The sequence below is a fragment of the Marmota marmota genome, unplaced genomic scaffold (genome assembly GCF_001458135.2).
Source record: "Marmota marmota marmota unplaced genomic scaffold, marMar, whole genome shotgun sequence".
Lineage (NCBI taxonomy): Eukaryota > Metazoa > Chordata > Mammalia > Rodentia > Sciuridae > Marmota > Marmota marmota.
This window is the reverse complement of record NW_025999842.1, coordinates 67,911,400-68,017,359: the sequence shown is the minus strand read 5'-3', so window position 1 is coordinate 68,017,359 and position 105,960 is coordinate 67,911,400. Positions and strand designations below refer to the sequence as shown.

At 37.9% G+C, this 105,960-nt stretch overlaps 1 protein-coding gene across 1 annotated transcript; it reads right to left on the bottom strand.

The window, feature by feature from the left end:
- Positions 1-26,617: 26,617 nt before the first annotated feature.
- On the bottom strand, positions 26,618-83,375 carry Oprm1 (opioid receptor mu 1). Its single transcript, XM_015502416.2, has 4 exons — positions 82,709-83,375; positions 45,967-46,319; positions 44,681-45,201; positions 26,618-26,813 (listed from the first exon to the last, which is right to left on the bottom strand). The coding sequence occupies exons 1-4, from the start codon at positions 82,996-82,998 to the stop codon at positions 26,775-26,777; spliced, it is 1,203 nt and encodes a 400-aa protein (XP_015357902.1). The 5' UTR covers positions 82,999-83,375; the 3' UTR covers positions 26,618-26,774.
- Positions 83,376-105,960: the final 22,585 nt, after the last annotated feature.

Here is a 105,960-nt window from a genome sequence, read left to right as displayed (position 1 = left end):
CCCCCACTCCACCCCCGCCACTTCCTGTTACCCAGTAGTCTAAGTGGGATGAATGTGGATTATTGATACAATGAAGTGCCTGGCCCCAAATCCCAATTGGTGGGGCCAGAATTTAAGTTTGAGCATCAGGACTCTGAGTCCCTCCCTATATGCCTATTCCCTTGCAAAACTTCTGCTGGAGCAGACCTATTAGGAATCAGTCTCATGTGGGTCATCCACCCTAATGGTGCTGGGCTCCACACGGATCAGGCTGGTCAGGGTAGCTTTATGTGGGTCCATCTACCTGAAGCCTGAGGGGCTCCAGACCCTGAGCACCATCTCTTTCTAATGTCCTGCCTTCACCTGCTGTGGGTGCTCTATGAACTGGGGCTTGACCTTATCACTCTGTGCTTATTAATTTGCTTCTGAAAAATTTCACTATTTTACCAAGTTTAGTGCTGTGAGATCTTAGATGAAAGAAGTATATTTAAACAAATAGAGTGTATTTTGTTTTTCTTTTCAGGTGTGTCTATCAGATGTCAGAGACCCAACTCAGTGATTAGGGGTTAGTCCTCTGACTTTTCTCTCTCAAATTCTTCTGTCATTATGATAATTTCCTCAGGGAGACTTCAAATCACAAACAAGGTCACAGCCATGAAACAGATTAAAATAAAAAAGTACTTTTGAGTTTTTTGAGGGAAGGTGCTATAGAAATTCAACCCATATTTAAATTCATGGATATATACCTCTTTGCAAGAAAGAAAGACAATTTTTTTGATGTAGCCACATAGATGATTTAGTGAATAATTTTAGGTACAAACACTGAAGATCCAAATGTTACTTTATGTGAAAAAATACTGTGTCCAACTGAAGTATTAGGATGTATCTCTTCTTCAGTCTAATAGAACATGGCAGGTGATACAGGTATTCAAATGTATTTACTCTCCTACCCTCCTCTCACAAGAGAAATTGCATGCATAAAGCTTGATCACAAGCAATTAAAAGTAAAATGTTCTTCACTAGATTTTTGCAACACATGAAATTGGTGGTGTTGGGGGAGAGGCATAATTCCAACCCCCAGAAAGCCACATCCCAGGGAATGGGAACTGAGCAGACGTGCAAAAACCTATTGTTTGTGAGACAGGAAGAAATCTCCTTGCCTCTTCTTTATTCTTTCCCACACAATCACAGCACCACATAAAAAACATTACAAGTGGATTTAACATGGAAAAAGTAGTTTTGCATTTCTCTTACTGTGAGGAAGCAGAATTGCTCTGTATTGATAATCTCTACCATTAGTTCAAAGGGAAGCATGCCCCATGGAGACATTCGATAATAAAATCCAGGATTTAAAATCACCACATATTTTCATGTCTTTGCATGATGGGGATGTAACTTTTAACACTGCATGGTGTTTGGAGCAAGATGCTCATGTGGAAATGTATCTGAAATTTCATTTGTGCTTTTATTCTTTGTCATCTATCCCTTTCGACTAAACTGGAAAAAGAGGCATGGCTCATTTCCTCTGCTGTTTTTAAGGTTGACTTGTAAGATGCAAATAAAAACAAAACAAAAGAAAATATATCTAGTAAAATTACATGGAAAAAAATATACTACTGGTGTTTATTTTCTGCCTTGCTCTGTTGCTTCCTCAGATTGGGAGGAGGAACTGGGAAGTGCGTAATGGCTCTGCTGTGATGTTCCACAAAGGCTAGAGTGCCCTCTGGTGGCAGTCTCCAAGATAATAGAGTCCAGGAAACTTTTTCTTTAAAAGATCTATTCTATTGCTGTTGGTCCACACAATTTGACTTGCATATTATAGTACCTTTTATCACTACTGGACATCCACATTTCATTTCTGGTAATTTTAAAGATTGGCAGATTTCAAAAATTACTTTCAATGGCACAAAAGCTCCTTAAACCACATAAGATATATTTTTGGGTAAAGTGAACAAAGAAGATATTGAAATCTCTAAATAGTTTGCCTTTGTTTGTATCCACCGATCAGAGGAGGCTAACCTGCATTTGGATGTGATTCATATCTCCCTACAGCTGTCTATACAATGGGTGCATTTTTTTTTCATGTTTTTACCTTCTCTCTTGGTTCTTGCTGCGCTTGCTGAACCCTCCTTTTTCTTCATCCTGCCCTCACCAGAGATTCTCGGCTCCCATATTCAAGCAGTAAAAATTATTTTATACCAAAGGGATCAAAAAAAGACCTAGGTAGAGTGGGTTCCTGATTTCTAGAACAGCCTTGTATTAGTTTCCTGTTGCTGCTGTAACAAGTGGTCACTGATTTAGCAGCTTAAACAAGTTTTTACCTTGGTGCTCTGGAGGTCAGAAGGCTGAGGTGGAGTTCCCTGGGTTAAAGTCAGAGTTTTGGCAGGATGGCATCTTCTGTGAAGGCTCCAGGGGAATACCCATTACTTTCTCCAGCTTCTAGAGGGTACTCACACTGCTTTCCTCCCGTCTCTTTGCCCCAATCTTCCTAACCCTCTGTGCCTTTCTTCTGTAGTTACATCTTTCTCAGACTGACTCTTTCAAGGAACGTGTGGTCACAATCAGCTCAACTGGCTATTTTCAGGCCAGGTGATTTGCAGCCTCAATTCCTCTTGGAATATATACACAGGTTCCAGTGAGCAGGACCTGGACATTATGTCACTTACTGCAAATCTCCCTTTCAGGTATCTTGCTCCATCCCCATGAACTATCACTAACTCCTAGAAACTCCAGAATTTCAAAGTTTTAACAACAAGCTTGAAAGTCCTGTATGTCATATATACTGTGACTTGAATTTGAGTGTATCAAGGGAAGATGATTTTTTTTTAAAGAGAGAGAGAGAGAGAGAGAGAGGAGAGAGAGAGAGAGAGAGAGAGAGAGAGAGAGAGAGAGAGCCTTCCCCAGACCAAGGGAAGATGATTTTTATCTGAAAAGGAAGACCTCCTGGCTAATGAAATCACACACACAGGTGCAATGGGGCCAGTGTTTAGTTATCAGATCAGGTGTTCATGGTACCTACATGTAGACAGCTGGTGCCGTCTCTGGGTGTTTGAGGGGTGCAGGGTGATGCACCAAATCCCAGTGAATGTTGGCTGCTCACAGCTCATCACTGCCCTCTTGTCCAGAGCTTGGCTTGTGACTGCATAGCAGGTTCCTCTCTGGAGAGGGTTTCCTGCTCCCCTTTCTCATCCCTCCCCTCAGCAGTTACTGACCAGTAACTCATTCTCACAGGGTGCAGGATAGGACCAGCTCCATGGTGCAGTGTCTACTCCAGGGCCTCCCTGGAGATTAGATTGAAGCTAGGTTCTATCCAGAACACTTCATTAATGAGCTTTCTTCTCCTGCCCTATCCTCCTTCCCAACACCCCTTCTGTGAACCCTCTTCAATACATCGCTTTAACACAATCCCTGTATTGGGCTGTCTTTTTAGGTAGCGTGACCTAAGGCACTTATCCACCTGTCTGCATGGCTCTTCCATGTAGGGGGCACTTTCTGTTCTATGTTGCATAGGGTCCCCGGAAGCACAACAGACTGAAGGTGCTATTGTATTTCTCCAGGCTCAACAATTTGTCGACCCAGAGAATGAAATCAGAATGCAAGTGCTCTTTTTCCCCATTCCTTCATGTTAATGTATCATCTATGAGTGAAAATCAGAATCATTTGTTTACCATTACACAGCACATCACAAACACTGATTTTGTGCCTTCTTTACAAAAACCTTTCTTACATAACTCAAAAACTGGTTGGACTTGAAGTATTTACCTGCCATTACAAATTGTTGGCCAGAGGAGGTGTATGAAATTTCCTCTCCCGTTTTCTTCAACCAGATATCCCAGTTAGGCAAATAATCTCTCTAAGAAGGCACTGCTTGGCAATGCCTGTCACTGGGTGATTTTATGAAGGAATGTGTGTGATACTTTTGTATTCAATGCCATGTTTATAAACTGTATGAATCAAGGTTCTTTTTCTTTCTTTATTTTTGCCTATGAATGTCCAACTGTTCCTGCACCTTTGTTTGAAAATGATTTTTCTTCATCAAATTTGCTTTCAAACCTTTGTCCAGAACAAGCTCGGTGTATTTATGCAGGCCTATTTCTGGTTCTCTGTTCTGTCATTTGATCTCTATTCTGTGTCAGTACCACTCAGCCCCTGATTACTGTAGCTATGTAAATAAAGATTAGACCAGGGATAATTTCTTCCTCCTAATTTCTTCTTTTTCAAAATCTCTTAGCTAGATTTTTTTCTTCTTCTTTTAGAATAATCTTGTCTATATCTATAAAAAATATTGCTGGGATTTTAATAGGAATTACATAAAAACCTGCATATCAATCCATGGGAAAATTGACATCTTGAGTATGTTGATTGAGTCTTCTAGCCTAATAGACAAGGTCTGACTTCCAATCTATTTTTGATGTCTTTAATTTCTGTCATGAGTGTTTCATAATTTTTAGCAAATGAATCCTGAATACTTTTGGTAGATCAACAGCTAAGAATTTCATTTTTTTTGAGTGATTATAAGTGAAATTGTATTTTTCATTTCAGTGTCTACATGTTCATTGCAAGTATGTAAAATACAACTGGTTTTGAGTGTGTGTATCTTAAATGCTGTGATTTTTATTAATTCTAGAAGATGGATTTTTGAAAACTTTATTTTTTTGAAAAGATTTCTTAGAATTTTATTGACAATCATATCATCTGCAAATGGGAAGTTTTAATTTTTTTCCTCTGGGCTATATGGCTTATATTTTTATTTCCTTCTTTTATTGTACTGGCTAGAATTCCAGCATAATGTTGAGTAACAGTAGTGAGACTGGAGGCCCTGACTTTGCTCCCATTCACTGGGGATACACATTCACCCTTTCACCATTAAGTGTAATAACAGCAATAGTTTTTTAGTAGATGTTACTTACCAAGTTAAGGAATTGACTTTTCCCACTTAGTCTTTTCCTCTGAGAATTTCTATGATGAATGAGTGTTGAATTCTGTCCAATGAATGGTCTGCATTAGTTGATATTATCATGATTTTCTTCTTGAACTCTTAATATGTTAGAATGCTTGATTTAGTTTTGAATATCAAACTATCCTTGCATTCCTGGAATAAACTCCACTTGGCTGCGGTTTATAATTCTTTTCTAGTATCACTGAACTTTATTCTAATATTTGTTAGGAATATTCACGTCTATATTCTTGAGAGATATTGGTCTATAATTTTTTAGTATATCTTTATTTTGTTTTGTTATTTGCATATAATTTCAGAAAGTAAATTAGGGCGAGCACTCTACTCTTACATTTTCTGGGAGAGATTGTTTAGAATTGATATTAATTTTTCTTTAAATATGTAATATAGTTATCCAGGAAAACATTCTTAGCTTAAAGATACCTTTTTTGGAGAATTTTTAAATAACATTTTATTTTCTTATAGGATATTCATTTCCTGTTTCATATTGGGAAACTTGTGGTAGTCTATGGCTTTTGAGGGATTAGTCCATTTCACATAAATGGCCCAACTTACCTTTGTTGAGTTTTCTATAATATTCCTTATTATCCCCTTAATATCTGTAGATCTGTAACTCTTTATTCCTGTATGGGAAATGTGTGTTTTCTCTCCTGCTAAAGGTTTGCCAGTTTCTTTCCAGACCATTATCCTTTTATTGTATTGGTTTTCTTTCTTGCTTTTCTGTTTTCAGCTTTTAGTTGTATATTGTGGGAGAAATAGGGAAAAGTACATCTACTCCACCTTCTCTGGAAGTGGTGAATTTATTCTGTATTCCGCTCTTCCTGCTTTCAAGTTTAGAATCTGGCACAGGGCATAACTAGTTAAAAAGGGAAATTTCAATTCATCATGTTAAGTGTCAGGATGGGAGAAAGCATGGGGTGCTTTGGGAATATGGAGGGAGAACATAGCAGGCACATTATCGTGAAAAATGCTTTCTGGAGAAAGTGGCATCTTTATTAAAGAAAGAAAAGAATAGAAATTGGCTAAAAGGCAGTTTCCCAGTGGCAGGGGAAGGGAGCACATCTCTAGTGGAACGAATGGCCAGAATGTGGAGTGTAGAAAAATGACAGATTGTTTTGCTGATGGAGTGAGTGGATTGTGTTTGGGTAGGATTTTAAGGAAGGAGGCTGTGACCTTAACCAAGGACAGGATGGATTCATCTAGAAGGAAAACCGGGAGCCACCGAGAGGTTTGAAGTGAGGTATTGGCATGATCAGAGTTGTGTGCTAAGAGTGTCTGGCTGCTGAATGAAGACTGGTGAATACAAGGCTAGAGGAGAGGGAGGCAGCCAGAGCCCTTTGCAACTCCCTAATAGATGGTGACTGTATGGTAGGGGCAATGGGGTGCATAGAACAGGGACTTCAGAGACCTCATGGATGCTACAGAGCCTGGGAACTGTTAGGGTATGAGACGGGGTGAGGTCAAGATCCCCACCTCTATTCCATCCTATACCACAAGAGTGGAGTTGCCTTTTGTGCAAAAGTAAATAGAGAATAAAAAAAAATTAAGAAAGTATTTTATTTACAGCAACTTACTGTTTATTAAAGAGGCAGCGTGTATGATTATTAAGATCACAGGCTGTGGAGTCAGCCTGCTTAAGCTCACATCTTTGCTCACCACTTTAATGCTCTGTGATTTTTGACAAGTCACTTATCTTCTCTGGTATTTAGGTGTATTATTTCAAATGGTCCATAGGACATCAAAGTGAAAATACCGAGTCAGTCAGACAGATATGGGATTAAGTGTTAGTTGTGAAAGTTGAAACTATAAAATCTGTTCAGTCCAACTCCTTCAGTTTAGGTGCAGAGAAGTGAATTCAGAAAAGTAGAAGGAATGTTTAAAAAAGCACAAGCAGCTTGCATCCTGTATAAAAGTGATCAAAATAATGCGAACTATCTTCTATTGTACGTGTATTGTACCTATTCGGTAGTGTGCATGAATGTATGTATATGTGAGTGACAATGCTTTTTGATATGTTGGAAATAAGACTGGATCAGTCTGGCTGGGGGTCCTCTACTCAGGACAGAGAAAGTTCGAGGAGTTCTTTCAAATCAATACCTGATTGGTATAGAAACCTAGATAAAGTGTGCAAAGGATCTGGTCCAGGCTTGGGGTTGAGATGAGACTGTGGCTATTCCTTGGGGTTGGGTGAACCTCAGCTGATGCAGGCCCAGGGAGTGAGAGAAGTGTCAGAGCATGGGCGCTCTGAGGGTGGAAGTCTCTAGAGAGGGCCACAGGTTGGAGGGGACAGACTGTAGAGCCCATGTATCCCAGAGATTCCAGGTATGGAGAGTTGGGCCTTTTATATTCTTTCTGCTTTCAAGTGTCCAGAGACACTGGTAAGGACAGCTCCATCGTGCTTCTGGTGCCCACGGGGCTTCATGGGCCCCTGGTTTAAAGCTTGCTCATGAGAGTCAGAAGGCAAAGCAGCAGTAGGCTTGTGGACTGGGGAGGTCATGCAGTGCTTTGGACAAACAAAGGTAACAGAGCTGCCTGGAAGTCCACCATCCCCACCCCCACCAAGGCCTCGGGGGGGGGGGTGGTTCAGGACTGAACAAATGGAGAAAACTGAACATGAGGTACCTGAGGGATGTAGACCTGAGACTTAGGTGGAGACAACCCAACGGGATATTTGTACTTACCATCTTGTGAAGAGCAGGACAAGCTGGTGCCTTATACTATGAAGGGAGAAGGATTTATAAACCTCTTCTCTCCTTTATGGGAGGCAGCTTTTATCCTTTTTACAAAGGAGAAAACTAAACTAAGGTTCAGGTCCGTTAAATGTTTTGCACCAAATCACGCATCTGGTAGAGCTGGAGGGATTCCCAGTTGGAGAGTGCTGAACCTGACCGACCACTGGACTACAGGGAGGGTCAACTACAGATTGGCTTTGGCTGCATTACTCTAAGCCTGCGACTGAACAGCTGGGCCCATGCCTGGCTCTCTTGTTCACGCTTGACTCTACAAATGTCTAGTGCTGGCTTAAAACTGGCATGTGATGAGAAATAACTCAGTTGATTTGACCATTTGAATCATCCCGAAAGCAAAGGGGCACAGTAGAGCACCCCACCTCCTGTTTCCCCAAACCTCGCCAAACAGAGGGAACAAGGAGGGCAAGTCTCGGCCCACGCGTTCAGGTACATTTTACCTTGAAGCACTCTGGCTGTCTTTTATGCACACTGGGAACGTGGACAAGTTGGTATTTTCTGTAGAAAGCTACTTTCTTGTAAGTGAACCAAGACAGTTGTTCCTTGGGATGTTGGTCAGATAAGGAAACTAAGCAAATGAATGGTAATGACATCACTGCTTCTGCAGCCTAACATATAAAGTCCCTTTCTGAGCGGGGACTGGCGTGGAACTGAGGGCGCTGTGGAAAGGATATATGTCACTTGTCCAGCTGTCACCTCTGGACACCCTGTTGTCACCCTGTTGCCCCTGAACTCTTCTTGGAGCTGCCACTGATCTCTCCCAAGCTTTCCTTCACCAATAAACCACGCCTCTCATGCTGTCTCTAGGTAGTTTCTCTGGCTTGTCTGCAACCTCGCCCACCAGCCTGGCACAACAGGGCTGTGGACTAGATACCAGATGAGAAAAACATCCAGAGAGTTTGGGTGTGCTGAGGGAAGGAGGTTTGCAGAAAGGGTGCTATCTGGAGGGAGTCAAAGGGTGACGAGTGTTGCTGTGGTACCTTCTGAGGGTTGATTGGCACATCAATATTCTAGTTGCTTCTAGTGCTTTCTGGAGCTGCATTGGAGCCCTGGGAGGTGCACCTGCGAGCAGCTCCTCCAATATAAACGGTTGAACTTTGTATTATTTTTAAGGTTGATGATGAAACAAATCATAGGTCTGGGAAGCGATGGAGCCTGAAAGTTGAGGAGCTCTGAAAGTCTTACTTCCTCTGGGGAGGATAAAAGCTGCGGTTCTTTTGTGCGATAATGACAGACTGTCAGTGTCTGCCTGTTTGCCTGACTCCCAGTCACTGAATAAATGCTGGTAATTGCTAATTGCTTTCAGAAGAAAAACTGACTCATAGCCTGAGAGTGACTTGCATATCAATGTTTCAGAGCCTCTCTGCTGGTTTTATCTCAGGGCAGGGAACAGGGCACTGGAGTCTGCACCCTTGCATCGCTTGCTTCCCCAACAGTTTTGAGTTCCACTGATTGTCCAGTGATTTTTGCCAGGAGATAACATCACTGGCAGGTTTCAAAGGTGGGCAGTGGGAGTAATACTCCTGGTTTCTGGTCACCTGGGCTGCAGATCAGATCAGATCTCCAGTTGCATACACAGCAGAGAAGATGAAAGGCATTCAATCATTTCTAGCGAGTTAGTTGCAAGTTACCACACTTGCCAGGGGCTTGTGTCTTTCACAATGATTGCTTCTCTGAAGATACATCAGCCAAGTACAGATTGATGGCTCTGAGTTTACCAGCTGCAGCCACAGCCAAGCTCTTTCTTTCTTCGTGGTAACTAAACCTCAGAGGGTATCACCAGGGACCTTGCGTTAGGGGCCCCATCTGTCTGACATGCCAGGGACATCGGTGAGGATCGGAGTATACACAAGGCACCACTCAAAAGGCCATTGCTATTGCTTGTTCTGTCCTTGGGACACTGCAGCCATTTAGATCTGTGTATCTTCTGGATTGTAATATGCTCCAGGTTGAAAGAAATTTTAAAGGCAAGAGATTGCACGGTGGAGAAGCTCCAAAGAGTTTGAGATATTCCCTAAAGGGGAACCATTTTTTAAGTCCCCAAGGAAAAATAAAGCCATGCTCCTGACCTCTTCCTTTCTTTTCTACTCCATTCTTATACCATTTTCAAGAGTGAAGAATCATCAATATCTGGAGACCCACATTGAATATCTCCCTCCCTCCAAACACATAGACCAAGCTACTCATTCTTTTCAAATGCTCAACCCAGAAAACACAGACATGGGAGTCACATGATGGACTTTTAAGAAGTCCCCATGACCAGGTAGCACCCTTAGGTTCCCAAATGATATGATTCATCTGGAGCCAGCCCAGGCATGGTTTTTATTTTTATTTTAAAGCTATCAGATGATTCTAATGAGGGCCTGGACTAAGAGTCACCTCTATATGAAGACATTCTAAAATATTAGTATCATTAAACACCCACTTTTTTTTAATGGAAAGCTTTCTGATTATTGTCTAATTTAATCTGTTAACTAATAGTGATTTGGGCTTGGTAGAAACAAGCTCAGAGAGGTTAAAACATCTAGTAGGTAGAAATGGAGATGATCTTTTTATCTCTCTGTTTCTAGTGCTCAGCAGGATGTCCAATGCTAGTTGGATATGAATGGATTCTGAATGTTCGTGAGAGCAGGGGCCTCACAAGAGAGAGGATCTTAGCCTAGAGGTGCCTGTGATCCTTTGTGAGTCCCTCTTTCTTCTGACTTTTATTGTCTCCTTCACTGACCTCAACTTCATACTGTGAATTTTTCTTTCTTGGCTTTTCTTTTTCTAATTCTCATGGCAAATAAAATATACATGATTGATTTGTGACCTTTATCTACATTTCAGTGGAAGGTCTCTATATGCTTGGGGAATGAATTTTGAAAGAATTCCTCTAATGTGGAGGTGGAGAGCATAGTCTTGATGTAGCACATTAGCTGGGTTACTGTGGATACTGTTCTCCTTCAGTACTGATTTCTTCATCTGTAAAATGGGATTATAGCAGTGCTGTTTGATAAGGTTGTGAAGATTAAAGGAGGTAATAATTTTAAAGAACTTAGTGTGCACAGTTTGCACTTGATGAATGTTCACAATATCATTATTACGTCTTTGTTATTAAAAGGGTGAGTGTTCTCTGTTAGTCAGCTTTGTGTGACTGTGACCAAAATATCTGACAAGCACAATTTATAAGGAGAAAGGCTTATTCTGGTTGACTATTTCTGAGGTTTTGTCCAGTTTAGGAGGCTCCAAGCCAGAAATATGATAGCCAAAGGGAATAACAGAGCAAAACTTGTGGCCAGGAAGCAGAGAGAAAAGAGATAGGAAGGGCCGGGGTAAAATTATTTCCCACGGCCCTGCCCCAGTGACCTACCCCCTCCAGCCATGCCTGATGCCTACAGTTACCACCCGGTAGTCTATTCAAACTATTAATCCATCAAATGGATTAATCCATTGATGAAGTTACAGCCCTCATGATCCAATCTTTTCATCTCTGAACCTAGCTGCATTGTCTAAAACATGAGCACTTTAGGGGACAGTTTAGATCTAAATCATAACACTCTTGAAGGCACTTTTTATTTTCAAATAGTCATAGGGTCTTATTTTGACAGGCAGGTGGATCCCTCTACCTCCTACTCTGCTTACCTTGCTGTTGAGCCCTTCCTCTGCACGTGAGGCATTGGATCCCTTCCAGCCCCAGCTGATCCATGTCACATGGTGGGTCATGCAAAGCAGCTTCCGGTTTCCATTGTTCTTCATCTGTTTGAATTTAAGGAGCTATTTGTTTTTGTTGTGCTTGAACTTCAGAATGTGTCTTGGGCATGGTCCATGGGGATGCAGAGTCGGCAGAAGGGGAGTGCTCAGGCCCAAGGCTCGGTGGCTGAGGGACTAGGTGGGATGTGAGGGCCCCTCGCCTTTCTAGAGAGGAAGGAGGGAATGAGAGATTTAGAGAAGTTCTGCCTGCAGAACCACTTGGCTCTCTCTGACATCTCTTTCTAGATTGTTCAGCTAAAATATGATCACTTTGTTTTTCTAGGAGAGTTGAGGACAGTTTAATGCCATAAATTCCCAGAGGGATTTCTCTTATTTCTCCCTCTCTCTTATCTTGGGCAGAATGTTCGTCATTTTAAAAATTGGCCTTAGAATGGATTAATGGTGCATTTAGGAATGGGAGGGACAATGGGAGGAAGCATCAGCCCAGCAAAAGGGCACTTGGGAAGGCTGTGACCTAGGTAGGACTTTTCATGGCAGCCAGAACCCAACAAATTCATTCAGCTCTTTCCATGGAACCAACCAGACTTTTTCCTCTGGGATATAATAATTCAGGCTTTCCAGAGGGGCACAGATGAATTACATTTTTATAAGCCTTAAACCCTCAAAAGATAATGGTTTCTACACTCTCAACATGTACTCAAAATAGTGAGAACATTAAAACAAGGAAAATACAGCAAGTTTTTGTGTTTTCCAGTGATGCTTCTTCAGAGAATATTAAATATCAAATTCTGTCAGTTTTCTTTATCTCAAACTTTTGGTGTACTTGCTTTGATTTTACTCAGAACACCCCCATCTAGTTTTAAAGAGAAACTAGCAGCTTTAGCCCTGATGCAAACATTAGGCTGTGCTGGCAGAATATGGAACACTGCCCAAAGCTACTACTGCCTCCATTCCTTGGGAGCCTCAGCATCTGCCAAGGCTGAGAGAGAAGTCTGCAGACTGGGATATTAGGCTCAGGTAGCTCAGAGAAGTTGGGCATTGTGGCTGGCTCAAGCCTCCCATATGTTGAACATGGAGCCTGATGCTAGGGAGAACATAGAATTTAAAAGACAGCTAATGCTACCCAGGTCAGAGATTAATTGTATCAGTATTCTTTAGGATGGGAGCACAGTGTACACCAGGAAGATACCTCTTCTCATGCACTTTAGTTCGAAACTGTTTTCTTTTTTGCAAAAGATATCTCCAGTTTTATTCTATACAGTGAATAATAAGTGAAAATAAATCTTGTCAGGACGTGCTCTATAGGTTTGATTAAAATTCCAGGACTTGTTTGGCTACTAGTCTGCAGCTGGGAGTCCCAAGATCTCCTAAGAGATGGGTAGAAAATAATGAAGGTCCATGAGAACATCTCTTCCTAACATGAACTCTAATTTCAATAGTTCCTATCAATCACCTATTTTTGGTAACTGGATATTAACTACTGTTCTCATGTTGACTTCTCAAATAGTGTTTTTTTTTTGACTCATCCTAGAAGTGCATATTAATTTTTAAATGAGCTGCTCAGCAAATCAATTTTTTTAGGGGAAAAAAAAGTCTGTACTTTTGCCAGGTGGCCCAATTGTTCCTGCTATCTGGGTCAGAAGTCCCAGGAGGAAGAGTCTGAATCATGGTTGAACATTTTTGATGAGCTGCTGCTTTGAGTTTTGTTGTCCACAGTGCGGCTTCAGGATGTATCATGACTCCAGAACTTTCAGTGCTGGGTCTGCTTCTTGCCTCAGCCTGGGGACTTGAGGGGCTGCATGCATGTGTGTGCCCGTGTGTGTGTGTGTGTGTGTGTGTGTGTGTTGTGTAGGAGTTGTTCAGTGTGGCTCTGTACCAGAGCTCTTGTACCTGCCATCATCATCTGGCACAACCCAGAGAATTGCATGTCTCCCTGCAGACGTAGGCTCAGAGAGGTTGGTGTTCTTGTGCCTCTCAAACCAAGACTTGGATAGAATGTTGGTGTTCCAGAAGGGAGCGTTACATTGTCTTTTGTCACTTGGGAAGGTCTCTCCCCTTATTTCTGGGGGTAAACTCTTAGCTCTGTGGTTCTGGAAGGAGTGACTGACTCTTACACCTGGGTATGAACATAACTTTGCATTGTGGGTCATTATCTGAGAATGTCAGTGGTTGGAGTCTAGCATGGGGGCTGCCATAGTGGTCATTCAGAACACAAATCTAACCAGCCGACTTCCCTGCCTCAGTGTTGACCACTGCTCCCTGCTGTCTATGAAGTAAAGTAGGACATGCTAAGTTCTTTAAAATTTGGCTGTGGCCAGGCTTAAATGTTTTTCCATTATTCATCTCTCAAAACCTCTGCCCCAGTCAACCAAATTGCAGGGCATTCCCAGCGGGCAGCAGTTTATCTTTATCCAAACCCCTTTGGCCATTTCTGTAGAAATTTACAAACGAATAAGATGAAATATAAAGGGACAAGAACAGTAGCTTAATCTTCATATCATAAACCTCATCAAAGCCTTCTTCCTATCGTACCAGAAGCAATTTTCAGATGGTTCATAGATGAAAGGTAGAAGCTTCCAGATGAAAAGAATGTCTTTTTCATTTTCTAGGAGGCAAAGATGTCTTAAATAGGAAATAAAACCAATTGTCAGTGAAAAATTAGATTATGCTAAAATCTAGCACTTTCATTCATCTGATTATACCTTTAAAACAGTAAAAATTTTAAAAAACAGAGCGAGAAAAAAGATACTTGCAAAAACATATTCCAATGAAGGATTGTATCTAGAAAATCTAAAGAATTGCAAGTCAAGAGAACATAACTAACAACCTAATAAATAGTAGATAAAAAGTGTACACAGTCACTTTATAAACCCAAGTGTCTTAATGCCAATAAAGGTAAGATGGTCAGCATAATTGCTATCAAAAATGTAAATTAACCCTTAATAAAAGATCACCAAATACCACCAAGATGGTTAAGATTGTTAAAAAAGTGACTATGTCAAATGTTGACCAGGATGGACAGCACTGGGAACATCTCACATATTGCTGGAGGGAAGGTAAATGAGTTAAAAGCCTTCAAAAAAACCACTGGACATGATTTACCCAACCACTCTCTCCTGAAGATGTGTATGACCATCTAAGCCTATAAAATAACCTTTGCGTCTATCAATGGCAGAGTGGGTAGGTAAATCATGGCATCTCCACACAAAATATGAAAGCCCTTAAATGTCATGGGAAGGAATTGGAAATCCCAAGTTTTCAATTTTGTCCCAGGAAGTCTGTGAGTATTTTAACAAAATTAGCATGGATACATGAAAATAGATCTGCAATCATAATCTATAGTTTCTACATCCTTTAGATACATTTTCATATATATGTATATTTACACATATTAAATGTATATATTTTCTAATTCTATAATTATTCACCTATTAATTTTTTCAAAAGAATAGAACTCTAAAGGCATGGCATTCATTTCAAAAGTTACCATGAATGGCTTATTTGCTGCTCAGTTTAAGTTTTTATAAGTGTCCCACATCTGGGATGAAGGAGCCTAACCAGTTAGTGGACACTGTTTAAAAGTTGTGATTAGCAGAGCAAGAAAAACAGAAGAGGGTTTTAAGAAGTCACATCAGATAATGTTCTGCAAAAATGTGCTCCCATTTGGATATGTTTTTTTTTCTTTTCAAGAGGTTCATGTTGATAACTCTTCATAATAGATTACTTGGAATCATTAAATGTTATTTTAAAATAGTCCCTCCACCCCAGAATGTTTTCATGTTGAGATTCTTTTATTATTTTAAAATAGTTTTTCCCCCACACAATGTTTTCATGTTGAAATTCTTTACACATTGAAAAAAATCACACCTAACCACTTATTGTATACTTTAAATGTCACCTATTGAACTCCTTGTTTCTCGCAAAAAATTTCATTGCTTAATATATCAACAGTACATTTATTTTTGAAAAGTGGACAGAAGTGAATTTCTCTGCCTGTATTTTCTCTGCCTGTATTTATAGCAGAGAATTTTTTCCCCTTTATGATTTCATTGGATATTCTAGCTTAAGAAGTGATTGATGGTTGTTAAGGTTTAGGGATGTTTTGGTTCTAAAATTAGAAATAATTCATGGAGACGGAAAGTCCATTTCTTTTATTCCCTTCGTAATATTTAGTATCAAAGACATCTGCCAGCATAATTCTAAGTTCTTTTTCTACATTACAGAGTTTACCTTGAGAAACTTCTTTCTAAACAGGCGAGTTATCATATGAGAATAAGAAAGACAAGGGAAATTAGACTTGCATCACTATTAGGTTTTCTTTATTAGTCATATATATATGTATATATCATACATTACATGCAAGAATATCACAATACAACCCAAAACGCTTATGGGTTCTGGCACATCAAGAGTAATGCAATGCAAACATTTATATTATTTTTACATACAACTGTCTTAAACAGTCAAATAGGAATGATGTAAAAAGAATTTAGTGATGTGCTTACTGTTTGATATTCTAGTCAACATTTTGATCTGCATATGAGACCATCATGATGAATCAGGTAATTCATTTGAAAGCTACATCTGAACATCTTGTCCTACCTGGAAATGTGCATAATGATAAAATGATAGCTTAGTCTTTACTGAAAGTGAAGGTACTTATGTTTTCAATAATAAAAAGACAGTATGATGAGGTTAGTACCTTAATTAAAACAGAATAAACAGAATATTGAAGGAAAATTTCCAGGCATCACAATGAAAAGGATGTTGTATGTTTTTAAATATTATTCTTTGTTTATCAATACAATGAGCAATATATGTATTTGTCTCTCATTTTCCTGGTAGGGGCATATAGATGAAACAGATTCCCAGGGAAGTATTTTTGAAAGGTAGATGTGGGAAAAGGTCTGAAAGACAAGCACAAGAAACACATTCTGCTCATTGTTAAACCTATGGATTTCATACTATGTTTTGAAAAATGTCGTTATGTTTTCATTTATTTGGATACAAAACCTGTCAAATATGAGCTCTCCTAGAACTTTCTTATGCGACTGGTTGGCATTTCCATTTGCTCTTTAGGTATTTGGACAGATGTAAATTAAAATGTTATCCTGCCGTGGAGCAGGACTCCAGCTCTCATTTTACCCTGTTGTTTTCAAAAAAAGAGATCAAATTCTGCTCTTCTGTCAGACCAGGAATGCATGGGAGAGATGCATGGGTAGAAGACTGATTGGTCATAACTGATTGGTCATAACTTGAAGCTACAGAGTAAAGAAGGAACAATTCTGTTGCCCTGCCTATTGCTGGGGAGGAAGGTAGTTTGTGGGCATGAATCTGTTTAGAATATGTGAATTTAATCATGACAGATTCTAACCAAGCAGATTCTTAACAACAGTTTTATTTTATTTTATTTTTTGCCACTGAAATATTATTGGTATATCTTAAAATTAAATGTTATTAGTTGACTCAATTTCAAAAGTAATTAAAAACTGACAGCATACTTTCTCTTTTCTAGCAGAAATTATCATTGGATAGCAAAAATGTGTCATGAATATTAAAAAAAAAATTGATGACAAGTGACATAGCACCTAATGTTTAAATTCACACTTTAAAATAAAACTTGTTTATTTGCTACATTTGATAGATTTTGAAGTTTCTTTTTATAAAGCTCTGTTTGCAAAATGGTTTCTTTCTTCATATAACAGCAAAATAAAAACAAGATCACTTGTCATTTTGATTAGAATTATTATTTACTTAGGTGAGAAGTTCAGGATATGTTCTGCAAAAAGAGGAATGACTTAGTGGAAACTCATTTCTTCTTTAATTCCCATTAAACTAATGAGAATTTATATGCCAGTATAAAGTGTATGATAATTATTAATACATTTCCATTAATATGAAAACATAAATTCCCATTCATATCCATATACATACCTATACTTCTTTTATCTTTAATAAATTCCCATAAAACAAGGGCATATGTGGATATGTGTGTATTTTTTGGCATATAATGGGGATATATACACTAATATTTATAACTTAATTCCTATTAAATTGATGAGAACTTATATCACAACATTCAAAGTGCTATAGTCAACACAGACATTTTATGATAGGATTATTAGATTATGAATAGTAATATTAAATTCTATGGATTAATATTTTATGATGGTTCATATTTTCAGTGAAGTTGATGGTTTGAGTAGAGATAATAGAATGATTTGAACTTCAAACTAAGATTGAAATAAAAAAGGTATGGTTGAAAGCATGTTGAAATTTCCATTTTATTTCCAGAATAAAATGTAAATTATGAGTTTACAAGTAACTTATTGATTCTAGACTTCCAGTTAAGGAGGTAAACCCTTGCTAATTTTTGTTCATTGATTACTTTTTATTTTGATCAAATTTACCACATGGTTTCTAAGGTTTTAGTTCACCATGTTGAGCATATATGTGAATGTGCATGTATTTGGCATATTGTGTGTACATGTATGTGTGTGCATGAGTGCACTCGTTCATGCACATGTATGTGTTTGCACATGCCTCTGGGCATGTGTCTGTATCTGTGTGCATGCATGTGCATGTATGTGTGTACTGCATGTGCAAGTATGAGTGGATGTGCATGTATATGTGCATGCATGTGTGTGTGTATCCGTGTCTGTGTGCTCAAACATGTGTGAGTGTTTTGGAGAATGGTGGTAGGTATTTTAAGGTATGTTTAAGATGCGTAGCACCTGATTGATAATGGAAAATTCAACCAAACCAGCCATTTGAAAAGACAACAGTGGTCCTTGGATTCTTGAGAGGCTGCAAAGCTGTTTCCACTGGTCAGAGGGGACATGGCATGGGTTTATCCGGCTTTCGACTAAATAAATATGTTTAAGAAGATATATAGAGCTATTTTTCCAATGAATGTAGATGTCTTTGAGAAATCAAATTCACATTTAAAAGTGTTATCAACATTTTAATTTCCATTATGGATTTTTCTCAAACCATGGGCATTAAAATTCCAATGATATATGTATGTGAATCTCAATATTATGAGATCTATGCTTCAAAATATAAAAAGTACAGAGAGGTCAAAACATTGAAGAATTGAAGAATCAGAATGATTTATGTTATAGGTCCAACCCAACATTAAATTTTCCTATTTTTTATGAGCATAACTGTGCCTTATGCAAAAGCAGAGCCAGAAGCAACACTTCTCGTTTTTAAAGCGATGCCAGAAGTACATAACCTTTAGCTGGCATTGCCAATTCCTGGATTTGCCTTCGCTAACTCTCAGTTCTGCTTGAAGTACCAGGCGGCCTTCCTCTCATGGTGCCTGTAATTGCTCAGTTTCAAGCTGTCTCTAAGTGAGAAATTAGCTAGGCAGACAACAGCCAGTGTGAGGCTTCAACTCTCTTCAGAATCAATAAGAAAACAAGTAGCCAAACTGATCTCTCAATTTTCTGCTGGAAGCTTCAGTCTCATTATGAGAAAAAGGATACTTTAAAATAGAGATATCCATGTTTTTATATGCTCATCCATGCACATGTGCCAAGCTGTCGGCATCCTGTCCCTGCAACCTCAACAGACCACTTCACTTCTTAGATTTCACTGGGATTTATTGTAGTGAATGTTGCTGACAATGATAGACATCAGCCATTGAAGGAATTGTATTAGGTAACTTAATTTATAGATTTGGTTATGATAAGATTTGGTTGGAAGGGATGAGTTCATTCTAAAAGTGAAAAAGGAATCACATGATCAGGATTAACCCCACCCCCATGTTTTTCCTGCGAATAAATGGATGGGATCTATTTAAAACAAACAAAAACCAAAAGCAATGGAAAGTTTTCAGGTAAACTCAAATTTTTCTCAAGTATTTTTTTCCCCAGCCTTTGCAGAAGTTATGCAATTGATTCATAGATAGAAAGGGGATTCTGAGAACACTTGCCCAACTACTCTTTCCAATAGTGAGTTTATAAATCCTGAAAATAACCTGTTATTTGAATCTAATTTTATAGATGCAGTAGCTTGCATGGAAAATACCAGCTGGGTAGGAGGCCTGTTGGCTTTCTCTATTCCCTGGTGGAAATAAGGGCCCTAAATTTCCATAAAGCAAATGAGTTTTGAGTTAATACAGTAGTGATCAGTAGCAGCTCCCCACTGAGTTTGAGCAGGGGTGAGCCTGGGGGCAGATGGGAACAAATTGTACCATAGCCAAAGGAGTAACAGGAAGCCTTGTTATTCTCCTGTTTTCCGAGTGGACCCCTGCAGAGGCAGGAGCAGGCAATTGGAGTCAGGTTTCCCACCTGCAGAGAGGCAGGAGAACAAGAATCAGCTGATGGGCTTCTAGTGCTGGTAGGATATTGGACATTGAATTCTGACTGGCTCTCTATCAAAATGATGGACAGAGGGAGACCTCAGGAGGAGAAATGGGGACTGTGGGTGGCCTGCTATGGTGTCAAGTCATGGCATAGGCACCTCTCAACTGGTGGCAATGACCTCCCACAGAGGTCACTGCAAAAGAAAATCCATTCAGGAGAGAGAGGAAAGGCTGTTGGGTCTTATTCTAAGGAGAATATTGTCATGTGATGAGAGGCATTTTAGGGAGAAGGGAAAAACTCTGAATACAAGGACAAATAACAAACAACATCCACCTCAAATCTCCAAATCAAAAAGGAAACAAAGAACCACAAAAACCTCTCAAAAACTGGGCAAATGAGGAAGCCTTTGGAAACCCCTAATGGCTCCTTTTACCCAAATGCACATTAGAGATGGGGCCGTCTCTCTTTTGAAGGTCTCTGGTAGTCAGAATCCTTAGACAATAATGCTCAGTAATTTTAAAGTAAGATGTCTTGGAACATGGCAAAAGAAAAACCCTGTGTACCGTCTGGGGGTGGAAGAAAAGCACAGAGTTTAATACTGCTCTCAAGTCTGTGTTGTGTAATGGTGTTTTCTCATTAAGGGAAAGTGAGGACACTAATGTCACTCAGAGTCCAGAAGGGTCCCCTGGCTCACCTCTTCTTGGAGAACTTCAGAGGGCTCACAGAGGACCCAGCACCTGCAATTAGGCTTCCTAATGCAGAACTGCCAAGAACAGGGCCAGCAACTCCACCCAGACTTGCAGATAGAAAAGGCATCTGCTAATTCATAGGCATGGTTGTTTTGATATCACAGAAGTGAAGGGTGGTGACATGGCCACGGTAACCAGAAATGAACTAAGAAAAGCATCTCTAAACCAGAAGCCTGTCTCCAGAGGCCACCAGGGCAAGGAGAGCCCGGCAAATATCATGCAGTGGTGGGGCACATCTGCTACCCTCCAAGGGGAGAAAAACAGTGGCTGTTCTCTTTCTCAGAGTCCTCTGCTTTGTCTTCTTGGGTAGGAAAATCACAGCCACCAGGTCACATACATGTAATCTCCTCTCCCTTCTCTCTGGTATTCATTGACCAAATTAATTAAATTAATGAATCTCACTCTTGCTGATGGGCATATGTGTCTATGTTCAGCTTCACCGGGGATCTTAGCCATCACCTCCGCCCTTCCTCTTCTACTTATTTCTTCCTCAGTTCATACCACTTCTTCTCTCATCTCCAGTTAGTATTTCGTAACTCTGTGTATTCATGGGAAATTTCCTAACATTATCGGGTAATGCAAATTGAACACTTATGCATTTAAAGCAAAAGGTAAGAGCCTGCTTTAAAGATCTCGGTCTTTTCAAAACCCAAATTTCAAGACAAGAAGGAAGTGGTAGACAATATTTTAAACAACCTTTTCCTGAGACACCTCTTGTTGCTAAACATTTTTATTATGGTGCACGCCAAGAGGTGAATTTCCCCTGTCTCCAATGTGCTTTAGCTAGGCTCCCTCTCTGAAATCTTAAAACTAATGCATTTTTCTTTACAGGCAATGCATATATTGCTAAGAAGGTAATACTATTAGTTGGAACTTGAACAGTTGATCTCTTTTTCAACGAGACAGGCTAGATTTAACACACATGATGACGGGCTGAGAAGTAAAGTACGTTTGATTTGTAAAACAGTTCTGGGTGACCATAAGTGATTAAGACATACAGAGACAGGCAACTTCAGTTACCACAAAAATGGTGGTTATCCTCCTTTGCAGGATATGATTAATATCACCATTTTTTCAAAACCAAAAAGGAAGACACATCACCTGAGAATAGAGTTACTTTAAATTAGGTAGAGGGGAATGAAAGGAGGGGAGGGGGTAAATAGGTAGGAAGGATAGTAGAATAAATCATACATTATTAGTCTATGTACATATATAATTATATGACAGATAGGATTCCACATCATGTACAACCAGAAGAATGAGAAATTATATTCTGTCTGTGTATGATGTATAAAAGTGCCTTCTATTCTCATGTATAACTAATTAGAACAAATAAAAAAATAAAATAAAGTTTTGAAAAAGTCAGTTGAAATTTTTTTCTAATTAGATTCAATTGGCTCCTGGACAGATGTTCCACAGTCAGGCCCTTTGATGGGCTTTTGCCTTTGACCTTGATGATAGTATTCTTAAACACAACCTGGTTGAATTGAAACATCTGGAACTATTCTGATCAATCTTGGTAATTTTTACAATACCAGAGGACTGGGTTATCTTCTGTGGTGTTCTAATAAGAACAGAACCTTTCCTGAAAACCCGGTCAGTAAAACCATCTAGTGAAGCTGCTGGTGCTCCAATGTGGCCCTGAAAGATCTTACAGAATCTGTGCAATTTTGACTAGATGGCTACCTACTCTACAAAACAGCTGAGTACTTTTAAAGATGATTTCTTTGGATAAAGGGTGATCATGCCAACTATTTTCTTTGAGTGCAGTAAGGTGTGAAGCTAACTAATTCCAAGGGGAGGAAAATAAAAATGGCAAGTGCTCCCTTCCTTTCTTACCCTGCGTTGGTTCTACTTGGTCCCCATTCCCATTTCCCAAATACCCAATCCTGCCTGCCTCAGACCCCATGGTGTTTCTAGGAGCATCTCACTTGGTTGCAGCAGGGTTTTAATTGTCTCAGCGTAATGAAATGCTCTCAGTTGTGAATGGATCAGAGACATGCTGAATTTCTAGAGTTTGGGAGATAAAGGGGAACTGGCTTCCCTGGGTGCCGAGTCCAGGACTTGCAGATATGAGCATTTTAAGCATTTTTCCAGGTGGTCTGACTCTGAAATGCAAACCTGAATCTCTCAAAATGCAGAAGAAGCAGGAACTGTCCCAACTTCCTCTGTAGCTTTGTAAAGTATAAGTGCAATTCCATGTGCAGACTTCAGTGAACTTCTTGGTTACGCCAAGCTAAGAGGAAATGCAAAGTGAGTTGAAAAACATGTGATTAAATTTGTATCCAGTGTGTGATGAAAAGAATGCTGGAAGATTAATCTACCTTGGAATGTGTGCCCAGGGTGTAGAAGCATCCATTCATATATTTGAGTTAAGAGGTGCTTTCAAAGATTGATATATTTAATTTTAATGTTTTCAGAGTGCCAAAAATTCCTTTAAAATGCATACACAGCATTTATTCAATGTTATTTGAAAAGTACTTTGTTACAAGATACGCATCTTCAATACCCCCTTAATCCACTTCTCATTGTCCTAAATCTCAGTGTCAATGGTGCCTAGGTCCTTTTGTTTGTGATGCACCTGCACATGGCACTGTATTGGATGAATGAAATTAACTTGACCATCTGCTTCCTCGTCTAGGAAGTGCCATGACAAGAACTTGAATGCTGCCACACACTGTAGCACATGGAGCTGTTGGCATCTGGGTTGGCTTATTTCTTATTTCTTTGCTTATTTATTGATGTTCATAATTCCTTATATTTTAAACATTTTGATGACAATGGAGAACAATGACTGTGGGTTGAAATTTTTTTCCTGATTAAATTCAATTGGCTCCTGGACTGATGTCCCACAATTGGACCTTAATGATAGTCTTCTTAAATGCAACCTGCCTGCCCCGTTCTCTCACTATGATTCTGAACCATCTCAAACAGGGAGAAAAGGAGGCACTTCTCAGGGTTTTGTGCCAAAAGTGATCAGGGATGGTTCCCAGGGATGATTTCCTTGAGGTTTCATCTGCCTATTGTTTTCTTCGACATTGATAGTTTTCATTTATAATTTTCACGACACACAGGGAGCATTTACTGGTAGGCCAAGCTTTTTATACACGTTTGTTATGGTTTGGATGTGCAGTGTTCCCCAAAAGCTCACGTGGGTGACAATGCAAGAAGGTTTGGAGGAGAAATGATTGGGTTATGAGAGCCTTAACCCTGTCAGTGAATTAATCCTCTGATAGGGATTAACTGAGTGGTAACTAAGGTGGTAAGGTGTGGCTGGAGGAGGTGGTTCACTGGGGGCCTGCCTATGGGGTATAGATTCTGTATCTGGTGTATATCTGCTTCCTGATCATCATGTGAGCTGCTTCTCTCTGTCATACTCTTTGGCCATGATGTTCTGCTTCACCTCAAGCCCTGAGGAATGGAGCCGGTCTTCTATGGATTAAGACCTCTAAAACTGTGAGCTCTCAAACAAACTCTTCCTCCTCTACAATTATTCTGGTTGGGTCTTTTAGTCATAGCAGCAAAAATGTTGACAACGTTATCTTCCTTGATCCTGATCACAACCCAAGGAGGTTGCTGTTATTATCCGTACTTTTAAGAGAAGACAGAAGCTAGGAGAACTGAAATATACTGTTCAAAACCACAAACCAAAACACTTTCACAAGGTGTCTTCAGATGCAGATCTTGTAGGACCTTAAAACCCAAGCTTTTAGTATCTTCACAAAAAAATTCCATGTCAACCAATTAAGATTAATCCAGAACATTACAGCAAAATGTTTAAAATAAAAGTGTGACCAGTTCCCTTCTGAGCTGCTCCCCAGGCTTCCTCCATGGATCCCTGGAGTCACTCTTACCCCAGCTGGGTCTCCCCCCTCTCTTCTTTCCTTTCTAGTGACTGGTAGGGAGAGAAGGACATGGGGGCAAAACAGCAGTGAGTTGAAGGCAGAGAGGGGAGCAAAGGCCACCACTGCTTTGGACACAGCCAACTAGCCCTCCTACCCCAAGTAATCAAAGTAGCAAGACTTCTGCTTCCTATCTGCAGTCTGTGTCCCTGGGAAACCACCCTAGGAAGCAATCCCATCCCTAAGGGGTGAAATAAGAAGGAAGAACAGATAGAACTCTGTGTTTTCTTTATCTTCATATTTACAAGGAGCTGTAGCCCACCTAAGTTGGGGTTGTTACCTCTCTGCTTGTCATGAATTTTACAACAAAAATGGTTTTCCAGGCAAAACGTCAACAATGTGTTATTTAGAGTGTCCTGTTTGCAAGATGAAGCGCTTCATTGTGCGTTCTATGCAGCATCTAAGAGATGGCATGGAAGAGCCTTTTGCATACATATGCGCTTGTAGGAAAAGTTGGACCAAGTCCTCTATCAAGACTGGACTGCCTCAACCATGTGCTGGACAATTCATACTGAGAGAGGCTCATCAGGCAGAAGGAGGATGGCTGAGAAACAGCCTTCTGCGCAGAAATCATCTCTTGAGAGAAATTCTATTATCATGGCATGTTCAAAGCAAGAATCCTCCTCCCCAGTACTTATGTACAAATACTTCATTCTCCCTTAGTGTGCTTCATTTGCAATTTTCTGCTTTAAAACTCTAAATCTTTTTCAGGCTCTGATTTTAATTACTTTTTATCAGAAAATGTGAAAAAAATTAAACATTATGTGTTTCTATCTACTTGAGGAATGGAGCTCACTAGAGACCAACACAAGGCATCGTCAGGAGGAAGCATTAAAACATTTATCTTGGCTTTTCTTTTTCTCCTGTAGTGGATTCTGGGCTTGGGCCCACATGATTACAGCTGGCAGGATCTGAGATGGAAAATTCAGTCCTTCTGATCCCTGACAGCTGTCTCCTGTGTGCATTGCCTGTGGATGTCTGGAGTGAATTTGTGTCTTGTTAGATTGATGAAAGGATACACATTTTACAGTCGAGTCTCTTAGCAGCTCATGGGCTCCAGAACACTTGCAAGGGAAGCAGGGGCCGTGTTTTGTAGATAACTGCAGTGGCAGTGCCCTGGATGTATTTAGACAGACGTGCATCGTGGCTGCTCAGCAGGGCCGTCCAGCTCGCTGTCTACACAGATCAAATGAAACGGGCACTCACTAAATCTCCACTGGTATCACCACAAAGAAAGCCAGTCTAGGAGAGGAATTGTCTTAGAGAAACCACTCAGAAGACTGATGTTTTACAAAGAAAACTTGACTGTTAGCAGAGCTCAGAAAAGACCCAAATATTGGTGATGACATTATTACATAATTGCAGTGTTCAGGGAAACGGTTTGGGGCCATCGTGAATATTTCACATCCAAGTAATTAAACAAGGTTGGAAAGCAGATTGCCTGTTTGCCTCTGTGGTTGTTTGAGTCTTTCATGTTTTGTGATTAGGTTTATCGAGTCCATATTTTTTTAAAAAAAAAAACATTTAAACTATTCTGGCACTCAACAGAAACATCTGTCATTTTATCACATTGATTCAAAAGGCGTCTGTATTTCGAGCTGAGTTTTAAAAAAGGAAAATACTGTGTACGGCGTGGAGAGAGGAGTGAGAAGGGAAGAGTGTGTTCCAGCGTTCTGCTTTCTTGGGCATGAAGTGATGAGTTGGTGGGCTGACTGTTACCCTCCGTGAGCACTTAAATGAGAGCCAGTGAGCGAACACCGACAGCCCAAGGAACTGTCACCTCCTGTGACTCTCAGGAGGTGCTTGCCCTGTGGGAGATCAACCCTTCTGCAGCTGGTCTGAGCTTTTCTGTTCATCTCTTGCCTTTCCATTACTGTCTCTTAGACCACAGGAAACCAAGACATGGAAGTGGAAATGGTGTCTTAACCAGACGGCAATTTTAAGGTGAACATTGGGGTCACAAATAGATTACCTCACAAAAGATTAGAGAGACTGGGACTTTCCACCAGACGTGCGTGGTCAGAGGTAGCGTTTACTTTATGTGTTACTGTGGTGGATTTGACAATTGGTGGTTTTTCTTTGATCAGGTCATAAATATTTGCTGGCAACAGAATAGTAAGTACAGAAGGGTCACCATCAACGATGACCCCAATTCACATACCGCGGCAGACTGTGGTCCCCTTGGGCAACTTCCTTGTGATTATGTACACAAGCCGGGATCATGGGTGTGATGTACCCTTTTCCTTTCGAGGGCTTGATAGAGTTTGCATGTCCCTATAAGGTGCAGAGTGGGGAAGCCAGAGAGGACAGACTGGATGACTCGGAAGCAGGCGCTTGCCTAGGAATCTCAGGCTCCTGTGCATCTCACAGTGACTCGTTTCCACATAGATAGAGGCTTCTAAGCTCAGGGAGGGTCTGAATGGTGTGAGACTCCATTAGGGCAGAGGAGGGGTTTCTGCTTCCAGATTTTCTAGCTGAAAGGAGAGAAAAAGCAAAGACCGTGAGCACTTTAGATTTGTTGTAGCACATGTTAATTGAGCATCTTCTGTATGTAAGAACTGCATTGAGGGCCTTTATGTATACTTTCACCTGGAACCCTCGGATTTTTCCTAAATGTCAAGACATCAATTAATCCTTTCAGTCATTAGGAATACCTCTTGGGTCAGTATGAATATGCTTTAGCATTTGTGTGTGCAACTGAAGAAGAACTTATGCTGGCTATCACAGGGCTATTAGGGATGGTTTCCTTGAGAGAATACCTATTAAGCCAAACACATTTTCTCCCTCTATTCTTTACTTTCTTCCTCTTTTCTTATCTTCAAATCATTTATGACCTGGCCAAAATTTCTAAAGGAAAATCAAACCCTTTCTTTGCAATGCTTTTAGGATTTTTATTTTTATTTTTATTTCTAAATAAAATGTTCTCAAAATTAATGGATTTTTCCTTTGAATAACTGATTCAAAGTGCATCTGCTCCCCATCTTTACAGTAAAGCCAGCGTATATGTGGAGAATGACATCTGTTCAAGCACAAGAACATGTGGTTTGATCTTTAAAAAACAGGAGAGAAACACTGTGGAAATGAAATGTCTTGCAATTAGCAAATAATTGTTGACACCACTATTACTGTAATTTTGGTGAGAAGAAAAGGAGATGTTTGCACAGTAAGCAAAAAGGATGCAAGATTATTATTTTTTAAGCTTTATTTTCATAGATTTCAAGTTTTAGTAAATGTGCAAAAGAATTCTGTGGTGCAAAGAACACTTTTCTATCTGATGTCCTGATTCATCTACTATGAACGTTCACTTAACTGTTGGCTTTCTCTTTCACTGTCCCCCCGCCCCCCACAACAATTGATACCAAGGTGACTCTTTACCTCTAAATATTCCAGTGTATATTCCTGAGAATAAGGAAGATTGGATCACTATCACATCAGGAGAGGAAGGCCACCAAGAGCCGGCACTGTCTCTGTACACACTTAATGACTATGTCCCAAAACCTGTGACACTGGCCATCTTCGCAGCTAGGACACATCCAGGGAGCACAGAACTGACCCCCATGAGAGTGCTTGGTCCTGGAGAAGGCTTCTTAGGCTTCTTTATTGCTCCCCCAGGTGCTGTGACTTTGGCTTTGGGTCTCTCAACTGTGACAGAGCCACACTGCCCTGGGGTTGCAGGCGTCAGGGGAACTGGCACCACTATGCTGATGCTTCCCTTGCTCACTCTGCTGCCATGAACAGTCATTTGTCTTCCTGCTACAGTCTCCAGAGTTGCAACAAGGCCCCCTGCTCATTGCTTGGACATGTCCTTTAGAGTCTTGTTACTTTTTGCCATCTCTTGAGAGCCTGGGATTTTTCCCAAAGTGGCATAAAGTTCAGGATGCCAAGGTAGGTAACCCCTCTTTGGAAGAAAAAAGGCAGAGACATTGGAAACTCCCCAGGGCTGCTAGCAATTGTTCTTGCCCAAATGGTACAGAAGCAGGCTGGAGATGACCCACCTCTGTCCTACATGTGAATGAGCACAAGTTGGAGGCTCCATGGATGGGACTGGAGGTGAGGGATGACATTTAATCAGCTGCCCTGGTGGCACATGCTCTCCTGTGGGACGATACTCACGGAGCATTCTGGGCCCCATCAGAGAGGAAAGCATAATTGTGCCAAGTTTTTTTTGCAACCAAGAATATCTGGAGGCCATTATGTCCCACAGAGCACATCCATTATGAGCGGGGAAGGAGGAAAGTGCAGGGGTGCTGTCCTCAACACCGAAGAGCTGTCAGAAACTGGGCTGTGGTGGTGGTGTGCGGAAGGAGCGAGAAGGTGGTGCTTCTTGGGTCAACAGTAGCACCCAGGCTGTGCCATGGGGGACCCTGTGCCTTAAACCACTGTATAGATTCGTCTGTGAGACAGATTCATGCCTCAGGTGGTGTCTGCTCTTGTAAATGTCTGTTTTAATGACTACATATGGCCAACCCAGGAGGCTTTCTTGAAGTCAGTGAGTTGCACAAAACACCACAGAGAGAGCAATTCAAAGCCTGAGGATGCCACTACGAGAGATTCTGTCTGTCCTGGCCACCAAGAACCAGGCCACAAAGACCCCTCACCAAGAGCATGACTGCTGAGGATTCAAGACTGCCCTCCTCTCCGCAAGCGGAAGACCCCCCTGCCTTTGTGGCTGGAGATCCTGGACTGGGAGCTCCGCTGACTCAGGACCACTGACGGCCAGGAGAGGGGCAGGCTGGAACCCAGGCAACATCTCTGCTGCCCAAACAAAGCTCAGGATGCAAAAGCCTAGTCCCCAAAGGCCCCAATCACAGGACAGTGTGGATATGCTTATATCCACAGGTAGGGCTTCCCAGGGAAGAGACTGACAGTTGATCTCCAAGGGAAAAAAAAAAAAAAAGCATCCGATTTCAGGCTATGGCGAGTCCTGCAAATGTGGTGTGTTCACAGATGAAATCACCTGCTTCTGTAGAACCGGATTCCTCTGAGATTAATCTCCTTCTAATGGAGGCACTAGGAAGACACTGGGCACTTCACTCTGCTCCCCCCAGAGGCTCACTGCCTGACTCTGCAGAGATAGGGGCCTGATGTCATGGGAGGGCACAATGGAGGTAGGGGTGGGGTGAAAGTGAACTTTTTATGTCTCTTTTGTTTGTTTGGGTAGTAGAGATTGAACCCAGAGTCACTTAACCACTGAGCTACATCCCCAGCCCTTTCCGTTTGGTATTTTGAGATGAGGTCTTGCTAAGTTGCTTAGGCCTCACTAAATTGCTGAGGCTGGCTTTGAACTCATGCTCCTCCTGCCTTAGCCTCCCCAGTTACTGGGATTACAGGCGTGCACCACCATGCCTGGCTTATATCTCTTTTCAATATTCCTGGTCAGACACTAGGTTCTGTTGAGGGGCCAGGGCCATGCATTTAACCGTCCAGATTAGAAATGGAATAAAACAGGGAAGGAAGTAACTGTGATCATTGTGCAGGACTGATTGGACCCCTGTGACACACTGCTTTTGCTGTTTCCATGGCTGACTGTATAATTGATACCGGTAATTTATGTGCTTGGTCTGTGAATGCTTACGATGTCCAGGGGATTTTTTTCACGTTTTTCAAGAGCCACTTGTAGACAGATGATAGTGGGACATGTGCACGACAGGTCACAGCTTGGCTTTCGGCTCCCTTCCATGTTTTAAAAAGAAACAATTTAGAATTCTAAATTCTAAGAGGAAAGGCAACCATAGCCTCGATTAAGGACTTCAGTGCAATAAGACCTAATGAAAAAAATGCAGCGTCTCTTACAATGGCCCTGTGTGGCCAATAACAAAAGCTGATGGGACCTGGAGGCTTATGATGCATGATTGTCAACTGGATTCACATTATAGTTCTGGCTGTTGCAGACGGTGGCCTGCAGTACTGGGTGTTCGGACACCGTGATTGCAATGAACCTATTGCTCAATATGACACCCGCCTGGACACAGGTCAGGTCATTTTGCTCATTCTTTTTTACTTGAAGATAAAGACCCTTCTCCTGGTTGAGCCTCCAAAAATACGATGCCATGCTGCTGAAGAACTACTTGAATTCTCCGGCTATTTGCTACTAAGGGATGTTTCAAAACACAGGCCAAGTCTCTTTTTTCTGCAGGTGAGTTGGTCCTACTGAGTGAAAATATTATATTGAGAGGCCACAATAAACAGTAGATGCTAGATCACATGAAGTCCCAGAAAGTCTCATTAAATCTGACAAAAACACAGGAGTCAGCCATCAGAGTCAAAAGTCTTAAAAACAATGTGGTCTGATCCCAGAGACAGTTCTTTGCCCTGTGGTTCACCACTGTCAGACTGGAAGCCTGGCACTCAGTTGGCCTACTGAGGTATCAGAGACAATCTGTGATTTATCTAGTATCCATTTTGTTGAGTTGTATGTATAAGTTGATGGAAAATTAGTCAAATTTGACTGGGGACCTACATAGCAGATGACATGGAATCAGGGGACAGTAGACCAACCCTGTGGCCCTTCTGGGAAGGAAGTCAGCTTCCATCTGGATGTATCCCTAGAATTCCAGACTGGATTCCTCTTCAGTACCACTGCCCAATTCATTGAGGGAAGGAATACATTAGACTCCCAAAGTGTGGGAGAACAGAAGAATTAACATTTCTTTTTGCTCTTGAATTCCTGTCCCTCAGTCTGGCAAGACTATCACATGGTCCACCAGAGATAAGCAGCGGTCTGACAGTCCAACTGTGCCACCATTGGATTTATCACCTCCATCCATCTCCTGTGGGAGAAGCTCATGTCGGCCACTTGGTCCTCAATTATTCTACCATACCTGATGTTATCAAAAGCAATTCCTGAAGATGAATCTCTCTTGTACATGAAGAAACACTCAGAGGTAACTTTGTGCTAATTAAGCTCATACAAATTTATGTGCTTCCCCTGACACCTGAGCACCTGGGGATTATGCCATGTATGGCTGTCCAGGCTACAGGTACTTGGTGACTCTGCCAATCTGATTTAGCAGAACTAATGTAATGGCTATCTGAATCACCTTAATCAATAAATCCTGGGAAGGAGTAACTTGTCTCCTTTATGCTTCTATGTGGGAGAGAAAGTGCCACAAGATATCCCTTCAAGGGGGCTGATTTTTGGCTCATCTTTGACTCCTTGCAATTATTGGCACTATTCCTTGGGTCATATTCCCTCCTTTGGGCCCCAGGTAAAGAGGGATGTTCTACTTGAAGGACACAGTTTTCTGTTTCCATACAGCAGTGTGAGTTACCTGTTACCTGGTCTCAGAGAACACATTATAGAGACAGATCAAAAATCTCTGTTTACGTCTAATCATGATAACCAATGAGATGGAACCAACCTAGAAATCAACAAGTCTGTCTGAACTCCCTGATTGTAGATGGATCGTTGATTGGCCTTAGATTACATCCTGAGCAGCAGGGAGGGTATGTATCTGTCTCAACTGGATGAATACCAACAGTGTGGTGGCTCTATCCATGAGTACCCTAAGGAAGGAAGCTACATGATTGTCTGAAATAAGACTTATTAGTCTTTTCTGGGACTTACTCACTTGATCCTAGAATACTGGAGTTCATGATTAAGTTTGATATTTCAGATTGACCTCATCCTGTGGATGGGATTCTGTTGATAGTAACCTTAATCCACTATTGGTTGAAAAAAAAAAAAAAGGAAGAGATTTGGTCCTAGTGTTCATATGTTTAAAATAAACTGCTTATTGGGTAGCCAAATCATATGAATATTTAAATTCAACTACTCATATGCTGGGCTGACAGGTGAACTACTGGGAGACATAGTCCCCTGAGCATGGGATGCTGATCCTCTGACCCAGAATTGTTTCTACAGCTGGTCACATAGTCAGTTTAGAACCTTCACTCCCTGCCTGGCCACATGAAGACGATCATGACCCATTGTGACCCTCACTTATGAGGGAGGAGGGTTTGCTTACTGCCCACTGCAAAGGCACTGACCCTCAGGTCTGGGCTCCGCAGAGGCCGTGCGATGCACTGTGTGCAGCAGCGATCTGTCTGATGCGTCGCACAGTGAGACGTGCCGGCAAGGAAGCTGGCATCACCATACTAATGTGCCTGCTGTTTGTTGTGCTGAAATAAACTCTTCTCTCTGGTCCACTGAGTCAGATTGTCTATTTTTTGGTCACCCATGGAGTAGTGACAAGCCAATCTGCTTGCTTGCTAAAATAATACTCCCTTTGGAGTCATGGAACTCTCTTCCATTTTCTAAGGCTGGGTTTCTTTCCCCAAAATAATCACAGTGCAGTCACACATTTCGGTGGATTTGACATTTGACATTAGATACCATACTTAGTGCATTGGATACATAGATATAATATGATTTCCTACCAACAGTTTTCCATTTTTTTTCAGCAGTTTTTTTAACTATAATTTTTTTTTTTTGCCCAGAAAGTCAACAAGCAAATCATTTTGGGCTATCTTTTGGTCTATTAAAAAAATAAAATGCTTGAAAAGCTTTTATGCTTCAAACTGAAGCTGATCTAAGGTACTTTTAGTTTCTGTCCACACAAAGATTGATGTGTTCCTTCAGTTTCAAAGCTAGAGAAAATTTTTAAGAGATTATATTTTTTAACTTCATCAATCTATGGAAAAGACAAAAACCTGGAGAGAAGAAGTGATGTGCCCAAGGGCATTGGGTGAAAAAAGCCAGCTTAACATTATTATTTTGCAGTGACTTTCCTGAACTTCCGTTTTTTTTTTCTTCCTTGATTGTGATGCCATCCAAATTTGCAATTGAAGCCAATCACAGAATTGGGTACTGTTGAAGCTGATCAGAATTTCAGCCAGTAATAGGCTTCAAAAATCTTATTCATTACAGAAACCAAAAACCAAAAACAACAACAACAACAAAAATAACCCAAATAACCAGAAAAACCCAGCAGAGCTTCACAAGAACCCCTTAGAATTGCTGACTCAGGGTAAAGATCTCTGCGTAGCTATGTAAGAGGGATCTCAGCCCTTCTTTCAAGCTCCATCATCTGAAGCAGACATATTGGGATTCTGAGCAGAAGAGTCGGACTTCAGTTAAGGAGAACTCAGGAGATGTGGAATAATTGATATCCATCCAGACTGGATTTGCCATATGCTTTCTCTTGCTTTTAATATGGACTTGTTGTGTTCAGTATAATAAATATTTTCTCTTGTAAAATAAAGATTTGGTGATTATTTTTGTGGTCCACTACAGAAACTGGCCTCCATAGTCTGAACGGAGCAATCAATCAATCCCAAATTATGGTCCTAATTCTTGGGCACTCAAAAGAAGCTAAGAAAATCCTATTTAGGAAGAGCTCTTTTAAGCTGCCCCTGGCATGGGATGCCAGACTCCCACAGGGGGTCATCATTATGGTTGGCACCAGAACACAGGTTCCCTGGCTTCAAATCTTGTGTTATTTCACAAGAAAATATTATAATATTCAACCTTTGGTATGCTTCTGACAGTTTACTATAGAAGCCTTTTCAAATAAATGTTTCCTCCAAAGACATTTTATTCAAAACAAAAGAATATGTCAGTTCTAATGCTTACCCTTAGCAATGTGTAACTTAATTCAATAAAAACATATCCCAAAGCTATATAGACTCTTTCCCTTATAATTATAGCCAGAAAGTGGCAAGCTTCAAAACAAAGCAAGAGTGAAAACCCAAACAAAATACAGCCTTCTTTATTTTCAGAGAAATGACTTTTTAGTATTTTGTTTGTATAATGAAGTAGGCAGACCACTTATTTTACATGAGTGGGAATAAGAGCTCAACAGTTGATTTTAGGATTCTTGTCAATGTCATTAGACACTGAACTTTGAATAGATTATTCATAGCTAACTGGGAGTGATGGTCTACAGTAGATTTTTCTAAATGGCTTAGAGAAATAATTCTGTGAGATGGTGTAAGGTGTTCTGTGGAAATCTGGACCTTAATTTGAGAAACTTGGCTTAAAAATGAAATACACACACACACACACATACAGAGAGAGAGAGAGAGAAACAATTTAAAACCCTTAGAACGCTAATACACAGTAACAATCCCCATAACTAAAATAAAAGCAACCTTCTCTGCGTTTTTCTTCAGGATCATTCTCCATGGACTACCTTACATTTCACTATAGTCATGATCTGCAAGAACCCAGCGGAACTAGTAAACCTGAAAACCTTAAAAACCTTAATTTGGAGAATCATTCCCTCTGATTTCTTAATTGCCAAATCTTAATACCTGACCTCTCTCTCAATGCCCCTTTGATACAGGCAAAATGCTGATGTCTGAATGTTAGAAACTTCTAGTAACAAGGAACTATCTGTATTTCAAAGTAAGAAAAGGAAGTCCTTTCTGAACACAACGAATCATATACATTAGATAAGTTTATCTTTCTGTGTGTCAATCACACCACAATAAAGTGGTTTTAAAAAAAGAAAAGTTATTTTGGGTTGTATTGAAATATCTTTCCCTGTAATTTCTACCCTTTGGCTTTAATTAGTGGGGTTATGTTGGAAAGGGCAACATAACTGTTTACGTTCCTGTAAGTGTGTGATGACTCTCTGGTCCTCTGGGAGTCTCTGTTTCCTAGGTAGCCAGTGCAGTTCTAGTAATTCCCTTGGCCACCTGGTTTACTCATCTCTGAGCACAGTTTAATTTGATTACCTCATTCCTGAAGTGCAAGATTGGTCTGAGTGAGGCTAATATCTGATATATTCTAGACACTGAAGTTCTGTTAAAATAATCAATAATTCCAAAGGTTTGCAAGGCCTATAGCATTCTGTTGTCCATGAAGTAAAATAACCATGTTTTTTTTAAAATCTGTTATCACTCATATTCTATGCTTCTATAGGTGAATTTTTGGATTAAAATATTTCTCTAATAATACATTTTTAGTTTTGCCTTATTTTCTAGTATGGTTGGCTCCCTTTTCCTATTATCTGGGTTATTTAGCACTCCTCCATTGATAGAGACTTAGGGCAAGAGTCAGTTAAGTTTATAAACCTGCCTCATTGTACCACTACATGCAGATCATGACTAAAGACAGCACAATCTCATGGAAATTAACGAGAGCAAATCTCGTGTTGCAGACACTATTGATATTGATGCTACCTGGTCTCCCTGGTCAGGGATTCTATATGAAAATAAAATTTGTTTTGCCATAACTAATCTGATCTTGCCTCTTAGAGGCTGCTGGCTTCCTTTCTGGGTGCTCTTGGAATAGTTTAATCATTGGATCTGGGTTTGAGGGCAATGCGCACAAAGCTAGCTGTTTTGTGGTCTTCAGTTGCTACAATGTTCCCATTAATATTGGGGCTCTATTTCTTTGGGGAGCTTTCCAGGGCTCCTCTCATTCTTTGCTTCAGAGATTCTGATTTGTGTTTCATTAACTATGTTTCATCCACAAATTCTCTAATGTTTTAATATTGCAGGAGATTTGACCTCATTCAGGGCCTCCCAGGGTTCTCTAGCAATATCTTCACCTTTATTGGCCTTTAATTCTTTCTTAATAATGTTTCAAGCTGAAGATCATCTTCTCTGAGAGAAAAACCTAAAGTAACACATGGGTGGAGGAACTGTGCCTTCCTTCAGCTTGTCTTCCATGAATCCTGAGCCTTTCCCCACGCAACTGGGGAGCATGCCCAGGAAGGCTTTCTTTGGAGAGATCAGTGTGATGTCTCAGAGGAGGGTTCAACTAAAATCAGGCCACCTGAAGTCTAGTTCCAGCTCTCCCAGGCACGGATTTGATGGCATCACGACTAATTTGGACCTTGATGCTTTTCCATCTGTTCAACGGTTGATCAGGTTGTATCCGTGGTTCTCCCTGGGTCCCCTCATGTCCAGGGGACAGTAGACATTTTGGCTGACACAACTAAGGATGGGTGGATACTACTGGCATTTAGTGGGTAGAGGCCAGGGATGCTGCTGGACTTCCTGCAATGTATATCTGCCAAAAATGTCACTATGCTGAGGTTGAGAAGGCTTGGCTTACACCACCAATTGGCTTATTATTTCATTTCTTTGAAATATTCTTTACAAGAGATACAATTCAGTTATGGGAAAAAGGGAAGGGAAGAGGTGAGAATAGTAACACCTTGCCAAGTGGCTTGGCATAGTAGCAGCCAGTTACCTGGCCTTTGCCTGATCATCAGATGCCAAGCTCACATCAAGCCTAAGCTCTGGCCACTGTAGTCATCACCATTCTTACAGGTGGGGAAATTAAAACACAGAACATTTCAGAAAACTGCCCAGGGATACTCAGAAGATCAGTGGCAAAGTTTGGGTAAACTGAGCCATCTAAATTATTTTCGAGATTCTATACGATTCATGTATGTTATTCCTTATCTAATGGTAAAGTTTCCTTTTCCTGATTAAATTTTTAAATTAAATTTACATGCACCAGAGTATATGTAAAATCTAATTATCTGGTTTTTTTTTCTTTAGTTGCAAAAGTTTTCTTAAACTCAATTTGGTGTCTTTGGAAAAACTTCATTATCATTTTTTTATGTTTAGAGAAAAAGGCACATATTGAAAGTGTGTTTCTGGGCTACAGTTTCCCCATTTGTGAGAAGAGGTCTGGACAAGATGGGCTATACCATTTTTTTTTTCAGTGCCAGTGTCTAAGCAATGTGACTATTTTTGCATCTGCTTGACAAATCCAGTTGCATTTTTGTCATTTAGATGTTGCTATTTACTTATCCTATAGCCATTTAAAAATATATTTGTCTCACTGGATTTCTGAGGCAATCAGAAAAATGTCTAGTTGGTGAAGAACATGCAAGCCCTACAGCTACCCTCATTTGCAACAGTGTGAAATCCTGTGAAACACCGACTCTTCCATTTCCAAAGAGTAGCTCAAAGAAAGTTTTTTTTTTTTAATGTTGATCCTTTGAATCTGAATAAGTCTATATTTAGTTATATTGAGGGATTTTTGATCATAAAGCTGTCTTAGCTGATGTGACAGAGAAACAGGAAGAACAGCAAGAGTAAGATATTCTTGCTTAGTTGTAAATTATAAGATGGGTTCAATAGGTGATTTTATTGTCAAATATATGGTAGTCACGTCCCACTCTATATCCACTATTTAATGCATTTTCTTGTTGTCAAAAGTTTAAAAACTATTTCAAGTTTTCTTGGCTGAAGTATTCTTATTTCATAACGTCATCTTCCATAGACTTTGCTTTTCTCACACATGTCTTAGAGGTACCCATTTCATCACAATAAGAAATCATCTATTTCTTCTCTTTAAAGGACTTGGGCATATCAATGGGGACTCTGGATTATACAAGTAATCTCATAAACATGTCTTCTTATTAAATTTTAAGACTTGATAATGTTAAAAAGTAGAAACAATCCAGCTTGGATTTATTAGATTATTTTATATTTCTAGTATTCCTGAGACTTTTGGTTTCTGTCTGGAAAGCATAGCAGGGAGAAGTAGCTGGTTTCAGACACAAAATACTGGCAGGTTAGCTCTTTCCCTTTCTCCCTCTCTCTTTCTTTTTCTTTCATTCTTCCTTCCTCCCATCTTTTACTCATATAAATGACCCAGATTGTTCCTCTACATATTTATTCTTGGACTGAAAGGAACATTATTTCAAAATGTGATGAAACTTTCAGCTTCTATTTATTTGAGATTTAATGATTTTATGAAGCCAATTTATCTGGCTTATTATTTATTTGCCTGTGTTCCTAGTACGTTCAGGAGCTGTAGAAAGAAAAAAAATGGTCCATTTTCTTGGTTTATAAACAGTAAAGCAATAAGCACCACATTAACTTCATACTTATCTACCATCCAGGTAAGGTTAATGCTCATGGATACTCACTCCCTGAGCCCACATCACGGGCAATGGGGGGACCAGACTCATGTGGGAGACAACGCGAGAACTTATGACTTCCACATATCATGAAAATAATTCATGTTTTGAAAAAGTACTGTTTAAATTATTTAGTACTTGAAATGAATCTTGTTTCTAGCCTCTCTCACCCCACATACACACATTATATAAATACATATACATGCATACACACACGTACACACATGTATGTATTGGAAAACAATATAGCTTTGATATTTCTTTCATTGTGAAAAGTTTCCATTCACTCCAACCCCATGAACTCTACTATAAAGGAAATATGTGAGTTTGCTAGGAGAGAAGGCTGACCAAATGCGTGGCTCCAGGTTCTTGATTTTCAGGTAAACAATTTGAAAGGGAAATGATCAGGAAGACATATTTCATTCAGCAAATCTGTAGTTCTCATGGTGTTTTTCCACATAACAATTTTTTCACTTTTTAAAGTCAAATTGTGTCAAATCACAATTATTTATTTCAGCCTACCGAAAGATTGGTTGTCAGAATGACAATCAAGAGTCAGGTGGGTTTGTGATAGTCACACTCTTTCAAATGGTCATTGAGTTCAATGTGAGGAAAAAATGCAAATATTAAAAAGTACTAGGAAACTGCATTTCAAGTTTTTGTAGGTTTAGAAGTAAAAAAAAAATGTGGTGTCATAGAAAGTTAAAAAGGAAAACTATCTACCTTTCATAGCTTCCCAAACTATGTGAGACAGCAAATAAAGATTGAGGTGTTTCAAAATATTAAATCTCAATAAATGAGAATGTTTTCATCATAGATGGCTATAAAATAAAAATTCACCACCTATGTTTAGTCAAATAAGAAGATATATTATTTTTAATTGATATATTATTTTTAATTACTTTTTCAAAGAAAAATAGGCTGCTGTATTTTATGTTACTTAACATTAATTGGAACAATGAGCACAAGAAAATTCTGTACCAATTTTATTAGTTAACTCAATCTTTAAAATTGAATCTCCCTAAAAGATCAGTGATCACCCAGAGTGAAAACCAGACCAGGGGACAGTAGAGCATATTGAGTAAGAGCCTGGTTTATAAAACCCAATTTAATCCTCAGCCACTACTTTTTAACTATGGCCTTGGGCAAGTGACTTCCTTAAACACTGCTTTCCCTGACTGTAGGGACTTTAACCCATCCCTCATGTGATTGAGTAAGTATAGCTTCAGCTACAAACTGATCAGTAGATGCTATTAGTAATACTCTTAGAGCCAAATATTTTTTGAGAACAGGCATATTCTATTTTAACAATATTTTACTCACTCAGATTATAGCTAATTAGTAGAAAACACTAAGTTCTTATGTTATTTATGAGATATTATTTATTTCAAACTTAAACATACTGTAATTCCAATTGCTTAAAGGCAGATGTGTATGTGCACACTCATAACATGTGCACACACACACACACAAAGCGCAGATGATTGGAACCAATTTCCTTTTAAACCAATGAATTGACAGAATAGCCATTTGGGGTTCATTCACAAAATAGGCATTAATGTGGTCCAGTGCTGTAATTTTGAAAGCTATTCTCATTTGGGGCTTTTGTCACAGAAAAAAATGTCATTAAAATCATTTCCTTCCCAAATTAACTCTCCACAGATGTCTTGTAAAAAACCAATATCCAGCTTTTGTGAGTGATGTGGTTGATTTTAAAAGTCAGACTTCTGCTTTTAGTTTAGCTGGGAATAATATAGTTTTATATTTAATTCAAACACAAAGCTTCTGTTAATTTCCTGATCTGCTACTTGCATTGAAATGTCCAAAAAAGTGCATTAAAGATGGTAATGAAAGGGTTTAGGAATGGACTTGCCATAATCATGAAGAGGAATGAGCAGGGCACAGAGTGTTAAGTTGATTGCTGTTATATACTTTGTCCTATAAGGCTCAGTGACAGATACATTAGAAAGTTAAGACTTTTTCAGGGATGATTACATTGTTTTGCAAAACTCATAGTGTATTTGGTGAAGAATTTATCCCAATCAACTTGACGGGAAATGATTTTCCAGGTCAGAAAATAGTAAATTTAGTAGTGTTTGAAGATAAAGTAACAGTTAAATCAGAATTTTCGATTTTGTGTTTTATTCAAAATGCAGATTCTTGGCTTCTGTCTTCACACAATGAGCTGCAATTTCTTAAAGGTAATCTTAAGAATTTACGTTTCCTGAAGTCCATAGTAAGGTTTGAGAATCTCTGGTTGCAATCATACAATGCTAATTAAAAATGGCAGAACGCAGGCAAGTGGAGGAAGGCTGTGGGATGATGTTTGTCTGGACTTTGCCTCTTAGAGGTTGTTTGATCTATACAATTGTTTAACCTCCATGAGCAAGTTTACACATGTTTACACATCCTGATTTTTATAGTAAGCAGTTGTGATGGTGCTCATTAAAGTACTTTTTAATTTGTACACTGTCATAAGTATGTATGAGAACATTATACTAAGGTTATAGTTTCACTAACTGCTTGAGTAATAATTCAACAGGTGCAATAGAGTGGTTCTTTTCCTATGTAATGTTAAATATTTTTAAAGATCACCTCAATGCTGAGATAGGAAATGCATTGTAAGTATGATTGGGCTGGAAACCAGTCGGGGAAGGCTGGTGAACAGTGAGCAGGGTTTCAGGTCTGGGTTGTGCCTGGATGGATCAGAGTGGTGGGGGAAGTGTTTTGAAGCACACTGGAGTTCAGTAGTCAACAGCAGGCTGGTGTGCTGTGTGGGCAGAGAATTCAGTTGCACTGAGAACAGATGGAAAATGAGTGTCTATACCTGAATGTACCTAATAAAGATCAAGAAGCCATAAAGACAACAAGTTGAACATGAATCAGGCAGGCTTCAGCGGGAGCAGAAGCTGAGCCCCGGAATGAACAAACACCGCACGCGACCATGTCTTTCTGTCCCCTGAACACTCAACCTGGAAAAGACCTCTTTAGGGCACCAAATCAGCTCTTGGTCTCATCAAAACCACTTATTAAAAATAAATTTAGAAGAGAAGCATACATATACCCAAGTTTTAGAAAAGTAGAACTTTTGATCAGAATACCAATGGCTGGGCAGGAGAAAACAAAGAAGCCTACCTTGAATATTTTCCTATTCGAACAGAGTGAGCCTGAAACCTTGCCAGAATCTGAAGCCATTGTCGCATTCTCAGTAGTCTGAACCAGAAAGAGGTCATTCCCATGTGCTCAGCGTGCAAGACACCATGAGCTCCCCCATCACTCATTCATTCAACAGATCTTTCTGGAGCACTTTTAATATGCCAGACACCGTGCTAGGTCGATTCTGGAGGCCTAAGAATGAGTCCCTGTGTTACCAGCTCCTGCATCATACGTCTGCTGTGGATTGTTAGCAAAAGTGGCCACAAGTAGCCACCCCTCCCCACCCTCAGCTCTTTGTGGGGTCCCTGCAGCTCCTATCAGCCCCCACCATTGAATCTAGGTTGAGGTGCTGACTTTACCTCACCTATAAAGAGCATAGAAATGGCTTTGTGCCACTTCTGACCCTGGGCCTCAGGAAGCTTTGTTCTCTTTTCTCTTTCTGAGTCCCTGGCCACTGTGAGAACAAGACTGGGCTAATGAGGACAAGAATCCATCTGGAGCCGGCCATTCCTTCTGAGGTCAACCCAAGATGGGCCGACAGCTCACTGGTGGCTGACAATGAAGTGAGCTCAGACAAGACTGGAAGGGCAGTCCAGGCAAGCCTGGCCCAAGTGACTCATGCGTCACAACTGTAATCAAGACAAGGGGGTGCTTCAAGGTTGGAATGATTTGTTAGGCAGCATAAACTTACAGAGATGCCTTTACCTACATAAGTCTGACTCCAAGTTTATTTGGGGCATAGCATTTTCTCATATGTCTTATCAAATTACCTTGATAACTGCCACATCGCCATTTCACTTTGCGCTGAATGGACGTGGCCACAGTATATAGTTGTCAGAAAACAGACACCCTGGGAAGGTTTGATATTGGACCTCTGATCTGCAGAATATGAAGTCGACTAATGTGTTTGAAACATGACATATATAGCATAATGTATTTCTTGGAGAAAATACAAACACAGAACATAAACCTGTATAACCACTGCAAACTTGTAACATGCAACTGAAAAGTTAACGCAAATCCAACGAGCTTTGTTTCCTTGCATGACGGCTCATGATGTCAAACAAACAGACAAAAAGATCCACAACAAAGACCAAACACCTGTTATCAGATTCTGAGTGGGTACAACAAATCAAATAAATCCTAGAGGCAAGACCGTGATGTCTCTGATTTCTCCTTCAAATCTAATTATGTCAATGTGGCCCTGAAACTATCACTATGGGCTTACATATGGTTCTAGTTGTCTGCGTGTAACTGCCTTCGTTCGAATGGTGACATATCAGTCGAGATCAGTGAAAGGGATCTTTGATTTATCTTGATTTTCAAATATGTCAGGGTGTCTTCCTCTTTTCCTGGCAGCCTCTCCTCTCTTTCCAGATCTCCCAGCTGGGTATTTGGGAAATGGCCAATTCCGGGGCTAATGTGTTTCTGCTGTTATCTGATAATGATACTGCTTCCCAGAGGCAGCAGTGAAGATAAGTTTTAATTGGGTGTATTTTTAAAGCAAACCTTTTAGTTACTTAAACAGAACTTCTCCAGTTAGCTGCAGTCTGGCTGTGCAAGAACCAAGCCTATGAGAAAAGCTGAATTTGGAAGGAAGTCAAGGGGAGCGTTGGGCTGGGAGCGGTTTCCATGTGAACAAGGCCAGTGAGGTGGCCGAGGCCCAGCAGAGGCCTGGGGTACTTTACCAAGCAGCTCGGCCCTGAAGGGTTTGAAAGAGGGGGTAGGTGTAGGCACTAAGGGAGAAGGAGCCAGCACTTTCTAGTTGACATCCTTTGCCCCAACAAAATATAGTACTCTAAAGCAAATCATCTTAACCCTAGCTTGAGACTAATTGTTTTATATGTTATCCCCATAATCAGAGACCCCAAATCCTTCCAAGTGACTCATAAGATTTTGAGAACCACTGAAAAGGAGAATTGCTTAGAAAAAGGAGCAGGTTTAGAGGTCTTGATGTGGAAAAATGAGAGAAGAGAAGCAGAGTAGAAAACCATTTCTTTCTGGCTTTTATTTCTGAGATGGAATTAAAAGTGAGACATGATAAGTTAATAATTTCCTTCTGGCTGGGGGTGGTTCTGCACCGCTACGGCACGCTCTCCAGGGTGCCAGTTCTTGGGTTCATTTTAGCATCTTTCGTATCAGGGTATGAGGATTAATGTCCCTTGAGTAGATCTAGCTGGGCCTCATTACATAAGTCCTGGGGTCCATTAGAAGGGTGAGCCTGGGCTGGCCTGAGTGGCAATAATGGGGACCCAAGGAGGGTCGTGAGGAGACAGTGAGAGGGAGAGCTGAGCCCAGGGCTGCCAAGGCCTCCCTCTGACTCCTCCTAGACCTTGTTTCCTTCCCCACAAACCCTGCCCCTTCAATCTAGGAACTTTATCCAAAGTTCTGACCCAGATATTTACTTGACCAGAAGTTTGAATTTGAGTTCTGGGTTACAAAGTTATACCTGCTGTGAGTTTCAGATGCGGGGGTGATTTGGATGGGATTTTTGAAACATTTATTTATTTAAATGAATTTATAAGTATTTTAGTTATGTGTTTGATCGACTTTATAGGTCAGAGGTCAAATTTTGCAAAGCAGTGACTTAACAAGGGGATACTCTCTTGGAGACAGCTTTTTCTCTTTCCTTGTTACTGATTCCAATACTGTGTGTAAATTTTGAATCTTCTGTGCCAACCCCATCTTGTCATCTCCTGGGCCTAAGAATATATCTCCAAAATACAGTCACTCTTTCAAATGTTAATTCCTGACTGGTTTGACTAGTGTTACACAATTAACTTAATTCTAACAATTAGGTAATATGTTTTGTATTTTTTCTAGAGTTCAGATATTAACATCTACTAACAAGAGTGGGAGTTGGCCATTTTTTTCTCTTTTGTTGTGACACTGCTTTTCTGGAATATTTTGTGTCCCTGGCCGTGTGGACAAGGCTTTTCACCCACAGAACCCAGCAGGACTAGTTTTTGAGAAGCAACAGGGATACTGGAAGGATCTTTGAAATATAGAATATTTCTGGGGAAAATGAGACAGATTTCTAGATCAGGATCACTTCCACAATATGCGAAAGGTCATTAATTTTGCAGAGAAGCAAAGGCCAGGAAGATAGTGATTTTTAGCAGTTTATGGGTTTCTGGTTGGCATACCTCTTAGCCTAAATGAGCATATACAAACACACCCCGAGCGCATTCTACCACAAAGCTCCTCTCTGCACCATGATCCCATTGTGTTCCCTCCTCCCTCTATTCTCCCCCTGGTTACTGATGTCCTAAGGCACCGCAATCTTGGACCAGTACCAAGAGCTATCATGTTTACATCACCCCAGGAGGTATACCCAGCTAGAAAGCGCGTACCTGATGGTTAGTCCTATCCACCGTATTGGCTGTGGAGGGGTGGTCTCTAGTGTTCTGACGGATTCGAGTGGAGTTTTGTTGCTCGATGGTGGAAGAGGTTGGGATACAGAATTCTCTGAAGCATCGTTTGAAGTTTTCATCCAGAAATGCATAAAGGACTGGGTTCAGGCAGCTGTTTGTGTAACCCAGAGCAATGCAGAAGTGCCAGGAGACCGTCTGGAATGTGGTTTCTGGGATGGTGATCAAGGCCTTGATGATGACGTAAATGTGGATGGGCGTCCAGCAGACGATGAACACTGCCACCACCACCAGCACCATCCTGGTGATGCGCCGCAGGTTCCTGTCCTTTTCTTTGGAGCCCGAGAGCATGCGGACACTCTTGAGGCGCAGGATCATCAGTCCATAACACACTGTGATGATGAGCACGGGCATGATGAAGGCAAAGATGAAAACACAGATCTTCAGCAGGTTCTCCCAGTACCAGGTCGGGTGAGAGAAGGTCAGGGTGCAGTCTATGGAACCTGGAAGAAAAGCGGTTTAAGAAAAATTTAGCGCAATATCGAGGTCTATCATCACATTTTAATACTGCCATTCTGTGCATGCGTTTACAGCCTTGATCAGGGCTGGGTTGAGGCAGAACCGGGTTGAGGCTATCACCAAGCAAGCCACCAAGGATAGATTGTGGAAGAAACTCAACTCTGCTGATTTTCATGGAAAGTTAATTTTAGGGGGGTTTCTTTCTGCAAATTTCCCATTTTGTTGTCTACTTTGGGCATATTATGCATTCATTAAGTGAGTGATTATGGACCTTTCACCAGGAACTAGACACTCGGTGGGATTTGCATTGATGTAAAAAATACGAGCATTGTCCAAAGTTTCTAGAAGGTTCTAGCAGATGGATATTTTCATTCCACTTTGAGGAAGTTAGGTCATTATTTTTCTGTTTGGTCTAAAAAGACACATTTTTCATGTAGGCAGCCTCCTGAAATTCTAAAACAAGCCTCAGTGGAATACTTTTGGGAGAGCTAGTTTCATATTTACTTCCCACTTTGATAAAGTAAGCCCAGAGAGATCAGAAACAAATAGATTATATTCTCTTTAAGATGTTTAGTAGGCTTAAAATTACAGGGGGGCTTCCCTCCTCAAAGGAATTTTGTTAGAAAGAATAATTAAAATAATAATTGGAGGAAGATATCGGGCCACTCCATTCATTCTACTTGGCCCATGGCACTGCCAACATATCAAACTATTAGCCCTCCACCCTTCAGGCCTGCGACTCCACTTACCCTGCCTATATTTTGTTGTTGCCATGAACATCACAGGCAGACCAATGGCAGAAGAGAGAATCCAGTTGCAGATGTTGACAATTTTGGCATTTCGGGGAGTACGGAAATCCAGGGCCTTGACCGGGTGGCAGACTGCGATGTAGCGATCCACACTCATGGTGCAGAGGGTGAATATGCTGGTGAACATGTTGTAGTAATCGATGGAGATCACGATCTTGCAAAGGATGGTGCCAAACGGCCACGTTCCCATTAGGTAATTGACACTCTGGAAGGGCAGGGTGCTGGTTGCCAGGGCATCTGCCAGAGCAAGGTTGAAAATGTAGATATTGGTGGCAGTCTTCATTTTGGTGTATCTGGGAGATGAAAGGAAAGCAGTGACAGTCAGTGTAGATGCCAGCCTGAAAGTCAGGTGAGCGTCCAGCAAGATGATTGCATGGATTAGTGGAGAACATTTGAGATTATAGATGCAACACTTTAGGTACTAGCTTGACTGCTTTCTTGTGCCTTTGGGCTAAATACAAAATTTCTCTATCAGTTTTCTTATCTGCAAAGTGGTTATAATAATAGCAAACATGCTGATTTCATTGGCAGGGTTTCTTTGTTTGTTTGTTTGTTTTAAATGTGGTGGTCCCTGCCATAGGTGTAATTGACACAGAGCTCTCTTTCAAGTTGTAGAGGCAGAGACTGAACAATAATTTTAATATTTAACAGAACATTTTGCATATATATAGTTAAAATTATTGAACGCTACGTAGTACAAGAGTATTGTGTATACACATACATACGCAGCACAAGTGCACATACACACACACAGGCCATCATGGGGAATGGAAATGAGCATCCCGCAGAGCACAGGCTAAGGAAATCAGACGAGTAGAAGGGAAGACATCCTGGATGTGCACATGCCTGGGATTAATCTGAAGTGTAAGAAAATGAATTAGAAAGTTGGTGGGAGGAAGTTATCTTAGGAAGAGAGGAAATAGTGAGAACCCTAACAAAGAGGTGGAGTTGAAATGGCATGATGTGTGTGCTGGGCACTGCAGGAGGGTGAACTTTCGCCAGGAAGAGGAATATTTCAGCAGGAATATGGAGGTCTGGATGTGCACAGATGTGTGTCCCATGGTAAAAGATTATGCTTCATCCAGCTAATGATAGGGAACCCAAATTTGTTTTGTTTTTATTTTTTAATAGTTGTGTTGAATTGTAATTGATATATGATTAGTGACACATAGACAAAGTATAAAATTTGATAGGTTTTGACATATGTACACACCTGTAAAACCACCGTAATCAAAATCAGGGATCAGAAAACTATAGGTTGTAGATCCAATTGGGCCATTGCCTCTTTTCATAAATAGCTTATTGAAATTCACTTACACCTATTTCTGTGCACTATTTTATCTATAGTTGGTTTGATGCTACAATAGCAGATGAATAATTGTAACACAGATCATGGGAACTGCAAAGTGTAAAATATTTAGTATCTTGTCCTTTAAAGAAAATGATGCCATCCCCTGATCCAGTTATTTAGCATAACAGCTCCCAAAAGTTTCCTCTGAAACTCTTTTTTTAAACATCAAATTGTATACTTTGTTTATTTATTTGTTTGTTTATATGTGGTGCTGAGAATCAAACCCAGTGCCATGCATGTGCCAGGCAAGCACTCTACCACTGAGCCACAAACCCAGCCCTCCTCTGCAACTCTGAAATCTCTTCCTCTTACCCTTCCCCTTCTCAACCCTCACCACAGTTTCCAAACAAATCACTTATAGATACATTTGCATTTTATAGAATTTCTCACCAAATATTATTCAATATGTGTTCTTTTTAAAAAATCTTCCTTGACTTTGTGTAACTATTCTGAGGTTCAACCATGTTGTTACATGCACCAGGGGTTCACCCCTTTTAGTTCTAAGAAGCACTCCATTGAATGGCTGTACCACAACTTCTTTATCCATTCATCTACTAATGGGAATTGACTTGTGTATGGCTTTTGGCTATTATATATCACCTGTTATGAACATTCATGTACAAATCTTAATATAGTCATATGCTTTTCCCCCCTTTCTGGCTAAGTATCTGTAAGTATTATGTCTTCAAAGCCTGCAGAAAGTAGAACTACCAACTAGAAAGCTAAGCAGGTACATTTGCAATAGAAAATTATGTAGAATGGTGGAGACATGTCTTGCAAATACTGAATATCTATTCTGTTTTACAGTCAACCTCTATTTACCACGATTCAGTGACAGAAACTCCATTTCTCTCTGGAGGGAGCACTCTCCCATTCTCAGACCATGTGCTTTGTAACAGGTTCTATTACTAGTGCAGGTGGGAAGACATTGAGTGAATACAGCAACAGTGAGTGGTCGCATCATGTCTCAGCTGAGCTATTATGGTTTGGATGTGGTTTGCTGCCCAAGGGTTCATGTATCTGAAGCTTGGTCCCCAGTGCAGTGATGTTCAATGGCAGTGGGACTTTTAAGAGATACAGTCTGTGAGAAGTAATTAAATAATTGAGGTTTTGCTTCAAAAAGAATAAAGGTAGTTCTCTAGTTAGTTTTTGAGAGAGAGAGAGAGATGTTGTTAAAAATGAGCATAACTGACCTTTCCTTTGGGTCATATAGTCATTTGCCATGATGTGATGCATTTAGAAGACACCACAACAGCTAACTCCATGCTGTTTGGAATTTTAGTCTCCAAAATTGTGAACTAAATAAACTTTTTTTCTTTATATTTTACCCATTTTTGTCACAGTCATGGAAAATGTACTAATAAAAAAACTAACAAGACTTTTCTGAAGTGGTTTCTAGAGAAAGAGTATGTGAGTTTTTCCCACAGGGCTCAAACCTGATAGGAGATACGGTGTGTAGTTGCTGGAAAAGCCGAACTGCAAATGGACTCAACCCAGAAGACAGAGAATTGAAAGAACAAAAGAGAATCCCATACTTGAAGCCAAGTCTTCCTTAGACTTTTTACTTGCACAATACACTGAATTCTTTTAAACTTTAGCTGATACTTACTGTTTTTAAGTCATATGAGGTTAAAAATCTAACTCATTTAACCCAAGGTGATAGACCCATTGGTTTAAGGTCTTAATTCTGTGTTCGAGGAAAGCATTTCGGTTGCAGTGAACACCAGGAACTCAAATTATAATGGATTGCATGAACCTCCTATGGGGTAAGAGCTTGGAATTATTTCTTGAGCTCTAAGACTCAGATCTTGTATCTATGCTGCAATACATGGATGGAAAGTTGCCTTTACCATCTGAGGGGCTTCTGATTTTCAGTTTGGGGTTTTGTTTTGTTTTATTTTGTAAGTTACTTTAGAAATTTTACTTCCTTAAAGTATTTTAATGGGCAAAGGTAGGGAAAGCCATTTAACTTGATGATATAAATCAAAGTGATTTCAGTGAGGGCTATAAATAGGCAAATCTAAAAAGATAATTTAGACAAGATCATTCAAGACACACAAATAAGCAGAAACCAAAATTAAATCTGATTTTAAGCTTTTAAAGCAACTGAGATTTCTTGAAATTTAAGAAGTTTAAACATTTTTTATTTTGTTTATAAACAGATGGTTCTTCCCAAAAGCAAAAATAAATAAGTAAAATAAATCACTCTTGCTAGATTTACTACTGATTGTAGACCTGTCTGATCCAAAGGCACACTCAGCTGCATCATCAACCACAATTGACTTGTGTGCGTCCTATTGAGAAGCCCTCACATTTCACATCTGATCTTCAATAGAATGTTTTATGTTAAATAATTGGGCTCTTTAGGGTCATTTTTTTTGATTCATCAGGCTTTGAACCTTCTCTTTTGGCTTGTCTGAGCCTGAGGTCTTCAAAATGTATGCTTATTTCAATTTAATAAAAATCAATTCTTCTTCTGGAATGAGGTGTTTATGAAACAAAATTAGGATAGGGCCCATGATGAAAGGAAAAGTGAGTGAGTGCGTATGTTGATCAGCTTAATTTAGACATTCTACAATGCAAATGTATTTCAAAATGTCATATTGTATATAATATATATATATATATATATATATAATTTTATCTGTTAATTAAAAATAAAATAATACAAAGTGAATATCTATTGAAACTATTTCAGTGATCATTTTATAGGAACAATGCTGTCTGATTTTTCTCAAGTTATCCATAGAGCCTTCCTCTAAAGATAGTCAGCATACTGATCCCAATTACACATACTTTGAGTCTTAGCAATATATTAAAGAAAGCTAAGCTGTTTTCTAAATAGGTGAGAGAGAATTATACAAGACGGGAGGTTTAGGAGTTTCAGTTGCCTTCAGCACACACCCAAAGGTTTTTATCTGAGATAGTCTAATTGGACAAGGGGAAATGGCATTCAGCACACACAGGCTTCTTGTTCTGCTCTGCTCTGATGTGGTGGTGGGAATGTTGTCCCTGGGAAGTTAGATGCATGATGAAGACCCATTAGAAATTGTCCTAAGGGTATACACTTGGTGTCAGCAAGTGGGCATAGGATTTTGTGTTCATCTTACCCGAGTGGGTCTGAGTAGAACCATTGGAGATTTCCATCCTCTGTGCCCACTCCTCCCCTCTTGGAAAGTATTGTGCTACTCCCAGAGCCTTCCTGGCATTGGCTGCTCCCACTATACCGCTTGAACTTGGCCTTCTAAGCAGTGGCCCAGGCTACTTTTTAGTCATTAAAATTTTTTATAATAGATATTTCTTTAAGTTTGTTTTAGATGATTAACTTTTTTGTTCTATGAACCCCAAATAATTACCAAATAATTCTTAAAAAACAAAAAAACAACCTTGGGTTCTTCTTAGGACCTTCAATGTTTGATCCAGTGATTGTACAGAGTACAGGTGCCATGTTGGAAAGAGGCTTCGCGAACCCTCTTTCATTGGAAGCTCACCAGAACGCTTAGAGATGTCCATCCTTTTTATGTGTTTATCAAATCATTCCTATCTATCATCATGTTCATTCTTCATACAATCTCTTAAAACTATTCCTACTTTCTAAAAATTCATTGATTTTTGACCAACTTTTACCAAATGAAATTCCACTGAATAAATTATGTGGTCTTACCAATGGACAGTTTAATTTTGTTTTGTTTTTGAACTAATTCTCCTAATTTTGGTGAGTCTATCTCAGTTCAATAACAAAACTAACAAAGGGAGCCTAGAAGAGGGAGAATATAATTGAGAATCCAGCTTGTTAGTTTTATACCAAACCACACCCATCATGGTCAACTACATTTCAGCCCACTAGGATATCCGAGATTGTCTCCTTGTGCTTTTTCTGCCCTTTTACATTTTTACCTAGTTGAGTGAAAAAGAAAGATATTTCATTTACTAAGGGTTCAATGAGCCTCTTTTATATATTCTGCATTGTACTTGGACAGGCAAATTGCTGCCATGACTTTTATGTCCACTTACCTCTCATAGAAAACCATATTTTTGATGCCAAAAGCCCTCTCTGGAGTATCTTTTTAATTCTCATGATTAGTTGGTGAAATCCATTTTAATAAAGTGCTTGTCCTACATTTTAGGGACATTCCTGAAGAATGTGCTCAAATGAGTACCTTTCTGATTTCTCCATATTATATCCCAGGTATCTCTGTGTCTGTGCGCAGTGTGTGTGAGTGTGTGTGTGATGCACGTGTGTGTGTGGGGGGGGACCCCAAAATAATAAATCCAAAAGTAACTAATGATATAATACTCTCATTTTCTATTAATACAGAAAGAGACCATATATTAGTTTGCTATTTTCTGTTGTGCTCTCACTAACTCAGTGAAGGGGGGAAGGGAGGATTTCGCAGTTTGCTGTAAAATGTTCTGACAGATTTCATTTATATTTACTTCAAAGTGGTGTCACGTGTTCACTGAGCACAAGGAGCTGACACCAGCAAAGGTCAACACCAGAGTCGTGGCTTCACACACCTGAGCCATGCAGAAGGAAAGTGGTTATTGCTTGCCCGTTTGCCTCCAAAAAGAAGAACGTTGCTAGTTTGCCTCAGAAGGGAAGAAAGTAGAGCCTTCCAGAAAACGAGACCCAGAGGAACCACCTTGCAGAGGTCAACTAGCTGTCCTCTGTGTGTCACCAGAGTGGATGATCGATAGTCTTCTTAGTCGAGTGTTCCTCTCTTTATCTACATCCTTTTCAATTTTTTTTCTCTCCCTATTTTCTCTACTTTCTTCCTTCCATGTCTATTTTTGACAAGTCATGAGAAAATTATCTTTCAGACAGAGCAGGGGAATGTTGTGCTTTTTTGGAGTAAAGATGAGCTTTATACCTGGAAAATGTACAATGAACAATTGATCACATTTTCATTTTTGTACTTGAAAAAATCAGCAAAATTTGTCTCCTCTGAATAATTGTGAAGAATCTAATGGTGCACACTGCTGTCATACTAACTCTCCTGCTAATTTCACCACTCAATTCTTTTTTGGTTTCTGTTTGCCTTTTTTCTTCAATTCTCTTATTTTACTGTATACCTTTTGTGATGCCCTCTTTATGGAATTGGAAGTTGGGTGGAGGCTGGGGAGGGCACATGTCCACATTTCAATATACCACTCCTCTTGAACATGGGGAAGGAAGTTTAGGAAAAACTCTGCCCATTAGGCCCCAAGACCCCAAAAAACTGTTCTTTGAAGAGCCCATTTCCTGTTTTATTTACTTTCTGAAAATTTTACATCAGGACATGACTAGCACTTGCCTCATTAGAAATTGATATGAATAATCATGTTTTGTCACTTTGATTTCTGTATTCTGTGATATTTGTATATTATAGAAAGGCATTACTATGTTACATTCTCTGATGGATACAAACAGTTATAAGTGCATGAAATGTTCTTATCTGTGACTTTAGGCTTTTTTGTAAATATATAGATTATTATTTTTTGGTTTAAATGACTTTGAAAACAGCATCAGAGTATTCATTTCTGGAGATAGAGCTTTGTGGTTCATGGATAACCATGTTTTGCTTTTATTCTAAAGACCTGTCTTTTAGAACTCAGATACAGCTTTCAAAATTAGAACTTCTAAGAGAAAAGGAAATATATTTTAGGATATGAAAGTTTTACACATAAGAAATAATCAAGTGTACATTATTAGCAACTTCAGATAATGGCATCTTCCTGAATATTTCTTTAATATTTCAGGAACAGTAAAGAATGTGATGTTTTTAAAACATATGATAAAACAATGCCAGCAGTATTGACAGAAGTTTTTTTTTTTTAAATACCAACACTGATATCAGAAAATTTTTATAGCAGCTTTTTGAAGCTCAAATGTATGCTGTAGATGATAAATATTAGAAAGCATAGACTGTCCATAAAACTTTCTTTTCAACTTAATTCAATAAACACAAGGCTTCAGATATACTTTTGGTGATAATATGGTACCAACATCCTGTTTGGTGATGATCGTATTTTGGCAGTGATGTCAGCAGTCCATATAAGTAGAACAAACAGCAGCATAAATAGAACATCAAAGCAAACAAAAACAAAGGGTTCTTATCTGTTGGGCAACAAAACCCAGCACAAGAATAGTATCAGCAAATAAATGCTGGTTGAATGGAACTGAGTAAAGAAAGGAATAAGATTTTTTTTTTCCAAAAAAATTTATCGTGGTAAAACTAAACAGATATTTCTTGGGGTATCAGCAACTTCTGAAGTAAAAAGAAAAATGGACTATTTTTTTGACCTTGACAAGCCATGGTCAAATTAAAAAAAAATGAAACCAACTTGAGAGGGAGGATCCAAGTGACTGTCTAGACCTCTTGTCTAATCACTGTATTTTGGGGCAAAGGCCCTGAGGCCCAGAGAGCCACAAGTATTCACAGCACCCCTCTGCCCCCACAATTTCTCCAGACTCCATCTAAAACTGAAACACACCTTCTATAGTCTATTGTGAACCATGCATATTCCTGAAAGTGCTTTGCCAATAATGTTGCAAATAGGTTATCCCAGAAAAACTCTGCCCACTGTGTAGCTAAGCCAAGGCCAGAGCGCCAAGCATTTTTATCTTCCTTTCAAAGATGGCTGTGCTGAATGCATCCAGGACATCTTGAGACGTTTTCTCATTATAAATGTGGAAGGATGCTTAAGGAGAAAATACAGCCTCAGCAATTCAGAGAGGCCCTCAACAACTTAGTCAGACTCTGTCTCTAAATAACATAAAAAAAAAAGTTCTGGGGATGTGGCTCAGTGGTTGAGCACTCCTGGGTTCAATCCCTGGTACCAAAAACAGAAAAAGAAAAAGAAAAAAAGAACACTTAAGGAGAAAGTATGTAATGGAGAGGGGAGGGCCCAGGTGAAGTAACAAAGGAACAGCCAGAAAATGTAATAAGAAGCCCAGAGCTGGGATCAAGGAAGCCAAAGAGGAAAGAGTCTCATGAAGTCCTGGGTGGTCGAGTGTGCTGAATGTTGCAGAGATATTGTGTGACACAAGGATAGAGATAGGTCCCTGGGCTTTAGCAAAATGCACACCATTAATGACCGTGACAAGTTCTATGGTGTGGTGGGTTGAATGATAAATAGATTTGAGTTAAAAATCAAATGGGGAGTGAGTACCTGGAATTGGATGCTCTAGAAAACTTTCAAGGTATTTTTGCCCGAGAAGAGATAGGGATAACTGTGATTTCAAGAGACAAATCTGACACATGAGTTGATATGTACTAGAGATGTATGTATGCTATTGAATAATAATGTAATGGTGGGAAATTGATGAACCAGGAAAAACTGAGGATACTAGTATGAGTGATGCCTTGAGAGACTGAAAAGAGATGGGATTCACGGCACAGGTGGTTTGAGTGGTTGGTCATTGTTGGTTATCAATGGCAACAAGGCTAAATGTACGGTCCAGAAAACTACTTCTTTGCGCATATATATATATATATATATATATATATATATATATATATATATATATAATTGANCAAAGCTTCTAAAAAGAATCCATACTCACTGTCTTGGATCCTATTGTGGAGACACACAAAAAACATTGGTCAAATGAGTAAATGAAGACACTCCCTAGAGCATCAATGAAAGGAGATGGTAAAGCAAGGAAGAGGGGTGTCGAAAAGGGAGGAGGACAGGAAAATACATTGGTCAAAGAAGCATTTGTTGGGCAGTATTAAGCGTTCATTTGAGGTTTGTAGTTTACAAAACTAGAGGTTAGGATGACGAAATGGCTGTTGGGAGGGGGGCATCAGAAGAGGTCTGCAAAGGAGGTGGGGCTGGACTGAAGGGGGCCATTCTCAAGGGGGAATTTTGGAGTTACTGATGATGACAAGTCCTAGGATGTGAAATGGGAGGCTGATCCAAAATTTAACTAGAATAAAATATCATGAATGAGCCAATTCAAATACGATTTTTTTTCCTTGAGGTCTCTTGATAATTCCTGTGTCATTCCTCTGCACTGTTCTCCTAATATTGCTTCTGTGATCACTGCCACTACTGCCGCTTGTTCTTGTTCTTGTTCTTATTTCTTCTCTTCTTCTTCCTACTTCTGCTTTTCTTCCTTCCATTAAATCTGCTTTGCATTTTTGTTAGATGTTTACCATATCTCCTTAACACATGTAATTCTTGAAAAACAAGTATCATTATTCTTTTTTTAAATCCAACCTTAAAGTTTAATTTTAATTAATTTATGATACAAGCTCCAAATAAAACTAAAGACCCAAGTCCAATATCATGTGGATCTTTTCCTCCAAAACACGCACACATTCTTTGTGAATCTGGTTTGTTATTTTGCATTTGTAAATAATTGTAAACGTATCTATGTACTTACAGAAAATATGCAGTGCTGCATGGTTAATATTCTGAACTCAAATATGGCTATACTTTATATATTATTTTTGAGTTTAATTTTTTTGTTAGCAATATCATCTTGTGGAATTTCCATTTTAATCATCACAGATTTGAGTTATGATTTTTTGTGTAGTATGCCTCAGTTTATGTGATGTTTCTGCTGATTGCATTTACAATGTTCATTTTTTTCAACATTCCTAACCATGCTAGAATGGATGTTGTCTGTTCTCACGTTCTGAGGGAAAGTCTTTCTCTGGGCTGTCCTTAGGAGACCACAGAAGACTCTCCTTTTCTGATAATAGAGGGCTACCTGAGTCACCCGGTTCAGTGGTTGTATTCCTACCTGTGGTCCAGGCTTGTGACAGGTGGGTTAGTGTATTTCACTCTGGGATTAGAATTGGGAAGCCTTTATCATGCACAACTAAGCCACATACACCAGCAAGATATGTGTCAATAGAAAAGCTGATATTTCTTGTCCATCTACTAGTTCATTTTGTCTTCTCTTTTTCTTTTTCACTCATAGCCAAATGCATTGCCTAAAATAATAATGCATTGCATTTATCACTTGTGTTTCTCAAAAATGTAGAGATACCATAGATTAGTTTTTGCTGAGACATTTTCTTTTCCCCCACATTTTCTATTGGTGCATTAGAGTCGTACACAATGATGGAATTCATTGTCACTTATTCATGCACACACATGATATAACACTATAACCTGGCCAGTATCTCTCTCCAGCATTTCCCTGCTGCCTCTCCAGCTCCTATACCCTGGTTCTTTGCCTCTATTGATCTCCCTTTGATTTTCATGAGATCCTCACCTTTCTTTTACCGTTTACTCTCTAGATTCCATGTATAAGAGAAAAAAATACAATACTTGACCTTCTGCATTTGGCTTATTTAATTTAACATAATGGTATCTAGTTCCATCCATTTTTCTGCAAATAACAAAATTTCATTTTTCTTTATGGTTGAATTGGACGTAACACTCCAGGGTGTGTGTGTGTGTGTGTGTGTGTGTGTATATATATATATATATATATATATATATATCACATTTTTTTTTTTACCTGTTCATGCATTGATGAACACCTGGTTCCATAGTTTGGCTATTGGGAATTGCACTGTATAAAGATGGGTATGCAGGTATCACTATGGAATGCTGACTTTGCTTATTTAGGATAAATATTGAGGAGTGGTACAGCTGGGTCATATGGTGGCTCTATCAGTTGAAGAATTTTCATTATGAGATATTTCCCAAATTATTCAAAGATGGTGTATTGTCATCTCTTCATTGGTTCAAACATTGGCAGTGTAAACAGGTGTAAACTTCATGAGTGCCCTGTAAAATGCCACACCATCCAATAAGAATTTATTTTATCATTTTTATAAATTTATATATAGACATCACTAATACTTTAATTTATGTTCCTTCAAAAATAATTTTTAAGGTATTTTGGACTTTGAGGGGCCAAGAGCAGAGTTTTCTTAAAAGTGAAAGATTGTATCGACTTTAAATAAGCATTTAGTTTGAAGAGTGAACCAAGGCAAATCTTGTGTTATTAATGAACTTGAGAATATATTTCAACTATTGTTTGCTTGCACTTGAAATCTTAGTGCTATACAGTGTATGTAACAATGGCAGTAGTCTCATGTGCTTGGTCACATAGTCTATAAGCATCATCTGCACTGCAGAACTCCATTCCATTCAGCCTGCCCTTTCCTACCTGCATCACTACCTGATGGCCATGATGTTCTCCTGACCCTGACACTTGCATTATTCTCTCTTGAATTATGATATTCCTAATCATCACATAGTCCTAAAAGACTTTTCTCCTATAGGAAGAATCATACCTTCCCATCCCATGTCATTTTACCACTGCCGCGTGGATCCTTATTTTTATCCCTTCTCTATGCCAGAGGAGAATATGAGAAGACATATAATGGCAGTGAGGTTAAGTAATAGAAAAAGAAAACTTAATTGCTGACAGTCAGTCTGTGTTGTTCCTTTCCATAGAATATACAGAGGATTCTCCATAGCTGTGATGTGGCAAGACAGAACAAGTCGACTTTATGAGTAGGCCTGCAACAGAGGCAATAAGCCACGACCATAAATACTAATTAGTCTTCTAATTAGACCTAGATAAGAAGTTGTTGATAACCATTCATCAAGTTACCCTTGTTTGGGACAGCGCCCCATCTAGATAGAACTTTGCTTCCTTCAATTCTGGTTTAGATCATCAAACATATACTTAAATCCCCGTGGCTCTCTGTCTTCCTTTCTACAACGAGCTCAGTAAACCTATTTTCCCCCTTGACTATGGACATATTCCTTGTGGGTTTTGGCTGGTGAGTATCAATGGTAGAGTGTACTTGGAGAAAACAATGAGGATCAGGAGGTAGCAGCATCAGCAGGCCAACTAAGTTTACAATTGGAGTGAAGCATTAGGAATTTTCTAGTGATGTTCACCCACAGGTACAGGCCACTGAGGGGCGTGACAGGTCCAGAAGCTGCTGTTTGATTGGCATCTTAGCACCTAGACCTCCCAAGGTCTTTCTGTGGTAGACATGGGGGTTATAGAAGCTAGTGTTATGTACTATTTCACTTTTTTTCAGAATTGCTCTTCTCTTTCAGAGCTGATGACCCTGTGCTGTGCTGGGAGCTAGGTACAGAACATGCTCGAGGATGACGCACTCCATCCTGTCAGGTGTTAGCTGATGGGCTCTAGCCCTAGAAGTCATCACAGGAAATTTGATGAAATTCCCATAGCAAAGGGAGAGAGAAGGAAGGAGATACTGTTTAAATGAAGACCTGCTTGCTCATTCAGGATCAACAGATTATATTTATAGGGGGAAATTTTGATACCTTCTGGGGATATTTTACATTTTACAGTGACTTTCTAATAGTCCATTAAATAAAATATTAAATGTTGGGAGACTGAAGAAGAAAAACCTACCTTTGAAGGTGGAAACATTGCCTGAGTCATACTAACTGCACTCTAAGATCAAGACCAACCCCATTCAAGTGTTATGAACCCAGAGACAGGGAGTAATAAAAACTACCCTGATTTTGTTAATTTCCTCTAATTTGGTTTCTTAATCAAGTTAGGAATAAAACACTCTGGTATAGTCTAATGGGAAGAACATTGGGTTTGAAATGAGAATACATAGTTCTGAACACTGTCTGTGACACTAGCTGAGTGGCTGAGCCTCTATTCCCATAACCATAAGGTGATTGTATTACCACTAAAGTTGTCACTAGAATGACCTAAATGATAATGGAGATGAATGCTGGATTTTTTGAGCATTATAATCACAGGCGACATTTGTTGACTGCTTACTTTGTTAGGCATTGCTCTAAGGAGCTGACTTAAATTTTCCTTCTTAATTTCTGTTTCAAATTTATGAGATACATATTATCACTTCTTTTGTGGATGAACGAACCAAGATTCATGGGGACTAAATAACTGGCTCAGGAATGATGGTGGCAAGGAATCTATGCAGATGGCTGAGTAGGAAGCACCAAGTATCTCTCTCCCCCACCTAGATAACAATCGCAGTGGCATAATCTGTCTTATGTAAATATTTTGGAACTTCAGAGCACATTGAAAGCTTACAACTTCCAGAGGAACATTTGGGTAGTTAACTGTAGTTAATTTTGGTCCATGCAGCCCTTAGCAGGCTAGCAGCTTCCCAACTCCCACCCTTAGACTGGTGGTAGGCATAAGCTGAAGGACCAGCTTGCACATAGCTTTTGAAGAGTCAGGGTAGGCAATAAGAACCCTAGACACCAAATATCATAGACTATGTTCTGATGACTGACAGCTCCTCTGATCATACACTGAAAAACATGAAGGAAAAACATGTGATAATCTCATTTAAGGCAGAAAAAAGCATTTTAATAATTCAACTCCCTTTCATTGTAAAACATTCCACACAATAGGAATATAAGGAAAGTACCTCAACATATTAAAAGCTCTATATGAAATTCCCATAGCAAACACCACATTCAATGCTGAATGGTGAAAGCTTTTCTTCTAAAATCAGGAATAAGGCAAGGATATCTATTTTTTTTCTACTTCTATTCCGTATAATATGGCAAATCCTAACCAGAGAAAAGAGGCCAAATAAAGAAATAAAATGCATCCAAATTGGACAAAAAGAAGTAAAATGATTTGTTTGCAGATGAAAAAGGTTTGCAGCATGCAGAAACCCCCAAAGATTTCACAAAAAGCCCCTGCTAGTGCTGATAAACAAATTTAGCACAGTAGTGGCCTAAAAGGTCACCATGAGAAAATCAGCTGCGTTCCCACACTTCTCTAACAATCAACAAGCAGAAAAGAAAATTAGGAAAACAGTCCCATTTACAATAGTATCCAAAAGAAAAAACTTAAGAATTAACCAAGAATGTGGAAGACTTACACAACGAAACTATAAAACATCTCTGAAAGACAAATAAATGGAAAGTCTCCCTTATTTATGGATTGGAGAAGTAATATTATAAGATGTCAATAATATTCAAATTAGCCTATAAAATCAATGGGATAATTATCCAAATATCAATGAAGTTTTTCAGAAACAGACAAATCATCATAGAATTCACATGGAATTTTAAGGAACTGACATAGAATCTTTAGGCACGCAGGATAGCCAAAATGACCTTGACAAAGAACAAATCTGGTGGCTGTATGCTTTCTGTTTTCAAGCTTATTCAGAGCTAAAGCAATCAAAACAGTGTGGTACCAGAATGAAAACAGGTATATAGGTGAATGGAATAGAATGGAGTAATGAAAATAAACCTTTAATTTCTTTTGTCTTGTCTGATTGCTTTGGCTAGAATCTCGAGACAATGTTGAATAGAAGTGGTGAAAGAGGGTATCCCCGTCTTGTTCCAGTTTTTAGAGTGAATGCTTCCAATTTTTCTCCATTGAGAATGATGTTGGCCCTGGGCTTAGCACAGATGGCTTTTCAAATGTTGAGGTATGTTCCTACTATTCCTAATTTTTCTAATGTTTTGAACATGAAGAGGTGCTGTATTTTATTGAATGCTTTTTCAGCATCTATTGAAATAATCATATGTTTCTTATCTTTAAGTCTATTGATGTGATGAAATACTTTTAATGATTTCCATATGTTGAGCCAACCTTGCATCCCAGGCATGAACCCCACTTGATCATGGTGTACTTACGACCTTTTCAATATGTTTTTGTATGGGATTGGCCAGAATTTTATTGAGAATTTTTGTGTCTATGTTCATCAGGGATATTGGTCTGAAGTTTTCTTTCCTTGATGTGTCTTTGTCTGGTTTTGGTACTGGGGTGATTCTAGCCTCATAGAATGAGTTGAAAGGATTCCATCCTTTTCTATTTCATGGAATAATTTGAGGAGTATTGGTATTAGTTCTTCTTGAAAGGTCTTGGCTGAGAATCTGTCTGGTCCTGGGCTTTTCCTGCTTGGCATCTTCTATTCTTTGCTTGAAATTGATCTGTTTAATTGTCTATGTCCTTATGATTCAGTTTGGGTAGATCATATGTTTCTATAAATTTGTCGATGTCATCGAGGTTTTCTTTTTTATTGAAGTATAAATTTTTGAAAAAATTTCTAATTATCTTCTGTATTTCAGTAATGTCGGTTGTGATATTTCCTTTTTCATTATGAATTTTAGTAATTTGAGTTTTCTGTTTTTCTTTATTAGTGTGGCTAAGAAGTTATCAATTTTATTTATTTTTTCAAAGAACCAACTTTTTGTTTTGTCAATCAGACAAAAAAAATTAAAGGGATTATGAATAGGAAAAGAAGAAGTCAAACTATCACTGTTTGCTGATGACATGATTCTATATTTAGAAGATCCAAAAAATTCCACCAGAAAATGTCTAGAACTAATAAATGAATTCAGCAAAGTAGCTGAATATAAAACCAACACCCATAAATCCGTTGCATTTCTATACATAAATGATGGATCTACTGAAAGAGAAATTAGGAAAACTACACCATACAGATGGATAAAAACAATGTGGCATGTACACACAATGGAATATTACTCAGTAATAAAAGAGAATAAGATCATGGCATTTGCAGGTAAGTGAATGGAGTTGAAGAAGATAATGCTAAGTGAGGTTATCCATCCCCCCCCCAAAAAAAACCAAAACCAAACAACAACAACAACAACAACAACAAAACCAAATGCCAAATGGTTTCTCTGATATAAGGAGGCTGATTCATAGTGGGGTAGGGAAGGGGAGCATGGGAGGAATAGACAAACTCTAGATAGGGCAGAGGGGTTGGAGGGGAAGGAAGCGGGCAGGGGGTTAGAAATGATGGTGAAGTGTGATGGACATCATTATCCAAAGTACCTGTATGAAGACACGAATTGGTGTGAACATACTTTGTGTACAACCAGATATATGAAAAATCGTGCTCTATATGTGTAATATAAATAGTAACACATTCCACTGTCATATATAAAAAATTAATAAAAAATTTAAAAAAATAACAAAATAGCCTCAAAAAATATAAAATACTTGAGAATCAATCTAACAAAAGAAGAGAAAGACCTCTACAATGAAAACTACAGACTACCAAAGAAGGAAATTGAAGAAGACCTTAGAAGATGGAAAGATCTCCCATGCTCTTGGATAGGCAGTTACTTTTGTCAAAATGGCCATACTACCAAAACTGTTATACAGATTTAATGCAATTCCTATTAAAATCTCAATTTCATTCTTCATAGAACTCGAAAATGTGATCATGAAATTCATTTGGAAAAATAAGAGATATAGAATAGCCAAACCAATCCTTAGCAAGAAAAGTGAAGCAGGAGGCATCACAATACCAGAACTTAAACTATGTTACAGAGAAATAGTAACAAAAACAGCATGGTATTAGCACCAAAATAGACCAATGGTACAGAATAGAGGACACAGAGACCAACCCATATAAATTCAGTTTTCTCATATTAGACAAAGGTGCCAAAAACATACATTGAAGAAAGGATAGCCTCTTCAACAAATGGTGCTGGGAAAACTGGAAATCCATATGTAGCAAAAATAAATTAAACCTTTATCTCTCACTATGCACAAACTCAACTCAAAGTGGATCAAGGACTTAGGAATTAGACCACAGACCCTGAATCTAATAGAAGAAAAAGTAGGTTCAAATCTTCATCATGTCAGATTAGGCCCTGACTTCCTTAACAAGAACCTCAAAGCACAAGAAATAAAATCAAGAATCAATAAATGGAATGGATTCAAACTCAAACACTTATTCTTAGCAAAAGAGACAATCATTGAGGTGAAGAGAGAGCCTACAGTATGGAAACAAATTTTTATCACATGTACATCAGATAGAGCTCTAATCTCCAGGATATATAGAAAACACAAAAAAACTTAATACTAAAAAAACAAACAACCCAATCCATAAATAGGCTAATGAACTGAACAGACACTTCTCAGAAGAATATATATAAGCAATCAACAAATATATGAAAAGTATTCAATATCTTTAGTAATTAGAGAAATGCAAATCAAAACTATTCTAAGATTTCATTTCACCACAGTCAGAATGGCAGTTATCATGAATATAAGCAACAACAATTGTTGAAGAGGATGTGGGGGATAAGGTACACTCATATATTGCTTGTAGTACTACAAATTGGTGCAGCCACTTTGGAAAGCAGTGTAGAGATTCCTCAGAAAACTTAGAATGGATTCACCATTTGACCCAGCTTTCCCACTCCTTGGTCTATATCCAAAGGATTTAAAATCAGCATACTGTAGTGACACAGCCACACAATGTTTATAGCAGCTGAATTTACAATAGTTAAACTGTGGAACCAACATAGATGCCCATCAATAGATGAATGGATAAAGAAATTGTGGTATAAAAACACAATGGAATATTACTCAGCATTAAAAGAGAATAAAATTATGGCATTTGCAGGTAAATGGTTGGAATTGGAGAATATTATACTAAGTGAAGTAAGCCAATCTCCAAAAATCTAAAGGCCAAATGTTTTCTCTGATTAGTGGATGCTGATCTATGATGGGGAGGGCATGGGAAGAATGGAGGAACTTTGGATTGGGCAAAGGGGAGGGTGGAGGGGGTTATGAGGATAGGAAAGATGGTAAAATGAGATGGACGTCACTATCCTAGGTACATGAATGATTCCACAAATGGTGCGTTTCCACATTGTGTACAACCAGAGAATTGAAATATGCTCTTCATTTGTGTACGATGAATTGAAATGCATTATGCTCTCATGTACAAATAAATAGAATGAATAAACAAATTTTAAAAAAGAAAGGAAGAAAATAAGTCCTTGTGTGTCCTTGTGATTTTCAACAAGGGTTCCACTATTATTCAGTGGGGAAAATGACAGTCAACATCTGGTACTGGGAAAACTAGATATTCACATATGTATACTGAAGTGGAATCCTTACTTAACATGTTCTGTAGAAATTAACTCAAAGTTGATTAGAGCTCTAACTATTAGATCTAAATGATAAAATTCTTAGAAGAATTCATAGGGCAAACCTTCATGGCATTGGAACTGATGAAGAATCCTTGGAGGTGACACCAAAGGTATTGGCAACAAAAGCAAAAATAGACAAGAAGTGAACTTTTAAAAGTTAAAAGTTTTGTGCTTCCAAGGAAATTTCAAAGTAGTGATAATAAGTCTTACAGAATGGAGAAAGTGCTTGTAAATCATTTATTCGATAATGACTTAATATCCAGAGCATGTTAAAAGATCTCCTAAAACTCAGTGACACAAAACACTATTTAAAAATGAACAAAGGATTTGAATAGATGTTCATCCAAAGAAGAATGAGAATGACCAATAAGCTCTCAATACCACCCAACATTAGGCAAATGAAAATTAAATCAACATTAAAACTATCTCATAACTGTTAAACAGAAAAAAAATCAATTGTTGCTGTGAATGTGAAGAATGTGAAGTTCCTCTGCACTATTGGTGGTCGTGAAAAATACTGCTGTGGAAAAGTTCCTTAAAAAATTAAAAACAGAATTGTCATAAGATCCATTTATTGCAGTTCTGGGTGTAGGTCCAAAGAAATTGAAAGGAATATATACATGGAATATATACACACCCATGTTTGTGGCAGCGTTATTCACAACTGCTGGCTCGTGGAACTCCTAGTCCGGAACTGGATGAGTGGATGAGTAAAATGTGGAATGGACATGTAGTAGGACATCATTCAGCCTTTTAAAGAAGGGGAATTCTGACATATACCCCAGTGAAGATGAATCTTGAGGACATTATGCTAAAAGGAAATAAACTTATGACTGAAAAATAAAGATGCAATGATCCCACTTACATGAGGTACACAGGCTAGTCAAAATCAAATCTGCAGAAAGTAAAATGGTGATTGCAAGGGACTGTGAGAAGAATGGGAATTACTGTTTGAGGGAACAGTTTTCATTTTGGAAGATGAAGTGAGTTCCATTTGTGGTGGTGATGATGGGGGCACTGGTGATAATGAGTGCACTTAAGGCCAACAGACACTGTGTTAAAAATGTTCACAATGGCAAATGTTACATCGTGTATATTTTACTCCAATAACAGAGGTGTTTGTGTGAAAAGAAAAGAAGCAATAGCAAAGACAAAATTTAAATGCATATCTGTAACCAGGTTTTGCTCTTTACTACTATATTGAAATCGCTGCAACATATGTGCTGTGTGAGACATGAGCTCCATGATAGTTTTTTAAAATACAGTTAAGTATACAAACTTCTCTCCGTACATTTGCACAAATTTATGTTCTCAAACCCTAGCAGTAGCTAAGACAACTGATTATAATTTCTATTTTAAAAAGAAAATAACTGAAGATCAGAACAATTTTCAAAACCAAGAATGTTTAACATTGCACGTTAAAATAGATGGTGTTTGTTGCTATGCAAGCAAAATATATGGGTAATCAAGATGTTTAATTTGTGCATGGGCACGTGTGTGTGTGTGTGTGTGTGTGTGTGTGCTGTGTGTCCTGAAGTTACAGCCATGTGCAGTATTTAATAATAACACACGATAATAATTATGTATCAGGATAGATGAGCAGGGGGGTGAAATTGAAATAAAAATGTTCTCATTGCTGCTAAGTTTTGCCAGAGAGTTTTAATTAAAATCCAGGATGACTTAATTTCAAATTCCTTTTGCAGAAATGATTGAGAATTACCTTCTTACCCTTTTTTATGTGTGCGTGCCGTGGTACCTGTTGATACATAAATATTTTGGCATTGCATGAATGCTTTCAACAGGAGCTTTCTGAAATCTTTCAGGTCCAGTCAAAAGAAAAATAAAAGTAATGCAATTAGTCCCTGCAGATCTTGATTTATTCATAATTATGTATTGATGAGGACTGTTTTTCATCCAAGAATTATACAATCCTTTATAAATGAACTCTCCTACTGACCTGAGATTTTTCTAGGAAACAGAAACAACTTAATTGAGATCTTTTTCTAAGTACTTTTAAACAGAGACATTTTTTTGGAAGATATTTTCCTTCCCTTGTGGTGAATTCAATAGCATTTGTTAGGAAAAATTATAATTCATGTATAAACTAGTAATTTAGCAATGCAAATAGGTCCCATTAGTTTTTAAAGACTGAAATTTTAGTCTGATGGTGCAATAAGGGTTATTAAATCAATATAGAGCTGTCTTCCAAGTTGGAATGAACTCATTTGGCACTAACAAAGTTTTCAGTCACAAATTAAAGTATGTAACTCTGTTTTTAATGGGAAAACTTCAAACATGACCTTGATTTATATTTTCTAGAAAAGCTATCCAGTGCAATATTTTACGTCCTTTTAGTATCAACTACTATTTTGAAATTCCCCTTTTATTTATTTTCATGTAACTAATTGTGTTCTTTTCCTCCTTATATCATTGCACGTTCATTTTTGAAAATTTGAAAAAATACTGAACTATATAAAACTAAAATATAAATCCCTGTTAACATGAACAAACTCTGAGAACATCTTGGTATACTTAATATCTGGGTTTTGTGGCTAAAGTTATAAACTTCACAACTTCTAGTGAATAAAATTTTTACTGCACTTTATGTACACAATAAATCATCTTAAATATTATGGGCATGCTTTTCATTTTCATAAAGTAAACATTTTTATAATTACTTTTGTTTCCCATGAAATCTTCTTAGTGCCTACACTGAGTCAGATATTTATCTAAATATCCTTCCTACTTTCATTTTTGGTGGGCACTGGCTCTCAAGTGAGATAGGTTCTGCTGCCTGTGAGCAGTTTGTTGAAAGATCAGAACCAAGTTATTTCTAACTTGTTTATTAGATATTATTCCAAGTTTGGGGGGAGATAAGCAAAGGCTGAGAAGAGTAGCTAAACTACATTTTAGAAATTTTGCAATTATTAAAATTTGTTTTTATTACATGGAGAAGGCCCAGAGATATTCTGTTTGCTTCTTGGGGTCATATGTCTGACCCAGTATGCCAATTTTGTCTGTAGGATGGCAGGAAGCCGGGATCAACTCCAAATAAGCCCATTTATGTTGTTTTTCCAGACACAAATGTAAATCTAGTTTCTCTGATTAGCTTGTCATTGTTCATTTACGAGAGACACACTAAACCTCTGTTAAATATATTTGAATGCACACATTTTAATACCCATTTCTCTGATTATGATATTTTAGTACACTTTTCTGCCAGTACCTTTTCCTTCTGTAAGGGAAGGATTTCTTTTCTTGTTTTAAATTTTGCAGGTTTAGAGGTTTGTGAAATGGTTGGTGCATAGTAGAGGCTTGAAAGTTCCTTCATCACCTAGTGTAGCCTCCTGTGTGATATATCTCTCAGATGAATCTGAATTCTGTAGTCACACATTATTTTGCCACTTCTGTCTTCCCATTTCCTAGGGAAGAATCCCTTTTCTATTATCCCTCTTTAATGCACATCACTCCCATCTTCCTTCTCCTGGTAAGGCATAAATCTACTAATTTTTTTCAGGGGGAAAAATTCACAACCAAGTACTCTTTCCTCAATATTTGTCAGTTTTCAGTCTATCATACTGATGCAATAAAGCAGAATCCCATTTAATGAAAATATCCCCAGATACCACATTTTCTCCAATCTGCCTCTCAGCCATGGAATGTGGAATGAACTAGAATAGTCTGTGGGAAGGATGAGCCTGGGATTTGAAGGTTATGTTTTCATACGTTTCCCAAGTGACTCCACCCACCATTTGAGAAGCGAAAAAACAGTTATGGGTAAGAGGCAGGAGTGAGAAAGGAAGATTTCAAGTACTTTTGATGTCTGTTTATGCTCTGTAGTGGCACAGACATGCCCCGTGACTTTCTCTTGGAAATAATTCCAGCCAACTCGCCCCCAGCCTGTCCATCTGGTGTTTTGCTCACCACAAAGGCAAGAGCATGGAATAGAAAATCTTTCTTCAAATTTAATCGGGTGGATGCTTTAGAAAAATCCTTGAGTGAATTTTCCCCTTCTTTCAGACTGATTCTTCATGATTTCTGCAGATTCAATTTTTGTCAATCACTATTATCTCTTCAGAGCCCTCTCCCATTTGTACTCATTGGGACCATGAAGTAGGGGGAGAAAATGGCAGATACTTTACGGGCTCATTTTCTCCTCTCAGTGTGAATGTGGAAAATAGCACAAGAATTTACCTTTGTTCCCAAATAGGTGGCTAATCCTTCTGTAAGAATTTTTCTTTTGAGAATTCCCAGTTTCTTTCAGCTATCAGCTCTGGAGGATCAGTAATATTTTCATAGTCCAGAAACAGGATTGTGAGATATAAGGGCTTAAATAGATGCAACATTATACTTAGTTCAATACCAGATCAGTTCAGCTGCCTTCTGTCCCTTGAGCATTTATTACTCTATTGGATTCTTAGAGTGGAAATGCAAAAATACAGTGTCTGTCCTCAAGGAGCTTACATTCTCCAAAGTGGAAATTTTCTGTTTCCAAATAATCTAGAAATGCATCACTGACGTGAAAGGAGAAATTAAAATGTCAGAGTGCTTGGCTGAATAGTGGACTCAGAGAGCCTGACTACATCTTCAGCCCTCACCACCCAGCCCTGCATGGTGGCTGCCTTCTGACCAGTTTATTGACATGAATTATTAGCATCCTCTGTCACAACACAAGAAATGATGCTGTTTGCGATAGTTACGAGTAGGAGAGAATCTTTGGATCACACTGAGCTTTTGTAATTAGAAGCTGCACAAATAATTAATGACTTCCATTTTTCCAGGCAGAAAGGCAGACTCAATTAGAAGCCTAGATCTAGTTAGCCCAAGACAAAGGGTCAATTAAAAATGTCATAGCCTAATATGAAGAAAAAACTCTAGATTTAGACTTGTAAGAAGACAGATTTCCTATTTCCTCCATTCTCATTTCTGTGAAGCAGTCTATCAATAAAGGAAAAGTCATAACAGATTGCCTGTTAGGGAGTAAGATAGAGAAGCTGTAAATAATACACCTGTCAGCTCTTCAAATGAATTCTCAATAATTGGCTTGAAAATCTTTCCTTGATGCAATAGATTTTAAGCTTTTTTTCTCTTATTGCTATAATTTTTATTAGTGTGTTAGAGCTATACATCATGGTGGGATTCATTTTGACATTCATAAATGCATATAACATTCTTTTCTCCATTTCAAATTCTAGCACTTTCTTTTTCCTTCCCCGTCTCCCTCCCCAGCTTCCATTTCTATATTCAAATGGTCTTTCTTTGATTTATTTTATTATTTATTACTGCATTGTTTTTTATATATAAAATTGGAATGACTGTGATACACTCAAACATGCAGTTTTGAATAACCCGTTTTACTGTCATATTGACCTTGATTTGAATATTAGTTCCATCATTCATTAACTAGACAGATATGGGCTTACTACTTAAATTGCCTGAATCCTATTTTTACCACCTATAATAGTTGGGAAATATTAGCACTTTCATTAAATCATTGTTATTAGGATGAAGAATTTTAAAATGGTAGTGTATTTAAGAATTGTTAGTGTGGAGTCTGGCATGCAGTAACTCCCCAAAACTAATGATGGCAACGATATGGTGATGATGATGATAGCCATGATGATGATGTTTATCATGGGTTTTTAATTTAATAATGCAGACACATTCTCCAAGACAGATTTTTAGGAATCACGTATTTGATTTGGCTCATGTTTATTTGCCTTCAGAGTAAAGGCCCATAACTATATTTACTGAATGTTCCTTTTGTTTTGGTTTAATTTCATTGTCAACAGATGTTATTCATGTGTGTTAAAGATAGTTAACACAACCTGATATGTAATTGTTCTGAAACCACAGCTGTTTTCAAAGGACTTCTTGCCCAATTATCTTTCAGAAATTATTTTGATTTTTTTTAAATTCCATGACTTCATCTATTTCAACTAGAATGCTAACCAACACAATTTGCTTTGAATATAAACTTCAAACCACTGTGTGAATTAAACATGGCAGCTACACCAAAGCACATTTTTATCATGGTACTAGAGTTAGAATAATTTTTGATATGGCCTATCAAGTGTAAAGTAAGAATAAAGGTAGAATATATTTAAAAGATACTTAAAAACAAGGGTATGTATTCATTTATGTATTATTATTTGAAGTTCCTAAGTTGCTAAGAGAATAATACTCTTTTGTGGGATGCTCATTGGTGTGGTTTGTGTGTATACATTATTCTTTGTGGCATTGACAGTGTCTCCTCAAAATATGATGCATTTATTTATGTGCAGGCTCTTTCTCCTTTGTTAAGAATAGGAATCCCTTTTTAAAAGATGGCATTGATTTTTTTTTCCTTTAACATTTATATCTTAAGTTTCACAAAACTTATAAAATAATTTAAAAAACAGAATTTTCAAGTCTGTTTTCCAGATGGATCTTTTCTACTCTCCTGCCTGTGTTCACGGGGCAGGGTATTCACAAGTAGGCTGACCATTGTTTCAATAGAGTGATGTGCTAATTAATGAATGTCCCAAAAGATTAAATTTTGAGATTTGTTTCTTATGAGTTCCATGTATTCAGTACTCTCTATTATTCTATTGAAATACACTTATTTGTAAAATGTTTACAATTTCGATTTTGAGAAGAATACTTATAAATTATGGTTGATATACTCTCTTTAATTTTTCTATGAAAATTAACCAAGGCCCTTTCCACTAATTTTTCCTGTCTAGTCTCTGATATCTAAATAAAATCTTTAACAAAATTTTGGAACTCGGATAAAGATTGATAGAGGAGTGATCCCATTAATGAGCTTGGTAATGGAGGAAGATGAACTACATCTTGAGCTATCAACCATCTTGAGAATAGGGTTTTTATGATACTGTGGTTGGAAGAACCTAATGTTCTAGCAAGGATGTAGTCCTATCTCTGGCATCTATTAGCTGGTGACATGGCTTAACCATCTTCTCCACTAGACTGAACATTTGGAGGAGGAAGGGCCATGTCTATTCTGCTTACCTCTGTATATGGAACACATAAGAAAGTGCCCAACAAATGTAGCAAATGTGTTCAATCTTCTTTAGCATTAGTCTGGTTAACAATTTCTTCCCTGACTATACTCACAAAAATTTAATGAGAATCAAATTACTCAATATAATGAAAAATTTAAAGTTGTATGAAATTTTAAGCAGTATCTCCAGTCCTGAGATATTGGCTTTGTTTATTTTACAAAGAAATTAATTAAGCTGCTTTTTGTTATCAGAAGGAAAAGACTATTCCAAAGATCTCAATTAGTGCTGCCTGTTTTTAATGGGACCACTTATTTTAGCGGACTTAGATCACCAACATTGTAAGAAGCAAGCTCATGTTTAATTTTATTCGACACCTGTGGTTTTCTTTCCAGAGCTGATGGGGGTTGAGTAAGTATAAAATTATACTGTCTGTCGATAATAATTTCCCTTGTTCTTCTTGGCAGCACAATCAGGTTCTGATGTTTGGGCTGTATTGCTGGCAACATTTTTCAATTAACATTTCATCCTCCCCCACAAAAAGCTCAACCTCTCACTGGCTCTGAACCCAGTGTTTCAGTGGGAAAGTGTTTAGAATCAAAGAAGGCCTCCCTTCTATTGATCTCCTGTTCCCCACAGCTTCTGTACTTGGAAGAGATTTAGTTCTCAGAGGGCACTGGAAGCCTCAGGGGTGTCTTTTCTCCCTGACACTCTGCACTTGTTTTATTCACAGAGTTTATTGCTGTGATTTTGGAAGTTGGCAGACATTGTTTTGCAAGTCCTGGAAAAATCCATTATGAAGGTGTTAGGAAGAGACAGACATGTAGACTCGGAGGGTTGTCACTCATCATCTTTCATGGTGCATTCCATCTTTTGACCAACTTTACTTTGATTAGAGAATGAGACTCACCATAGGTCAGGATGATGAGTTTTGGGGTGGAATTTTAAATGCCTAAATTTCCAAAGCCAGAGTTCAGAGAAGACTGTTGTTATAAGTGGCTTCTTCTGAATCAATGAAACAACATTGCTGGGTAAATAGGAGTTTAACTGCAACACCCATTTGAAAGTAAAAGATTTAAGTAACGAACATAGCGGTTTCGTCTAAAAAAAAAGGTTTGCATCTCTTTCCTTCTGAATTTATTAGAAAATGTAAGAAGACTTATCACTAGGGGATCAAATAAATTGCATTTATTCATCCTTAGAATTTCTTCACATCATTGTGGCCACCAACAGATTGGTTTTGGAATGGCCCTGCACATTTGGAGAGCATTGGTGGGAATGCCAAATAACAACCAAACCATGGACCGCCCCTGCACACCCCATCCCCTCCACCCCAAAACATACAGTGCTGTGATTTTTCACTGTAGAAACTGTGATTCTAAAAAATAAATCATAATTAAATATAATGAATATTAATCCTGACCTAAGGAAAGGCAAAAGTCCTGGGTGCATTAATATGGTGACTGATGTTTGAGTGCAGTGGAGAAGAGGACCTGGGAGCCAAGTCAAAACTCTTTACCTATATACGGCACTTCCAATTTACCACCCATTTTTACATAGCTTGTCTAATTTGGACCTAAATCCCTGTGAGATTGAACATTGCTATTATTCCTTTTGTGAGGGTTAACTAATGAGGTAGTCTGTGTGCATTGACTATTATAACTAACTAGTAATGGGCAGAGATTCAAACGTCCCTTTTCATTCCAGGTTTCCTACCCTATCCGCTCCACAGCGTCTCCTCTGAAGGCAGCTGGTGAGTCAAATTCAGGAATATGTCTGAAACATCTTAACCATGGGCTTTTCTGAAAGGCAATTTCCTACTTGTTCTATAAACAACTTCTTAAAGTTTAGAGCAATAAAATATATCATCATGTCTTTTGAATCTCCTTCACAGGGACTCATTTTTTTCTTCATCAATAAAATGGATAGCGTCAAGCCTACCCTGTGCTTCTGGATATTGGTTGCATGTTAGAATCACTGGGAAAATTTTATACCTACCTATGCCCAGGAGCTATTCCCAGAGATTCTGATTTAATTAGCTGAGGCTGACTTGCTTTATTTTTAAGTTTCCGAGGTCATGATAGTGTGCAAGCAGGAGAGAGACCAGCCACTGCGCCAGCGTATGCGGGAAGTCCCTCCTTCTGTGTCTAAGCATCTTTAAAAATTTACGCCATAACTCTGATACTCCAGTAGGTAGGAATATCAAAGTTTATCATTCATTTTATAAAGACTGGTTTCCTTGCTAGAATTTGGATCTGATTCTCACTTAAGAGATTCTAGGAATGATAGAATTTTTCAGTGGATAATATGTCACCCAGTTAAAACTCTCCTTCAACTTGGCTTTCCTTGCAAACTTCTTCCTGAAGGCCATCTGGATAATCTAAAGAATTTCTGTACATGCCAGACGGTTTTCTCTGAGCACCATTGATCAAAAGAGGAGTCATTTAGACAGGGATGGGTGGGGGTTGGATTAAAGATGTGGAGCCAGGCAGGAAGGAGATTTCAGTGAGTTTTTGTGAAGACATTAAACAAAACCATGAACAGAAAGCCAAGAGATCACACACATCCTCAGAGCACTTGGGCCAACCCTCGAGCTTGTTTTGATCCATCTGGACAGTCTGAATTCTAAAATATAGGAAAATAATAATTTTCAAGGCATCTTTTGACAACTGCAGAAAATAAATGTTTAAAATATGAACAAGTTAGTTATGTAAGTCAGAAAGAAAGAAAAAGAAAATAATCTCCCAAGCAATGAGCTCTTGTGTTTGAAATGTCATAAAGAGAGATTGAGTGAGAACAAACTGCCACTCACCTCCTGGGTGCATGTGGTGGGTGCAGCATGGCTGGTGGGCAGACATAGGTGGCTTCGACGACAGATTTTGTATATGCAAAAAAGTTAATAAGAATTTGCAGATGTTTCAGTTTTTTTTGTGTGAAAACTTCCAAATGATTGAAGATGGAAAATACTGTGAGAAAGCCTAGAAAATTGCACTGAATTGAGATAAGCACAAAGCATATTCTATAGAGAGAAATTCTTCAGAAATGCTCTTTCCTAAGACTTGTTCCTTAATCCCTGGCTAGGGGTAATAATGAACATTGCTAGTAATCTGGGCCAAATAAAAAACTAGGGATTAGAGATAGGGTCATGGAAAAACGTAGGAAGAATCCTGTGTCATTGCTATTAGACCTCAACTTTAACATCAATTTCCAGAAAATCAATATTCTGTGTCAGGCAATCTATGATAACTGTTGGTTTGTATTAACATCATATGTGTATTTTATTTTCTGAAGTTGAAAAATTCTGGAAGTTGTTGAAAGGTCATTTTAACAAAATTCTTTATCTTTATCCATTAGACAACGTGTAATCAAAATTGCCAAAGAAAATACTATGTTTTTATTCCATGACCATGCAAGAACGTAGTTTTGTTTTGGATCCTCTATACTTGTGTTTGGCAAATGAAAGATTGTGGTTCAAATCTAACCCACTGCTTCTTTCTATGACCTACCAGCTAAGAAGAGTTCTGCATTTTTAAATGGTTGGAGAATAATCAAAGGTAAAATATTTCAAAATATTTGAAAATTATGCAGAAATTAAAATTTCAGTGTCCATACGAAGTTTTACTGGAATGCATTCGTGCCCATTCATTATGTGTTGCCTGTGTCTGCTTCTGATTGACAGGCAGGACTTAGTTACTATGATGGAGACCATCCAGCTGCAAGAACCTAAAATATTTACTTTCTGGACTTTCATAGGAAATATTGAGCAAGGTGATCACTCTTCATCCAATGTGTGTGAGTCATAGGTACTTCAAAATGGAGTAAAATGAGGTGAGATTCTAACCCTGAAGTAATTTAAATTCAAACTTTGCTTTAGCTAATGACAGTATTTTCTACATAAAATAGATTTTAATGGTCCAGATTGAATCCCTAGTTATTCGTGCATTCTTGGGAAGGAGGCTAATCAGCAGACCTGGGGTCATTAAATTGTAGACAGAGCCCTTGTTGGTATACTATAAAAACTAGAATAAGGGAATCAACTTAATCTTGAGAATTTTATTTCAATATGGAAATAAAATTTCCAATTTTATTACAATGTTCCATGCCTGTTTAAAATTTGTGGTGTGCCCAAGTGTCTGATGGTAAACTGATGAGTGAATCATTGGAGAAAGGATTTGGTTGTCAAGCTATTTCTTCTGATTATAATAAATGGTATTAAAAACATAAAACTTTCCAAAGTCATCAACTTGCTGCCACATTTAATGTGAAGAATAACTTCCTGATTTTCTTCTTCAGTTGTGTTTAAAAAATACAACCAGCTTTCTGTGTCTGGTGGTTCCAAATCCATGCAATTAACCAACTGAAGATCAAAAATATTTGCAAAAAAAGTTGTGTCCATATGGAACATGTACAGGATTTTTTTTGTTATTGCCTGAACAATAAAACACAACTATATTCACATAGCATTTATACTTCATTATAGATATTATAATTAATCTAAAGATGATTTAAAGTATATGGGAGGATGCACATGGTTTTATGCAAATACTATGTCATTTTATGTAAGAGACTTGATCATTTGAGGATTTTGGTATCCACAGGGGTCTTGGGACTAAAGTGCCATGGATACCAAGAGTTGCCTACATTTCCTTGAAAGTTGTATATATATTCAAACCATATCATATGAGGATTCTGTATTTGAGACTTGACTAAAATGATTTGGAATTCCAAAATAATACTTGTGGGCTTTTGTATTTATTCAAGGGCTTGTGTGGACATGTGAAAGCAGTGAAAGATTTAAACTGCTCTGTGTTCAAGGTCCCAGGTGTAGTCAGCAGGGCCATGCTGTGTCTTCCGGTTCCACTGGGAACAAGTGTCCTTTCTGCAAACTAGGTTTTGCAAGGTTTGTTGCATTGTAGTGTTTTTGTCCGTGATTTCACTGTTTATAATAACCCCGAGCACATTGTTAAAGTTCTGTCTAGTGTTCCTAATACACGTTAAAGAGAAAGTATGTGTGTGAAATAAGCTTTGTTCAAAGAGAAATTCAGGCGCATAGTATTGATGCTGAGTTCAGTATCATCAAATCAACAACCCATATTCAATAAGGATCTTTAAATAGAAACACACATGAAACAGATTCAAGGATTGAATAGTTGGCTCAAAAGTTGCAACTTTTACTTTCTGTGTTTCCATTATAAAAATAAACAATCAATTCCTTATTCAAAGTTTATGGAGTTATATATGGGTGCACAGATGGATTTATACGTCTGTATTCGAGTTTCTGATTTGTAACGTCAATCCACAATATGAATTATTTTTCATGACAAGTGAGAAAAAAACTAAATAGGCATGAACAAAACAATGAATTGGGAAAATTATCTGAATTAGCATTTACAACAGATTCATTTGAGGTAAATTTGAATTTCGAAAAACTTTGAATTACATTGTATTTTAGAGGTGCATCATCATGTTGGTCAATTCTGTTGAATTTCTTAGCTAACATGAGAATACATATGTAGTTCAAGTCTTCAAGGACTATCGAGTGACATTTTGGAAGGCTTAGAGAAAATGAAAAGATTTTTTCACAATAGTAGTAGATATTTTTGGTTTCACTACAGGAAAGTTGGTCCTATGAGTTCTGTGGGGAATCTGCAAAAGGAATAGATTATAGCTGGAAATTGAAAAATAAGAAAAATTTTGATAGGAAAAAAAAAGTAGAGAAATAATGTGAGTAAACAGGAGAAAAAGTTAAAAAGAGTATAAGAGAGATTAAATAAAAAAAGAAGACAATGAGTGGATCAGTTTAATTTATTCAGACATTACTTCAAATTATACTAATACTTAGTATTTTTGAAAGGTTGTATTTGTATCACTTTAAGATCAATTATATCTCCACAGAATACAGGTTTTGGAAACTAATCACCAATCTGATGGTACTTAGAGGTGTCTCCTTTGGGAGGTGATTAGGTCATGGAGATAGCTAATGAATAATAAGTGCTTTTATAAAAGAGGTCCCAGAGAGCTCCCTGGCCACATTTCCCATTTGAGGTCACAGCAAGAACATAGCTGCCTGTGAACCCAGGGTGGACCCACACCAGGTAAGACATTTGTTGGTGAAGATTATCCTAGCAGTTTATGGTGTTCTGTTGGAGCAGCAGGCTCAGACACCTACTTACGTACAACTAATGAGTGATTCATTAATTGAATTAAAAAAAAAAAAGAACAGTACTTGACATTATTGACATTTTTCATGTCTGGATAGAAACCCACCTAGAACAGAATGATCTCTCCCTTTATTAGAACCCCTCACACAGTGATTCATGTGCAAGAACTCTGACCATATTTCCTTGGAGGTACCTGGCAAGAGCCTCATCATGGCTGCTCAATAAGAAGACCTGTAAACAGAGGCCTCAGGTTAGGGCTACATGTATGCCTAAGAGCATAGTCCCAGGGTGGAGGGCATGGCACACACTCTTCCTCCTTCTGCCCCTTCTCTTTTTAACTCATGGGAGAACATTTAAATGTTTGCTTTCATGTATTAGTTATATTCTGAATTTTGCATCTTAAATTGATGCAGAGAGTTAGTGGGCTTCACCAGATCAAATTAAATGGAACTTTGTAAACCAATTTTTCTTAGGTCAGTTGAACGTTTTCAGGAGAAATGGTAACCAAGAATGTTTGCTCATTGGTTTTTTGTTCTGTTTGATATCCAGCTTCTATCATTAACCTGATCAAACTAGAACTACTTGGGGTAAATAGTAAAATTATGTTTAGTAACTTTGGTGTGCACTACACTACCAATTATAAAGCTATAAGAATGTATAAAAAAGACAATTTGTTTGTGAAAATACAGATATATAATACAAATATGCATATAAACAATTACCACCAAGTTCACAATAGTGGCAGTCTCATGGGAGGGAGGGTAATGAAAGCAAAGAAAAGATTTCAACTGCTCTCTCTCTCTCTCTCTCTCTCTCTCTCTCTCTCTCTCTATATATATATATATATATATATATATATATATATATAATCAATTTAACATAATTGTTGATAGTTTGTGTAATAATATATATGTAATATAATTAGTAATATTAATTTATATAATCATAACACTATACATACAATCTATACATAAATTATTAAAATATATTTATATATTTGGTGCTGGGATTGAACTCAGAGCCTTGGGCATACTAAGCTAATATATAATTTTCAGTACAGGAGAGTCATTATATAATTAAACACTGTTTTATGTTCAAAACGTTTCAAAAATATAAGGTAATTTTTTTTTAAGGAAGAAAATAACTGAGAGAGCAAGAAGAATTTAGAAAACTTAATTATGCAAATGACAAAGTTAGTTTCCAATTCAGGAAAATAAAAGCAACTCAATATATTCAGGAGACTTCCAGGAAGAGGGTGAGGTGTTCCCTATAGAATTAATATCCTCTATGGAAAATAGCAAAGTTAAAAGTGTAATAGATATCAGAAGCTTTCCATTGATGAATGAAAGATATGCAATTAAGTTGGCATACTTTGATATTAACCATTATGTTAAAATTAAAATTTTATTTAGGAGTTTTTTAAAATTCATTTTATAATCCATCTTCTAATTAAGATATTTTTGTGGTCTGCAAAGTGAAAGAGAATATCATCAATATTTGAATTTTTAAATAAGTAATCATCTTTTTATTTTATAAAATTCACTAGTGAATATATTCAGTGACATACATTTAAATTAACTCAAATATACATGTATATGCATGTGTGCACATACATCCTTAAATCAAATGAAATATTATTATTCTTATGTTCTTGGCCATGTTGATATGAATTAAGTCTAAAATATTATGCTTTTGTTCTAAAAATCGTGACTGATACTTTGGTAATTTAAACCTGAGCCAAATATTTAGTACATGGATCAATAATAAAATCATAAGATATTTTTGAATTTAGAAATATATTTTAGGAAAGGAAAATAGCAATGACATTTTTTATAGCTTTAAATAGTATTTTCAGATGTCTATTCATATTGAGAATTTAACCAAGTTAAGAATCAATCTGAAAGATAAGGCAATATCATTTGATAATCCCCCCCCCTCCAAACCTAGGGTTTTGTATTCACTGTACCCCCAGCTCATTTTGTCATGCCTTGTTGAAATTTTACAAAAAGAATAGTTTCTATAGTCCATAGGAATCTAAAACTTTCTAGTCCTCCATTGTCTTCAGATGTCTGTGCACAACAATTTCAAAGGTACTTTGCTAAGTCTCTTTGAAAACAAAATCTCACCAACATATCTGGAATTCTACTAGTTTTTATAATTATGGTTAATTCGATAGTTCATATAATATCTTCAGTTCATAAAAAATCTCTATTGGCTATAAACTTTGTGTATTATTTTGATATTTTTTATTAAGATGCTTGTCAGTAATGTCATCCCATTTAAAACAAATGCTACTTTTCACATTATTTTCATCTTTACATTTTCCCAAATCTTTGTGGCATTTTTAAAAAATATTATCCTGCAAACGTTTTTTTTTTTTTTTTTCTCTTTAAATCCCAATATACTTTTAGGGGATGGCTACTTGTAGTACTTCTTTCGTTTAACATCTGGATTTTAAGTCTTTAGATCATAGGACACTATGCCTTTCCCTCTCTTACATTACTTAGAACAGCACTATGTAAAAGTCCATTTAAGTTTTCAAAGCATTTAATAATACTGTTGATGAAGGTGGGATGGCGGTGATGGTGGTAATGGTGATGATGTTAGGAGACCCAGAACACAGAGGCCTGACCACATCTGTAGTACCTGCAGTACCTGTTTCCATAGTCATCTTAGTCTCATGATTCATTCCATATATCAAGTTATTCTTATAAATACTACCTAAATTTGGCCTGAAAACTGTACTTAATCAACCAATATGATTTGTTAACTGTTAGGGAGTCAAAAAAATGAGCACTTCTCCTTAATACTTCAAAAGAGAGAAATATTTCCATCCTTTAGCAGGGCTCATAATATCCCTGAGCTGATCATTTTGTAGTTAAAACTCTGTGGCCTAGATACTCTGAGTAGAATATCCTCAGCTAACTGGACGAAGACCTCCAGTCCTCAGCTGCTTTGTCCATCCCTTCATCTGTCCCTGAACTGCCCATTTTGCTGTTTCACTGCCAAATTCCCAGAGGGTTATCTGACCTCGGAATTAAACACCCAGCCTGCCACAGGTGGGTGTTTGGGTTGATCCTTCAAATAGTACTGCATTTTGTCAGAACTCTCAGTACAGAGAGTAAAGCATAATATCATGTTCCCAGGAGGATGCAATGTCGCCATGTCTCTCCCAGTGAACAATAGGTGACAGCTAATGCCTTTAAAGCAAACTCACTCAACCAGCAACCTCTTAGACACTGGGATGGGACCAAACTGCTTACTTCTCAGCTGATTGTTGCTCTATCGGCTCTCTCTTTACAGCAAAACAAAAACTGAAGGGGAGGAAAATGATGAAGGAAAATGCCAAGAAGTAATAACAGAAATAAAAGATTGTATTTCAAAAGGCATGATTTTTCGATGCTTTAGAAATTTCTTTCTCATGCTTTTGTTATTCAGGATTGCATACATACATTTGGGGGTTATTTGTTATTCCCACATTATTACTGCAAACTAAACTTACTCTGTCAACCTAATTGTTGAATTAACTCAAATCATGATTTGCTACCATAATAACATAAAAAATTATGTTATCTAAGAGACATTCAGCGACATTGAACTAATGAAACATCTGTTCTTGGACAAATAATTTATACTGTGCCTCAGATTACTCATCTATCATAGATGATCTCTCATCCCTTCTATTTCTGTTAGCTTATGATTCTACAAAGATCTTTTTTTTTTTTCAGGAAAAAATGAAAAAAAAAACATTTTATTTTGTAAGACAGGCCTTTAATTATGCTTTTTATTGTCATAACTGCAGAATAAAACTTGTTTTAGTCTCTGATATGAGTTTTTGTTTTGAATTATAGAAGCTAAATGTTTTCAAAGCTAAATTCTTTGAAAAGAATTTTCTTTTCCTTTTTTTTCTCTGTATTTTTCTCTCTGTTGTTAGCTTTCCTTTCAATAGATGGTGCTCTTTTCTCAGAGACACTACTGATCTTATTTCCCATCAAAAGATCAGGAAAATTTGCTTTACTCTTTAACAATCATTAATTAAAGAAATTAGACATAGAAGCAGAAAGAAAGTAGAAAGACTCAATTGCATGCAATTTACAGCACCTTGGGGATAAAAGCGTAATGGGGAGACTGATAAATGATTCAAGAGTCCCATCTAAATCTGCAGTATTTGCTGAATAGATGAAGCAAATACTGTAACTAAATATGACGATGCCATGTTCACAATATACATATAACCCAAAGTGGAAGGAAAAACTCAAATCTGGAGCCATTTTGAAGTGTTAAAATATTTACCTACTTTAACAAAAATGAATGTGTTAGTATTTTACATTCACATATAGAATTGAATAGACACGTCAATGTCAACACAATCAACATCAATCCAAGTATTGAGAGTCTCAATACTGAGATTGTAAACACTTTGCCAAACACACATGGAACATCTGGGCAAATAACATGGACCACTAACTCTTTTGAAATAATTTTATTAGATAAATACACTTTCTTTCTTTTTATTCCCCAAAGCACCTTGAACAACTTTCTAATAATAGTCTGTAATGCTGATTTCTGCTGCTTTTAGTCACTTCAACTTGTGGAGACATTAAAAAATAGTTTTGTCCTGCAGTTCTTCTGAGCCATCTTATATGTTCCAGATGCAATTTATCATTCCTCTAATAGATCTGCAGCTAGCAACTGCAAACTCATCTAGGCAACACAACTGTCGTGTTTGCTTCAACAAAGTACAACTACCTACCAAAAAGAAATGCCAGGGAAACTCCCTCTCCCTAGTGTGGCTGCAGGATGGAAGAGAGAAGGACATGAAGGATACTATGAATGGGGAGAAGGGGTGGGGCTGTAGTACATCCTAAAGCAGCCAGTGTAGGAAAGTTGGCAAGGTGCATCTCTTAAAACAAGTGAGAAAATTCGGCAACTCAATTAGGGAAAAACTTCTCAGAATTCCACCCCCATTATTCACCAACTTTATTTATCCATAGCTCATGCAGAAGGGCAGACCATACATAGGACACTGTACCAAGAGCCCCCTTGTCTCAGTATAAGAGGGCTTTACCAAAGAGCACCCCCACCCCACTTTTAGACCTTTAACAGCTTTTATCAAAGGAACTTCTCTGCTTTTGGGATTTGGGACTCTTTCTTGATCCAAGGGAGGGAAAAATAGGAAAATGGTTTGGGATACACAGACAGCATCACTCTGTCCACCGGTGGTGCCCCTGTTAACTCCCCTCTCACCCTCCCGCCTTATGGCTCAAGTGTCGCTTGCTTTTTCAGTCTGCGCTCGGAGCCTTCCTTACCTGACGATCACGTACATGACCAGGAAGTTTCCGAAGAGCCCCACCACACACACGATGGAGTAGAGGGCCATGATGGTGATGGCCGTGATCATGGAAGGACTGCCGGACGGAGGGCACTGGCCGGCGCTCCCGCCCAGCTCGGTGCGGTTCGGACCGCATGGGTCGGACAGGTTGCCATCCAAGTGGGACAAGTTGACCCAGGAACTGGTGCTCGGTGCTGGGGGGCAACTCGATGGCGGGAAGGGATAGCTGCAGTTGCTGGCGTTTGCGGGGACGGCGCTGCTGTCCATGGTGCTGAAGGCCTGCTGGGGACCAGGACGCGAGGTAACCCGGAGCTCCCGGACTTTTCGGGTTCCACGCGCCTCAGCCGCTTTCTCTCGCCGCTGCCACAGCTCCGGCTATTTCTTACAGGGACCAACTCTGGCGGAACCAGAGGGGAGCGTCAGGCAGAAGGGGGAAGCTGCATCTGACATTATCTTCCGCTTGCTGCCCCCTCCCACTTTAGTAGTACACAGAGGCACGTCCCCAACCCCACAGCGACAGGCGCGGGGAGGGAGGGCTGTGGGGGATGCGGAGTCTGGAGAGGAGGGAGAGGAGAGAGGTGGATTTTGCGCAAAGCAATTCAGGGAGTCCAGCTCTTCCCTGGGCACTGTGCTCTGCAAGCACTTCTAACATCTAAGGGGGGCGGTGGCAGAATGCAGAAGGGAGTTGGGGAGACAGGCTGGGGAGAGACACAGAGTTTCTTGGCAGCAGTAAAGCATAAGAAAGGGGGCTGACATCACTCCATTTCCCCAGCACCGTTCTCTCTCTCTATAATCAGACAGGAAAGACACTGTCCCACAAAATCCTAACAGCCCTCACACCCCAAGCCTCAATGTTCTCCCATTTCTACTTCCATTTCCCCTCTTTTTGATATTCTTAATGCATCAATCCCTCACATTTGAAAAAAGGAAAATGGTGAGCCTTAAATTTCCAACCTTATAGACTTTTCTGAAACAAGAGTAATCTTTTTTTTTTTCCTGAAAAAGAAATAAGAAACAAATAAACTTTGTTGAGGAAACATGTTGCTTTTACCCCCAACTCTCCAATGTCTCCTAGAGTGAAAGCTCTTTTTGCCTTCAATTTTGTCTTAGTGAGAAAGGGGCACAAGAACTGGTTACAAAACCCAGGTCCACTAAAGAGAATGTTGATACTCCATGTCTTAAATCTCAAGACCTGTTTGGATCAGACTTGCTAGAGAGACATATGCTTCTAAGAAGGGCGATACAATTCAACAAATCTGCATTGTTTCAGTGTGTTTTCTAGTGTGAAACTCCAGGAGGAGTTACATAGGTCACTGGAACCAAAGTGGCCCACAGCAAGGTCCTTGAGGGACACTAATGGATTTTTAGATTTATATCTCATTTCTAAGTTCACAGGTGTTTCTATTTAGAAATAAACTTATAAGTACAACAGGAGTAAGGTATTTTGTGAAGTTAATATTCACTAATTCTGAACTCACTCTCATTCCTACACATTTTTGTCTTTGCACATATCTATACCTTTTAAACATAAACATTGGAAATAAATATTCCCAATTGTTTGTGGAAAGTTATCTGTACGCTGTGAAGCAGGGAGGATGGAAGCTTGAAAGGAACATTTAATTTCAGTATTATTTTTAGGCATTTGTCTTAAAAACGGATAACTCATACGTAAACTGTATTAATCATAGGTCATTTTGTCAGTGTTCAGTAATATTTTTATCCATTTGCATGAAAGGGTATAATTTCAGCAATAAAATGTTTCAGAGATTTCCTAGAGACTAGTAAAAATGTCTTATTCTCCTTTGAAGTAATGTATCCATTCACTTGCACTGAACCTGCTATTCACCCATCCAGTCCCTTGAGAACCCAGGACCAGTCTACACTGAACTTTGTGTGAAAGACAAACAGGCATTCTGCAGCAAGCCCTACCCTTGGAGTTAAATTACTTTGTGACACAGATTTGTAATTTGGGGACTGTATAAATTTGAATATGTTACTTCATCTCAAGAGTGATAATTTTCTCATCAAAGTAAGAACTTGAACTTTAGGCTTCAACATATATTCTCAACTGAGATTGATGTTTTTCTTCTATTGCTCTTTCTCATGGTCCACTGAGGATAATTATTATCCTTTTATTTTTAAGGCAAATTTTCTGGGCATTATCATATGTCCTCCCTTAATTTATATTAATGTATGTGTCTCAGTATCTCCTAACCATTCAATATACCATTTGAGAATATACAGAACACATTTAATTTCTCTTCCAAATACATGCACTAAGATAGCTTTGAGAAACCCAGAGAAAAGTTATATAAAAATAATATATTAATACCATCAATGTATAGCATGAAAAGATCTCAAATTCCAGCTTCTGTTATTTATTAGTTTTCTTCATAACTGCATATTTCCTATGAGAGTGGTCTAAAATCTTGTGAAAGTTTGAGTCTTTCATAAATGAGGTGGACTGAATAAATGAGTTGATTAACTATAATCCTAATTGTTAACTCTAACCTAAATTCTAACCACATGAACTTTAATACCCTGAACCTTAATAGTTTATCCATATAATAGGAACATCTGATTTTTTTTTGTTGAGGTTTCTTGCTTATACCAGACTTTCTACTTGAAGTAAGAATAATCTATCTAATATCTAATAATCTATTATCTCTCAGTCTAGATCATTGGGATCAAGCCTGTATTATAAAACATTATTCATGAAAATAGTAAATTTCAAAGCAATGCCTTTAGTCATCACATGGATGGATTCCAGGAAAATGCTAAGAGTCACTCCTCTTCCTTGAGTTTCAGAATATACTGGCTTTTGTTCTTCATGCATTTGTCATCATCTTACACTTATTTTAATACCTAGGCCCTGATTTTTTTTTTTGAGTGTCTGTTAAGGAAACACATGATTAACAGCTATTAATGAGGAACAGAAGCATAGGTTCTCTGCATGAAACAATTACAATGGTTTGAAGCCCAGAAAAAAAGGGGCATCCAATGAGAGGGCAATTGTATTATGACACAATATTACCCTTCATCACTGGATTGATGCATAATTATTTAGTAAAATAAAATAGCCACATTTTTTCACTTACATGGTAAAAAATAAGTAAGTAAATAAGAACAAAACAAGCAAAAAAAAAAAAATCCTCAGCAGCCTCCACTGGTTAAAGCTAAGAGAGAGGTATCTGGGAGTGGACAAAAGCCCTGGACTTTACATCAAAAGGCAGTTTGGAATGCAGGCTCTGCTATTTACTTTCTTGTGACTTAAATTACTCATGCTTGTTGATAGCTGGTTCCTTTTCTGTAAAGCAAAAATTTAAGCATCAACGATAAAGGAGTTTTTCAGGACTATAGCATATGAAAGAACTTAACTTTTGCATTTAAAAAAATATTTTGTTGTATGTAGTCAGCAAATTAGCAAGAAGAATTATTTAAATTACATAAATGATACAAAACTGACTTTAGGAATTGATTCTTTTAAGGACCTGAAGGTGGTACCCCACTCAACCAACTTATTTAGTAATGCATTTAAACAAGTACCTTAAGTAATCCTTAGTTCTAAATATCTTTCTTAATATTTGGAACCTCATTTTTCATTTAGGTATTGTTCTTCAATTTCCATTTGTAGAGGTTTGCTGTTGCCCCAGTATATTCTCTTATCTCTTTATATTTAGATAAAGAGTTGTAGGATTTTTAAGCCTAGTATTTTCTGTGTGTGTGTGTGTGTGGGGGGGAGGTGGGGCTTACTAAGGATTGAACCCAGAGGCACTCTGCCACTGAGCACCATACCCAGTCCTTTTTATTTTTTTATTTTGAGAGAGCATTGCTAAGTTGCTAAGGTTGGTCTTGAACATGTGATCCTTCTGCCTCAGCTTCCTGAGTTACTGGGATTCTAGGTGTGTGCTACCACACCCAGCATCTGTATCTTTGACTGTTATTTAAAGCCTCGGATCTTAAAGAGTTAGGTATGCACTTTCACTGGAAATGCAACATGTCCAAACTATTGTTACCTTCCTATCCAAAAATACTTCTCATAACACTATTACTTTCCCCTAATTTCCCAAGCCAGAGTCTGTAACTGTCCTTGGCACTGCTAGGTAGGCAGCATTGCATAGTGGTTACCACCATAAACTCTAGTTTCCATTTCTTGGTAAAATCCTGTTTTATCCATGAACAACTGGTAAGACCATGGACAACTTAGTTAACTTGCTAATGGTCTTTTTCATCTTTAAAGTATTATTTACAGTAGTGTCTATTTCATAGGGCTTTAATAGGTATTCGATGAGTTTTTCTTAATAAAGCATTTATAAGAGTCCTCAGCACATGTAAGGTGATATAAATATTTGTCAAATAAAGACATTGACTGTGTTCACTCCTTTTTCATTCCAGCATCCAATTATGATAATTGATTCTGCCTTTTAAATTTCTTCTCCTTCTTGGTATCACTTTTCTAGTTTACACTTTTAAAGTCCATACAGAATTATGCAGTAAGCTCTTGGGTGACCTACTCCTTCTCCATACATTTACCCTATACACTGTTGCTAAAATGAGATTTCTAAAATGGAGGTCAGACTGTTCCATTGCTGACCATGCTTGTTGGCTCTCCACAATTTGCAGGATGAAGTTGACTCTCTTGATATCGAAGGGCTTTCATGACCTACCTTTCTAACTGAATCTCTGGATACTCACTGTTTACATTTTATTCTCTTAATGACTGAAGAGCTAATAGTTTTCTCCCCATGAATATACTGACCTGATACTAAAGAGCTTGCCAAACTCTCTTGCCTCTGTTTTTGCTCATTTTTTCTTTAGCCCACAGTAGATATTTAAGAAACATTTTCTGACTATGAGCATTGTTTCCTTTCATAATATAGGAAAGCTTCAGTCAATTCTATAGCTACCAATTGGTAGGTCAGTGGTACAGACCCAGTGAGTAGACATATGGTGAGGAAGATCTCAGAATCTGTGGACTTGTGCCAAACACATAATTTCCTTTAGGTATCTTTAGTAAGACAATAATTTAAAATTGCTTAACTGCCAGCATTTTTATGTTATTATTGAGACTACTCACCTCCTTGTTTTTGAGAAAAAGGAAAAGGAAATTTTATTACTTTGCTAGCAAAGGTGAAACCCAGGAGACTCCTGTCCCAGAGGCTGTGATTCTGCCCATCAGCAGGAACAGGGGGTTTTTAAACTGGTGGTTCAAAGGCTACATTCCATGTGTTCTCTGTTGCAGTTGTAATTCACTTGTTAATTTGGGAGATAGCCATTTCTGAGATCTTCTGATGCCATCCTCAAAGTCTGGATTACTTCATTTCTCTGGTGGGTATGTACTCAAGGACAGATAACTCTGTCTAGGTTGGGGAAGAAAGGTAATCCTGTTTCCTCTGAGATTAGAAAGGTGGAGAGATATGGGAGGATCAGAGAAAGAAGAAGAGAAAGAAATATTTCCATTTTAAAAATAAGTTGTAGTGGCAGAGCAGCAAGGGCTACATTCAAAGCATAAAGTGAACCACGGTTACATTTCTCCACTGTCAATTTCCACATTTCATTTCCACAGAAAAATGGGTGATGACATCTCCAAGCTGCTTCCTGTTAAAAGAGAGTAAAGTTGGGAGAAATAACCCAAATTCCTTGTTCTCTATCAGGGGGGATGTGTAGAGTCAAGGGTATTCATCATCATAGAAGTCCAGAGGTTCACAGTGTCAGATGGCAGGTGACTGGATAAGGTATACATAGGGCAGTAATCATGCTAATCCAACAATAAACAAGACAGCAAAGCATTACTTTTTTTGTAAACAATTAGCACAGAAGCAATTAGTATTTTAGCCAGTCTCTGAAAACCATGTAGACAGTAACTCATAGTCATGTCAGTGGAAAACAGATTAAGTTTATCAATGTAGGAGGTTAGGAAGATTTGTTTAGGTTTGGGAAGATCAGGCTCAAATTAGCTCAGGACAAATTTGTGACTCTAGAGTTCTTTGTGATTATTATTATCAGGCACTCCCACAGAGGAACCCTTCCTCTGTAGCCTCCAGCTCTACTTACTTTTGGCAAGGCTGACCCAGTGTACATCTTAAGTTAAATTAAAAAAAAAATTGACATTTTTTGCTGGGCATGGTGGCATGTGCCTGTAATACCAGTGGCTCAGGAGGTTGAGGCAGGAGGATCATGAGTTTAAAGTCAGCCTCAGCAAAATTGAGGTGCTAAGCAACTCGGTGAGGCCCTGTCTCTAAATTAAAAAATTACAAAATAGGGCTGGGGATTTGGCTCAGTGGTCGAGTGCCCCTGAGTTCAATTCCCAGTACCCACCCCCCAAAAAACACAACAATAACAAAATTGTTTTCCTTTTAAATGTCCATACAGGACTCTGCTTAGGCTATACTCTCCTGCCAGGTGCTTAAGACCAAGTTGGTGAAAACTGACCTATTCTTATCTACTCTTAAGAGTCAGCTGTGATTCCTCAGAGATCACCCTTGGGGATGTGTGCAAAACCTTCGGGACCCTTTATCTTTCCTTTATTTGTGGTGCCATCTACTATGATGAGTCAGAGTCCTGCTGATCATTCATGGCTTCTGTTAGAAGCATCAGGGACATTTCCATCTACAATGACCCTCCTCTTTGCAGAATGTGTACTAGTTGGCTTCCTGTTCTCTAGGGTCCTCTCAATCTCTCTGATCAGCAGATCAGGTGTCTCATCAAAGTTTCAGAGGTGGGTTCTGTCATTCTCTGAGTCCTGGCTGACTTTAGAGGGCAAGGAACAAAATGTTGGCTGCACTTTCCTTGGCACTTTTACTTCCTTGACTTACGTCTCCAAGTTTTTGATTTTAAACATCCAGTAGGCCAGTTTTGCCAGTTTTAAAGTGGGAGTAACAGGTTATAACTGCAATATCTATAATTTTACAGATACCTCTTTCATTTAATTGTTGGAGAGCCAACAAGCATGGTCAGCAATGGAACAGTATGACTTCCATTTTTGAAATCAGCCTTATGTCCTATAGGTGATGGCTTATTGTCTTGCAACAATTCAGGTTGTTTTATTAGAAGCAGTACCTCTGCAAAAACAATAACAGGCAACAGTTATAAAGTTTACAAGGAAAATACAAAATAAAATTAATAGAGCAAAATATTCATTTTGAGTAACAGCTATGAACCAGGAAAAATGATTTTTATAATCTTAAACCTTTACTTAGTTATATATTATATCCCTGTTTATTTTGAGATCATAGTTATCTTTACCACAGAATTTGATCTTTTGAACACAACTATAAATGAACTCAAGTCTAGCCTGTTTTGGAGCCATTCTAAAATGTAATAAGGTGGGAGGCAGAGTTTGATCTCAGGTAATGTGGGGTTCTTGATGAATAACAAAATACAACATTATATCTAAAAAAATGAATCAAACAAAGGCTAAGAGAGTTTTAATTTTTTTGTGTATGTGTGTGTGGAAAAAGTGGCAAAATGCTTCCATGTTTTACAATGTCATCTTTAAACAGATCAGGCTCTCTTATTTACATTCCAAAGATACATTTAAATTTCAATTCCAATGTGAAGAGTAACACCAAATTGTATATATAACTTATTGACAACAGATTACTTCACCCAGCTATAAAACATCAGATGATATGAACAAATATCGACCAAAGTTGTTATTTCTATACAAATCTGAGACTATTGCCTCAGATAATTTTAGTTTGGAGAACAGCTAGTTGGCAAAATAAGCTTAGGAGAGCCTAAGCTTTAAATTTAACTAAGTTTAACTTTTAAAGTATAATTTAGAATACATAATGTATGGATGGTAACAATAAACACAGGTCTGCCATGAGTTAGCAAAAATCAAAGGGTGGCTTTATGTCTCTCATACATTTAGGAAACAGTGTTAATGATCAAAAATTGACTTAATCAAAGCAAACAAATATAAGACAGGTCTTCAAATCACAGTGTGGCACTTCTATATTAGATACCTTGTATAAAAGTGAGCACTTTGGTTATCTTGCCAGTAAACTTTAAATACATATACCTAGTCACATATATTTAGAGTATCAACTATATTGTTATAACTTAAAATTGTTTGTTTAACCAATTACAAAGTGATCATTTAAGACTTTAAAACCTTAATTCCTTTAAACATAGTTTCCCCAAGTAATAAAACTTAACAAACAAGAAAGTTTTTTTGATAGATAAGAGCAGATCAATGTTTCAGACTTTGCTTCATATCAGTACATTAAAGTTCAAATAACTTTAACTGACTGTGCTAATTATAGTCAATTTAATAACAACCACAATCTTTTTGAGATGTATAGTCTGCAAACCTCTGCGACTTACTTAAACATTCACAACTTCTTTACATCCTTAGTTTTGTCCTCTTTCATCTTGAACTTTAGCACAAGAATATTACTTTATCAGACAAAATACTTTCTCATCCATAAACCTTTCATTTACCTTCTAATTTTTTATACTAAAATATTTCCATACCTATAATTTTCTTTTGTCTTTTTAGTTTCAGACCCTTTCTTAAATTCATATTCTGAAACAATCCTTATGAATGTGATCTGTGCATGAAATCCACACAAAAAATTTCTTCCCAGGATAGGGATCAGACATTGGCATATACAAAAACTATTTCTTAATCTTTTCTCTTCCAGGTGGCATTCAAAGGGCTAGTTAGTTCTGAGAACTAACTAGTTCTGAGCCTGACCTGTCTCCATTATCATTATCACAATGACATCAACTTTAAGTGAATTCTCCCCTGTCATTTGTACCCAGTGGCTCCTTTTGGGCCTTTATCTTATACTAGATGAGATTACCTTTTTGAGATAAGATTTCAAGGAATACAAACCCTTGCTCACAGAGCTTTTGATTGAATTAAACTAATGTAGGAATTTAGAATTTTTATTATTGTTTGACTATAAACATGAGTTGAACTCCTTTGATAACCTAAAAATTAACTTAGATTCTTTGTGGCAGGAATTTCCACCCATTGCTTTGGATTATATATTCTAGCCCTCATCGGCATCCATTTGTAGGTGGACACAGCTGTGCATAACTTTGCCTTGCTTTTTGTTTGCTCCATGACCCCTTTCTTATAGGAACAATGAAAGCAGCAAACACATTTTAATGTTTTCCACTCTGGATCTTTTTATTTTCTTGGAATGTTTATTTTTTTTCAGTAGAGATATCACATAAATTTGATACATGTATGAATATATATGTACATGCATGGATGTATGTGTATATGTATATACATATGTACATGCATGGATATGTATGTGTGTATGTACATATATGAATGTACATATATAGGTATATACACAATATTTTCCCCACAAAATGTGTAAAAAAGGGAGATGATATATTATATATATCTATATTACATACCTATTTATCTATGTGTCTATAATAGTTTCCCTAAAGGATATATACACATATTCTCATATGTGTACACACACACACACACACATATTTATTAAAAAATGAATTTCCCAGTGAGAAAACTGCATGCAGCCTGGTGCTGTGGTGTATGCCTGTAATCTCAACAGATCAAAAGGCTGAGGCAAGAGGACTCTGAGTTCAAAGCTAGTCTCAGTAACTTAGTGAGGCCCTAAGGAATTTATGGAGACCCTGCCACAAAACAAATAAAAGAGGGGTGGGGATGTGGCTCAGTGATTAAGTGCCCCTAAGTTCAATCCTTGGCTTTAAAAATAAACAAACAAAAAACCCCAAACTTGAGTTCATATATTTGGTTAATATTATCTAGTATTTTTTTTATTGCTTGTATTTTTCTCTCTCCTCATTTTTATTAAAAGAGACAGGCAAACAGTAAGACTTTGGATTAAAGGAAGGTCCCTTCCGATCTCACTCTAGACAATACTCTGTTATAACGAATTTAGCTTCTTTTTTTTTTTTTTTTTTTTTACGAATTTAGCTTCTTAAAGGAACATAGCCCTCTTTTGAATCCTTTTAAATTTTCTGGGTATAAATAATGTTCTGAAATCCAAGTATCTCCACAATGCTTGTCTTTTTTTTTCTCCTTAATCAAATTGAGAACCTAACAAGCGAAAAAAAAAAAAAAAAAAACAGAATTTACACTTCTTTGGAAGTAAGTCAAAATGTTTTCTTCTTAAATGTAAATTTATACAGAGGGGAGGCTCAGAAGCAAGCAGTATGTCAGGTATTACTTTACTCTTTAAGAGAATGTTCTTGAGTATATGCTGTAGGAGGGGTATGTGTTCTCTTCCATATTTCCTAGCAGGAGGCTACAGTCATCAATAATAGCCCTTAGTATTCCTAGAAAACATCATCTGGAGGTGTGCTTCCTTAAAATTATTGGCATGTTTTTTTAATCTATCTGCAAGTCTTCATTCTTTGGGGGTAGAATTTATTTCCTGAAATATTAAAAAGTCATTCAAAGCAGGTTTATGTATGATTTTATTTTGGGTTTAAGAAATAATTTAAGAAATAATCAGAAAGAGTTTGAAGATAAATCTTTAAAAATTTTGCCTTTAAAATTTTTAGGGTGATTTTAAGATTGGTTCTTGAAGCATCAAATATTTCTATAAATATATAATCATACAAAATTACAAATTTGAAAGTCAATTTTCACTTCAATATTTATGTTCTAAGCTGCTTATTCTGTTTTTTAAAGGGGAACATTTCATTTGCTATCATATTTCAGGTATATTACCTTAGAAAATGTCAATCTTAATTATTTTCAAATGTTTTAAGGGAAGATAAAAGCCCAAAGGAAGCCCTTTTAAATGTGTGAATAGATACTTGGGCTCAGCAAAGCCCAATGAAGGAGATGCAAAGATCCATATGAGAGAAGGGAGCTGAAAGCTGGACCACAGGAGATGGGGATGCTGTTAAGAGAAATTGAGAGATAGTGAGTAAAACACTGTGGCAGAAAAATTTTGTGTTCAGAAAGAGAAAAGAGGGATATTAATGGGGCAGAGGCTGTGGTGCATAAGTGCAGAATCTAATCATGGTTGTAAGGGAGGTGGGCTTTTCACCCAGTAGAAAATGCTTTATTTTTCAGGGATGTAGAACCATGAAGAGAAAGGTTACCTTGATCTGAGGATGTAGGTGTTATAGAAGTTGAGTTCTCATTTCTGGGCCTACAGATTAGATAAGAGAAAGATATTTTACTTACAAGAGAAGATTTAATGCTTTCTCCTGGTGTAATGTAAATAGACTTCATCTATTATTATTATTTACTAGAACTAGAAATAGGTTTTAGGCTTCCACACTGTCAACAAGTTGGTACAGAAAAAAAGAATGCAAATTATTGGGGCATGATATAAAAGGAGAAGGAACTTTAAACTTACAGATACATTCCTTATAGGAAAAAAAAATCTCTGTTTACACCAGGGTGACAGTAGATAAAAATCAAAAGTTGGGAGAAGTTAGTGAACCTTTTATCTGCAACTTACCTGGGGAGTGCCATGGACAGCCACATTATCCTTCAGGGTAGAGGGTTTGGTTTCTCTCACAGGTGTGTGATCACAGATACTTTCTGCTGTTTGATTGACTGAGAATCTGACTTAGTGGATTAAGTGAACTGAGTGGTAAGAAGACCAGGGACAGCAGACCAGTCATATAATAACTGAACTCCTTCACTCACATGGTCTAGTTTGAATTTTGGTTGAATATAAAATACTTTTGTTCCCATTTTTCTAATTCAGAGACCAATGTCCCAATCATTTCATCAACAGTCACACGTAGGGGAAATAGCTGAATAGGGACTTGAGGAAGAGATATGAGGATGCTTCACCACCCCTTCAGACTTCTTTCCTTCATTTCATCTCACAATTCATGAGCATGAATAAGTCATTTGTTTTCTTTGGAATTGACTGTTTCATACTCTGAGTTGGGTGCTCTACCAGGAAAAACCCAGTTGGGCTATCATAAGTCTTCTACTCAGGTGTGTAAAATGGTCTCTATGAGAAGTTGGAAGGAATTTCTCCAGAGACTATTCCCTTTAGCCCATGGATTCTGCCATGATCTCAGGTACCTCTAGGCAACAGTATCATTAACCACCCAGAAGAGATGCAGTCCATCCTAATCACTTGGTTATAATACATGCCCAAACCTGTGACTATACCAATTCTGAGGTAGGTTTTGGCTGTGATGAATAATATCCACACATTCATTTATTTAATGAATATTGATTGGGTATCAGCCATGTGCTAGGCTCCAGCATCAGGTACTTGATTAAATAATTCAATAAGACAAAGTCTCTGCTTTAGTGGCACTTACATTGTAAAGGGAGGGAGGGAAGGGAGTTGGGAGAGAAACAGAAAGACAGGCAGAGAGAAGGACAGAGAGAAGAAAAATTAGTTTGTGATGTAATGTCAGGTGGTAATAAGTGCTAGGGAGGAAAACAAGCAAGTTTTGTGTCATAATCAGGTTAGTAGTCAAATGAAGCACTCCACTAAGAGATGTATTGGGATATTTGCATTTGATTATATAAATGAGATCAAAGTCATTAAAGAAATAAGCTCCAACTATATTTGTATTTCCAGATATAATTAATAATGATCGGTATTTTTTGTTGTTGTTGCCAAAGAATCTTTTTCTGCCTATTTGGATGGTCACCTGATTTCCAGTTGAGAAACTGCCCCAGACTCAACCTCTTTCTCCATTATTTATATGTTAGAGCACTCTCACAGTGGCAGTGTACACGTTTGTTGTGCTATCTCACATGGACATTTGAGGGATACTTATCCAAACCATAGCATGGGTTATAGAAGAATTTACCTATGCCAACTTACACGACTACAATATTTTGGAATCTACTTTTTGATCTTTTTGGAATTTATGCTCATGTAGATTGAAAGCCATAGTATTAATTATTATCTTGTTTTCATCTGGCTATCCAGTTAGCTCCATGCCACAGACTAAATAGATTATTGTTTTCTTTCAGACTTGAGATGCCATCTTTTTCTTTCTCTATTACACATGTTGCATGTACTCATAACAAATTGATTTCTATTTTTTTCTGCTCCATAAGTCTAAAATTCCATTGTTGAGATTTCTAGTGTATTTCCACACTATCACAATTATCCATTTTACCACTTCTTTTTAATATTTTTGCTTTTTTTTCAAATTAACTTTATGGATGACTTGTATAATTTTAAAAAAAGAAAGCCCCACAATTTTTCATTGGTATGTTATTAACTGTCTAAATTGCCTTAGGGAGAGTGGATATATTTATAATGTTAGTCCTTTCCTAAGTACATGGAATATATTTTCATTTGTTTGAATTTATTTTTGTGTCATTTAAAAGTGTTTCACAGATTTTCTCTTAAAGATATGGCCTATTCATATTAGAATTTAGCCTAGAAGTTTTATATTATTATTATATATTTGATATTATAAATGTGGTTTTCTTTTCCATTATAACTTCTACGTATGTACATGCAAGCTATTGCTTTTTTTATGTCAACATTTTATACCCTGTGACTTTATTCAGCTTCCTTATTATTATTCATGGCAACATTTTTTATTTTGGGGTATTTCAGTTTAGTTTTTGTATGTGGTTATGTATTTTGAGCATGGCAGTGAAAATGCTTCACTTTAAAATTAAAAATTCCATAACACTCTTTAGAAATGCATATTCAACAGAAATAATAGGACATCTGTGCTCAATGAGCCTCGCAGTAATATATCCAAGGTTGTACCTTGGAATGAAGTCTCTGCTTAGCTGGGTAAATTCCACATAAGCAAATTGTAAATCACCTTACCTTGAAAAATCATAACATTTTGTTTAAGGCACTATATAGACACAGTTCTTTTCTTTATGATCTTGAATGTAGAATTTATTAGTTCCATTCATTATTGGTATGCATTTCTCTATGGTTCTTGATCTTCATTTTTCTTGACAACCATGAGCCTGCCCAGCATTTTGTCCATAGTAAGAAATTCCTTAAACATCAAATCATGTCTTTCCTTCTCATCATAGTTAGAAGTCTTTACATCTTAAATTTCAGTTGTTTCAGTGACCTACAAAGTCCTAGAAGATCTGCACCTTGAGCTATCCTCTCTAGTCTTCTTTCTACCCACCCCTCCACCTCTCTTCCTCCATATTGCCTCTTGGTCTTAGTATTTGAAATACCCATGTGTCTCTGTGGCTCATACCTTTACCCCCCTGAACATGTTGTCAGTTAGATCAAAAGATCAATGATCCAATTGACCTTTCTTTTTAGAGCAGCATCCACACTATGGTAGAGGCATCATGTCCCTATATCTTATTCTTGCCTGTGTCTATACTCTTTACAGTACCATTCTCTCCCAGTGGGTAGGGTGAACTGCCCTGTTATTTAACTCTAGGTTCAGCAACATCACCATCTTTCGACCAATAGAATGAGTTTTAAATGACAAAGCACAAGATGTAATATGAGGTCTCAAGAACCCTGGGCTGTTTCTGTAAGTACTCTCACACCTTTTCCAACACCCTGAGAACATGCTGAGCCTGCTGGAGACTGAGATGTGTGGGTTAGAGCAGAGTTGCCCTATCACCTTAGCTGAGGTCAGCCTTGATCAACCCACAGCCAGCCAACCTCAGCCAAAATCAGGTTCTTGCCTGTTCCCAGTCTCACGTGCAATGAACATGTGCTGAATGCAGCAGCACTAATGAACAGACACACCCTCAACACTTTATTTTACTAAGACTATTTAACATTTATCACTATTTAATTGATTAAATTTTACTTGTGTATTCATTTTCTTCTACCTTGTAATATTCAAGGCAGGTATTTTCTCTAGTATGAAATTGTTTTAATAAACATTTATTGGACAAATACATTCACAAATTCTTTCTGTATGTTCTGCTAACGTGTTAATTCTTTTGGGTGCTTGGGTGATAGAATTTTTCAAACAATTTTTTCTCTCTGTCACACAGAACAAAAGGCAAATCAATAAGTTACATTCTCTTTAGAATTTTCTATATTACTTTGTGGAAGGTTTCCACTGCAAGTGATTGGTACTTCAACATAACTTCTTTCATTATTATTACTCTCTTGATTATTGGCTCAATTAAAAAGGTGAAAATTAAAATGTTTGAGACTCACATCTAATGTCCACTTGAAAACTGTTCTTCCTCTCTTTTGTAGGTCTAAATCATCAAGAACTTGGAGCAACAAATATTACTAAAGAAATTCATTCATATGTTATAGACTGAATGTTCCTATGTATGCATTGAAACCTTTCCCCCAGTGTGATGGTACCTAGAGGTGAAGTCGTTGAAGGAAATTAGGTCATGAGGATGAGTTCTCATATCATATTAGTGTCCTTAGAAGATGGAAGAGGGCTTCCTTCCCTGCTCTGTTCCATGTGAAGATTCATCAAGAAGATGGCCATCTGCAGGCCAGAAAGAGGGTCCTCATCAGAACCTGACTGTGTTGGCACTCTGATGTCAGATTTCTGAGTTGCAGAACTCTGATAAATAGTTTTTTGTTGTTTCAAACACCCAATCTATGCTACTCTGATATAGCAATCCAAACTAACTTAGATATTATAGTTCCTTAACTTTTAGAAAATATTTCATTGAACTTATTTTTATTCCCAAATGGTGTTAAGAATTAATACAGTAAAGATAGAAAATAATTTTTGGTGCATATTAATTATACAGGATAATAAGTTTTATTGTGGCATGCTGGTACATGCATATAGCTTAGTATAATCAATTTCACTTCCTAATTCCTTCCCTGAGTCTCTTCTCCTACCCTTCCCCCATCTCTTTCTTCTGCCCTATTAGTTTCCCTTCTACATTCATAATATCCCTTTTACCCTCTTCTCTCTCCACTAGCTTCCACATACGAGAGAAAGCTTCTCTTTCTGAGTGTGTGGCCTAACATGATGTTCTACAGTCCCATCATTTGCCTGAAAATGGCATAATTTCATTTTTACTTATGGTTGACTAAAAATCCATTGTGCAGGTACAGGAGTTTTTATCCATTCATATATCAATGTACATCTAGGCTGATCCCATAACTTGTCTTGTGAATTATAGGTATGCATAGATCTCTAAAAGATGCTGACTTTAATCTTTTTGGAAAAATAACAAGAAATGGTAGAGCTGGATATTGAAGTATCTCTTTTTAGGTTTTTGAGTTACCTATGTGGTGATCTCCATGGTGGTTGCACTAATTTGCATGTCCACCGCGAGTATATAAGAGTTCCTCTCTCCCGAATTCTTGCAATGATTATTGTATTCTTAATGATCATTAAAAATGACTGGAGTGACAAAGAATCTCAGTGTGGTTTAGATTTTCTAGCTCTGATGGCTAAAGCTATAGAAGATTCTTTTTTTCATATAATTGTTGGTCAGTTCATTTTCCTATCTGTTGAACAGGTTACTTGGTTTTTTTGGTGTTGAGTTTTTTGAGTTTTTTATATATTCTGGATATTAATCCTTTGTTGGAGGAGTAGCTGATGGAAATTTTTCTCATATTCTGTAGTCTCTCCACATTATTTCCTTTTCCCTTTGCTGTGCAAAAACTCAGCAAAGCAAAACAAAGCAAAACAAAACATTTGACTCTCTCTCTCTCTCTCTCTCTCTCTCTCTGTGTGTGTGTGTGTGTGTGTGCGCGCGTGTATGCATTAACTAGAGATTGAACCCAGGGTCTCAAACTTGCTAGGAAGTGGTCATCACTAAGCCACATCTCTAGCCAAGAAAAATGTTTTTTAATTGATCAAAATATAATTGAGAACAGAGCAATCACAGCTAAAATTCTTCCTTTGTGTCTGAGACTCTAGTCTGGGCTCACACTTGAGTGCTGGAATGTGGAGTCTTTGCCACTTTGAGCCTTTGGAGAGATAATAAGTGTGCTTGGAAAATAAGATAGCCCCATAAAGACCATTGTGATACTCAACTGGAAACTCTGAAAGTTTTTATTTTCAGTAAAACTGCCCAACAGCTCTTAGGGTACAGATGCATCCTAGCATCATTCAGAACAAAGATTGATTATCCACCTACTATTCCTTTGTGAGAAATAATTCTTAATAATTTATGTTATGGAAAAATTTCATCATGACAATAATTAGAAGACAAATGCTTATTTCTGCTGTATCTTACCCATTTGAGATTATTTCAGAAGTTTGTCAGCTGTTCAAACCACTTATTAAAGACTCCTCTAGTCTGCTACACTTCTATTATTTAGCTCATAGTAAGCCTTTTGTTGAAGAAATGGTTGTACACACTCAATTCCGTTGGTCCCATCCACCAGTTATTTGTTAAATTAATTGCTAAAAGTGCAATTAGTTGTTTCCTTCATTTGTGTTCTCGAGGTCTTTAGATACCATGATTTATGGGCTAGAATTGGAATTAGTTTTTACATTTGGAAGAGGAAGTTCAATAAGAAATTATTTAGTTCAGACTTGAAGCATTTCTTGAATTCTTTGGAAGGTTGACTCATCTCAATTCTCAAGTATGATTCTTTTCAGTTGTGAATGAATATTTTTTCATGTTTGAATGAAACCTCTGCAACTTCTCTGCAAACATTTCTGTGACATGATTTCAATAGTGCCATCTGTATTCATAGTCCATCTGTGAAAGAAATAAACAAATGGGGCTGTTTTGTTTCTTATTCTGATTGCTGCCAAGATGATTTTTTTTTTGAATAGGAAAAAATATTCAGAAAGAGTCTACATGTGAGTGAAAGGGGAAACTTTAAAATCATTTTAAATGTTATTATGGTCATAGTAGTTTTTGCCTTTTCTTATAGCACTCAGATAATTGAGACTTACATTAATTTAATTGAAGTTACTTGCACCTAAACTCTTCGCATATGTGACCCTGTGTGAATTCACATTCATGTATACAACAAGTGTGCAGTTATGAGATAGTTAATATTTACACTGAAAAAACAACACTTTTATGGAAATTTCCATGTGTTCAAGCTTTCTTATCGTTTTCTTCTGCCCTTTGTTTCTTTTCTTAAAAATTTAATTTCTACAGCTAGGAGTCCTAGATTTCTTTATAAGTCATTCAAACTCCCAAATGTATGATATAATAGAGACGTAACCAAAGAAACTCTGAACACACTTCTATAAAACTATAATAGGGCGTAAATAGCACTTATTCCATAGCAACACTGAGAAAACGATCATTTGACTTCCCCAAATTGTAATTACTACTTTTGTGCTTATTGTTCTTCATTTGCCTGCTCCTCCATCACAGGGACCAGGTAGAATTTATAATATTCAAGAGAGGAGTGCCAAGTAGCCCTTCCAGCAAGTTCAGTAGAAAAGATTTCTACAACAAAGAAATCAACCTCATCTCCTGGTCCATGCTTTGTTAGGTGCACTGATGTTTCTGTACCAATGTGAGAGGATATCAGAGTTCTGTGCTCCAAGCTTCCAGGAAAGGTTTTGATGGGATATGATTTAGTCAGTTTTTTCATGGGTGTGACTAAAAGACCAGACCAACACAATTGTAGAGGAGGAAAAGTTTTTTTGGAGGCTCGTGATTTCAGATGTCTCAGTTCATATATAGCAGGATCCATTCCTCAGGGCTCAAGGTGAGGTAGAACATCGTGGTGGAAGACAGTGGTGAAGGGAGGCACACCCCCAATGCCCCAAATCCTCCAACCATACCTCATCTTCCTTCCATTACCACTCAATTAATTTCATCAGGTGATTAGTTCACTGATTGGGTTAAGGCTTTTGCAACCCAATTATTTTTTCTCTGAACCTTCTTGTACTATCTCATGCATGGCCTTTTGGGGGACACCCACGTCCAAACCTTGACAAGATCCAAGGGCTGGTCCTTCTTATTTATTTATAAACCCCAAATTGTATCATGGCAAATTATCCAAGTCTACTTCAGGAAGAAATGGGAGGAAAGATACACAAGAATATTGTTATGGTTTGGATATGAGGTATTCCCCAAGAGCTAATGTGTGAGACAATATAAGAAGGTTCAGAGGAGAAATGGTTGGGTTGTGAGAGTCTTATTCCAGTCAGTGGGTCAATCCCCTGGTAGGGATTAACTGAGTGATAACTGAAGTGGTAGGCTGTGGCAGGAGGAGATGGGAATTGGGGCATGACTTTGGGGCATATATTTGTATCTTATGAGTGGTTTCTCTCTCTCTGCTTCCTGATCATCATGTGAGCTGCTTCTATACTCTTCTGCCATGATGGAGCTGGCTGTCTATGGACTGAGATCTCTGAAACTGTGAGCCCTAAATCAAACTTTCCTCCTGTACAGTTGTTCTGGTCAGGTCCTTTAGTCACAGCAGTGAAATAGCTGACTAAAACACAAACTAAAAAATCATCTGCCTTTACAAACCCCTTCCTCGACCTCATGTTTCCCTCTCTTTATTCAGTTGACCAGTTAACGTCTTTATTTTCAAAACTCCTAGTTGGGCCTCCCGAACTTCAGAGGTACCAAACTGAACTGATTTCATCTCTGAAACATTTTTTTCTCATTTGGCACTTTCCTATCTCACTAAGTGAAATCATTGTTCATTTAGTTGCCAAATCAGAATCTTAAGAGTTGAGCCGCTTCTTCCACCTCTTATCCCGACTCATCCATCCACAAAGGGACCTCTGTCCCAAATCATCGTCATCACCCTTCCTCCTTCCCACCACCACCAGCACCACGCGCTCCAGTGCCATTGTCTTTGCTCCCACTCTAGCTACCATCCAGTGCAGTGTCCATCTGGAGCACACGTAGCATCCTACTGCTGGTCCCTGCTTTAGATTGTCCAGTGACTGTTATTCTCAGACCCTTGGACTGTGTGGCTTTCCAAACTCATCTAGCTCTTCTTCTTTTCTGCAAAACACCAGTTCTTGTGTTATTGTCACAACACAAACAGATATCTCTACCTACTCCCCCTTGTGCTATTCCTCTGACTGGTTCCTTTCATTTGGCAGGTGACTTTATACATACGATCTTCAACAGGACTTCCATAGATTTGCAAAATTGATGGTCTGTTTTATTGTCTAACATAGCCCCTTATTCAAGCCTCATTTCTTGAAAGAAATGAACACAATTTGTCTTTAAACACGTACTCATTTTTCCACTTGTGTTTCCTATGTGTTCATTAAATTACATATTTTATTAGCATAGAGAATACTATTTTTTCTTTCATGCATTATATACTTGGTGTCTTACACAGTGACTTGACATAGTACACGCTCAATAAATATTTACTAAATAATACATAAGCTAAATGCAGTTGAAAATTGTTTTGAGATACAGTGTGTGCCAGCATTCCTTTGGGCAGAAGAATATAAAGAACAAACGCAGTTGTGGAGTTCAGGACATGCTTTATGAGCTCCCAGGGTTTACATTTATTAGAACCTCTATGAAGTTCAATCCAAGTACAATATGAAGTCCATAAAGAAACAGTAAAAAAGAAACACAACTGAGCACTGTTCATATTCTCTGATCCTCCACTGATTCCCAGAGTGATCCTCTATATGGTTCTCAGGGCAGAAAAAAAGACATTCATAAGAAATAAGGGCTTTCTAGGCCCTATGTTGGTGAAATGTTCTCCCTTTGATGTAGCTGATGGAAGATTAATAGATCATAGCAGTTTAGGAAATAGAAGTAGAGGCAGGTTAAGATGGCTCTTGTGGAGAAATACTTCTTTTCCATTTGTTGTGCATTGAGAAAAATGCCAAGGAAATGCTAATTCTTATCATGCTTACTAATCATTTAGCTTCTTTTACAAATAATTAAATACTTTGCCAGAATCAGAGTATACAATGTCAATTTAGCTTTTTTTTTAAAACTCAGGTTCAGCATTTTGTAAATTTAAAATCTCAATCCAGGAACTTCTGTTTCCAGTAGAGATGGAAACATAGGAACTAGACCCTTATTAAAAAACAAACAAACAAACAAAAACACTAAAAGTATATGTGAGCAGTTTTCAAGATTTTGGACATCAGGCAGCAAAACACTATGGTTCCTGGGAGATGGGAGGCACATAGGGTGATCCTGAACATTGTCCCAGCTTCCTCCAGGAATTCCCAGGAAGCCACACAGGGAGGCAAAACCCAGACAGAACCAATGGAGGAGAGAGCTGAGGGGCCACAGGGCTAACGCAGCTGGAGTTGTCAGGGCAGGGCCAGAGAGGAGAGTGCTGCTCACAGAGAGCTGTGTGGGTCTCCCTTGAGTCTTCAGGTGCCTACTGATAAGCACATGCATGCAAATTGTCTGAGGGCAGATGAAGAACCCCTGGAAAGAATTCGAGCCAGCAGTACTTGAATGAGGGTTGAGAATATTTCCTAGTCCATCCGTGTGGAAGGCCTCGTCATTCATGGGGCATTACGAGAAGTATATGAGTCTTTCACCTCAGTGGAGGGGAGAATTAACCTTAGTACAATATGAAGTGCCCTGGTCCTGCCTAACAAAGCTTAAAAGCAAAGCCCAGGAGGATCATACTATTTCAAGTAACTTGTGAGTATCCCAGAAAAGAGGTTAAGGATGTTTATAGAAATATAAAACTATTCAGCTCTTAACAAGGTGAAATTCTTTCATTTTTATTTTAATTTTTTAGTTATAGGTGGACACAATATCTTTATTTTTATGTGATGCTGAGGATCAAACCCTGTGCCTCATGCATTCTAGTTGAGCACTCTACCTCTGAGCCACAACCCAGCCCTAACAAGGTGAATTCTTTAACGTTGGCCTAAACTAACAGAACATTACCAGCTATTCCAAAGGAGTGGCAAAGTTGGATCAATAATGAAGAAAAAATCAAATCAATCAAAGCCAATGCAAAATAATACACATGATAGAATTAGCAGACAAGGATGTTAAAATAGTTTTGTAATTATAATCCATGTGCCCAAGAAGTGAGGAGAAAGATGGAGAATATTAGGGAGAGACATGGAAAAAATATGTCCCTGTATCAATTGCTTGAGATGAAAACTACAAGGACTGAAGTATCGAATACACTGGATAAGGTTAACAACATTTTAGATACTGCAGAAAAGAAAGTTAGTGAACTTATAGATTTAGCAATGGAAACTATTTAAAGTGAAATTCAGAGAGAAAAAGAATGAACAAAATGAAGACAGCATCCTACAGCAGCCTGATATATATACTAGAATCCCCAAAGGAAAAGAGGATAAGAAAAAATAAAGAAATATGAAAAATAAAACAGAAAATAATTAATAGTGAAGTGCTGGAAAAGTTTTTCATGTTAATGGTAATGAAAATAAATCTGAGATGGCTGTTTTAATATCAAAAAAGTGGATTTTAGAATAATAACATTGCCATCAATAAAGAGAGCCATTTCATGAAACATAGGGACCACTTCACTAAGAAAGCATGTGATCCTAAATATTTATGCATTTACTCAAAGTACCTAAAAATATATGAATAAACACTAAAAGAAAATGGAAAGAACTACAAATTCACAATTACAGCTTAATATTTCAATACTTAGTGTTGATAGGTCAAGTAGACAGAAAATCAGTAATAATGTAGAAGGCTTAAATGCTCTCATTCATCTAATTGACACGTATAAAAACTGCTCTGCACATGACCAAATTATATATTTTTATAAGTTAATGTGGATATGTTCAGGATATTCTAGAACATAAAATAAATCTCAATGATTTTAAAAGGTTTGAGTCATGCAAGGTAAGTTTTTTGAATACAGTAGAATTGAAGTAGAAAATAATAATCAAAAGAAGTATTTCTGGAACCTTAGCGATCTTCTAAATAGCCTACAAGAAAAAGAAGAATTCATGAGTAGAAGTGAAAAATATTTCAAAGTGAATGAAAACAATCAAAACACTTAAAAACTTACGTGAGGTAGCTAAAGCAGTAGTTGGAGGGAAAATTGTAGCATTAAAGTTCCAAAGTGAAAAAGATCCTTAAATTAATGACTTTGGTTATCACGTTAAGATACTAGAAATAGAAAAATAAATGAATTCCAGAGTAAGCAAAAAAAAAAAAAAAAAAAAAAAAAAACAGGCATGTGGGGAGGAGAATAAAATAATACACATCAAAGAAAATAACGGCAGTAAAACAAAAGTAATAAAGGAGTTCAATGAAAGCAAAGATTAAGTTTTAAGAAGATAAATAAAATCGTAGGAACATAATTTCCCTTTCCAAAGGTGCATACCAAACTACGTACTGTTGTGAGGTTTTGAATACCAGGTTAGAGAACCTCCTGAATTTTCTACCCAATACCCCATAAAATCTGATATTTTCCAGTCTGGCCCGTAGGAACAGGTGTTATTCTTGTGCACTGCGTGAGTGTC

Coding starts and splice junctions, on each gene's coding strand:
- Oprm1 (XM_015502416.2), bottom strand. CDS start 82,998: ATGGACAGCAGCGCCGTCCCCGCAAACGCCAGCAACTGCAGCTATCCC. Junction 46,320..82,708: donor GTCATGTACGTGATCGTCAG/GTAAGGAAGGCT, acceptor TTCATCTCCCAG/ATACACCAAAATGAAGACTG. Junction 45,202..45,966: donor AACAACAAAATATAGGCAGG/GTAAGTGGAGTC, acceptor CTTTTCTTCCAG/GTTCCATAGACTGCACCCTG.